We start from the raw sequence: 142,691 nt of genomic DNA on the forward strand, positions 1-142,691 counted from the left end.
TCTGAGACCCCTGAGCCAGCTCCTTATTGGAGCAGCTGTGTCACTCCCTTTTCCTTCTACAGTGAAAGAGAATCTCAGGTTTGCCAGGTTAGCCCCCAAGAAAAACCTCATGGAGACCAGGTTTAGTCAAGCAGGAGTAACTGTTATTAGTCTGATGAGCAGGAAACTGTGCCAGCGTCCCAGTTGTGTCCTCCCCTAACTCAGCGTGTCCCAGAACTTCTTGTGCACATGTCATGTGGGGTTCTGTTAATACCTCCTCCAATCCAGCAGGTCTGGTGGGCTTGGGACCCTGTTTTCCTAACCAGCTCCCAGGAAGTGGAGGCTGCTTATTGGCAGACCCACGGGAGCAGCAAGGTCCTGGTCCAGCCGGCCCTGCGACTTCCCTTAAGGCTCAACCAGGCTTCCTTGGCAGACAGCACAGCGGCCAATGGGCTGGCATTTGCCATTGACCTTGAGGGTGTATCTCAGCGAAGCTGACCAGTTTCAGCAGAAATATGCAATACAACCTGTGCCCCAGCCTTTAGACTCTCTGGTTGGTTGGTCCAAAATCAATCAAGGGGCTGCCTGGGTGGCTCAGTGGGTTAAGCCTCTGCCTTCAGCTCAGGTCGTGATCTCAGGGTCGTGGGATCGAGGCCCGCATCGGACTCTCTGCTGGGCAGGGAGCCTGCTTCCTCCTCCCTCTTTCTCTCTCTCTCTCTGCTTGCCCCTCTGCCTACTTGTGAACTCTCTCTGTCAAATAAATAAAATCTTTAAAAAAAAAAAATCAATCAGTCAATCAATTAATCATATATTACCTTGTAGCCACATTTGTATATAGTAAAACCCTATAAATGGTGTCCCCAAATCCAGCTGTTTGACACAAGGGGTTGTATTGCTGCAAGGTTAACAAGATGACAGGGGACAGGAGCCAATCACCAGTCTCAACAGAGCCCCCGTGCATTTTTCTCAGGTTTCATTGTACTGATTCTGCTGTAATCCCTCACTATTCACCTCCGAATGACTTTTCCTCCTGTTGGCTGGGGAGGAAGAGAAACAGACACAAACAAACAAACAAACAAAGCACAATCCTGAGGTGTTTTCTTAATATTGATTCTTTGAAAGTGGGGATCGTGTGTCTAAGTAGCTAAAGCCGGGGGGCAAACTATACTACTCGGGCATGAGGATAAGCCCAAGAGTTTGGAGATAATGGATGGACAAAGTCAGAGCAGAAATCTCCCAAGCCTTCTGGAATAAAAGCATCACTAATCGGAATTAGGTGACTCACTTCCTCCCACCTAAAGATGTAATTAAGGGGGTGCCCTGTGGCTCAGCTGGTTGAGATTCAGACTCCTGGTTTCAGCTCAGGTCATGATCTCAGGGTCCCAGGATTGAGCCTCCCCCCAACCCTACAGGGCCTCGGCGCTCAGTGGGGAGTCTGCTTATCCCTCTCCCTCTCTGTCTGCCCCTCCCCCTGTTCTCTCAATTAAATAAATAAAATTTTTAAAACATAAAATAAAATAAAGATGTAATTAAGGAACGTCTAAACATGGCAGCTGTAACATGAACGATGGCGCAAGTTGCTTCTAACAGATAAAAATAAAATTTAAAAATTAAGATAAATTCAAAAGAAGGAGATTCAAATTCTGCCCGAAATTCAGAGCCGGACCTCGGGCACGCCCCATAACGGGAACATGAATAAATGACCGCTAACATCTCAACAGGCACCTACTGTGTGCCTGGTCGTGCCCTAAATGCTTGCCGCGAGCTGTTATCTCCTGCGGGCCTGGCACACTCCCCCGGGCAGGCACCGTGCCGAGGAAGCTGAGGTTGACAGAGGCTACTGGGCTGGCCGAAGGCAGAGTGACCACAAAGAGAGAGAAAGAGACAGAATCCATAACTGGTTAGAGCCCACATTCTAAGCCCATACTGCCTCTGCCGTGTCACTCCCTCTGGCTCCACTGTCAGTGTAAAAAGGAGATTCAGAGGGTGCCTGGGTCGTTCAGTCCATTAAGAGACCCAACTGACTCTGGATTGCTGCTCAGGTCATGATCTCAGGGTCATGAGACCACGCTTCCTGTCAGGGTCCAAGCCCAGCCCAGCACGGAACCTGCCTGAGATTCTCCCTCTCTCTTTGCCCCTCCCCTGCTAAAATCCATCAATCTTTAAAAAAAGTGGGGGGGCAAGCAGGGAGTGGGGTTTGGGTTTCATTATTCTGAGGGTGCCTTAGGCTTTAACATCGTATGACCTCCAGTGCCCCAAGACTGGGTGCTCAGGTTCCAGTAAGCACCCATGGTTTTGACTCATGGCTTTAACCAGAGCTTTAACTGCCCTCAAGTCCCTTTTCATAGCTGCCACACTCCCATGGGTACACCTGGATTGCTGGAACAGCCGGGTTAACTGTAACTACATTCTTGTTGATGCAAGAACATTTTCCAGCAGGGTGCAGGGTTTTTAGGCATGCTTAGCAGGTCCTTTTGACTAAATCGACATCGTCTTTGCAGTGAACCAAGTCTACCATCAAGGTGATCGCATGCTAATACTCAGTTGTGACTTTTCTTTCTGAGTGTTAATGAGTTGGTGTTTATTATAATTAGCCTCTCTTGAGTCTGATTAGAGGCTTAAGAGTGGACCAAGCCTTCCTGAATGGTGTCACATTTCCCAAACATCGTTTTGACTTCTCATTGTAAGCCGAGGGTGGGGCAGGTCCATCGCAGTCATGAAGATACTTACTCTGTCTTGGGGCTCAGATGGGACCCCCAACCCCGACTTCAAAACCCGTCTTCTTCCACGAGGCCAGCAAGTCTCTGAGCATCATCTGTGGAGCCCTGCGGGTCTCGGGGCCTGTGAGGTCCGAACTACGAAGGTGTTGTCTTGGCACTGCGTCCCGTCCACGAGGACGGTGCGAAAGCCCCAAAGTGCGGCACCCAGGGGAACCCAGCTGGGGACACACGCAGCCGCGAATGGGCCATAGGCAGGAAAAGGAACGTCCCCGAGAGAGCAGGGACCAGTACTGTTATGAAACCATGACCTCTGAAGGCATGTCTGCTGCTGCAAACCGGAGAGCGTGGTTTTCTTGTGGAAAGACATGCTGTGTGGCAGACACCTTCTGTGCCCCACCGTCATTACTCAGAATACCAACAGGCAGACAGGCTGTGGTAGCTCAGATACCAGTCTTGCAGACATCTTCTTGACCATGAATGGAGGGAGGCTCTCCCTTCAAGGGCAGCTGTGTTAGTTGCCAGTGAAAAAGTGGGAGCTTTCAAGCACAAATCAGAATTTTGGAAACGTGTCTGCTGTAGTGAGCTGACAGCTCCCCAATACTCAGAGACTGGTTTGACGAGATATTTGGCAATATTAGTAAATGCGAGTTTAAAATACCACATAATTAAATGTGTCGGAGAGGGCAGATTTCCGGCAAGTTCTGCCAGTACAACACCACAAACACCGCCCTCCCCTTCAGTGAGGGATGGCCATGACCTCCTAGCAGGGCCTCATCATGAGTGCCCCGGGGCGGGGGTCTTGGCGACTCTTCCCCAGGGGGCTCTGTCTCAGCTCAGGGAGTAGCTGCTTGTCATGTCCGCCATTCCTTTAGTGCCCTCTTTATTTCCTACCAGCCGGTCCTTCATTACTCCAGTCCCTGTTAGAGTTAGTAATTCTGGGTACTAAACTTTTCCTCTTTGAATTACTGTGCGGTTTCTCTCTCCCAATCAGATCTGGGCTGATACAGTAGGCCTTGCAAGCCTGTGCTGAGAACAAAGCCCCAGGAAGAAAAACCAACCATACAGTCATTACTGTGAAGGGAAGGGGCTTCCCGCAGGTCCCCTTCATCCTGGTGAGTGGCAAGGACCCTCTACTTGACATGGGGGAAGGAGGGTCTGGGCTGAAGGAGAAAGTCTGCAACCGCTCCTTCAGGTAGAAATAAGGAAACTAAAGGTTAGAACCAAATAGTGCCTATATTTTGAGAGTACATAGATCTCTCACCTGGGAAGAGTTTTTGTGATGGCATCCCTTCAGAACAGTTAGGAAGGTTGGGAATTAATGCTTTAAATAATCCAGGTTTGGAAGTAGCTAAAAAAGAAAAGAAAAGAAAAGTTAGCCGGTAAGAAGCTAGCAGCATGGTGCCCCCGATGAGGACAGCAAAGAGGAGATCAACCATATCAAGGGACGTAAATGGAGTGGAGAACCTGCAGTTTTCACAAGAAGGGAACAAAGATCCTATAGGACACTGGACTGATTAAGTAAGGGTCACAGTCTTTTTATACAGAGTTGAAGGCTTAAGAGCTAGAGCAGGTTAGGATTTAACGGTGACTGTGGTCACTGCAGCATTATTTACAACAGCCAAGATGTAAAAAGTCACATGTCCGCCCACACATGAATGGATAGTAACTGTGGACCTGCAAACAACAGAGTATTATCAGCCTAAAAGGAGGCCATTCTGCCATTTGCAACAGCACGGATGAACCAAAGGGCGCCATGCTAAGTGAAATGAGCCAGGCACAAGGGACAAATGCTACCTGATTCCACTCATATAAAAATTTAGAAAGGTAGGTCTCACGTTAAGTGTTATTGACAAACATACAGAAAACAAACAAGAACAAAACAAGGCGCAAGGAAACTTTGGAAGGCGCTGCTTATCAGCTTGATGGTGGTGACGGTTTCAGGAGCTTGGGCGTGTGTTCAAACTCATCAAAGGGAACACATTTAATACGTGCCGTTTCCAGGGTATCACTCATACCTCAATCAAGCGCTTTTAAAATAATTTTAAAAATCTAAACAAAAACAATAAAAAAGATACTCAATTAAAAAACAAAAAAGAACTTAATGGTGAGCGGACAGTCTGAAGACGGACAGGACTGAGTCGTAGAGCAGAAAGGTCATGAGCAGGAAGTTTTTCTGTTCCCAAGAACACAGGCAGCCGTGGGGGAAGGGTGTGGAGCTCGCCCAACTCCAACGGTCAGGCCAGGACACAAGAGCGTTGGGACAGCCACTGAAACACCTTGGGGAAAAATACTTCTCTGAAAAATTACACTGGAAGCTCTCTCTCTCTCCTCTAGCTGTGTGGTCTCTGGCAAGTTACTCAATATTACCTTGCGAGGAGTTAGATGCGTCACTACTTGAAACCCACAGGCTAATCCTGTAATATTCAGAGCTGGTCTCTGAGTACTTGCTATTTCCTCATCTCAAACAGGACCACCGGCCCAGGACATGTGAGGCAAAGACTTAGTCGCTGGCAGGTACTTTTTGCCCAGCCCCTTTCCTCATGTCCCCTCTTCTCTCTCACTCCTGGAATGTACTGCATAGTTTAGTGTCCGCATCGGACCATGATCTGATTTCAAGCAACAGTAAATAGAGCTACAGAGGCGCTTGGATGGCCCAGTCAGTTAAGCGTCTGCCTGCGGCTCAGGTCATGATCCCAAGGTCCTGGGTTCGAGCCCCACGTCGCATTGGGGTCCCTGCTCAGGGAGGAGCCTGCTTCTCCCTCTGCCTCTGCTGCTCCCCCTGCTTGTGCTCTCACTCACTCTCTCTCAAATAACCTTAAAAAAAAAAAAGAGTAAATACAGCTACATTTTACATGGTGATCCTGTACACACACAGCTATATGTAAATTCTGGGGTTTAAGGTTTTATTTATTTGAAAGAGAGAAAGCATGCGCACACGAGCAGGGTGGGAGGTTGGTAGGGAGGGAGAAGCAGACTTCCCACTGAGCGTGGAGTGCCATGCAGCTTGATCCCAGAACCCTGGGATCATGACCTAATCTGAAGGCAGCCGCTAAACTGACTGAGCCACAGGCCCCCCTATAAGTTCTGTTTTATAAAGAAAACTGAAATTTAGTGGATGTAGTATTTTTCTATGGTAGTGCATCTTCCAAAGAGATCATGACCCCCAATTTTCTAGTAGGCTGCTATTTATAGTTTGAAAAACACCACTACAGAGGAAAAAGGGGACTCATAAGTGGATTATAACCTAAAGAAAACACACCCTGAGTTCAACACTTCCCTTTGATCTAGTCAATGTTTACTAATTATCTTTTTTAACTAATGTATAATTGACATAGAACGTTAGTTTCTGGTACACAACATGACTCTGCATTTGTATATACCCATTGCAGAACAATAACCACGATAAATGTAGGTAAACATCCACCACCATACATAATTATGGAAACTTTTTGTAGTGGGAATTTTTAAGATCTACTCTCCCAGCAACTTTCAAATATGGAATACAGTATTACTGATTATAGCCCCCATGCTGTATGTCACATGCCTGTGACTTATAACTGGAAGCTAGTGCCTTTTACCCCCATTTGCCCATTTTGCCCACCCACACCCCCTACCACTGGCAACCACCCAATCTGTTCACTGTATCTAAGTTCCCCTTTTTCGGGTGGGGGGGGGAGGGCTGTTTAGATGGCATATATAGGTGAGATCATTCTATCATTTTTCTGTTTGACTTGTTTCACTTAGCATAGCACCCTCAAGGTCCATCCATGTTGCCTCAAATGGCAGAATATCATTCCTTTTTATGGTTGAATAACAAATACATACATATATAGAACACATTTTCTTTATCCTTTCATCTGTCAATGGACACTTGTTTCCGTATCTTGCCTATTGTAAATAATGCCGCAATGAACAGAGGGCATACTGTTTTCCGAAGTGGCTGCACAGTGGATTCCCTTGTCTCCACACCCTCACCAACACTCGTTATTCCTTGTCTTGACAACATCCATTCTAAGAGCTGTGAGGTGATAGCTCATTGTGGTTTTGATCTGCATTTCTCTGATGATGATGTTGAGCATTTCTTCATATGTCTGCTGGTGCCTGCTAGTTACCTTAATTTGTTTCCTAGACCCTGGAAGGAAAGTGCGCTCTACAAGAACCCCAGTGCCGAGATCCCATTACTCACACTGACCTCACACTTTCTGGAGTACTACTCCTCATTACAAATCAATATATCCACATTTGATGCACATCAGTGTCGTGCGGGTTGAAAGAAGACCAGCCCAATAGCCCTAGATCTGATGAGTCTCACTCGACTGAACTGTGCAACACCAGACTCTCCAGTCAAAGCAAAGCTTCCTGTTCCGGAACATTTGTATCTGTCGCGTTATTGTGACACAAGACAGCAATTTGCAATACTCAACCAAACACGATGACTCAGCAGGGAGGTGTAGTTCAATCGGATTTTATTTAAAAATCTGCAAAGCTAAAGGAGGAACCTGATCTTTTGTAAAAGGAAGCAATTTTCACAGTATAGATTTAGCCATTTTTCCATTTTAGATTTGTGTTGAATAATAACAGAAACTGAAGTTTCTGTTCAGTCCTTACTCCAGCACACTCAGCCAGGTGCTTAGGATCTTGTAGCAAGACAACATGCTCCCTGGTCTGAACTCATAGGAAATCCTTTCACCCAGGTGGAACACCAGTTCACCCCAGGCAAAAACACGAGGTCTTATTTTCACTGCTCTACACAGGACTCTGAAAATCCTCAATTTTAAAGTTGAGAAAAATGTGAAAGGATTCTCTAACTCACTGCTTGCAATAAACCCAGCTACTTAATTCTTGACAGTTACAAGTATAAAATACTTGCAATTTATAAGATGTTCCATATTTAATGGAACTCAAATGTTAAAAAATTAGGTCAAGTAACATGCTTTCAGGTTTTAGAACATTACTTAATGAAACTTACTAAGACAAGATATGCAGCATTTTCTTGTACTTGGTGTTATAAACTCCTACTGACGATGGCTACTTGATGGTCAAAAAATAAATTAAAAAAAAGAAGAAACCATATATACTGATATGTAACAATGCCTGCAGGGAATGTCATGTATTAAATTTTGTTACTGAAATTAAGCTTGGAAGAAGAAGAAAAAGATCTACAAAAAGCAACACCCATGTTATTTTAAATGATGAGGTAGATTTTTTTCCTATGCAGTAAAGTGAACAAAAAATGCATACAACTTTCAAATCTTTTTTTTTTTTTTTAAAGTTCAGGTTATAGTCACTTTCATAAACAAGACATTTATAAACTATGAGATGGAGAGGTCATCCTCAAGCAGGCTCTGTACTTGGTATGGTACTCGGAGGCTCAACAATCAATCTTGGATCAATCAATTCTCTCCAAAAAACAGTGATCTGAGGAAAAATACAAAATATTTGGTTTAGGGGCTTCATTTTGAGATCATACAGGTTTCACTTGGTTAAAAACTTCAGTCATGTAAATTTCCATTTGTGCAGAACGGTTGAAGACGTGGAATGACCTGAGTCCCAGTAAGATGAGTCCAATTAGCTAGAAGAACTGTTTACCTAGAATGCAACTACACAATACATTAAACACACTGCACCTTTCCTTCATTTCCAGCAGGGTAGGGATGGGACGGGCCAGGGTGTGGGGCAGCTGGTTACCCAGGGTCAAGGGTATTTGCCCAGCAGGACTCTGTGGCTTGGCGGCCCATGGACTCTTCACAGGCAGATGTGGCCCTTAAGGGTTATCAGTGGACCCCTAATGTTCCATTGCACAGCGCTACTCTGCGCTGCCTACACCTAGAAGGCAGCTTCTGTTTCACAGAGAGCAAACAAATGCCAACACTCGGGCCACGTGCATGAATCATGAGCACCATCTAGTGTCGGAGAATGGTAATGACAGGCTCCGCTTCTAGCCCCTGTATAATAAGGCATAGAGAGGAACGCTTCCAAGGTTAATTTTCCAGTGTAGTTTCCAATACCTTTCAACAAAAAAGTAAAGAGGCACACATTGCAAATAAAGAAGTATAGGAGACTTGGCCAAATCTGCTGATCCTACCACAGACCCTAAAAATTTGTTTTTGGAATAAATCCCTAAGAGTGTCGTCTATCCTAAAGACAAAGCAAATCATAGTCTGGTTAGGGTTTCTACAAGTTTACATTTCTAAAATGTGAATTTGCAATACTGAAAGATACAGAATAATATCCATAAAGCTTCAAATATAAACATCTTAAGAGGAAGCACTTTCTTAAATGTAAATTCTATTTAAATGCTAGCACAGCCTAATGAGCCAGGCGTTGCCAGCAACTCTAGAAGCCTGACTGCCTAAAACCTCTAAACCAGATATTTCCTAAAATGGCAATTTAAGAATTTAAACAGAAGTCAAAAGGCAGAATCATCCTTTTATGTCATTCTTCAAAACCATGTATGCTGTTGTAAGTCAGAATCACGGTAACATTTGGGAGATGGTAGTGACTGCAAGGAGACATGATGGGGATTTCCAGGGGGGCTGTTAATGTTCTGTTTCTTGACCCAGGTGCTGGTGACATGGGCGTGTTCAATTATGACAATCCTTCAAGCTATATACTATATACACTTTACTCAAAGTATATATCGATGAAGTTTTAAAAATATGCTACTCTTCCCTAATGAAACCCTTACAGAGTTGTTTTTATGCAACTCTATAATCTTCAGTAAGATTCTGTTATTTGTGCACCTTGTCCTGTTGGCTCTTTGAGATCCAAGATGGCACCCTAACTTGGCACTGGGCACGGACACTGCCACCCTGTAGGCAGACCAGGGATCCCAGAGTGTAGAGCTTTTATGACTTTAATATAGGCAGTTCAGGAAGCTGCAATGTCACCTTCCAGACTGCCAGTAGCCAGTTGAGAGAACGGACGACCAAGCAATCCCAAGAAGCGAAGTGCGCCTACCCTCTTCTCTTGCGTCACAGCGTACTCCACTACCTCAGTTCCATTTTCGTTGTGATAAACCAAATCAAATTTCCCAGGTTCCTTCATGGCTGAAACCAGACGGTGGGAAGGAGAGACAATAAGTCATTTCCTAGTAGTGAAAATGTTCCTCTACAGGGAATTTACATCATTAGAAAAACAACCACAAACAAACTGTCCATTGATGTGGAGGCTGGGTACACACATGAAAGTATGGGGTGCTCGGTGACAGGAGACCCTGAGAAAGCCCTGTAACAGCAGATGGGAGCTTCCTGGACATTTATCAGAGAGACTCTTTCCTTCATCGAAAGAGAAATGAGCTTGATACACTGTTATTAGTACCCTCAGAAAAGAATAGGTGTAACCATTAGATAACCCAAAAGACTACTGATATATTCCAGCTGGGAAAGGTAATCTGAATTCTGCAAAATTTGTCTATCTTGCTCTGTCCTCAAAATTAAACATACTTATTACTCGGTAATACAGCAGTCCTCGCTTTGTACGGTAGTGAGGGGTCATAAAAATGACCATGGCAGGCTGAACAATCTGAATAATCAATCGGGGAAAATCATGATGGTCTCAAGACATTTTTAAAAATTGTCAAAACATTAAAATCTCTATTGGGAGATGAAAAATAGCAAAAATATTATGCATGTAGTACACTGTAATCTCAACTACCAGAAAGAATTAGTGCTCTATCTCTTTGTTAAGAAACTTATCCAGGGGGCGCCTGGGTGGCTCAGTTGGTTGGGCCTCTGCCTTCAGCTCAAGTCATGATCTCAGGGCCCTGGGATTGAGCCCCACATCGGGCTCTTTGCTCAGCGGGGAGCCTGCTTCTCCCTCTCTCTCTGCCTACATATGATTTCTCTATCTAATAAATGAATAAAATCTTAAGAAAATAAAAAAACTTATCCAGGCACCTGGTTGGCTCAGTCAGTAGAGCATGTGACTCTAGATCTTGGGGTCATGACTTCAAGCCCCACTTTGGGTGTAGAGATGACTTAAAAATAAAAATCTTAAAAAAAAAAGAAAAGAAAAGAACAAGCTATTAGCAAGAGTGGTTTAAACAGTGCTTGCCTTCCTGCCATGTAACGACAACATAGAGGGAGAGTCTTTTCTACACTTGCAAAAGCAGCAGACTCCTTCCTAAGTGTGCACCAGCTTTCAGGATTTTATCCTTTGAGCTCTTATCATCATCATGAAATAGCTCTTTCATCACCACCATCCTTCCTCATTTATGTCAAGAAGTTCACATGAACTACAGGGCCAACATCCACAAGGTCAGCTGTTACCTCTGACCCCACTCCACTGAACCCATTTGCATGTCACCTCCAGAATCATCCCTTTTTGTTTTTTTGTTGTACTTTCAGGTTTGTTGACCAATTCCCTACCTCAACATACATTTTTGTAAAATGCCATGTGGGTTTATCCTGAGAGACAAGGAGGCAGCAAACCACACGTGTAGCAGTGTGTCTGGGGATGGAGTAACAGATGCACAGTGACCAATCACCAGGAGACCTGGAAGTGACGTCATTGGTCACTGATCACGATGGGCATCTGTTACTGACATAGTGATCTGCAGACCGAAAAGCTGGCAGTACTTCATGTGGTTATTCACAGCTAACAGCATACCTGATGTCACTGGGAACTGGTGTTATGTAACCAAACCATGGGAACAAAAGTTCCTATATATATATATATATATATGTATGATCAGAACCATGCAAAGCGAGGACTACCTGTATTTCTATTACTGAACAGATAAAGCCACTTCTAGATGCTCCAAAGAAGGAAAGTTCTAACTGGATGTTCTCACTGCCAATCACCTGACAAACAGTGATCAGGCTGTATCCATGAATTTGACCATGGACAAACCTCTCTGTCCACCATTCCTAGGAAGGGAGATTTCTTCAAATTAAACCTAATTAGCAGAAAGCTGGAAAACCAATTTAAGTTATTTCTAGTCATTTATTTAACATTTTAATTGCCTTAGGGGCTGCTAAAGAAAAAGGGATCTCCCCTGCTCTTTGGCCAATGTGACCCAAGTGAAGCCATATTCAGTGAAAGCTCTCTTATTCCCAGATTTTAGAACCAATAATGGGTGAGATGAATCAGGGATAAAGCAGGGAAGCATTTGAAATAATGTGTGAGAGTGTGGATGGCACATGTACTTTAGACATTTTATTTTGACTTAACACACAAAAGTATATTCATTTACCAATTCTTTTGAAATAGAACTAAGTAGTTCTTAGGAGCCTGCTGACTACAGTTATCTCTCTTCTATAAACCATATACTTAATATATGTCTGCTAGTTCTACAATTTCCAGTTCTGAGTTTTTTTTTTTTAAAGGGATACAAGAATGCAAACACTAGCAAGGCAACCTAAGTTGGAAATCTTCCTAGATTTCTTACCAGATTCCTCCCAATCTCTTTTGGCAGATCCATAATCCAACAAATTTCTTAGTTTTACACTCTTTGGTCAGCATGCAATTTATGTTACATAGAAATAATTCCTTTTGCAATCAGTGCTCATCAGTTTATGTAATTTTTATGAAATTACATAATTATAGGACTAAGAAAACTTGTCTAATGGCTTTGGAAACAAATCCAACAACGCTTAGTGGACATACACTTCCAATAAGGGGGAGCACAGGTCCGTAGAGCTGCACTGTGCCAACGGGAGAAGTGGAGAGTTAGTCATAGAGGCCAAGGCAGAGAGCAGCTCCTGGGTATAAAAGCTATTTAGAAACCAATGCAGATATGAAGAACCTAAACTTTCAAATTCTTTTCTAGAAGACTCACCAGGTAAGGATGAAAGAATTTCTATATCTACTTGCTGGGTCTCTGGATTGTGGCTTAGTATTTTTCCTTCCTTTCAAAAATAAAAGTCCAAGTCAAAATCCAACATGTGAAACATTAAGAATATATTAAAACCACCTAATTATTATTTTATACTTTAAAATGGTTAAAATGGTAAATTTTACATTATACAAATTTTATCTCAATATTAAAACTTCTTTTAGGGGCGCCTGGGTGGCTCAGTCGGTTAAGCATCTGCCTTCAGCTCAGGTCATGATCCCAGGGTTCTGGGATCAAGTCCTGTGTTGGACTCCCTGCTCAGCAGGAAGTCTGCTTCTCCTTTTCTCTCTGCTCCTCCTCATCCCCCAGTTATGCTCTCTCTCAAATAAATAAATACAATCTTTTAAAAAAATTTTTTAAATAAATCCACCTATAGGAGAAAAAGAACTCCCATACCTCAAGCCACTATTTTCCCTGGTCGAAATCATCCCAAAGGCAAATACCACACAACTAGGGACAGCCCCTACAGCCCAAAGCCTGCTAATTATTCAAAGTAGCCAATCTTAAACTGTTTCCCCCATCCTGCCTTGCCTACCCCAAGGAAACCCCAGTAAAGGCCCTGGCACACGGTTTCTCCTCATTCCTGCTTCTGCCTCTGAATGAGATCCAGGTGAGGTCCAGGTACTTTCCCCCAAGGGCCTGCACAATATGGCATTCCCTGCTCCCTCAGGAAATTTAGGTAATAAAGTCTTCTTCCATTGCACTGACTTCTGTGGCGTCACTCAGTCACTTCCATCGGTTAAAATCCCGCAGGTAGGTGCATACACATGAGACAGGGTCAGGGGTGGAGGAGACTACATTCTTTGAAGACAGATTTGACTTCTGAAGACCAGCTTCGGGAATAAAGCCAGTGATCAGCTAGATAACAGCACTTGAGGTCAAAGCAAAAACTGGGACTGATTTTTCACTCTGCAAATGTTTTGAAAATAATTTCCAGGAAGTCCTAAAAATACCAGGAAAAGTAAGCAAATAGCTTTCCAGGGTAATAACTATGACCAACATTGATTTAATATGCATTTTAAAAAAAATCAGTATCTAGACTCACAATTTGTGCTGTAGGACATATATTAATTCTGTATTTATCCATCTCCCCACATATCACAGAATTAAAGTCCTTATCTACCATAAGGTGACAAAACATCCTGGTTTGGGATGCCCGGGTGGCTCAGTGGGTTAAAGCCTCTGCCTGCTGCTTGGGTCGTGATCCCAGGGTCCTGGGATCGAGCCCCGCTTCGGGCTCTCTGCTCAGCAGAGAGCCTCCTCTTCTCCTCTTCTCCACCTGCCTCTCTACCTACTTGTGATCTCTCTCTGTCAAATAAATAAATTAAATCTTAAAAAAAAAAATCCTGGTTTGCCCAAGACAGGCCCGTTTACATTTCCTTCCAGGACAGTTATTAGTATAATATTAATCCTTTTCACTCACAAGTATCCTGCTTTAGATGATAACTTATATGTTACTTATAATAAGAGGCTAAGATAAAAAATACGATGAAATACTAATTATCCAGAACTGACCGACAAAACCCCTTCATGAATTAATTCTTCTTCTAGTCTGCTTTTGAGGAAAGGTTCTTTTTTTTTTTTAAGATTTTTTTATTTTATTTATTTGAGAGAGAGACAGTGAGAGAGAGCATGAGCGAGGAGAAGGTCAGAGAGAGAAGCAGACTCCCCACGGAGCCGGGAGCCCGATGCGGGACTCGATCCCGGGACTCCAGGATCATGACCTGAGCCGAAGGCAGTCGTCCAACCAACTGAGCCACCCAGGCGTCCCTGAGGAAAGGTTCTTAACAGGATTTTAAAAATCTTCCAAGGTTTAAAAAAAAAGTCTTCCAAGGTATCAACTCAGATTAAATCAAATCTCCTTGTACTTTCTCTGTATTACTATGTTAACATTACCAATTATTATTTTTTAAATGCCCTTATATTCCATATATTACATCAAAATAAAAAAAAATTATGCATTTTAACAAAATTTTGAATGGGTGAAAAAGGAAACATGCAATTCTATAATCCCACTGGAGTTAAGCTTTTACTGAATTATGATAAAGCTCATGCTAATGTAAAGTCCCACACAGATGTTTAGTGAATAAATTTCAAGGATAATATTTGTGAGTTACCTGTGGTTAACAGATAATGCAAAAGGGGCTGTGTTAGACCATAAGAATCTACAGTAATTCACAATTATATAAAATAGATTCCTATGATGAAAATAATCAAATTTTCTGGCTAACAGCTATTCATTATTTCCTTTCAAAGTTTAGGATCCTGGGGGAGTGGCTTCAAATAAGCGTGCAAATGTCTAAGCTGCTTAGAAAAAAATGACTTAAAAAAATTAAAACTCATCATTGTCCTGCATGTACCCTCAAGTGCAAGGAAAATGACGCTGAAGGCTCCAGTGATACAAGTTTACACTTTGATAATGTTCCCATTTTCTACTTTACAACATTATTTACTCCAAAAAAGCAAAATTATCCATATCAGCAGCACTAAATACAACTTTAGCTTTTTTAATATACTAAGTTATTTTTAAATAAAAAGCCTTACCTTGTAATCAGAGACATCAGGAGAATAATCAGACGTTAGTTCCAAAAGCTACAAAAGAAGAAAGAGCCCACAAATACACAAATTCTGCGGCTCCTCTCCTCTGCCCCTGGGAGAATATGCCGGGTTAGGGTGCCCACCCCACCACCCTGGGGGTCCTACCATGAACTGGTGGCAAAACAGGGGTTCCAGTGGGAAAGGTTTCTTTGATTTGAGGGAGGATATTGTGGTGGAGTGTGCATGAATTTGAGCCCTTTTTTTATTGAGCACTTGCTATGTTCCAGACACTGGGCTAAGCCATTTTTATTCGTTCCCGAAACAATAAGTAGGCACCTACTGCATGCCAGGTACAAAAACAGGGCAGATATGATCTGGAAAAGGGTCTATATGCATATATAATTCTGAGCTGCTAATGATTAAGTTTATTTGGAGGGAGGATAATCTTTTTGTTGTAATTGTTGTGGTTTTAAAATATACCTTAAATGCAATCTTTTCTCCAACTTGAGGAGCAGCTGCTAACAGTGGTAACAAACTGTAGTCCTTCTTGTGTGTCTCTACTGGATTCTGAAAAACAGCATGAGTCATGGGAGTCTGTTACTGGTGAAAAAAAGCGAACCCGTGACATCTGCTCCAGACACACCCTGTGGGAGAAGGGGAAGAGGTACGCTCAGAAGAAATCGTACTTGCCTGGATAATAGTAGATGAGTTCGTGACCATTTCATTTAATTGCTGGTGCTTCTGATAGTCCGCGTTTCTATTTAACACAAAGGAAATGGCCTGCCCTCGGCCTCGGCCTCTCCCCCGCATCCCCCGGCCCCTAGCCCCCTTCCAAGAAAGAAGGTCCTCTCCTCTCCCCCAACCTCTTCCCAAACCAGCGGGGAGAGTCACATTGGGAGGGGGAGCAGGAGGGGCTGGTCTGGCACTGTTGGCGTCAGAATGCTTCCAGGCGGCAGCAGCGGGAGGCTGCGAGCAGGGCCCTGGGCCTGGACAGCCTCGCCCCGCAAAGAGGCCTACTGGCTTTAAGAAGCCGGCAGCGCGCTCTGGGGTGCTCTTGGACACCGTGCTCTGGTCATCTGACTCTGAGCTAGAGTCTGAACTAGAAGATGATGTTCTAGTCGTCTTGCCCTTGACGGCGGTAGAATTGAAGCCAGTTTTGGCGGTCACTTTGTTTGCAGCTGTGTTTTTGGTAGAGGGTCCTTCCTTTGATGACTCAGTTGGTATTTTCTCTGAAGAATTCCTGACCTCCAAGATGACATGGCTGAGACCATCACTGGTTGATTCATGGTAAGACTCAGACTCTGAGGAGGAAATGGGACTATCTTTTGTACTAATGCTCATGCCACCTTTCCTTTTGGCTTTGACAAGGCTATTTCTAGCGGGCGAGCCTTTCAGAGGACCACAGTTCGGGGCAGCCCAGTCCTTCACTGTCTGTGCTTTGGAAGACCTGGAGTTTTTCGTCTGTTTTTTATATTCACATTTCTCCTTTCTCTTTGGTGATTTTCTTTTGGTTCCTTCGTCATCACCATCCACGACACTACACATGGCTTTGCTCTTTCTCTTGCTTTTTTTCCTCACACTCGGATCTGTGACGGCTTTTGGTTCCAGATCCAAGGTCTTCTCATCAATATTGTTCTCTTGCCTCTTCCACTGTTTCTTTAAATTTTTGTAATCTAGTTCAGTTTCTTCACCGTCCTCCAACTTAAATGCCCTCTTCTTTGCTTTTCTAGGTAATAAATGACTATCATCACCATTCTTGACTGTCACGGTATCCTCAGCAGCTGCTCTCTCTTCTAATTTAACTCTATCAAAACAAGAGAGAAAGTCACAGTGAATACGTCTCCTGGACAAGCACGTCTCCAGGACACAGTTATATAAGGAGATGATTGCAAGCTACCCCTGCCACCAGGCAATGAAAAAAATGTCAAATCACTTAAGGACAAAAGACTCATTTTGACAAAATGGCCTATATGGTATCACTTACGGTCAACTTTCTAATGACTAGTTCTATTTCTTGAGTATCTTCTGCATCCCAAATATTTTCTAGACCTTTTCTCTAATCTAAATGCCACCATGAAGCAGGTATCCTTCATTCTAAAACAGATCACAAAATTACAGTTCAGACACGTAACCTGCCCAAGATCCACAGCTAATAATCAGCAGAAATGGGATTCAAACCAGTTTGTCTAACCTCAAAGTTCACAATCTTTCCACTCTATTATGTTGCCTATCCCAAATAGTGATAATGCAGAGTATTTATTTTTTGTTTTTTGTTTGTTTTTGAAAGATTTTATTTATTTATTTGACAGAGAGATCACAAGTAGGCAGAGAGGCAGGCAGAGAGAGAGAGAGGAGGAAGCAGGCTCCCCACTGAGCAGAGAGCCCAATGCAGGGCTCAATCCCAGGACCCTGGGATCACGAAGGCAGAGGCTTTAACCCAATGAGCCACCCAGGTGCCCCTCTATTTTTTTTTTTAAATGCAGGCTGCTGGGACCTGGGTGGCTCAATCATTAAGCATCTGTCTTAGGTTCAGGTCATGATCCCAGGATCCTGGGATGAGTCCCATATAGGGCTCCATGCTCAGCAGGAAGCCAGCTTCTCCCTCTCCCACTCTCCCTGCTTGTGTTCCCTCTCTTCACTGTCTCTCTCTCTCTCTGTCAAATAAATAACTAAAATCTTTGAAAAAAATTAAAACAATTTTAAAAATAAATGTGAACTTTTTCTTAAATTCAGATTTTACTTTTATTTTGTTGAAATCTGGGGGAAATTTTTCTAACAATTTATGTTCTCTGGGATAGTGACAAGCCATCATAAAGTTCAATTCTGTGATTATTAATTTTATATGTCAACTTGACTGGGCCATGGGTGCCCAGACATTTGGTTAGACACTGTTCTGGGTTTGTCTGTGAGGGTGTTTCTAGATGAGATTAACATCTGAATTGGTAGACTAAGTCACACAGATTGCCCACCCCAGTGGGTGAGTGCGCCTCATCCAATCCACTGAAGGCCTGAATGGCCTCTCTTAGCCCATGTGTCTGAGCTGGGACCTCAGCCTTCAGACTCCGACTCGGACTGGAACTTACACCATCGACTCCCCGGATCTGAAGTCTTTGGACTTGGACTACAACCTTATCATTGGTTCTTCTAGATTTCCGGCTTGCGAATTGTGGATCTTGGGACCTCTCAGCCTCCGTTATCTCATGAGCCAATTCCTTAAACAAGTTCCTATCTATATATATCTATTATCTTTTCCTCTAGGTTTCTCTGGAGAGCCCTAACACACTTCATCCAAAATTATTATCATAGTAAAGAAACTCTGTTGTTCCATGAACTGGCAACAGCTAATTCTAACACGTGCAGTCCAATGATGGAAAGCTGAGAGTGTCCCGAAAGTCAAGTGCATAGTGGGTGCTTAAAGTTTCCTGCTAAAAGCAGACATTATATTTTTAATACATTCTTATCCAGCTATATATTTCATCAAGTTTTTTTAGTGACCACAGAAAGAATAAATAATCATATTTGGGGGGAAAAAGTGTAATTGGGGAATAAGAAGATGTAGGCATTTAAAAAAATTTTTTTATGGGATAGTAATCCTGTGATTTATCATGTGGTAGCTGAAAAAAACATACCAGATTATCCTGCAGAATACACAAATACACAGACACATACAAAGCAAAGTAAAATCAAAGCTGCTGCTATCAGGATAGACAGAAATAAAAGTCTGAAGGATCAGGGATTTAATTTTTAAAAACACATTACCCTCTACGCCCGGGATGGACTTTAGCATGTAGCAGCAAGGGAGTAATTCTCAAACGGGCAAAAAGTAGGCTGGCATCCTGTGAATCTAAGAACTACTAAGAAACCTGCAGTATATTGGATTGTCCCTTGACATTCTTCATCAATTTGTTTTACTCGTAGCAATGTTATGATTCAAGCTTCAATCCTGAGGCAACCAGTTCGGACCAAATTTCCCATCAAACTGTGAAGATGGTTGCGAGGTTCTCAGTTCAGTCACTGGTTTACTAGATCCCTGGAACACAGTACCTGCTGCAACACCATCACGCTTTGAACAAGCAGCCCCTGGCATCACCTCACCTATGCTGAAGACATCGAATCTGGGGCTACCGGCATAAAGCTATGACCTGTGATTGCTACAGCCTCACTCACTGTCTGCTATTCCTGAGGAGAATTACTTCCGTTTGGAACACAGTAAGACTGAGAGACAAACCGCCATCCCGAGGATAAGGAATGGTTCGTTAGGGTCTGCTGAGCTATCATCCCTTCCTGAGTGTACACTTTCCCTAGGAATATCCTTCATTTCTCTTCTTGGATCACAAACAATAAATGTAGCTGTCCTTGTACGAAGAGAAGTGAATTACCTACGCAATTAGCAATAAAAGAGATTTAATTCCAAGAAATTTTTTTAAAACAAGACTCTTCAATGTTCATGCAAACTCTTTCAGGGCAAGCTGGGTGGTGTTATCAAAATGCAAGGCACTCCCTTTATTTTTTTTTTAAGATTTATTTATTTATTTGAGAGACAGAGCCTGTGCCCAAGCAAGTGGGCGGGGGGAGCAGAGGGGGAGAATCTTTAAGCAGACTCCCCACTGAGCATGGAGCCCAACTGCAGGGCTCAATCTCACAGCCCATAAAATCATAACTGAAGCAGAAACCGAGTCCAACACTCAACCGACTGGGCTGTCCAGGCACCCCAAAATGCAAGGCACTCCCTTTAAATGTGCAATTTCACTTCTAGGATTCTATCATACAGAAATACAGCCACACCCAGCTGCACTGCCTAATACCCCAAACCCACAGCCTGCCAAGGTCAAAGTGACTGGATTCAAATTCTTCTGCCACTTTAAGTAAAATTTTTAAATATTACCTCAATCTTTCTCATCGTAAAAATGGGGACGGTGATAATAATTATAATATTCAGATGAGCTATCATCTATGTTTAGAGCAGTGCCAGACTCAGAGCAAGAACTATCCAAATGCTAACTCTAATTTTTATTAATACAATAATTGTTAGTCCTCTGAGGCCAGGAGTTGGGGGGGGTTTAATGAATTTGTCCCACCAAATGGAGGTGAATAGCAACAAGGAGAGTAAAAAGGTAGCGCTGCACCCTGTTTGGGTCCCCTCAGTTCCCTGCAGCCTCCTTCCTGCCTGGCTGCTACATTATCCCCTTCAAAGAGGTAAAAGTACTTGACCAAGGGAACACAGCTAATGAGCCATGATTCAAACTTAGGGGTCTGACTCTAGAGCCTGAACTCTTAATCACTCTGCTCTCGTACCTTTCACACAATACTGAACAAAAGTAACTCAATATATTATTGGCATAAACACAGATCGGTACAACTTTTCTGGAGGCCAGTTTGACAATACTCACCAATTTTTAAAATCTGACCAAAAAGTACCTCTTCTAGGAATGTATCCTGCTGAACTACTGCCCACGTACACAAGAATGTATAAGAACATTTACTACAGCAGTATGTACCAGTGAAAAACAGAAAACAACCATCATGAGGGGGTCACCTAGCTGGCTCAGTCAATGGAGCGTGTAACTCTTGATCTTGGGGTTGTAAGTTTGGGCCCCACACTGGATGTAGAGATTACTTAAAGATAAAATCTTAAAAAAAATAAATTCTTGTTGTTTATAAGCTACCCAGTTTATGGTATTTTTTATCATAGCAGCCCAAATGAGCTCAGATAACAATCTAAAAGGTCCATTAGTAAGAGGATGGTTAAAGAAATTGACATGTCATGTAAAAGGATATTACATGGCATTTAGAAAGAATGATGTAGGAGCACCTGGGTGGCTCAGTCAGTTAAAAGTCTGCCTTTGGCTCAGGTCATGATCCCAGGGTCCTGCTTCAGACTCCCTGCTCAGTGGGGAGCCTGCCTCTCCCTCTGCCCCTCCCCCTGCTCGTTCCCTCCCTCCCTCTGTCTCTCTCTCTTAAAAATAGAAAATAAAAAATTTAAAAAAGAATAATGTACACTCAAATGAAAGATACCCATGATATGTCAGGTAAAAAAAAAAAAAGTGAGGTGCAGGACACTATGTTTATTATGATAACATGTATATTTAAAAAGGGTGGGGCGCCTGGGTGGCTCAGTGGGTTAAAGCCTCTGCCTTCGGCTCAGGTCATGATCTCAGGGTCCTGGGATCAAGCCCCACATTGGGCTCTCTGCTCAGTGGAGAGCCTGCTTCCCCCTCTCTCTCCGCCTGCCTCCCTGCCTCCTTGTGATCTCTGTCAAATGAGTAAATAAAATCTTTAAAAAGGGTAAGTAGGGGCGCCTGGGTGGCTCAGTGGGTTAATCTGCTGCCTTCGGCTCAGGTCATGATCTCAGGGTCCTGGGGTCGAGTCCCACATCGGGCTCTCTGCTCAGCAGGGAGCCTGCTTCCCTCTCTCTCTCTCTCTGCCTGCCTCTCCGTCTACTTGTGATCTCTCTCTGTCAAATAAATAAATAAAAATCTTTAAAAAATAAAAATAAATAAAAAAATAAAAAGGGTAAGTATACATGTTTGCATGTGTATGGAAAAAATCTGGGAAGATAGACCCCAAACTTAACTGAGGATACTTCTAGAGATTAGGGTGTGGGAAGAGAATGTGAGAAGAGAAATAAGGGACTTCTTCCCTTGAACTATTCTGAAGTACAACTTTTTTTGGTCTGTCAGAGCAGAAAAAGTCAGATTCTGGGTCCTGAGAGAATGGGCTGTGAGGAAATGGCCACCGGAACGCAGCCTCTCAAGCCTCCCACCAGCTGGCTCCACCTTTCCTCGTGAGACTTTCCTCAATACTACAGCAGTCCCGACAGACTCCTTCTGCAGTCAGACTTATCTCTTCACCAAGTCAGGCTAGCGTTTGCCTCTACAACTCTCCTGGGCCATCTAGCATTTCCATTTCTAACATGTTCGTCAAGGAACTGTGAGAGTCCCAGACCATGTGTTCCATGATGATCTCTCCCTTCTCCATCATCTTCCGCACTTAGCAGCACAACCTAATATAATTATCCAGGCTGATTGCTGACATCACACAAGAAGATAATATACTGAACCATGAAACTAGTTATTTTGCAATACTAGAAACCTTTAAGAAAAGAGACTATGCTTTCTTCTGTAGCTCTGGAGAAAGGTGAATCTGCTGGAACACAGAATGATTAAAAACAGGCAACCACAAAAATACACAAAATTTTCCCAAACTCAGTTTTTTTCTAAGGTCTGCCCCATTTACCACCGAAGCCAGCTGCCATTTTACCACACACAATCACACATTTTAAGTGTTTAGGACAAATTCTTCCTGCCATTGTGCTGTATTTATTTCCTCTAACAGCTGTCATGGCTTGCTTTTGACATTAACTTCATTATAAAGAGTGTAATTCCCAGATGATTCATTAATTGAGGTATAACTGCAGTTAGTGAGCAGCAAGTTATTAATTCATTAGGCGGGAATAGTCCAGAAAGGAGAGTTAACAGGAGGAGAGGCAGTCCTTGCAATTGAATTGTAATATTTAAGCAGTACCTGAATTGCAGAAATAATAGGGAGCCGTTAACAGTGAAAGAAAAAGGAAAAAGAACTTTTTTTTGAAATTTGGACTATTTCAAATTGTCTTTAGAAACAGCTAAACAGGGGCGCCTGGGTGGCTCAGTGGGTTAAGCTGCTGCCTTCGGCTCAGGTCATGATCTCAGGGTCCTGGGATCGAGTCCCGCATCGGGCTCTCTGCTCAGCGGGGAGCCTGCTTCCCTCTCTCTCTCTCTCTCTCTGCCTGCCTCTCTGTCTACTTGTGATCTCTCTCTGTCAAATAAATAAATAAAATCTTTAAAAAAAAAAAAAAAAAAGAAACAGCTAAACAGGGGCGCCTGGGTGGCTCAGTGGGTTAAGCCGCTGCCTTCGGCTCAGGTCATGATCCCAGGTCCTGGGTTCAAGCCCCACATCCGGCTTTCTGCTCAGCAGGGAGCCTGCTTCCTCCTCTCTCTCTGCCTGCCTCTCTGCCTACTTATGATTTCTCTCTGTCAAATAAATAAATAAAATCTTAAAAAAAAAAAAAAGAAACAGCTAAACATTCTCAACAAATCACAGCACTCCTGATTTTAAGACACACACACACACACACACACACACACACACAATGTGGTTATTGTTCTGAACTGAATTCCCTGAAGAAATCTTATGAAGAAATCTTGTGAATCTGACATGTTCTAAGGAACAGACTATTCAACAAAGAGCAAGCAGAGGAAGTAGGCTGGTTCATAACTTTAGAATTTTTTCATTGGAACTGAGCTTTAAAAAGAAGACCTGAGGGGCACCTGGGTGGCTCAGTGGATTAAAGCCTCTGCCTTCGGCTCAGGTCATGATCTCAGGGTCCTGGGATCGAGCCCCGAGTCGGGCTCTCTGCTCAGAGAGGAGCCTGCTTTCCCTCCTTTCTCTCTTCCTGCTTCTTTAAAAAACAAACAAACAAACAAACAAACAAACAAAAAACCTGAATGAATTAGTCAAAAAAGTTCAAACTGATATGATAATGTCTTACCATTTCATTGAAACAAATGAACCACACCTGGGCAATCCATACCACAATGGCTCCTTGATACTCCTCTTAGTATCATCATTTTTTTTTAAAAGATTTAATTTATTTATTTGACAGACAGAAATCACAAGTAGGCAGAGAGACAGGCAGAGAGAGAGGAGGAAGCAGGCTCCCTGCTGAGCAGAGAGCCCGATGTGGGGCTCGATCCCAAGACCCTGAGATCATGACCTGAGCGGAAGGCAGAGGCTTAACCCTCTGAGCCACCCAGGCGCCCTAGTATCATTATTTTTAACTTCCAAAATATTTAAAACTATTTTATTTCCCAATTCACAACCCAAAAAGGTCCCAAATACCTATTTAAAAGAACCACAAAACACCCACGTATGACAAGAATGACACTGTAAGTCTCGGAAGACCTAGCAGGAGCGCACGTAGGTAGGGCGAACGGCACCCTTTGAAAAAATAACGACTGTTCCCATTTGCCTGGGTCCCCTGCACCTGACCCTGAGAGCCGCCAGGGGAAGGCCGGGTCTCAGGCACATGTGTGCCATGAGCACGTAACACAGTGCCTCGTTAAGTGAGTGCCCGCTGAACCAGGGCTGAAAGAAACACCGGCCGGGCCCACGCGCAAAATCAGGGTCTTTCCAAGTTTGGTCACCAATCACCTGGCTCAGAAGCACTCCGAGGGAAAGGATGCTCCTTACCCAGCGGATTCCTGAGCCCCAAACCTGCCTAGCCCAATCAGCATCTCCGGGATTCACTAACGTGCAGCTTGACAGCCCCACCCCACGCCCACCCCCAGGGCCCCCTCCCCACTCCCCCACTGCCCACCCACGCGCGGCCTCCAGGTGCCCGAGGCGCCCCAGGCGTGCGCAGGCGCGTCTCCGGCCCGCCGCCCACCCAGACACCCCGACACGGCGCAGCGCGCACCTGAGGCAATCGTTGTCTCGTACAAGGCGCGCGCTTTCGGCGGGGGGCAAGAGCCCCCCCTCCAAGTAGAGGCCCAGGAGGGCCCCAGAACTGAAGCCGAAGCGCTGGCGGATGAGACTAATGAGATCCGTGACCACTCGGCATCTGTTCAAGTCGACAAGAAGCCAGAAGGCCGTGCAGTGCGGGGTAGCTGGCGGCGGATAATCGAATTGAAGCCGTAGCCTAACCGTCTCGGAGGCCGCCATCTTGCCCGATGCTCAACGGAAGCCGAGAGACACCACAGGGCTACCGAGAGGCGTGCTCGGAGGCCCGCCCCCTGGGGCCTTTTAACGTATGCCCCCTATTGGCTCCAAGTGGCTACTACAGCCTCCGTGACCTGCGAGAACGCGGAGCGGGGTTGATTCGATTCAATTCTGTTCATCACTGGGCTAGGAAAGAGTCTACGTGAATTCCTTTTCCGCTGAACTCTGTGCAGCGTCCGAATTTAGGCAACTCTCTGGATAAACAAGTACTTCTCAGTAGCTGTCTTCTCAGATATTTGCTTTTATACGGAAAAGAATTTCAAAAACAGTAACCCCCAATACATTTAATTGACAAAATTTTTCATTGTAAAGAGTTGGAAAAGATGCAATTCCTAATATATTGTAAATATCGACGTTTTAAAATAAAACCATTAATTAGAGACCTGAGCAGTATAATACCTACCACCATCCATACTTTAAAATATAAAAATAAGCCCTCTTATTAGCCAGTAGGTAAGTAAATCACAAATTGCACATCATTTGAATTTCCATTCTCTCACATAGTATATTAATTCCTTTAGTTTTCATGACAAAGATAAGCTATTACTATTCCCATGCTGAAAGTTTTTTAAAAAGTTCGGAGAGACTAAGCTACTAACCTAAGATCACTGGACTAGTAAGTGCTAATATTTGTAGTCAGTGGAAACATTGAAAAAAAATTTTTTGTAAGTTTTATTTTCTCTTAACCTTATCCTGTAAATCTTCTGATTGAATTATCATTACCATTATGAGTGGTACCCAGCTGACCAAAATAGCACAAAATATCACATATTTTGGTACATAATTATTAAACAGGGAAAATAAAATGGACATGGAAACATATCTATTAACGAAATAGAGCTCTATGTTTTTTTTTTTTTAATTAGTCCAAGTCTCTCTGGATGAATATTGTGTCTCATTTAGCAACAGAGACAGGGCTTTACACGGATTCTGGAACTATTTTTTGTTTTTGTAGATGTAAAGTCCTAAGAAAATGTGTTCGTTACGTAAGTAGACAAGACTAGAAGGAATTATGTCGTTGGCAATGTCAGCCAATTCCTTAAACTCCTGCCAAGTTAAATGCTAAAGTTACTTAGGGATCTTCCTTTAAAAATTATTTTCAGTACTCTATCAGCCAACAATTCAGTTATGTTCAATAATGTTAAAAACAAAGAGTCATTCAAATGTAACAAAGAAATGTTAAAAACAGACACCTGAGGGACACCTGGGTGGCTCAGTGCATTAAGCTTCTGCCTTCAGCTCAGGTCATGATCTCAGGGTCCTGGGATCGAGCCCCGTGTCAGGCTCTCTGCTCAGTGGGGTACTCGGTAGGGAACCTGCTTCCCTCCCTCTCTCTGCCTGCCTCTCTGCCTACTTGTGATCTCTGTCTGTCAAATAAATAAATAAAATCTTTAAAAAGAAAAAAAAAAGTGTTCGGGTACTCTTCAGGACTGATTTGCCCACAGTCCTCCAAAAGTGGAAAGTTACCTAAGTAGCAGGTGGTTTTTAAGTACTTGCCTGCCTATTCTTGTTTCCTTCCTGGAGATAGGTGAAATGCCACCATTCCTTTTACTGTGGAAACCTAGAGTGATGATAAAGGATTGATTCCAAACTGTAAATCTAAGAGTCAGATCTAGTCCTAGGTGTGAGCCAATTAAATCTGATCAGATCTAATCTAAGACTCAGAACCAAGGTATTAACATTATTTTAATAAGACTGGATAGTAGGTACCCAATTCTGTGTGTTTATCTGCATTTTACAATGTTCATGACTTCAAAAATTTATAGAAAGTACTTATTATTCTTTTGTCGAATGATCCTTTAAAAACTTCCAAAGGGTCATTTGACAACATTTGTCTAAATCATAAATTCATGTACTCTTTGAATGTACATGAAGTACATGAATGTACATTTTATTCATGTACTCTTTGACTTAGCAATTCCATATCTAGGCATTTATCCTAGAGATAGACTAATACAATGAGCAGAGACTCCTGTACAATGTTTCCCGAAACACTGTAAAAGCAAATAACAAGAAACAAAGTAAATATCCATCTACAGATTTAATTGAATAAAATTAGTGTACATCAAATGGTTGTATAGAATTCCACTGTATCAAAAGTTATGCAATTGGGGCGCCTGGGTGGCTCAGTGGTTAAAGCCTCTGCCTTCGGCTCCGGTCACGATCCCAGGGTCCTGGGATCGAGTCCCGCATTTGGGCTCTCTGCTCAGCAGGGAGCCTGGCTCCTCCTCCTCTCTCTCTCTACCTGCCTCTCTGCCTACTTGTGATCTCTCTGTCAAATAAATAAATAAATAATCTTAAAAAAAAAAGTTATGCAATTAAATCCCTATTTAGTTAGTTCCAAATATACCTCGATGGAAATGTGCCTAGGATATAATGAGAGAAAAGAGAAGGCGCAGAGCTGCATATGTTTTATGCTTCTATGTGCTTTCCTTTTTAAAATTAAGCTTTTGGGGGGCGGCACCTGGGTGGCTCAGTCAGTTGAATGTCTGACTCTTGATCTCAGCTCAGGTGTTAATCTCAGGGTCATGATTTTGAGCCCCACACTGAGGAGGAGCCTACTTAAGGTAAATAAATAGAGTGGCTCGGTCTGTTAAGAGTCTGCCTTGGGCTCAGGTCAGGATCCCAGAGGTCTGGGATCAAGTCCTGCATCAGGCTCCTTGCTCAGCAGGGAGCCTGTTTCTCTCTCTGAGGGCTGCTCCCCCTGCTTGTGCATTCTGTCTCTTTCTTTCTATGACAAATAAATAAATAAATAGTTAATAAATAAATAAAAATTAAGTTTTTTTAAAAGTATAAGATAATTATAGATCACATGCCGTTGTGGAAAATAATGGAGAGATCTCGTGTACCTTTCACCCAATTTCCCCCAGTGATAACTAGAATGTTGACATGAATATAGCCAAGAAACAGAACAGTTCCATTATCACAGTGATCTTCCCTGTTGCTGTTAGAGCCACCACTATGCTTTCCATTTCTGTGATTTTGTCATTTCAAGAATGTTATATGAGTGAAATCATGAAGTATGTAAACTTTTGGTATTGGCTTTTCTTCTCCTCAGCATAACTCTCTGGAGACTCATTCAGGTTGTATATCCATAGTTTGCTCCTTATTATTGCTGAACAGTATCCCGTGGCATGGGTGAGCCCCCGTTTGTTTAACCATTTGCATCGAAGACCTGTTGGCCGTGTTCAAGGCCATTTGGATTGTTTCCAGTTTGGGGTTATTACAAATAAAGCTGCTATAAACATTCATTGACAGGTTTTTATGTAAACGTTAAGACTTTATTTCCCTGGGATAAATGCCCAGGAGTGCAATTGCATGGGTCATATGATAGTTGCATGTTTATTTTATTTTTTTAAGATCTTATTTATTTGAGGGGCGCCTGGGTGGCTCAGTGGGTTAAAGCCGCTGCCTTCGGCTCAGGTCATGATCCCAGGGTCCTGGGATCGAGCCCCAAATCGGGCTCTCGGCTCAGCAGGGTGCCTGCTTCCCTTCCTCTCTCTCTGCCTGCCTCTCTACCTACTTGTGATCTCTGTCTGTCAAATAAATAAATAAAATCTTTAAAAAAAAAAAGATCTTATTTATTTGAGAGAGAGCACAAGCGGGGGTGGGGGCAGAGGGAAAAGGAGAAGCAGTCTCTCCACTGAGCAGGGGAGCCTGATGCAGGGCTTGATCGCACGACCCTGAGGTCATGACCTGAGCTGAAGGCAGCCGCTTTACTGACTGAGCCATCCAGTCACTCCTGTGTGTATATTTTTCAAATGTTTCCTTTAGAAGAGGCTTATCCCCAGTACCCTCATTACGGCATTTAACACATTCCAGGACCAACCCAAGCTAAAGCTTGCGAAAACCTGGTTGCCTAATTCTGTTCTCTGGCCCAAATCTCAGGCCCTTGCCCTTCACTGGCACGACTCTTTTCACAAGGTTGCTGATAAAAACATCTGTCCATTTATGAGAGTCAGGAGGAGAGGGATACAGAGGGGGACAGAAAAAGGAGTTGTCACATGGACTTTGTTTTTCAGTTTCGTTTTCTGTCATGAGCACTTTTTGAAATACAGTATTTAGCAATAACCTGTCCTTGTATTATCTTGTGTCCTAGTTCTATGAGGTGAGTTATTTAGTATATTCTAAGGAAAAAAAAAATGACCTTTAGACACACACACACACACACACACACACACCCCTCTACCATTCATTTCCTCCCTTCCCCTACCCAAAACTAGAATTCCATCTAGGAATGACTGTTGTGGGGGCACCTGGTCTGTTAAGCCTCTGCCTTCAGCTCAGGGCATGATCCCGGGGTCCTGGGATAGAGCCCAAGGGCAGGCTCTCTGCTCAGCAGGGAGTCTGCTTCTCCCCCTCCCCACTGCTTGTGCTCTCTCTCTCTCTCTCTCTCAAATAAAATATTTAAAAAATAAATAAAATGACTGTTCCGAAGACAATGTTAACACAGAATTATGTGAATGACAAATTACCAACCCAGAAAAAAACAATAAAACTTTTTTTCATTGTACTTACAAAGATGAAGACTAGAGAAAAATATATAACGCCAACAATGGTTTTGCAGGAACTAAAAATTTTAGTAATTTCCAACATGTCCATGATATATGTAATTTTATAGTTAAAATACTTTTAAAGCTAAATCTGTGAAAAATGGAATCGCAGTGTTCTACGACCAGGTGGTTCAGGCTTCATCTGCCTGGATGTCATGCAGTAGCTTCCGAAATGCCAGGCGTATTTTTGGGGAAAGAAGGGATGAGCCGGGCAGTTAAGACGGTTCTCGTGGTTATTTCTCCGTAGCGTTTCAGTTCCGTCGCACGACCCGTCAGACAAATGCATTAAACGCAGCAACTTCTCTGATCCATCCCCAAAGCCGCAGAGGAGGACGTGGTGGGGCAGATACTACACCCCGAGCGCTGCCACTCGGCTTCCGGGGGGCCAGACCAGCAAAGCACACCCGGGATACTAGGAGCCGCCCAGGCCCCGCCTCCGGACCGCCGGCCCCGCCCCCGGCCCGGCCTGGCCCGGCCCGGCCCGGCCCGGCCCCACCCACCGCCGTCACGTGGTGGGGCGCGGGTTCCAGCCTGCGGCTGGTGAGGCCGTCGGGTATTCGCCATGGAGCTGGTACCCCGGACATCTCCCTTGTCTCTGCTGCTGCTGCTCCTGCTGCATCTGGGTTCGAGCACCGGTAGGTTCGGGCAAAATTTGCATCAGCGGCAGGCGCCTCCTCCTCTCTCCAGGGATGAGCGTCTATTAGTGGGTTTGTGCTTTTGAAAGCAAATCTGTTTCCCCCAGTTTCCACCTTGCGTAATTACACTGCTTTAGAACCTCACTCTTTCTTTCTTTCTTTTCTTTCCTTTTCTTCTTCTTCTTCTTAAGTGCCAAGTGCTTTTTCTACCCCTTTCTGGCTCTGCGTGGTCTAGTACTCCTCTCTTTCCTACCCCGAGGTAGAAGGAGTTGTGCAAAATACATGACTGGGGAAACTGCTGATCAATGAGGTTTCCACGATCCCAAGACCACCTCCCTTTTCCTGCGGTGATTGGCTGCTAAGTGGGGTTAATGAGGACTTTTTATTTTGAGCGGAAACGTGTGGGGCGAAGGACCCAGAAATACCAACTCCTCCACAAATGGGACGTTTCATTGAGATGAGGTCTTTCTCTCTCTCTCCTGATCAGAACGGAGCATAGTATCTCCCCTCACTGCGATCCTTTTTGACAAAAACAAACTCGCGTTAAATAGGATGACTTGCAGATCGATTTTTAGCCTTTCAGCAAAGTGTTCCGTGGTCTGATTCAAGATGTGAGAATTCGAACTGGCCACACACTGGCCTTGTGATCTTACGCAGAGTGCTTAAGAGTTCTTGTCTTAACCTTGTGTAAACTCGGGATCATCTGGCCCTTCAGTTTGGGTCTGGGAAATGTCAAATACGTTGCCCCCATTCCCCACCCCCATTTTAACAGCAGTCACTGCCAGGGAAGGGAGGAGGGCCACCGGTTAAGTGAAAAGGGACCTGAACCATATCTGTCATTTTCCAGGAGACTGTAATCTTAGGTCACTTGTACAGACAATCTTCAACCACATCTATGATCTAGCCACTCTGTTTTGCTCCGCAAGCCACTTTCTGGTTTTCTTAATCTACATCCTTCTCGCTTCTCACTTCTCCTGTCTCCTCTACTCCCTTCTCTTCTTTTTGAGACCAGTTCTTGTACTTATCCTTGTCATGGGGCTTGAAATTTAAGAAAAGAGGAAGTAGAAGGCAGGAAACTCCCCTCATGGAGGATAGCCTCTCATCATCTTTGAATGGCAGCCTTTTACCCAGACGGGTACTTGAGAAAAAGAACAGTAATTCAAGAGTTGTTACTTTAGCAAAGGTGACATAGAAAATGTATTGAACCTATTTTTTCCGGATACATATTTTGCAGATGCTACAGAGTTAACTAGGGAAAATTGGAGATGGGGGATTAAAGGATATATATATAGCTTTTGATCTGTGGAATATCTTTCTTTTGATATTTGCAAACCCAAGCTGCCTTCCCCCAAAGTGATGCCAGTGTGCACTCTTTCCAGCAGTGATGAGGATTTGCTCTCCTGTCTCCTTGCCATTGGGCACCTGTCATTATTTTTTAATCTGTCACATAAGCAAAGTTTTTTGTGTGTGACCTCATATTGGTTTGATTTTCATAACTGAGTATTAGTGATGTTAGCTCTTTCTCACATACTTATCAGACATTCACATTTACTTTTCATAAATTATTTCTTCAGAGCCTTCACCCATTTGACTATTAGGATCTTCCTTTTTGAAATTGATCCACACGAGTAAGAAAAATCACTCTTTTTTGTATTTGTTGCATATCATTATTGTATGCCTTTTAATTTTATTTCTGATGTACATAAATTTTGTTGTACAGAAAATATAACAAGTCTCTGTCCTCAACTCTGTTGATCTTTTCCTTTATAGTCTCTGGGGTATGCTTACATCACTTCCCCTTCCAGAGATTAAGAAAAATTCAATTTTATATATGTATTTTAAAGATTTTTTTTATTTATTTGAGAGAGAGTGAGTGAAAGAGAGAACACAAGCAGGGGGAGCAGCAGGCAAAGGGAAAAGCAGGCTTCCCACTGAGCAAAGAGCCTAATGGGCTTGATCCCAGGACCCTGAGATATGACCTGAGCTGAAGGCAGATGCTTAACAATTGAGCCACCCAGGCATCCTCAATTATATTTTTGTATTATTTTTAATATCTAAATTTTAAAATTGAAATACTTGATTCACTTGAAATGTATTTTGGTTTATAGTGTCAAGTAGGGACCTGCATTTTATTTCTCCTTCACAAAAGCTAATACCTGCCCCAGCCTAATATAGTGAATATTGGTCCCTCTCATCTGGGATACCTCTCTAATCATATATTAAATGAGATATAAAGGCCAGCATTTTGCATTTTGCAATTTTCCTTTTTTTCCAGAAATGTGAATCTGTCTTTCTAAAACAGAATTATAAAAGTGTTTCATGCTGGGGCACCTGGGTGGTTCAGTGGGTTAAAGCCTCTGCCTTGGGCGCAGGTCATGATCCCGGTGTCCTGGGATTGAGCCCCACATTGGGCTCTCTGCTCAGCGGGGAGTCCGCTTCCTCCTCTCTCTCTCTCTGCCTGCCTCTCTGCCTACTTGTGATCTCTGTCTGTCAAATAAATAAATAAAATCTTAAAAAAAAAGATTTATTTATTTATTAGAGAGAGAGAGAGAGTGGGTGGGAGGGGCAGAAGGAGAGAATCTCAAGCTGACTCTGTGCTCAGCCTGGAGCCCGATGCGGGGCTTGAACTCACAACCCTGAGATCAGGACCTGAGCTGAGATCTAGTATGAGATGCTTAACTGACTGAGCCACCCAGGCCCTCCTAGTTTGCTTTATCCTAAATGAAGTGCTTTTCCTTATCTCTACAGTATATTAGAGTGAATAAAGTGCCTAAAAATAGAAACCAAATCATCTCCAGTTTATCATGGCCATCTCCGTGGGCTTAGAATTTACCTGGACATTACACATTCTTCAGGAAGATCACGTTATGCTTCTGTTTCAGGAGTGGCCACGGACCAGCCCGCAGAGGAGGGAAAGGAAGTATGGAATTATGTGACTGTTCGCAAGGATGCCTACATGTTCTGGTGGCTCTATTATGCCACTAACCCCTGCAAGAACTTCTCAGAATTGCCCCTGGTCATGTGGCTTCAGGTAACAGTGGCTGGGCTGCCTGGTCAGCTTTCCCCACCTGCCACTTTGCTTGCTCTTAAGGACTCACAGCTCAGCGGTAAAGGACCGATCTGACCCAGTGGCCAGTTGGGGGTTGCCAAGGCTTGGGGCTTTGGTGTCCTACTGAGGCAGGCAAATGCCATGGTATACCAAGGGGGCCAGATCAGAGAGTGAGGGGTTCCAGCCTTTGCAGGGGTGTTCCTATATTAAGCCCAGTCAGTGGCAGGATGCCTTTGTGGAAGCTCTAAATTCACATTCAACTCTGTGCTGACAGAAGTGTTTTCAGAGGTTCCCAAGCAAAGGTTGAGGTACCCTGAGCAGCCCTCCCTCTCCCTCTTCTCCCAGTCCTTCCTTAACCCTATCTCCTTGCCCGCAGAAAAGCTGATCTTGAAAGGACTCAGCCTTGTGTAGCTTAGTATTAAATGTTGCACCCTATCCTTCTCCCTGAGTGTGTTTGCCTTTTAATCTTATTTTTGTAAGATTTTATTTATTTATTCTTGAGAGACAGAAAGAGAGAGAGAGGCAGAGGGAGAAGTAGGCTCCCCAAGGAGGAGGGAGCCCGATGCGGGACTCGATCCCAGCACCCCGGGATCATGACCTGAGCCGAAGGCAGACGCTTTATCGTGTGAGCCACCCAGGCACCCTGCCTTTTGATCTCGAGCTCTGATTGTAGGATGGAAGTCAGGGAGCTGGTTGAAGGGCATTTGGGGGCAGGCAGAGGATCATTTCTTGCCCTCCTACAATACCTGTCTGGAGGTGGCCCATGACCACCTGGAGGACCAGGGTCTAGGGAGGGGTGGAGGAACACGCTCCCGCTTCAGCCTCTGGAAACTGGACATATGGCCTGGATGGGGTCCAGGTTGCTCATGGGTAAAGAAGGTGTCCTGCTGCTCCTCTCCATGGGGTGCAGATGTCACTTTCTCCCAAAATGTTAGTATTCACAAGCACCCTGCTGGTGCCCTGGCCTTGGCCTCCTCAGCTAGCCCCTGCAGACATTTCTGGTAAGATAGAGCTCAGAGGAGCCCTTTGTAGGGAGGGCCCTTTCTCTTGTAGCATTATCACAACTGTCTCCTTGGGGGCTGGAGGTGAGGCCCAGCCTGAAGGTAGAGATAGGAAGATGTCTGAGGAAAGATCCCATGTGTGTATCCCAGGAACTTCTGTCCACCCCGGGCTGCAGGGGTTTGGGTGGGGGGATGCGGCCCACTTCCGTTTTCTGAGCTTTGGTTTTTTAGTCTGAGGAATTTTGAGGGTGTTGAACTTTTTTATTAATCAGCAGGACTTTTTCTACCCTCAAGTGAAAGCTGATGTACGGAGCCAGAGCAGAAAGCAGAAGTGCTGGCCTGTAGGCCTGGTGCTCCCCTTTGTCACGAGCTGCCCTGAGGCACTTTCTGGGCTCTCAGGAATGTAAAAATTCTTCTGTTTCAGAAGCTGCAAACCTTCCCTTTGGTTGACTGTAGAGTGAGGTGGTTGTTCTATCTGAATTACTCGCCAGGATTTCTTTAAAGGTTTATTTATTTATTTGGGGGGGCGGGGTAGGGAGAGGGAGAGAATCCCAAGCTGACTCGCCTGGGCTCGAGCTCATGATCCTGAGATCACAACCTGAGTCCAAACCAAGAGTCAGATGCACCACAGACGGCGCCACCCAGGCACCCCAGCTGGCAACATTTTAAATTCAAGACACTTTTTTCCTTTTTCCAAAAATCAGGAGACTTGGCCCCCTTGGGGCCTGACCCTGCTCTGCCAGAGCTGAGTGGCCATGGCCCCCTGTGAGACAGGGCAGGAGCTTCTGGAGGAGGGGATCCCTCTGCCCACAGCTGAGTTCTCTGCTCCGTGCGTACTCTTCGTGGCCCCCGCAGGCTGCCCAGTTTGTGACCTTTGGTTAGGGTTACCCTCTGAGCTGAGATACTGTTTGAAGGTTATCAACAGGCCAGCTAACCAGCCTGCCTTTCATTTCCTCAGAGCCCCATGGGAGAAGGAAAAAGACTATGATTAGGGAAGAAATAATTAATTTAGATTAAAAGGAGATCTGTTTTAGCAGCTTGCTGACGGTGCACATACTGCGTTCTATGGGTAGGTCCTTGAGAGTTGAGGTCATGTTGCCTGAGTGAAGTAATTCTGAGTGGAGCAGTGAGCTATTTTAGGTACACTCGCAAGTCACTGAAGCCTTTTGGTTGATCTGCTGACACATTTCCCATATTTCAGTCATTGGTAGTCTTGGGCCATGACAGCACCCCATCCCAAAGTTCCAAAGGAAAAAGGATTTTGCAGTGGAATGTTCTCAAGCAGAACAGAAACATCCTCCAGCCAGTTTCTTGTTGCCATTGGTGGGGGCGGGGTGGGGGGGGGACAGTGGAAGGAGTGTCGTCACCTGCTACCAACCACAGCTTATCAAAAGCGGGACAGGAAATTGGGATTTGGAGGATCCCAATAGGGATCCCAGGATTCCCAGCTTCACTCCTTTCGCTCTGGTGCTGTCCCCCTGTCTCCCAGTTAGTCAGCTTGGAGAAAGGGGCCCAGCACTCACCTGAGAATACATACTTGCTCTTAATTCACTGCGTGTTGCATTATAAGCATTTTTCAGTGTTGCCACACAGTTTCCTATAGTTCATGGTTCTAAATGGCCATTTCAAGTCTGTCTTGTTGATGTGTCATAATTTACTAACCTGTTCCCAAGTGAGGGACACTGGAGGTGCATCCTTTCACTATTACAGGCATCGCTGCAATGAGCTGTGCCTCTGGCTGGTGGGCGTCTTACCACACTATTAGGAAAACCTAAGATACAGAGGGCATATAATTAGAGGGATTTATAGCCACCCAGCTCTATAATAGTTTGGTGTAGGTTCAAAACATTGCATACTTTCATACAGTCTTTCCCTGCTGGGCTCTTCCGGTTACCCCTGAGCCCTGACCCTATGTTGTCTCTCTCTCTCTCTTTTTTTTAAGATTTTTATTTATTTATTTGACAGAGAGAGAAAGTGCCCAAGCAGGGGATACAGCAGGTGGAGGGAGAAGCAGACTCCCCGCAAAGCAGGGATCCCAATGTGGGGCTTGAACCCAGGACCCCGAGATCACGTCCCGAGCTGAAGGCAGTTGCTTAACTGATTGAGTGCCCCAGGCTCCCTGACTTTTTTTTTTTTTTTTTTTTTTCTCTTTAAATTTCCCTATACAGATAGCCCTGGCTTCTGTTTTGCCAGAGCTATTCCTTCCATGTTTGTGTCTCTCTTTCCTATCCATCTTGCTCACGTACAGGGAGACAGTATCCTTTTATTTGAGGCCTATCCCCTCAGCTCAGCTGGCCCCTAAGACGTTGTCCAGAAGAGCACTGACCATGCTTTTCCCTCATCATCTCCGGAAGGGCCTCCCTCCCTCACTTAGCCCTTCACAACCCACAGGACCTCCACCTCTCATGGTTAGGCCCCAGCACTGACCTCTGGTGACAATCCTGCCCCACCCTTGGTCCTGGGTACACAACAGTATTGGGTCCTCCCTGCTCTGGGACTTTTGCATTTGCTAAATTCTATCCTGGGGATCCACGTGATCAAGTCTGCGTCCTTTGTCAGTCCGCAGGGACACTGAGGAGAGGGTGGTGGGGTGGAGAGTCACAGGGCCCCAGGTCTGGGCCTGGCAGACCCCACGTTGCCATGCACCTTCCCTGGCCCTTACTGCTCATCTTGGAAATGAGAGGGGACGGACAAGGTGTTTTGAAGGTCAGTGACCCCATGGCAGGCCAGGGTTCAACCTCAGAGGATTGGAAGTAGGAAAGTTCCCTCTGGGGCTCTATGGCCACATCTTTCCATTTACTTTATTTATTTATTTATTTGCTTATTTACTATTTTAATTTTAATTTTTTAAAAAAGATTTTATTTGGGGCGCCTGGATGGCTAAGTGGGTTGAGCCTCTGACTTCGGCTCAGGTCATGATCTCAGGGTCCTGGGATCGAGTCCCGCGTCGGGCTCTCTGCTTGGCAGGTAGCCTGCTTTCTCCTCTCTCTCTCTGCCTGCCTATCTACCTACTTGTGATCTCTCTCTGTCAAATAAATAAATAAAATCTTAAAAAAAAAAAGATTTTATTTATTTATTTGACAGAGAGAGAGAGAGCACAAGTGCACAAGCAGGCAGAGGCAGAGGGAGAAGCAGGTTCCCTGCCGAGTAAGGAGCCCGATGCGGGACTCGATCCCAGGACCCTGGGATCATGACCTGAGCCAAAGGCAGCTGCTTAACCAACTGAGCCACCCAGGCGCCCTAATTTTAATTTTATTTTCAAGTACTTTCTACACCCAACATGGGGCTCAAACTCACAAACCTGAGTTGAGTCGTGTGCCCTGTGGACTCAGCCAGCCAGACGTCCCTGGGTCTTTTCCCTTTAATAAGGCTTGAGCAGTTAGGAGGGGGCTCTGTTGGTCCAGACAGAGTCGGTCTTTGGTATAACATTGCCCCAGCCATCGCTAAATCATACGTTGTTGTGAATGTGGTCGTTGTTGTAATGATGATTTGAGCCATGTTTTCTCTGGGCTTATTTTTGTTTATTTTCTCTTCCACAGGGTGGCCCGGGTGGTTCCAGCACTGGATTTGGAAATTTCGAGGAGATTGGGCCCCTGGATAGTGATCTCAAACCACGAAGAAGCACCTGGGTACTGTGAGCATAGCCCCTAACTGCAAGTGCCCTTTGGCCTCCCCAGGGCTCAGCCCCACCCGGCCTGACCCATTCTGGGTGGGATCACAAGTCTAGCCATTCTGTCCAGTCCCTTTCCCCGTGTGTCCTGGGGCCTTGCCTACTTACCACAGGCTTCCTCTCTCGCCTTCCCACATCCCTGGCCTTTCTCTCCACTTGGCAGAAGAAGCCTATTCTAGCTGACAGCTTGGACCTCCTTACTTCCTACATCTTGGCCATCTCTGTAGTCCAACTGTAGGGTCCCTGCCTCCAGCCACAACACCCGATCCTTTCCCCTCTCCCCTCACCTGCCTTGCTTCTTGACTCCACCAAGACCTCAGACCCCTTGTCCTCAGCCTTTTTGGTATATCTCCAGTTCTGTCTCCCTCCCTCCCTCACTCTTAGTCTCACTTTTTGCCATAACCCCTCTCTGTTCAACCCCTGGCTCCTTCATCCTTCTCCCGGAATAGCCCTGCCACCCCCAAGCGTGGGTCCGTCCCACAGTCTCCCTGCTCGGCTCCTACTCCCAAGTGCCCAGCCCTGGCGGGCAACACGGCAGTGTTGGCGGGGTGGGGCTGTCGCCTGGCTGTGGGCTTCGCCGGGCCTTAGGGGGCCGCCTTCGCTGTGTGCTGCCACTCCACTCCCCTCCCTGCCTGCCCAGGAGAACAGAGCCATCCCCTGCAACCAGCTGCCCCAATCCTTGCTAGTAAGGTTTGACCTCTCTACCCCTTTCTAGCCTCCTCCCCATCTCAGAACAACATGTGAGCCTCCTCTCTGCGGAGGTCACTTCCTCCAAGATTCCACTCATTTACAACCTTTCTCTGTCCTTGTGCTGTCTCTAGACTCTCTTCTCCCTGGGATACGGACATGCACGGGTTTTCCCCAGCCTACCACACCAATCCCTCCAGCTCCCTCCCTTTCTTAATGAACTCTTTATATAGGCATACCTTGGAGATACTGCGGGTTCTGTTCCGGACCCCCACGGTAAAGCGGATCAGATGAATTTTTTTACTTCCCGGGGCATATACAAGTTATGCTTACACTATACTGTGGTCTGTTCCATGGGCACTGAAGTGATGTGTGAAAAAACAATGTACATACCTTAATGAAGAAGGGCCCTGTTGCTAAAAAGTGCTAGCCATCATCTGAGCTTTCCGTGAGTGGTAATCACTGGTTACAGAGCACCGTAAGAAGTACAGTAATAATGAAACAGTTTGAAACGTTGCAAGAATTACCGAAATGTGGCCCAGGGACATGAAGTGAGCAGGTGCTTTTGGGAAAATGGTGCCGGTGGACTTGCTCGAGGCGGGACTGCACGCAAACCTTCAATTTATAGAAAGTGCAGTAAAATGAGGTGTGCCTCTGTTCACTACTCTAGTCTTCACCTCCTATTTATGCCTTCACCTGGAGCTTTCTGGGCTGGGGGCTGGGGTTGGGGGCAGGTGAGAGTGGGTGCTAGGGAACGTAATGCATAGTAGCCCTAGGAGGGAGTACGCAAATCTCTGTCTCCGTGACGAGGTTGGGCAGCCCTGTCCTAACCCACTCCACTCTCTCCCCATAACTCTGCTGGAGCGCCTGTCCCCAGGGCCCTGCTGGCTTCCCAGTCGCAAGTCTGGCAGATCCTGCATAGGATTCTTTTCATGGACTTTTTTGCCTCATACTCTGTGTCCCGTACTCTGTCCTTGGTAACTTTCTCTTCTGTGTGTTCTCTAGGCAGCCCTGTCCTCTCAGACTGCTTTAATCACACATAGAAGGTGATGACTCCTAAGTCCTTATCTCTAGCTCAGAACCTTTTGTCCCAGAACTTTTCTCCATTTGCTTCTGGGATGTCTCCACGTGAATGTCTCTTATAATTCCCTATTCAACATACCCCAAACTATAGTCATTAGTACACCGGACTGCCCACCCACAAAACCAGCCAACTCCATTGTTCCTTGTTGTGGCGAATGGTCCTACCATCCCGTCACATGCCTGAACCAAACCAGAGAGCCATCCTTGTCTTCCCCTGCCCCTCACCCTGCTTTCCAATCAGTTTTACCTAAAAATGAGTTATTTTTTTAAAAGATTATATTTATTTGAGAGAGAGAGAGAGAGCACGAGCAGGGGCAGAGGGAGAAGCAGGCTCCCCACTGAGCACAGAGTCTGACGCAGGGCTTGATCCCAGGACCCTGGGATCATGACCTGAGCCGAAGGCAGATGCCTTACCGACTGAGCCACCGAGGCACCCCTAAAAACGAATTCTTAAAATATAGCCTTATTGAAATAAAATTCACACACCATATGACTCACCCATTGAAAGTGTATGATTCAATGGCTTTCAGTATATTCAGTTTTACAACCATTACCACGGTTAATTTCAGAACATTTTCACTACCCTCCCATCCCAGAAAACCACATACCCCTTAGCTATTAAGCACTAGTCTCTCCTTAGGCCGCCACTCATCAACCTTCGTCTCTGTCGACTTGGCTGGGTAAGCTGTCTTGTAACTATGGAGTCATACAGTGTGTGGCCTTCGGTGTGTGGCTTCTTTCACGTCTCGTGATATTTACAAGGTACATCCATGTCGTATGTGCCACTAGAGCCCCTTTTGTACGGCTGAATAACGTTCCGTTGTATCGGTGGACCACATTCTGTCTGTCTCTCCATCCGTTGATGGACAGCTGGGTTGTTTCCATCCTTTGGCTCTGATGATGAGTGCAGGGGACCCTGGGGCACAAACATTCGTAGGAGTTCCTGTTTTGGGTTTTGGGGGGGGATCTACCTCGAAGTGGAGTGGCTGGGTCATCTGGCAACTCTATGTTAGACCCCCACGTGTGTTAACATTCTTCATCTCTCCCTTTCCCATCCTCTCTAGTGGCTGCTTTCAGAGCGCCTCTCTGATGCAATTAGTTCCTTAGTTTAATATCTTCCAGTTCCCAGAAGATCAGAGCCAGATTCCTGGGCATAAGCTGGTCCCTGCCTATCTCCTGCCCCATGTCCCAACATCTGTCTTTGTACACCCTCCCTTCAGGCCTCTGCCTGGCCAGTTCCTTGGCGTGGACCTCATTCCTTTGGCCCCTCACTCTCTCCTGCCTTCCTATACTCATGTCTATCATTCAAGACTCAGTGCGGGACCGCCTCTTCCTCAAGGTTCCCTCGGAGTTCTTGGATTCTCTTGGTCTGTCTCCCTGCTAGTCCTCCTCAAGTGCAGTTTACCTTTGCCTCAGAGTCTTTGCACATGCTGTTCCCTTGGCCTGGAACATTCCTGAACTTGCTTCTGACAGAAATACCACTCCCGTGTGTAGTAGCCGAGTGCCACACTGGCTCATTCACAAGTTTCCCAGAACTCAGAGCGTAGTACGACTCGGCAAAGTCTGAATGAGAAGTGAGGAGGCCAGGCCTGCATGCTGGTGCTGCTATTATTTGTCCAGCTTTGTGACCTTCCTTGGACAAGTCCTGGGTCTTTTCTTGACTTTAATTCCCTGATCGGTAAAGGACATGACTGGACTGTGTCACCAGGGATGATCCTTCCAGACAGAAGAGTCTATAGCCCTGAGCCTCTTTGGAAAAGGTATTAGGATAAATTCTGTGCTCATGGTGTTCTGGAGGCCAGACTGGTGTGGAAATCGGATTCATCTTGAAAAAAACGGATGGGTGATGTTCAGACCTGGGATGTACTGTCTCTGCTTTGAGCCGTGGCTCCTGCTGACACTGTGTGGTCCTACCTGAGCTCACGGATTACATTTAGGACACTGTGTTGTGTGAAAGTGACAGCTAGGATGCTTTGGTCCGTATGTATATGGACATACCTCTTCTTTCCTTTGCCTTTCTTTGCCTTAGTAGTCTACGTTCCTGGCCCTTCTTATTTATTTTCTTAAGGTAGGCTCCAGGCCCAGTGTGGGGCTTGAACTCACAACCCTGAGGTCAGGAGTTGCAAGCTCTACCGACTAAGCCAGCCAGGTGCCTGTCCTGTCCCTTATTATTTTTTGAAATCCCTTTTAGGGGCACCTGGGTGGCTCAGCGGGTTAAAGCCTCTGCCTTTGACTCCTGTCATGATCATGGGATCCTGGGATCGAGCCCCGCGTCGGGCTCTCTGCTCAGCGGGGAGCCTGCTTCCCTTCATCTCTCTCTGCCTGCCTCTCTGCCTGCTTGTGATCTCTGTCTGTCAAATAAATAAATAGAATCTTTAAAAAAAAAAAAAAGAAATCCCTTTTAGCAGTAGGATTGTAAACTCACTGATATTTTCATATGCCTGGGTTCAAGTGCATAGAAGATGGTGGAAATAAAAAAATAAAATAAAAATAAATTTTAAAAAGAGGGTGGAAAGACAGTTGGTGACTAACTGATTGTACCACTTGACTTTCCTGTGTGACATGTAGCTCCAGTCGGCCAGTCTCCTATTTGTGGATAACCCGGTGGGCACTGGGTTCAGTTACGTGAACAGGAGTGACGCGTATGCCAAAGACCTCGCCACTGTGGCGTCAGACATGATGGTTCTCCTGAAGACTTTCTTCGATTGCCACAAGGAATTTCAGGTGAACAGTGACTCGGGGACGGCTAAGCAAAGGGGGTAGCAGTCACACTGCTGTAGCCATCTGAATTAACTTCCATTTCCCCAGGAGTTCAATGTCCAGCTGTTATCAGAGAAAACCTTTCTACACCCAAGAGCAGGTTGTGGCCTTCTGTTTCTGTCATCTCTAAAAGTGGTTTTGAGCTTGATATGGGGGAAAAGACCAAGAAAAGAGATTTGTCTGGCCATTACATGCAGTAGAAATGTGAAATTAATTCATGTGGGGGGGAAAAAAAAGGCATTCAGCATGTTTAATTCTTTGTAAATCCCTTTTCTTGCTAGACGATTCCATTCTACATTTTCTCAGAGTCCTACGGAGGAAAAATGGCAGCCGGCATTGGTCTAGAACTTTATAAGGTAACGGGGGAGAGGACTGTTGTTTTGGTTTCAGACAAAACTGATTGAGTTCCTTTCTCTATCACCTGATATTGAATATACTTTGAGTGGGACCTTGTATAAAGTCTGTAATAACCACAAAAGGTTTCAAAGAGAACAGTGAAGGTTGCCCTAGCAGATGTGGAACAGGCCATAAAGAAAGCTACACCATGAGGCACATGGGTGGCTAAGTTGTGAAGCATCTCCCTTCAGCTCAGGTCATGATCCCAGGGTCCTGGGATTGAGCCCTGCATTGGACTCCTTGCTCAGTGGGAAGCCTGCTTCTCCCTCTCCCACTCCCCTGCTTGTGTTCCCTCTCTTGCTGTGTCTCTCTCTATCAAATAAAGTAATTAATTAATTAATTAAAAAAGAAAGCTGCAGCAAGTAAACCAATGTGGTACTAGCACAGCAGCAGACTAACAGATTAAATGTAGCAGAATATGATGTGTATATACGTGTATGTAAGTAACATATATGTGTCGTGCACAGGATCATATGGCATGATCATATAAGATGATAAGATGGCGTTTCAAATCATTGGGCAGCAGATAGGATACTCAGTGAATGGTATGGAAACGAACGGCTCTCACTTTGAAAAACCATCATGTGGAATTCTTTCTCTCATAAAATATTGGTTCAAGATTAAAAATTTAAACATAAGGGGCACCTGGGTGGCTCAGTGGGTTAGGCCGCTGCCTTCGGCTCGGGTCATGATCTCAGGGTCCTGGGATCGAGTCCTGCGTCGAGCTCTCTGCTCAGTGGGGAGCCTGCTTCCCTTCCTCTTTCTCTGCTTGCCTCTCTGCCTACTTGTGATCTCTCTCTGTCAAATAAATAAATAAAATCTTAAAAAAAAAAATTAAACATAAAAAAAAGGGGCGCCTGGGTGGCTTAGTGGGTTAAGCCGCTGCCTTCGGCTCAGGTCATGATCTCGGAGTCCTCGGATCGAGTCCTGCATGGGGCTCTCTGCTCAGCAGGGAGCCTGCTTCCTCCTGTCTCTCTGCCTGACTCTCTGCCTGCTTGTGATCTCTTTCTGTCAAATAAAAAAAAAAAAAAAAAAAAAAAAATCTAAGCATAAAAACCCAAACTGTAAGAGAACCTGAGGCTTTCCTTCATTGTTTTAATTTTCTTTTCATTTTTAAATGATTATTATTTTTTTTTTCATTATTTAGAGAGAGAGAACATGAGCCAGAGAAGGAGGCAGGACAGAGGGAGGGAGAGAGAGAATCTCAAGCAGACTCCATGCCCAGTGCAGAACTCAACATGGGGCTCCATCTTACAACCCGGAGATCCTGACCTGAGCCTAAATCAAGAGTTGGACACAACTGACTGAGCCCCTGACGCTCTCCGTCATAGGATGGAACACCCAAAAGCCAAAAAGAATGAGGTTGACATATTTAGACCTCATGCACATTTAAACTTCAGAGTTCCATAGATAATTTCAAAAGATGTATATGTGCACAAATATATGATAGAAAAAAGTATTCATATTGATAACCATAAACAAGGACAATATCCTAGTAGCAAATGGGCAAATATAAACAAGCCATTTATAGAAAAAATGCAAACAGCCATGAACATAGGACAAATGCTCAACTTTTGTTAGTAGCCAAATCTATAAGGCTTATAAGTATTTAAATATTGGTGACACCCAGTTTTGGTAAAAGTCAGGGAAATAAGTGCTCTCCTGCACTTTTGGTGGAAATGAAAATTGACATTTTAAAAGGACAATTTGGGCGGGGGGGCGGTGTTCCTGGGTGGCTCAGTTGGTTAAGTGACTGCCTTTGGCTCAGGTCATGATGCCAGGATCCTGGAATCCAGTACCGCGTCGGGCTCCCTGCTCAGCGGGGAGGCTGCTTCTCACTCTCTCTCTGTGCCTGCTACTCTGCCTGCCTGTGCTCTCTGTCTGTCTCCCTCTCTGTCAAATAAATAAATACAATCTTTTAAAAAAATAAATAAAAGGGCAATTTGGCAGTCTCTGTCAGCTTTTAAAATCTGTATGCCCTTGGACCCAATAATTTCAGTTCCAGGAACCTGTCCTTGGGAATTCTTACATGTGTGTGTGTCAGAGGATTTTTTTTTTTTAACATACATTTATTTATTTATTTATTTGAGCAAGAGAGAGAGAGAGAGAGAGAGTCAGTGAGAGTGTGGGGTGGTGGGGGAGCAGAGGGAGAAGGAGAATGTTTTAAGCAGACTCTGCACTGTGCGTGGAGCCCAGTGTGGGGGTCGATCCTAAAACCTTGAGATCACAACCTGGGCCAAAACCAAGAGTCAGACACTGAACTGACTGAGCCACCCAGGCGCCCCAAATCAGAGGATGTTTAATTCACTATTGTTTACAGTGCCCGTCAACTGAAAATAAGGTCAGTGGTTGTCCTTAGAGGATTAGTTAAGTAAAGGAAGTGTATCTTTCCGTGGAACTCTTTGCAGCCGTCATAAAGAATGGATGCCTCTTTATGTACGTGTGTGTATAAGCTTGTGAGAGCAAAGGAAGGGTTTAAGGTATGTGCCATGTGAACTGTGGCTGACCGGTGAGCAGGGGGTCGCATGTGGGACAGAGGGGAAAGTTTCGCCACATTTTCTCCTGTCCCCTGCGGTATTCCAGTTTGTTTCCAGTGAGCTCGTATGACCTTTACTTTTTTAAGATTTATTAGTTCTGTTAAAAAAATGAACCTTCATAAGAAATAGTATATGTGCATAACAGAAAATTAGAAAATACAGCAAGCAGGGCACCTGGGTGGCTCAGTGGGTTAAAGCCTCTGCCTTCGGCTCAGGACATGATCCCAGGGTCCTGGGATCGAGCCCCGCATCGGGCTCTCTGCTCCGCGGGGAGACTGCTTCCTCCTCTCTCTCTGCCTGTTTCTCTGCCTACTTGTGATCTCTGTCTGTCAAATAAAAAAAAAAAAAAAAATACAGCAAGCACAAATTAAATAAAACGTCACCTTCCCACCAGGTGGAGAGCCCCCCTAGCACCTTAGTGGATGGCCTTTACATTTGCTTCTGCACTGTAATAAAACGCTTTTTAAACCAATATGAGATCATCTTAGGCATAATGTCTATAGCCTTCTTTCTTCAGTCGCTAGTCCTCACCTTCCCATTTCAGTACTTTTTCATCTTAGATATTCATCTCAAATATTAATGATCGTAGCGTGTCCTTGATAGCCAGTTAGTCTAAGCCATTGTTCAAACCAGATGCAGGAATTACATCTGGCTGCGGTGTCCCTAAATTCTGTTTTCATCTAGTGCAGCCCCTTTATTATGACTCTGATTTGGTGAAGAAACCGGACCATGGCTTGTCTCCTTTTCTGGATTTGTCTGGTAGCATCTTCATTTTGTTTTTTTATTTAGCTTATTTCTCTCTCTATTGTATTTCCTATGAAACTGTAAGTTAGATACAAAGGTCTAATATATTCAAGGTAAAAGTTCTGGGTAGCAGGGGCACCTGCGTGGCTCAGTCATTAAGCGCCAGCCTTCGGCTCAGGTCATGGTCTCAGGGTCCTGGGATCGAGCCCCGCATCAGGCTCCTTGCTCAGCGGGAAGCCTGCTTCTCCCTCTCCCTCCCCCTGTCCCCCTGCTGTGTCTCTCTCTCTGTCAAATAAATAAAATTAAAAAAGAAAAAAAAGAGGGGCTCCTGGGTGGCTCAGTGGGTTAAGTCTCTGCCTTCAACTCAGGTCATGATCTCAGGGTCCTGGGATCGAGCCCCACATCAGCTCTCTGCTCAGCGGGGAGACTGCTTTCCCCTCTCTCTGCCTGCCTCTCTGCCTACTTGTGATCTCTCTCTCTCTGTGTCAAATAAATAAATAAAATATTAAAAAAAAAAGTTTTGGATAGCATATATTATAATAGGTCAGGTGCCCCACATACATCTTTTTTAAACACTTTTTTTGTTTGTTTGTCTGAGTACAGTTGACACACAATGAATGTTACATTAGTTTCAGGTGTGTAACAGTGATTCATTTTCTCATATAAGTAGGACTATGGAAAATCCAAATATAACTTGACTCTCCCAGACCTTAACTACTAATAGCTTCCTGTTGACCAGAAGCCTTGCTGAGTACATAAAGTATGTTACGTATATTATGTAGTCTATTCTTACAGTGAAGTAAGCTAGAAAAGAAAATGCTATTAAGAAGAACATAAGAGAAATACATTTACATTACTGTATTGTATTTGTTAGAAAAAATCTGTGTGTAAGTGGACTTGTGCTGTTCCTATCTGTGTTCACGGGTCCACTCAATATTCTTCTTTTCTCATTTTTATACAAATGATAGTATAATTCTGAGGCATCCCTCCCTCCCTCAAGGACCTCCTGAGGAGGACCGCCACCCCTTCAGCAACTGCCATGTGGACAGTGACCTGTACCCAGGTCCTCCCCACCCCAGCACCTTGTGAAGGATCCCAGACCTCAGGGGAAAGAGTGCCAGTGACCCTGGAAAGAAGCTAGGGCCACACCAGACCCCACGTACATCCTGCCAACACTCTGGTGAAAACAGTAGAGAGAAACTCGAGTGATTCTTCCTCATTTTGCAAATGGCAGCAGGAAAGAGTTACTCTGGTTCTCCACTGGGTCTCTTAGGTCTTCGGATACCCAGGGAGTCTTAGAAAGGATGGGCAGAAGTTTTTGTGCTCGGGAAAGGTGGTGGATAAAGGCTTGGCTCCCTCCTGCTGAAGAAGGGACAAGGTCTCTGGGCTTCCTTGGCAAGAGTGTTTCCGGGTTCTTCTTTCAGGCCATTCAGCAAGGGACCATCCAGTGCAACTTTGCCGGTGTCGCTTTGGGTGACTCGTGGATCTCCCCTGTTGGTAAGTCCAGAATCCTTCGATGCTTTACTCCTTTTCTCCATCCTTCCCTGGGACTTGGGGCTGTGTGGTCCAGATCAAAAAACGGGGAAACAGAATTTTCTGGATCCTTAGAGATGTCAAAGCAGAAAGTGTTTGCCCCAGGAGTGTCCAAGAAATTTGGGCATGAGAACTCATTTATAGAGCTCCTACCATGGATTGCTGCTGGCCAGATTAATTCTTTTATTTGATTCTTACACTAAAAGAATCGCATTTTACAGTTGAAGACTTTTATTTTTAGTAAGAGAAGGGGGTACAGTGGGAGATCGAGAGAGAGTGAGTGAGAATCTTATGCAGGCTCCGTGCCCAGCACAAGCCCAAGGCAGGGCTTGATCTTATAAACCTTGAGATCATGACCTGAGCCAAAAATCAAGATTTTGATGCCTAACTGACTGAGCCACCCTGGTGCCCCTACAGTTGAAAACATTTTAAAGACTAGAGAGGTGATGGAATTTGCCCTCTGACACAACAGCATGAGTGGCCCCATCAGGATTCAAACGCCAGTCTGTATGAGCATCTGGGGTGGAATTCCCATCTGTTGCTCACAGTGGTGGTGAGATGTTACCATCAGGTCCTGCCACTCAAGTTCATTGTTTCAGGACCAGAGTGTCCACTTTGGGACTACAGATAAAAGTGGTTTGTGATGCAGACATCTGGGGTGTGGCTTCCCATGTTGGAAGTTGTCACGGTGGTGGGGTTAACTCTAATCTCAGGGCTGTTGAAGCCACATAATTCTTTGTTGTGGGTCTTGTCCTGTCCATTGTGGGGTATTAGCAGCATCTGTACCCTTCAGATGTCAGTATGCCCACCCCAGTGTGACACCCACACGCTCCTCCTGATGTTCCTGGTTGAGAACCACTCGAACCCAACGGAAGGTGACTTTTCACAGGCAAGATCAAACTACAAAGTAGGAAATTAGAAGAGAAGTTACCTCTGGAGAAGGGAGGGGAATGAGCTGGAAGGGGATACCAAGGAACTTTCTAGGCTGTGTGTGCTCTCTGTCTTCATTGGGGTGGTCATTACGTGGGTGTGTGTATTCATCAGAATGTCTGAATTGGCATGTATGATTTCTGATGTGTGATGATGCCTCGGTTTTTAAAAATAGTAATTTGTAGGGGCACCTGGGTGGCTGAGTGGGTTAAAGCCTCTGCCTTCGGCTCAGGTCATGATCCCAGGGTCCTGAGATCGAGCCCCGCATTGGGCTCTCTGCTCAGCAGGGAGCCTGCTTCCCTTCCTCTCTCTCTGCCTGCCTCTCTGCCTACTGTGATCTCTGTCTGTCAAATAAATAAATAAAATCTTAAAAAAAATAGTAATTTGTAAAAAGCAATATTTTTCTCCTTAAAGGTGGGGATTCGGTTTGTTATAGAGCCATGCCTCTAATGGATTCAGGATATCCCAACGGTTCTGAGAATGGTGTCTCTTGCCCTTATTCTTGGCATCATCCGGGGCTGAAATGGCATAAGTGAGAGCTCTGAAGTTAGCATTAGGAGAAGAGCTTCTCTTTGTTTTTCCTTCCTGGGTAGACCTCCTAGGACATAAAGCTTCAGAAGCCTTGATCAGAGGCCTGAGGCCCCCTGTCTCACTCAAAGTCACAGCCATGGGCCTTATGCTGCCTTCTGGGGTCTCATCACAGTTTCCTAACAGCACTCACCACTTGGCATGCATTAACTTCATTTAATGCTTACGACAGCTCCATGGGATGGATGCTATTATTATCACAGTTTTGGAGATGATGAAACTGAGGCTTAGAGAGGTTGAACAATTTTCCTAAAGTCACACAGCTAAAGTCAGCATTCGTGTCCAGGCAGCAGGCTCCAGACTCTATGCACTCACCCAGGATGCTGCACCTACCACACAAGACACAAGGCTTTACAAGAGCTGTTCATCGGGCCCCTGGGTGGCTCAGTGGGTTAGGCCTCTGCCTTTAGCTCAGGTCATGATCCCAGAGTCCTGGGTTCAAGCGCTCGCTCCATCGGGCTCTCTGCTCAGGGGGAGCCTGCTTCTCTCTCTCTCTGCCTGCCTCTCTGCCTACTTGTGATCTCTCTCTCTCTCTCTGTCAAATAAATGAAAAGCAAAAAAAGAAGTTTAAAAAACCAAAACAACAACAACAACAAAAAACAAGTGCCATTCATCCTGTCCAAAATCTACCTTTTTTCACCTTACTGTGACGAAATTCCCCTTAGAAATCTTCCTCCCCAGGAGCACCTGGATGGCTCATTGGATTAAGCATCTGACTCTTGATTTCGGCTCCAGATCATGATCTCAGGGTCATGAGATCAAGCCCCGTGTTTTCTCTTTCTCTCTCTCCCTCTGCCCCTCCCTCCCCCCCCACTTCCTATTTGCACTTGCGCACTCTCTCTCAATTAAAAAAAAAAAAAGAAAGAGAAAAGAAATCTTCTGCCCAGATCTGAATCCCTCCTTTCAGATCCACTCACCCTACCATCCCAGAAGTACTTCTTTTTTGAGAGAGAAATACTGTTAATTTATATGAACAATTATTATTTGCTAGGTAGTAGCCATTTTGCTAGGTGCTAGGAAGGATGCACAGACATGCTCCATGTCTTCAAGAAGATCTACACAGTTCAAGAAGGTAGCCGTAGCCTTATGTAGCTAAATTTAAATTAATTAACATACAATAAAAATTTTAATCTTTCAATTACACTGTCCACATTTCAAGCACCCAGTAGCCACACATGACTGTAGAGTTATCCTGGATCACATAGATAGAGAATATTTCCATCACCTCAGAAACTTCTGTTGCACATCAGAGGTTGGCGGACTACAGCGTACAAGTTGAGTCTGTCCTGCCACCCTCCTTTGGTAGAGAAGCTTTTTACTGGGACACAGTTACGCCCATTCATTTACATGTTGTGTGTGGCTGTTTGGAGGTTGCCAGCAACAGAGTCAAGTAGTTGCAACAGAGGCCACCTGGCCTGGAAAGCAAAAAATGTTTACTGTTTGTTCCTTTATAGAAAAGTTTTGTCCCTCCCTGGTCTAGATCCAGCAGGGAATGGGCACATTGGAAAGTTGCAGTCGATTCTCTATTTCAAGAAACTAAGGCACAAACTTGACAGTTAAGTTGGAGAGATGAAGGATAGTGAGGTCCCCTGGTACGTCTGCATGTTTCAGGGTGTACCCTGAAGAATACCAGACCACTGAGGTGCTATACAAAGGGCTTCGTGGTCAGGTAAGTTGCGAGGGCTCAGTACTGGCTCCACCTCCTCAAGGTTTCACAGGCCTGTGAAAGGCTCTGAGAAGTTCTGCAGGGGGGAAAAATACTCTGTTTTGCATAGCCTCAGAGATATTTAACTGAAGAATTGTTTTTTCTTCTCTGATACGTAGGCTGAACTCCTGCAGTATTGAAGCTCCTTGAAACATGCTTTGAGATGCTTGGCCTTAGGGAACTATTGAAGTCTTTTAAGCAAAGGAGTGACATATCCAGTGTGCAAGTTGTGGTCCTTGATACTTTGTTGGCACATCTCAGTGGTACTAGCCTTACGTAGAGTTATGGGAGTTGCAAATCTGTCAGACCAAGCCCAACTATTCTATCTGAGGGCAGGCATTATTTTACTCGTTTATATCTCTAAAATTCCTTGCTGGCTTCAGACCCTTTGTAAATTCTCAAATATGTTTGTGGAATAGAAAAGAATTGGCTGGTAGTGTAGTCCTAGGTGCTTGAATTACAAAGTCCATAGTCTTCCTCCTTAATTAGCTCCTCGGCAGAAGCTAGTGTCCCCAGACTGGAGGAGCAAATATAGAGCAGAAATGTGAGGGTGGGGGGAATATTCTAAGCTGTCGGAAAGCCCAGAGGTCTAGCAGAGAGGAATCTGTGTGCGTGTGCATGCGCACGCGCACGTGCACACACACCCACACACCCCGCATGCCTGGGGGGATGTCATCACTGACCAGGACTCACTCGCTGCTCCAAGATTAAGCCAACTTAACATGTCATTAGCCCTGAATCAACAGAAAGGTTCCCGCATCATGCCACCTCCCGAGTGGGGGTGCCCTGCCAGGGGCACCAGTGAGTTAAGGAGCCAATAGCCCCAAAGCCACCAGCTTTCTTGCTTCTGTCTCCACTTTGGGAGGGAACCCAGTTGGGTTTTTCTTTGTAAGGGAGAGCCATGGTGGACTTACTTTGTACCTGTGTGGTTTCCTTCAGATTCGGTGCTCTCCTGGGGACCATTCCTATACAGCATGGTAAGTAGATGAGTCCCCACCTCAGCACCCTCCATGGCTCTGTCCCCAGGACAGACAGGCTAGCTGGGTTTGCCTACAAAGTTGACACTGCACCCTTGGGGGAAACTGAATGAACCATCAGCCCAGTTCCCTGTTTCTCCAGGTATAAGAAACATAGTGTTTAAAATCTCCCCAACTTTTTATGAGAAAAATTTTCACATGTGCAGAAAAGTTGAAAGATCCCATGAACACCCCTATACCCACCATTTGGACTCTGCCAGCGTTTTGCTCTCTTTCTTTCTGTCACCTGTTGCCAGCTGCGGTGATGCCGGGTCTGTGTCTCTGAGTAGAGCAGGCCTGCTCATTCTCGGTTTGCATTCCAGTCTCTTCTCGATGACCAAGGCCTGGCGGAGGTGTCTCAGGTTGCAGAGGATGTCCTGGATGCCGTGAATAAGGGGCTCTACAAAGAGGCCACCCAGCTGTGGGGGAAAGCAGAATTGGTCATTGAACAGGTAATGGGATACACTCGGGGGCAGCCCACTTGCCTTGTTCCCACATGGAGCTAGGGCCCCCTGGTTGGTGCTACCAGGGTTTGGGTCTATTCTGAGTCTCCCCGCAGATCTGAAAAGGGTCACGTGCTAAACAATAAAGCTGATGAATCAGTGATGAGGTCAGGAAACCACCCCAGGCCTGCCAGACCCGCTTGTCCCTTGACCAAATGTATGGACATCCTGAGAAATGATATGTTTTGCAGAAGTGAATGTTTGAATTCTTGCCAGGCAACATTCTGCCCCCACCGAGCCAGGACGGAAGAATGCACAGCTGAGGACGAGTGTGCAGGACCCTCCTTAGCCCTGTTCTCCCTGTAGAATAACACGTGGTCCCTTAGTTTTCTCCAGCATCTGAGCTTCATGTGGATAAACTGCTCACTCCCCCTGCCCCAGGATCAGGCTGACGGCTGGTCTCAGCCCTCGGAGCTGCATTTCTTTCTGGTCCTGGCAAATTTACAAAGTTAAAGCTGTTCTCGGATAAGATGGAAAGCCAGTTGCCTCTCTATTATGCAGCTTCATTAATAGATAAATAAACAAACAGCCAATTACCATTCTGTATTTCAGAACACAGATGGCGTGAACTTCTATAACATCTTAACTAAAAGCACTCCCACGTCTGTGGTGAAGTCCAGCCTAGAATTCACCCAGAGCCCCCTAGGTAAGTGAACCTTGACGTTGTGAGACCCCTGTGTCCATCTCCATGCAAGAGAGAATTCTTTTAACCTTAGTGACATAATTTACACGCCACAAAATTCACCCATTTTAAGTGTAAGATTCAGTGGTTTTAGTGTATTCACAAAGGTGCTCACCGCCATCACCACAGTCCAGTTCTAGAAATTTCCATCATGCCAGAAAGATCCCGTGTCTCCTGGCAGTTGGTTTCCAGTCCCACACCCAGCCCCAGGCAGTCGCTAATCTGTCTGTGTTTCTAGATACGGAAGTTTGGTCTAACTGGAACCATGCAGTGGGTGGTCTTTTGCATCTGGCTTCTTTCCCTTGTTTTTTTTTTGTTGTTGTTTGTTTGTTTAATTTTTTAAATTTTTAATTTAAAAAAACTTTTTAGTTTTTTATTTTTTTAATTTAAAATATTTTTATTTATTTATTTATTTATTTATTTTTACTTTCACTTGTTTTTGACGTTTGGAAACCATCTTCTGCCCAGTGCACATTACAGTCCTTCTGAAGGCTGGACTGAGCTGTCCTTCAGCTGAGCCAGCTTTGCTGAGGATGCTGACGCCCCAGCGTCCTCCCTCCATAGGGAGCAGGCTGCGGGAGCCTCTACATTCCATGTCTCAGCTGACTGCCTTGGACCGTGCTGGATAGTCTCAATGGTCCCAAAGTACATAAAGTGCAGCGATCAAAATTTATAAAGCATCTCGACACTTTCAGGGGCTTTCTGGCTTTCTTCCTCCATCTGGGGTGAATGAAGGTGACGCTTTCCGTCTTCCAGCTGAAAGCCTCCCTCTTAGACACTGTCCCAGCCTCAGGGGAAGACATTCTCTGGGTGGTATTTCCAGTCCCTTGGCTCACCGGGTGCCAGTTTGTTTCAGTTCATCTTTACCAGCGCCACGTGAGACACCTCCAGCAGGACTCCCTGAGTCAGCTCATGAATGGTCCCATCAGGAAGAAGCTCAAAATTATTCCTGAGGATTGCTCCTGGGGAGGTAGGTACTTCTCTTCCGAGACCTCATAAAGCGCCCTCTGTGGGGGGTGGGGCAGTAGAGATGCGGGTTCAGAGGCCTGCATTTAAAGAATGGGCTTTGTTGATGGTGAGGACAGGTTGCAGATAGGACCGCATTACTGGCCGCGTTTTATAGGTGAGCAAGCACATGCAGAGACAGTAAATAACCTGCCAACGTTGGTTCAGAGTAAGACCTTGGTAGGGAAGTGGGTGGGGAGGGGAATGAGAGGATGGGGTAGGGGTTGATAATTGTTGAAGCCAGATTGTGGGCACCAGGGAATCCTCTCACTCTTCTGTTTGTTATCAGTTTGAGGTTTTCCATAATTAAACAAACAAACAAACAAACTTGAGATTAAAAAGCCAAGCCTAGGGGCGCCTGGGTGGCTCAGTGGGTTAAGCCTCTGCCTTCAGCTCAGGTCATGATCCCAGGGTCCTGGGATCGAGCCCCGCATCGGGCTCTCTGCTCCGCAGGGAGCCTGCCTCCACCTCTCTCTCTACCTGCCTCTCTGCCTACTTGTGATCTCTGTCTGTCAAATAAATAAATAAAATCTTTAAAAAAAAAAAAAAAAAGCCAAGCCTAAAGCCACCGGGGGTTGTGGGTGTGACTTCCAGACCAAGGTCCTTTGGAGTGGGTTTTGACCAGCTCCCTGGCCAGCCCCGCTCCGCACCACCCCCTCTCGGTCCCCGAGACACCCTCCTACACCTCCTACACCTCCTGACACCCTCCTACCTCCTCATGCTGGATGTGGTTCCAGGGTCTACTGCCTTCTGTTCTGGGGGCCATATTAGGAACTATTGGTCTTCAGAAAACAGGACCAGAGATCAGAACTCAGTCCTATAGGGAGGCTGTGAGCCAGTGGGACTCCCAGATCCCTGAAGGGGAGACAGGCCAAGCTGAAGAGGGCTTCCTTTATGTGTGAGCTCCCCCAAAGCGATGCCTTTCTAGGGCAGCCCCTTGACAGCTGCGGAGAGGCTAAGACGCGGCTCCAGCCCTGGCTTCCTCAGGGTACACGGGCCCTCCTCCCAAATTACAGTTCGCAGAGAACTCCTCCCAGCTCCGGTGTCTTCATTTCTGCCTCACCCCTTAGAGTTTTCTAGAAATGGAGGTGGGGGTGGAGGGAGTTAATTAGATCAAATAAAAATAATCCGATGTCAGAGCTTTTGGGGGGTACCCCCCCCGGGGAGCCAGGTGGCACTGAGAATAGGGGTGTGAGCCATTACAGGTCACAGGAAGGCAGCTAAGGTCAAGCCTGCTCTGCCCCTTTCGTTGATCCCAGTGACCGCGTTCTCTAGGGCCAGCTTCTCTGGTTCCGGGGACCCTCCCTGCCCTGTGCAGCTGGACGGGCAAGGAGACTACATTTTGGCAGACGATGAGTGATAGAGAAAACTCTTTGTGCCTCCAGCTGTGTCTAGGAAAGGACAAACTGGCTGGCCGATACCCACACCCAGGGCGTTGAGCTCGGGTTTGCAGTTCAGGCTCCGCACACACTGTGGGGCCTGCCAGGCCTGTGCCCACAGCCGCGCCTGCCACTGACCAGCTCTGTCACTGTGGGCATGTTTCTTAGCCTCTTGGAGCCTCGTCTGCTTTAACCACTGAACAGGTTAGGACCCCTTACGTTCTGGGATTGAAGAGGAAATGCGATGTTGTTTGTAAAGTGCTTGCTTAACCCAATGACGAGCGGACAGAAATGCGCAGTAGTTGCCATCGTTGTGGGGTGTCACTGTGGGGTTCAGTGTCACAGATGACGGTCAGGAATCTGCCAGGGGTGCGGTGCCAACCATCTCCTCTCTTGCCTGGGGCTCATCCTCCCCGTGGCTCCCTGGCGGGGAAGCTCCACATTGCTTTGGGACTGATTTGGTTTATTAGTAGGGTGGCCCCACTTGTGCAGGACTTACAGTGTGGCCCTGGTGTTACTTAGCTATGGAGGGAAACTAAGACGTGCCCCAAAGTGGAGATTGTTCCCTGAGAAGACCGGCCTAACAAGCTCTATCTGCGTGGGTATTAGGCTTCAGGTGACTGGCTCAGGGCATGGATTTCTGGACTGGCTGGTCCCTGTTGGTGAAGCACTTGGGCTCAGCCTTTGTTAGGTGAAGCACAATGGTTACTTTCGGGTGCCGGAGCCCAGGATGTTCTGGTCTGAAAGGTGCCCTTTATGCTGGCAGATTGCAGGCTCTCACCTCTTTCTCTTTCCCTATGTGTAGGCCAGTCTGCCAATGTCTTCCAGAACATGGAGGGCGACTTCATGAAGCCGGTCATCAGCATCGTGGACGAGCTGCTGGAAGCCGGGGTCAACGTGACCATCTATAATGGACAGCTCGATCTCATCGTGGACACCATAGGTAGGAAAGCACTCTTAGTGCTTTTCCTTAGTGCCCAAGGAGAGCAGTTCGGTAGGTTGAGCTGGAAGGGAACTGGCCCCAGACATGCCATTCTTGGGGCTGGTGACATTGAAATGCCAGGAAGAAGGCCAGTTCATGTTCCGCTCATCTGCATGACTTCTTTGAAGAGAACAGAGGTGTTGACACAGTTTTTGAATGTAGGTGAGGTTTGGTGGGGTGAGGTCTGGAGCTGACCACCAAGAAAGAATTCTTGAGACATCTTTGGTGCGGAATGGTGATTTTCTGAAAGTACAGGGACAGGACCCATGGGCAGAATGAGCTGCTGCCCTGGGCTTCTGAGGGGTGGCTGATTATATACTCTGGAGTTGGGGGTAAGGAAAAGGGGGGGGATTTTCAAAACTTTTGTATGCTAAAGAGGACCTACACGATATTAGAGGCCTTGCTATTGGCAAGTTCAAGTAGTTTCTCCCTCTAGTAAAGCATTAACATTAAGACAGTTGGGAGCTTCCTTCTGGAAGTTAGGTGATTGCTAAGAATGCTTTTTTCTCGTAAATCATGAAAACATTTGTAAACTGAGGGAAGCACAGGTCTTGCTGGACTGTGATCTCTGTTAGGGATTCATTTGCTTTTCCTTCCCTTAGCTTTAAGGCAGCCAGGAGTGCCTGAAGAATGTGTCCCAGATCCTGCCTGGGGGCGGGGAGGGGGGTGCGGCATTTGCAGGGTGTCAGCCTCTGCTTGCCCTCGGCTAGCCTCCTGGTCCCTCATCATGGTGACCCCTTAGAGAAGCCTGGGCCTGCCAGATTTTGAGGCCCTTATGTATGATTAAGAAACACACTACACCTCCTCCTGCCAAAAATAGAAAGGGAGACCTTTTCCTGGCCATGGGATCAAGGCACTGTTGAGTTGAATCTTTGTCACGGGCCCAGTAGGTGGTAAGCTCTGCAGGCTAAACTGAAACTAAACCCTGCTGGCTCTAAACCTGAAGACCTGAGGGAAATGGCCTTTGTGGTTCTGTTTCAGTAGGGCCAGCTAAGGACTGAGAGACAGGTTCTCAGAACCAGCAGGTAAATCGAGGCACCTGGTCTGACAGGTCTATGACGCACCTCTTAAGGTCAGTGGGATTGAATATTTCTACCAGTTGTGAGCCAAGGGCACTAAGGCCACTTTGAAAGGGTTCTGTGTTTCTTCCATGACCTGCCCAGGGGATCCCCGTTAGCATCTCCCCACCCTGAGACTTCACAGTCCTCCAGAGAGTCTTACACCTGCAGAGGTCCTCAGTTTCCTTCCTTCAGAGCATACAGTGGTGGGAAAGGCAGAGGCAAACGTAGTCAGGCTTCTCAGCATTTGGGTTTCTTCTGGGTATCTTGGGCATTACTGGGAGTTCACTGGAAAGGCAGAGTCTCCGGCCCTCCCCAGACCTACTGACTCCCAGTTTGCATTTTAACCAGATCTCAGGATGGGTTCTATGCATGTTACAGTTTGGGAAAGGCAAAGCGATGGGATCTAGATTTTGTTTCTACCCCAACCAGCTGTTGATGCCAGGCCCTGCTCTGTGCCTCTCACCAGGTCAGGAGGCCTGGGTGCGGAAACTGAAGTGGGCAGAGCTGCCCAAATTCAAGCAGCTGAAGTGGAAGGCTCTGTACAGTGACCCTAAGTCTTCGGAAACGTCTGCTTTCGTCAAGTCCTACAAGAACCTGGCTTTCTACTGGATCCTCAGAGCTGGGCACATGGTGAGGCTGTGTCCCTCAGCCTTGGTCGTGGACTCTTAGCTGCCCTGAGAGGGAGGCCACGGGTGATTGATGATGCATGAGTGCAGTGCCTGGATTGGTCTTAAAAGAAGTGCTTTGGTTTGGGGAGTGTTTCCAGGTCTCTACTGAAGTCCTACTATTAGTGCTTCATTCCTTTGGCTCTAGAGAGTCTCAATTAAAAAAAGCTAAATCCTTCTGAGAGCATTAAGCCAGGCTCTCCATCTTTGATTTTTTTAGTTCAAATGAGTTTAATGTTACTTTCTTCTTAATTGTTTGTCTTGGGGGAAGAAGGGAGAAATTGTCTTTCCCTAACATTTTCAGAGAGAGAAAACCAAAGTTTCGCGACCTGGAAAGCTGAGTTGCAGTGCATGGGACAAGGTGTGGGGGAGTGTTTGAGCCACAGTAGCTTCCAGATTTGCAGTTTGGAAGTGGCTTTGTGTGCAAAGATGAAGTGGTCTTCACGTACCAAGTGAACACACTATCTCCCCTTACGTCGTAGGTTGATTGAGTGGCTGTCCACAGGCTGAGGGAGATTCTGGAGGGATAAATCCACTGTAAACACACGTGTGTGTGCACGTACGGATGCAGACACCTGCGCAGGCGCCCAAGGGGTCAGGTGCTTCCCTCACAGTGAGGCTTTGGTCTGGCTGCTTAAATGCAGGGTCTCTCTTCTTCCCAGGACAGTGGTTTCCTGGAGGAGACTCATTGGAAGGGGTGGTAAGGTGCCTTCTGGGAAGCTCTCTCTGCCTGGCCCCCTGGTGCTTAGGACAGAATCTCCACAGAGAAGGGGCTGAGGGGCTGTGGTCTGGCTAGAAAACTCGTCTGTAAGCTCCATTTGTACATCAAGCCCACATAGTGTATTTACTTGGATGGCCAAGGAGATGCTAAGAGAGATTTCAGCAGGAACTAAAGTGCCCTCTCCAGAAACCAACTCCTTAGGGGTGTTAGCTAGGCAAGGAGGAGGTGTAGGAGCAAGGAGAACCGCATGGGCAGAGCCTCAGGAGGGGCACTGGGGAGAGATGAGGCTGGGGATTCCTTGTTTGGGAGCTCACACGTATCCTGAAACCAACGGGGTGCCAGTGAGGGTCTTAAAGCAAAGGAGTGAAATCGCCACATTTGTCTAAGAAATAGCAATCTAGAAGCCAAGGGCCTGGGATGAGACTGGGGCAAAGAACCAATCTAAGGCACTTTTTTTTTTTTCAAGATTTTATTTATTTATTTGACAGAGAGAGCACACACAAGCAGGGGGAACAGCAGAGGGAGCAGCAGCTGAGCAGGGATCCCAATGCGGCGGGGCTGATCCTAGGACTCTGGGAGTGTGACCTGACCCGAAGGCAGAAATGCTTAACCAACTGAGCCACCTGGGCGCCCCCTCTAAGGCGCTCTTATAGTAATCCAGGAGGAAGAGAAGTAGAGGGAGCTAATAAAGCATCAGAAGGGAGAACTGGCTGGACTTGGTACCTGTTTGCCTGTAAAACCGGCAAGCGGGACACTCATAAGGCAACTGAATACACTGTGTGTATATGATCCGGAGTCAAATTTTTGTTCTTAGAGACTGAGATTTGGGAGTCGAATATGAAAAAGGTTGGGGACAGGCCCTGGGTACACCAGTATTTAAAAGGCAGGAGGTGGGGGTGCCTGGGTGGCTCAGTCGGTTGGGGTCTGCCTTGGGCTTGGGTCATGATCGGGGGTCCTGGGGTTGAGTGCTGCCTGCATCAGGCTCCCTACTCCGCGGGGAGCCTGTTTCTCCCTCTCCCTCTGCCTGCCACTCCCCTTGTTTGTGCTCCTTCTGTCTCTGTCAAATAAATAAATTGGAAAAAAAAAAAAAAGAGGCAGGAGGTAAAAGAAGGACATACAAATGACAGTTGAGAAAGGGCAGCCAAAAAAGGAAGAGGGAGACCAGGGACCTGGACATGCGCAAAGTCGCCAGGGGCTGGCGGTGTCCCAAGCTGCCACTAGCTCAGATAAAGGAGCGAAGTGTCAGCGGGGACTCGGGCCAAGTGGTATCTGTAGAGCTCGTGGCAAGCGCTTTCAGGGCAACGGCTGGCCGGGAAGCCAGCATGAACGGGGTGGAGCAGATGAACGAGCAGTGAGCGGGTGGAAGACAGCTTCCTCTCAGAAACCGGAAGGAGGTAGTAGCCTGCCCTTTTATGTGGAGAGATCATGAACAAGGCAGCAGCACCCAGGGTTAAGAGGACACTTTGTCCGGGTTTTTTCTTTTCTTTTTAAGATTTTATTTATTTAAGAGAGAGAGAGAGTGCTAGAGAGTAGGGGGGAGCGGCAGGGAGAGGGAGAAGCAGGCTCCCCACTGAGGTGGACACTTGTGAAAAATCACAAGGCCTGAGGAAGAGGTACGAGGATAGACTTCTGAGTGACTTTAGGTATTCTCAGTACCCTCAGCATCAACAAGGGAGGGACCTAGTAGGAAGTCTTAGGGCACAGTGCTGTGAGAAGGGCCCTGTAGGGGCAGGTGGCGGGGGAAGGGGGATAGGGAGGGGAAGGAGAGCATGTGTGCCGGAGTTCAGGCCCATTTCCTCTGGCTTGTCACCAAGAGAAGCAAGACATCAGTTGGGGCAGCCTTAAAATAGCTCCTGGAAACTGTTATTAAATTACCTCCAACCACTTCCCCTTTAGTTGATGAAATATCTTTTTGGTATACCCCACTGTGCCTGTGCCTCCAGGGGACCTAAGGGACAGCAGTGTGCTGTGGTGAATCATGGAGCCATGGGCTCTCAGAACTTGGGACCATCAACAGGACGCCCATCTTTGTGGGGGAGAAACTGAGGCTGCTGTCCCTCCCCTTTTCCATGGTGTATGGGAAGGGAGTTTATAAAGGAATTATCTGAAAAATCTAAGGGATGGGGCACTTGACAGGCTCAGACAGTAGAGTGTGTGACTCTGGATGTGAGGGTCATGAGTTTGAGCTCCACGCTGGGTGTGGAACCTATCTGAAAAATCTAAAGGAAAAACAAAAGAAAATTGAATAATAACAATAATACCAAAATAGGGTACCACCCAAACAAAGCATCTTGTTTGTTTGTTGTATTGTTGACAGATTTGCTATTAGCTTCCCTCTTGGCTATTTTGTACTCCAGTCCCAGAGAATCCTTTAAATTGTTTAGAATCTCCGCTCTTCCTTGAACAGGCTAGGTCCTGGTAACTTAAGCACAGGTCTTATAAGGAAATCAGCAGGGACTCCTGGGGGGGCTCAGTGGGTTAAGTGTCCGACTCTTGAATTCCGCTCAGGTCCTGATCTCACGGTCCTAGGACCAAGTCCCAGCTGAGGCTCTGACCTCCTTGGAGAGTCATCTTGGGATTCTCTCTCTCTCCCTCTCCCTCCACCCCTCTCTGCACTTGCACGCTCTCTCTCTCTCTCTCTCTCTCTCTCTCTCTCTCTCTCTCTCTTTAAAAATAAATGAATCAACAGATCAGCCCCAAATGGAGCAGCAGGGTCTTTCCCATGCAGTCTGACAAGCTTCTGTCCTGCACAGGGTTCATTCCACAGATGGGACCCTCCTGTAAGGGGCGCACTCAGGTGCGATGTCCTCCTAGGCTGCTGTCGCGGAGCCGGCACTCCTCCTGGGAGCGGGGTCTCAGGATATCGCCCCTGAACCCAGAACCAGGAGTGTGGGCTCAGGAGATTGTTTGGTCCTAGGTTCCTTCTGACCAAGGGGACATGGCTCTGAAGATGATGAGGATGGTGACTCAGCAGGAGTAGAACCGACTGGCGGTGAGTTGCTCCGCCCCGGAGCATGGGAGGCAGAGCCAGGACCCTGACGCTGTAGGAGGCACCGGCCTCCTGCCCATCTCCCACGGAACCCCGCCTGCCTGTCAGTGTGAAGGTTCCCGCCCGCGTCTCCTGAGAACACACTGGCTGTCTCCGCGGCAACTTGGAAATTCTGCTTCTGAAGAACTCCCATTTTTTCCCGATGGATTTGTTTTAATCAAAATGAAGCGTTGAAATAGGTTTGACATTTTGGCATTACAAAATGATGTGATTTATGGAGAAAAAAAAGAAATACAAGTAAATAGAATAAACACCCTTTCACTCCCTTCCCTGGGACAAGCTCGGTTACCCTTTTACTGTCCAGCCTTGTAAGTCTTTTTTTTTTTTTTTTTTGCCATATATGCATATATATTTTTTACAGAAATGGAATCATTACTGTATGTTGTCTGACTACCTGGCACACATACCAATTGTCCTATCACCTTTTCATGTCAATAAATGTTCTCTTGTGACATTTTTAATAGCTGCTGAGTATTCCATTTCATGGATGTACCGTGAGGCACAACGGTTTCATGTGAGCAGCGCCTGTGTGTCTGCTAGAGACAGTGCTCTGGTGATTCATCTTGACAGTTATATTTTTATGCATATCCCTTATTTTCATATGGTAGATTCCTAAAGGCACAATGGTTTAGTCAAAGAACTGTAACTTCTCTTTTTTAAAATGAAAATGATGTCTTTAACTTAAAAGTCAGGATTTTCAAGTTTTCATCTACAGCTCATGGTCTGCAGAAGGGAGGTCATAGCCTCTGTGACAACCCTAAAAAAACACTCTGTCTTGTGGTTGTGGGGCTGAGATAGCGAAAACCAAACCCAGAGCCTTCCTGTGAAACAGAGTGTTAATAGAGGATTATGCATTTGAAACTAATAATGTGCTATATGTTAGCTAATTGAATTTAAATTAGAAAAAAAGAAATAGTGGGTTAAGTCTACATGACCCTCCCCGGGGCTCAGACCTGAGGTTAACGTAGGGCTGCTGGGGCAGGGCTACCCTGCACTTAACCATGATTTGCTGTTGGGAAGAAAGCACCCCTGTGTACCCTTGGATATGGAAGAACGTGACAGGCTTATGCTGGGTCCCACTGGACCCCACCAGTGCATATTCTCCTGCTGCTTTTGCTGGGTCCTTTGCTGGAAGAAAAGGTAGCTGTGAGTATACTTACTGAATCTTGTGAGTCCTTCTGGCACTGAATTACAACACAGTTGAATTCCCAACCTCACAGGATCACTTTCATAGAAGTTAGGGTGTTGGGGGGCACCTGGCTGGCTCGGTTAGTCATGTACGAGATTTTGGGTCTCAGGGTCCTAAGTTCAAGCCCCATGCTGGGCATGGAGCCTACTTTAAAAAAAAAAAAAGAAAGAAAAAAAGAGGAAAAGAAATTAGGGTACTAGTTGGGAAGGGATCTGAGTTTGAACATTAGGATGTGCACATGGGCAGATTCCAGTGAAGCTAGAGACCTCTGACCTTTTTTTTGCCACTAGACCCAACCCTTCCATCCCAGCCTGAGGAAATGAATCTTCTCCTGCCTTAAGATCCTATCACCAGGGGCGCCTGGGTGGCTCAGTGGGTTAAAGCCTCTGTCTTTGGCTCGGGTCATGATCCCAGGGTCCTGGGATAGAGCCCCGCATCGGGCTCTCTGCTTGGCGGGGAGCCTGCTTCCTCCTCTCTCCCTCTGCCTGCCTCTCTGCCTACTTGTGGTCTCTGCCTGTCAAATAAATAAATAAAATCTTTAAAAAAAAAAAAAGATCCTATCACCAATTCCACAATGCCCAAAGCCCTCCTCCTGCTACATTACATTCTCTCTCAACCCACAGCCATGCCTTCATGGGAAATTCCCTGTGATCAGTTCACGTGGGAAGGAAGTCTGGGGCTTCATTTACAGATCGTTCTGCAAGGTTGGTGGGCATGCATCACCTGGGAGTGGACAGAGTGGAAGTCCTCCCAGTGGATAGAACTTGGAACAAGGTACCTGATTGTTCATTTTGCCAGAAAGGAGAGATGGTCAGAAGAAAGGGTCCACACCAAGGCATCATTTGGCTGAGTAGCTGGACTTGGAATGAACACAACTGAAAAATCACAAGGCCTGAGGAAGAGGTACGAGGATAGACTTCTGAGTGGCAGGTTATGAAGCTAACTTGTGTTCCATGTGAATGCTCACCAAAAGGTAGAGGAAGATCTTTAATAATCAGATGGCGAGAATTGCCCGTTCCACGGACATGGTACAGCCTCTTCCCCCAGCAACACCTGTGGACTCAGTGCCAACCGAAGTGGCCATAGTGACAGCAGTGGACTTGTGCTCACCAAGACTGACCTGGCTACAGCTGCTGCTGAGTGCCTCAACTGCCAGCGCGAGGGACAATGCTGAGTCCCTGACATGGTGCCCGTGCCCGGAGGGATCAGCCAGCTACCCGCTGTTAGGTTGATTACATGGGACCACTTTCATTACGAAAAGGGCAGCGGGTTGATCTTACTGGAATTGACACTTGCTGTGGACACAGATATGCCTTCTCTGCCCACAATGCCTTTGCCAAAACTGCCATCTGTGGCTTTAGAGAACGTGTCATCCGCCATCATGGTATTCACAGCACACGAAATACAGAAGTGGGTTCATGCTCTTGGCATTCACTAGTTTTACCATGTTCCCCCACCATCCTGAAGCAACTGCCCTGACACGTGGTCGAGTGAGTAACCACGGTACCAGCTAGGTGGGGATCCCTCGCAGGGCTGAGGCCGAGTTCTTCAGCATGTGGTACATGCTGTCCATCGGCATCGTGCTTCTCCCGCACCCTGGATCTGGGAGTCTGGGAATCAAGGCACAAAAATGAGAGTTGCTCCTCTCCCTATCGGCCCTGTTGATCCAGTAGTCAAATTTTTGCTTCTCATTCCTACAGCTTGAGCCTCTACTGGTCTAGAAGTCTTAGTTATAAAGGGAGAAATGCTTTCACCAGAACACACAGCAAAGATTGCCTTGAAGTGGAGTTGGAAGCTGCCTTCTGGTGTCTTTGGGCACTGAATAAACAGGCAAAGGACAGGCTGGGGTGACTGATCCTGACTATCAAAGGGAAATTGGGTTATTACTACACAGTAGGGATAATGAGGGGAAATGCCAGAGATCCTTTGCAGTACCTTATAGTACTCCCATAGCCTCTGACTCAAGTCAAAGGAAAACCGTAATAACCCAATTTATACTGGTAATGGCTCACACCTTCCACAAAGGTTTGGATCATTCCACCAGGTGAGGAACTATGATGAACCGAGGTGCTTGCTGAGGACAAAGGAATAAGGAATAAGTGGTGAATGATGATAGTTACAAACACGAGCCGTGACCTCATGACCTGTTGTAGAAAAGACTGTAATAGTATGAGTATTTCTCCATTATGGTGATGTGAACATATTTTAATAAATATTAACCAAATTTTTTAAATCTCTCAATCCTTTATCTTCTAATTTAAGATGTGCTCATAATAAATAACGCTCTGTGTAAGTATTTAAGTATCAAGATGTCAAAAAAGGAGTATGAACCAGCTCAGAAAAGAATGCCCATTCTCCAGAGACAAACCAGGGACTCTGGTGCTGTTCTGGGGAGAAGGTCAGTGTGGTTTTGGCCATATGGGGGATATTGTGTTGTGTTATACACAAGTGTGGTTCTGGACTGTCTTTATTTTGGAGAGTAAGTGTGGTTTAAGGCAACATGTCCAGGACATGGACCGTGGGGTCTTTGTAATGTTTCCACTTGCCGAGGCCAAATTATATTTTTCCAGAACTATCTTTCCTGTATGTTTTTTATTAGAACAGCCCACAAGACTAGAGATTCTCATGGAGATTTGGAGGCTGGAAATGAGACAGCAGCCAATTTTAGCTCAAAGTGCTGTCATTTCTCTGCCGCCTCAGCCCCTCCGCAGCCAGGCCCGCCATGGCTTCACATTCCCTTGGATCCTCCTGGAGCGTCTCTGCCTCTTGGGCCAGGTGAGTGTGCTTAGCTCTGTGATGACACGAGTTTCTGTCCCAGGGACTGTCCTCATGGACTCCAGCTCACCAGATCCAGAGTGCTCTTGTCCTTTCTCTACTTTACCGTCCCTTCCTGATTGGTAGCCCTGTGTCCCTCAGTCCCCAGCATCACATTGTGGAAGCTGCCTACCCAGCTCCCACACTGCATGAGTCAAATTCCCACACACGCATGCACACACACATACATGCGCGCGTGCACGCACACGGTTCCACTTCTCTGGTTGAATCCTGACTGATTCCATAAGTTAGATTCAGAGTTCCCACAGCTGGAATCTGCACGTGTGAGAATGCCTTTCTGTTCTGTCCATGTGAGCAGCAGCTTAATCGGATGTGGAGCCCTGGGTCACATCTCGCCTCCGTTGTTGGCATCAGCTGTTGCTGAGAAATTTGAAACCAACTTGACTTTGGGTTTGGGGTTTTTTGGTTTTGTTTTTGCTTTTTACTTTTGTAAATGGTTAATTTTGATACCTGGATGCTGGACACTTCTTTGTTTAATCTTGTAGATTGGTAACTTTAGATGGTACACTGATGTGTATAGTTTTTAATTAGTTTTGCCTGATATGTAGTGAGCTTTCTTGTTTTTTTGTTTTTGTTTTTGTTTTTTTGAGAGTGAAGGGAGAGGGGCAGAGGGAGAGGGAGTTAAAGAGTCTCAAGCAATCTCTGTGCTAAGCACAGATCCCTACAGGGAGCGTGATCTCACAGCCCTGAGATCATGACCCGAGCCAAAATCAAGAATCTGATGCTTAACCAACTGAGCCACCCTGGCGTCCCCATTCTGGGTACTTTTAATGGAGACTGCCATCAGCAGGTTACTACCTGCTAACATGGTGCTAATCATTTTGTAACTTATAAATGTATCAGATCAATACAGTGTACACCTAGAACTCACACACTGTGTTAATTATATCTCAAAAAGAGCTGGGAAAGAGGCCCCTGTGTGGCTCCGTTGGTTGAGTGACTGCCTTTGCCTCAGGTCATGATCCTGGAGTCCTGGGATCGAGTCCCGCATTGGGCTCCCTGCTCAGCGGGGAGTCAGCCTCTCCCTCTGACCCTCTCCCCTCTCATGCTCTCTCTCTCACTCTCTCACTATCAAGTAAATAAATAAAATCTTTAAAAAAAAAAGCTGGGAAAAACAAGACTACTTTAACATCTCTACTTCAATTTCTGGTAAACTCTGGTCAATTTTTGGGGTCATTTTTTTTAAAGTTCGTTTTTTTTTAAGATTTTATTTCTTTGAGCCAGAGAGAGAGCACAAGCAGGGGGAGCAACAGAAGGAGAAGGAGAAGCAGGCTCCCCGCTGAACAGGGATCCCAATGTGGGGCTCGATCCCAAAGCCTGGGATCACGACCTGAGCCAAAGACAACACTCAACCAACTGAGCCACCCAGGCACTACTACGTTTTATTTATTTGAGTCCTGTCTACACCCAACCTGTGGTTTGAGCTCACAACCCTGAGATCAAGAGTCGTAAGCTCTTCCAACTGAGCCAGCCAGGTGCCCCAAATTTGGTCAAGTTTTGGCATTTCTAAAGCGCTTTTTTTTCTGTAATTATCTTTCTCCTTTTTTCCCTCGGTTATGGCAGCGGCTGTTTCACCTTTGACCGAAGTCTCCTTGTCTGCTTCTCTGTTTCCTATTTCCTAGACTCTGTGTTTGCTCTAATCTCCTTGAGACCGAACAAAGTATTTAGACTTTCCTAGTACAAACCTTCAAAAGAATGTTCCTCATGTATCTTTCGTATCTCGTATTAACTTCTTGAGTTTCAGTTTCTGTGAGTGTTTCTCATGTTCACGTTTCCTTTTTGGTGCCTCCATCTGTTTGAATGAGGTTATGGGAATCCTCTAATTCCCCATCCAGTTCATCTGGTTATTTCTTAGATTTTCCACTTAGTCCTTATCCAGGAAAATTGGATATTGTGGATCTATGTGACCCATTTAGTGTTTCTGCTGCCTGAGGGAAGTGGATGCTCACTGGTTGGGCAGTAATTACTGGAAACATATTCCTTGTTGCCTACTAATGGCAGAAACACTCAGATTTCATTGTGTTTCCTGCTGTAGGATGGACCAACCACTTTGGTAAAGAAGCGAAGTTAGGAGAGACTTAGGGACTTATTTGCTGGGTGTATTAGTTCTGTATTGGTGCATAATAAATTATCCATAGACTGTGACTTATAACATGTATTATCTGATAGCTTGTGTGGGTCAAGAACCTGGGTATGGCTTAGCTGGGTCCTATGCTTGAGGGTCTCTCAGGAGGCTGCCAGCAAGGTGTTGGCCGGGCCTTCGGTTAAGACCTCGAGACAGCAGTGGGGAAGCACCTGCTTCCAAGCTCACTCCGGAAGTTGTCGGCGAGATTCAGTTCCTCCAGGCCTGTTGGACTGAGGGCCTCCCCCAGTTACTTGCCCTGGGAACCTCTCTCTAGGGCAGCTCACGGTGCAGCAGCTTGCTTCATCAGAGCAAGCAAGAGAGGAGTCAGAGTGCGGGCAAGATCAAGATCACTGTCTTGTATAGCTGATCTCGACAGTCCAGCTCATCACAAGCATGCACTCAGGTGCAAGCTCAGGTCAGCAGGTCCAGACCACACTGCAGCAGAGGGCATTACAGAAGAGCACGGGTGCCAGGCGCTGGACTATTGTCGGGAATCATTTAGAAGCTGCCTGTCATGGTGGGTCGACACTGTGTCTTCTCATACTTGCTTCTGTCGTTCTTCACCTCAGATCGCTTCTTATCAGGAGCAGGGTCCATGGAGAAAGCATGGTGATGTGTGGTCTTGCAGGCTCTCCTCACACCCCTCACTCCCCACACTCCTGTGGTGGAAGAGTGAGCTCACCAGGCTGTTTTCCGTCTGTCCTGACACCTGCCGGACTCACAGTCCATCTCACAGGTGGGAGGAATAGTAGTGTGACCCTTAGGAATTGCTTCCACTCACTTTGCACCACACTGCATTTCTGCCGTGAAGGGCAGAGCTGTGTCTCACGCCTGCTCCTCCGCTGATGGTTTGGTCCAGATCAACAACAGATAACACGAAACCCGTTCATAGCCTTTGAACATTTATTCTATAGCAGATGCTTTGTGTGGATTTTCACATCTAATTCCCCCAGGCTTCTGAAGTGAAGTACAATAATTTGGTGCCATTTTAAAGAAGAAAATACCTAGGCTTGAATAGATCACATCACCTGGCTGAGATCCCACGGCTGTTAGTGGCAACTCCCGAATGTAAATGTGGAACCACTGTGTAAAGTTTCAAATACTCTCCAACACACCCATTGCTGGGGGTTTGGTCCCAGAGAGAGGGTGCTTTAGGTTACTCTGTTTTTATCCAAATTCATTTTGTGAACTTGCTTCATTAGTGATTACAGTGTCGGATTTGGATTCAGATTCAACCTTTTTCTGGCAAGCACCATCCTAAGCAGTTTTCCCTTTTTGTTCTCCTAAGATAAAGATTTAATTATGTCTAGTTTACAGATGAAGAAACTGAGATCCAGAGGTCACACAGTCCATGAGGGGCAGAATAAGGAAACCAACCCTTTGTACTTCCTACAATGATTTTCTCCTTATTTTGCTTCTTTGTCCATTTAGTGCATTTTTAAAAAGATTTTATTTATTTGAGAGTGAGAGTGAGAGAGAGCATGAGTAGGTGTAAGGGGCAGAGCAGGCTTCCTGCTGAGCAAGGAGCTTGACGCGTGGCTTGATCCCAGCACCCCGTGATCACGACCTGGGCCAAAGGCAGATGTTTATCAGGCTGAGCGACCCAGGCACCCCTAATGCATTTTGACTTTAGGCTCATCCCTTCAGATATGCTTCTCCAATGCTTTCTCATGGCCTTATGTTCAAATCCACAATCCTTATGTAAACCCAGAAGACCTAACAGAATCATCCTCTTCAGTCTCGTTTTGTCTCTCTACCCCCAGCTCTTTGCACTGCAGCATATTAGAAGATGGGTTTGTGGGAGGACCCTGTAAATTGTATTCTTCTTCCCTACCCACATTCTGAAACAATTGAAAACAAACAAACAAACAAACAAAAAACCAAACAAAGTCAGCAGGTAAGAAGACTGAAATAGATAGGAGGACATAGCTCAGTGTTTGAATCAAAGTCTATTTGCTACCTCACAGTCCCCACTCTTGACCTTGGACTAGCCCATCTCAGGAAAAGGTGGCATGTGTAGAGCAGACACCGCCTCCCACTCATCCCAGTAGAGAAAGAAAAAGAAAAACCAAATCCTGAGATCCAGGACCTATGCTAGACTGGATCTACCCAGTCAAGAAATGGAGACCAGTGTGTGTACCCCACTGTGATGCACCGTGGCTCAATTCTTCCAACCTCCAGCCCACCGTCAAAGGCTCCTTTCTGATGACAGAGTTCAGAAAGCCAAAAACTGTAGTCACAGACTCCTTTGTAGCAAGGCTTCTGGTTGGAAACGGGTACAGATTTGATGGCAGCCCCTTTTGATTTTGTTGTTGCCACCAAGGCATTGTGTGAAGACATGAGACTTTTCTGCAGCGACCTCCCATTTTTGGCACGTAACAACAGGCTGTTGTGGCAGCGTCTTGACTAAGGTGTCCGGGTCCCCGACTTGTAGCTGTGGAGGTCTGTGTTCAGTCAGCAGCCAGCAGAGGGCTGGGAAGTAGTAGCTCCACTCGTGGGCCATTTCTTCTGGGCTTTTGGAGTCTCCCATGGAGACCTTATCCTTGAGCCCCTCTTCCCCTCCTTCCAGTCTTTCCAATGACGAAAGCACAGATACCTGGTCAACCCCTTTCTACCCAAAACACTGAGAGAGCTTTCTGTTTCCTGCACTAAACTTTGAATGATACCATAGCATCAGGGCCCGACAGGTAGCTTTTCAGACTGTCACAGGAGCACCTGCCATTAACTAAGGCTTCGAATTTCAAGGCTTCCCTCTCAAAGACATCCATCTCCAATAACCCACTGCTGGTGACACATGCAGATGGCATGTGCCAGGCCGCCCCGTCCATGATATTCCCCTTCTAGAGCACCCTGGGTGACCTACGTACCTGGCCCCGTGAGGGACCCTGCCTTTCCCTTCCTGTGCTCTAATTCTCACTCTTATGTTTTTTTTTTTAAGTTTTTCCTTTTCTTTTTTCCACCAAGATATAATTGATGTGCAGTTTTGTGTAAGCTCTAGGCATACGACATGTTCATTTGATACATTTAAATATCACACAATGCAACGTTAACCAACACTTCTGTCATGTCACATAATTTTTTTTTTGTGGTGAAAACAGTTAAGATCTATGTTTCTCAGCCACTTTAAACTTTATAGTACAATTGACTGTAATTGCCATGCACTGCGTTAGAACTTCAAAACTTTGCTTTAAATTCACCAGTGAAGAGTGAACTCATGAAACCCTCCACCCCCATCTTCAAGCCCAAAAAGGTAGAATCCCAGGTCTGCTGCATTCTCTTTACCCCTGACCTCTGAGCATGGTCCTGAGGCCACTGTGTACTCTCCAGGGTTTATGTGAGTAATAAACCTGGTTTTGTTAAGGTTCCCTGTAGGTCGTGGGAGGTGTGTCTTGCAGCCTGGCTGCCAGGTGGCCTCCAGCAGGAGTAGGGGAGGCCCGCAACAGGAGTAGGGGTCCAGGGGAGTGCCCCCAGGCATTCCTAGCTGCTGGCCTCACATCACCCAGACCATCGCAAAACAGATCCCCATCAAATAACTCACCCTTCCACCCTGGGGAGGACTAAGGGAGGGCCAGAGGCCAGGAGTCTTCAGGGAAGACTTAAAACCAGAACTAGGGAAGAGGCATTTCTCCTCCTCACCCCAGCACTCAGCACTGCAACGGTCACGTGCCTTCTTGCTGAACCACCTCTTGCCCCTCCCCACCTGGCTGCTTCCTTCCTTCCCTTTCAGGTCTCAGCAGAAACAGAACCCCCTCCCAGAAGCCTTCTCTGGTCCCCCAGACTAGGTTAAGGGTCCCTTCCCTTGCCCTCCTAGCACTCTCCCTGTACTCTGTAATCCTCAGGCTTCTTGTGATGATGTCCTGGTGTCCCCGGTACAGGGCAGGCCTTCCCTGTTCATTAGATGGCTGGCTGACTGGCATTCCAGGTCAGGGACGGAGGAAGGAGCTCACGGACCTCCTCCAGATTGTGAAGTGTGGCCCCCGAGCTGCATTCTTGGCCCCCTGGAGTTGGCTCTGTTGCAGGCTTCGACCTACCTCACTTGCTTTGGCTGGGATTTCAACATTCCATGATGATACCCACTTTTTGCCTCATCTGTTTATGAAAATGTGCCACATTTCCTCCTTCCAGGAACTTGAACTCCTTACATGTGCCACTTTTTTTTCCAGCTCTCGTGAGAGATGAGGTTCCCTGTGGTGGGATCCTTGGGAGCAGTGACTTCAGTGACAGCAAGAAGAAAGGCATTTCTCACATGGAACTGCGCTGTGACTTAGGGCTCCCGCTGCTAGGTGGGACATTACGGAGGTCCATATCCATGCAGGGGTGTAGATAATCAACAGGTTGTAGGTTGTGTAAGGACCTATTTAGAAACTGTCCCTCCTCCCCTTCCCCCACGGGATTTACTTGGAGACAAGTCCGGAAACCAGCTACAGGTAACAAAGCTCAGATACAAGGGTGGGTCAGGCCAGGTGGAGACACCTGATCAGTGGGGGGGGATGCATACTGTCTCCCTGGTTACCAAGGAGTATGGGCCCCGCCCTTCGGGAGCCTTTTTTGGCGCCAATCCCAATCAAGGTGTAATAGGCTGGTTCAAATGTCTACTAGGGTAAATTGTAACTCAATTGGTTACCTAGCATCACTGTGGAGTTTCCTGTGTGTGTTAAAATCTCATTGGTCACCTGTGCGTGGCCAGGCCTGACCGCATGGCCTTTGCCCTTAAAAACTAGATTGTGAAACAGAGAAGGGTCGCGATCTCTCGTAAGAAGTGCGTCCCCGAACGTTCGGTTAGATTCTTGATGCTTGGCGCGGAATAAAGCTTTGCTTGACCTTCGCTTTGTATCAGTCTCGCTCCTTTAATCACGGACCCATTGTTGGGGCATAACAGGTTGAATGTGCCAGAACTAATAGCTTTCTCTGCCTTAAAATGAATTTGTCTTACATCTTAGAAAACTTCAACTACCTGGACAGGTAGGTCCTCTCCGAATTCCCTTCCATGTCGTACCCAGATCACTAAGACTCTCTGTCACCTGGGGCAGCTTCTGATGAAGGACTGACTCCCTGCAATCACCATTATCCATTTCCCCCAGCGGGCTGTAGAGCACTAAAGGGGAATAGAAGTTGTCTTAATCGTCTCTCTATCCCAAGTCCCTGGATACGAAGAACACTAGATATATCTGTGCTGAACTGAACTAAATTGTCAACATCATGTTGGAGCATGGAGCCTATGGAAGAAAGGGAGAAATACGTGTCCAGTGTCATTTGGGACTTTGGTGATGTCAGATTTCTCGTCGCCATGCAGTCCATCCCAGACACCGACGGCCATCTTTACGAGAAACCACATACCTCCTCTTCCACCCATCTCTCAGGATACCCTCCTGCCAGGTGCACCTTCTTTGTATCACCTAGAGAGCTGTTCCTGTTTGATTTAGCATGACCTGATATGGGAAACAAAGGCAGAAAGAAATGTAGATAAAATGAAATGTCCTTATAACCTGTAGCCCACGGACAAATACTTGAGGCAGACAGAGTAGAACCTTCCTCCAGGGAACTCCCAACCATCTTAACGTGAATGCCTTGCTGGAGGGAAGAAACAACCTTAGCCAGACCTCCCAACTCGGGTGAATCTTCTTTAGCATATCAAAGTCCTTCCAGAGCTTCCCTTTGTCTTACTTACCCAACCCCAAAGTATATAAGCAGTTGCTCCCCACAGTCCTAGAGCAACCTCTCTTTCTGCCCACTGGTCCTGTTCTATAAAACCACCTTTTCGCACCAAAGATGTCTCAAGAATTCTTTCTTGGTCATTGGTCCCGTGCCCCAACAACACCGCAAACCACATCAACCTAACTGGGAACCGAACTTGTTTGCATCGTTTCCATTATCTCATTAGGGTCTTGAGGAATTGTTTCTTGACTTGTCCCGTCTTGCAGGAGATATGTAGGACTCTGATCAGGTCATCAGCAGACACTTTGGTGTTTTATTAAGTGAAACAAGTTTATGATTGTTTTTTTCTTAAAAATGTTTGACCTTGAAATAATTTTGCAAAAAATAAAAATTTGCCCTTCCTGCCTTATCATATTAAAATTTCATATCTGACTGCCATACCGTGCTAACAACTAACATTGATTGAGCACTTGCCCCATATGAAATGTTGGCCAAATGTTTACAGGCATTATTTGTCTTATTTATTCCCCGACCTCATGAACTGGACACCTTAAAAAAAATTGTCCCATTTTATCTATTTGGAAATCAGTTTAGAGAGATGAAATATAAGCTCGTTCGATTTTGATTGCTACAGAAATTTAATTTTGATATGTTTTTAAACATCATGTGTTTCTATTTCATGCCCTACCCTGTTTTTCATTGAAGAGTATTGCACAGAAAATTCTCCAGTGATTAGAGCTTCCAGATTGGTGAACAGATCGAGATGCTGGGAGGGTGACATACCCAGGGAGAACACGGAAGCTCCCCGCCCCTCACCCCATACCCCGCCCAGTGCATTCCTTCCATTTGGCTGTTCCTGAGTCATATCCTTTTCTAATAAATCAGCAAGAGTAAATAAAATAACAACAACTTTTCAGATACTTATGTAAATTTTACAGTTCTCATTTTCTGGACTCAGAGTAATTCTATGAAATTGATTTACAATGGTTTATGTCATTTGTCTTTATGTTAGATTCTCTTTACATTGACTGCCATAAGCATTCTTTATCTACAGCAAGATAATATTTTGAAATGTTAATCCTTGTGATTTTCTTCTCTATCTTACTGAGTTTATGATCCTTCACCAGATCATCCAGGGTCATCTAAAATGCCTGGAGAGCTGCGCCTAGCTGGCTCAGACCCAGGAGCATGCAACTTTTGATCTCGGGTCATGGGTTCAAGCCCCACATTGGGCATGGAGCCCGCTTTTTATTTATTTATTTATTTATTTTTATTTTTTATGGAGCCCTCTTTTTTAAAAAATTTTTATTTATTTATTTGAGAGAGTGAGAGAGAGAGTGAGCATGAGCAAGGAGAGGGAGAGGAAGCTGCTAAGAAGGGAACTTGATGCAGGGCTTGATCCCAGGACCCCGACATCAGGACATGAGTCAAAGGCAGCCGCTTAACCGACTGAGCCACCCAGGCACCCCTGGAGCCTACTTTAAATGAATGAAGGAAGGACGGATTGGAGTTGTTAAAATAATGCAAGTAGGGGCATCTGGCCGGCTCAGTTGGTAGAGCATGCTACTCTTGATCTCAGGGTTGTGTGGGGGGGGGGGGGGGTGTAGAGACTACTTAAAAAGAAAAAAATAAAGAAGGATTAGGAACCATAGCTTTTGATTTGCAATAGAAAAGAGGAGGTATTTGAGAATCAAAAAGACCCCTCCAGGAAAGGGCAGAGAATGTGTGCCTTCATAACAGATGGTGTCAAAGATCAACAAAGCTGGACCCTAATTAAAGTGGTGAGTGTAGGTCTAGGGTAGAGTAGATTGAGGATAGTAATGCTCTGCACTAGGGGACAGAACTCACCTTCAGTTTGTGCAGGGGTCTGAAATAGAACTGTAAATTTGGGATTAGTGGTGTATCGGTGGCATGCTGGTTGCCTGTGCATCCAATTTATTCTCTTCTTATTTTCTAATGGAGATGTAATAGATATAACAGTGTGTAAATCTAAAGTGTGCAACATGTTGGCTTGCTACATTTACACATTGCGATGTGATTACTGTAGTAGCCATTAGCTAATACCTCTTTCATGTCATGTAATTATCATTTCTTCTTGGGGAGAACATTTAAGATCTAGTCTCTTTGCAACTTTGAAGCTTGTAATACAGCTTTATTCATATCGTTGAATGATCTGGAGAGTTATGCTATGCATTAACTCTCCAGAACTTACTTACTAGTTGTAAGTTTGTAAACTTAAATGTCTCCCCAACTCCCATCTCCCATCTCCCAATCCCTGGTAGCTACCATTCTGCTTTCTGTTTTCATGAGTTCAGCTTTTTAAAATTCCACATGTAAGTGATATCATACAGTGTTTCTCTTCTGGTTCCCTCAAAGTCCATCCATGCTGTTGTAAATGGCTGGATTTCCTTCTTTCTCGAGGCTGAATGATATTCCATTGTATCTATGTAAGTTCTTTCCATTCCATCAGTCTTAAATTTGTTCAGAGGACAGTGTGCCTAGTTAAAGATACCTTCCCCGACCTCCTGGCTGCTCAGAATGGCCAGCTCTGCCCAGTGAGTGGTAAGCAGAAGTAGGTGGATAGACTACCAGGATACTTTATACAAAGGGATAGATGAGACTTGGGTGCATTTTTGTCTTTCCCCTGTTGGCCCAGAATGTAAACTTGCTAGAGACAGAGCAACTGTCGTGTGATAAAAGGCAAAAAGAGCATGTAAATGCAAGCTACACGTGAGGATGAGGGTCCCTGGGACAACGATGACATTGTAGAGCTGCTGTGCCAGCCCCCCATCACGTGTTTTCAGTCTTCCTAGAAAAAAAAGCCCTCATGTGGTTAAACTAGTATAGTCACTTTTTCTGTTGCATGTAGTCAAATGCTACCCAGGCTACTGATGGCCCCTGAACCCCAGGGCCTTAATGAGAAGCCCAGGGAGAGTCCAGACTGTGAGGAGGGGGAGGGGCCTAGGAAGAATCCTATGGGAACTTGAAACACAGAACAGCCAGGCAGAGAAGGTGGACTTGCAAGAGAACTTGGAGAAAGTAGGAAAAACTTGAAACTGGTGTTTAGCCAGGAGTGCTTGCAAATAAGCATCTCTAAGACCAGGAAGCAGAAAAGTTGAAAAGAGGTGCCTGGGTGGCTCAGTTGGTTAAGCATCTGCTTTCAGCTCATGTCATGATTCCAGGGTAACTGGGATCGAGCCCCACATTGGGCTCCCTGATCAGTGGGGAGCCTACTAATCCCTCTGCCTGCCACTCCCCTGCTCGTGCTCTCAAATAAATAAAATCTTAAAAAAAAAAAAGAAAGAAAAAAGAAAAAGAAGAAAGAGAAGAAGGAGGAGAATGAAGACAGGAAGGAAGGAAGGAAGGAAGGATGGAAGGAAGGAAGGAAAGTTAAAAGAATCATCTCAGGGCGCCTGGGTGGCTCAGTGGGTTAAGCCACTGCCTTCGGCTCAGGTCGTGATCTCAGGGTCCTGGGATCGAGTCCCGCATCGGGCTCTCTGCTCAGCAGGGACCTGCTTCCCTCTCTCTCTCTCTCTGCCTGCTTCTCTGCCTACTTGTGATCTCTCTCTCTGTCAAATAAATAAATAAAATCTTTAAAAAAAAAAATCATCTCATAGGCAGATTACCTGGATTCAGTACTGGTTCAGGTCACTACTGCTCAGGTGGCCTGTGCCTCAATCTCCTCATTTGTAAAATGGGGATAATAGCAATAATAATAATAATAATAATAATAATAATAATAATTTGGGTCCCTGGCTGGTTCAGTCAGTAGAGCATGAGACTCTTAATCTCGGGGTTGTTAAGTTCGAGCCCCACACTGGGTGTAGAGATTACTTAAAAACATAAAATTTTAAGAAAATGAATCATTAGGTTATTGTGATGGTTAAGTGTGAAGGGCATACAATAAACCCTCAGTCAGCATTAGCTGCTATCACTCCACAGACGGAAGAAGGTGTTTTTGTTTTTGTTTTTGTTTTTGGTAAAGGCTAATCCCTCAGGAGGCCTGCCAATGGTGTCATCCTACATGGAATTAACAGACATTCGTCACCAGACAGGCCTAATGAAAGCCCGTTCCCTCAGGGTGGTGTAGGGAATTCCTCCTCTAAGTCTGGCGGCTCACCCCGTGGCTGTACACTAGCAAACAGTTGTCCATTCAAAGGAGCATTTAGAAGCACTTGTTGAAGGCCATCCACGTGCACGGGCTGCACGGGATGATGGTGGGATACAAGGGTGTACAATATAGTGTGTGCACTCGTGCCTGGGTGGGGAGAGCCCTCCGGGGCACCAACAGCAACCGCTACCTTTTATCTGCGGCACTTGGAGCAGAGCCGATGTGACCCTCAGGAGACACCTCAGGAGACGCCTCAGGAAACCGGCAGATGAAGCTAACTTGGCACAAGGCAGAGCCAAGAAGTGAGGGGAAATAGAGTTCCAGAGCAACGACATATCTGAGCCCTGTGTCAAATAACATCTGAAGGGGGAAGTATTCTCCCACTTTTCCTCCGGGATCCAATGAATTGCTTAAACCATTTTGAGTGAGATTTTCCTTCACTTGCAACTGAAATAATCCTAAATGATACAGGTGGTATCTAATTCATATTTGCCTCCTGCCTTAAATTTCACAGCCTTATTTGCGGTTATTAATGCTTAATTAAATGAACTGTTGCTATTGCCTAGCTAGCCGGTTTCAGAAAAGAGTAAATCCTAGGTATCGTTGTTTTTTTTTTTGTTTTTTTGGTTTTTTTTTCCCAGGTACCGTTTTAAGCAAAATTATATTATGGAAAATCGCAAACAAATACAATCATAGAGACAATAGTATAATGAACCACCATGCTCCCATTACTCTGTTAGGACAATGGTCAACGCATGAACAAACTTATTTTACCTATTCTGCCTTCCGCCCCCCCAAAATGGATTATGATTATTTTTTAAAAGATTTTATTTATTTATTTGACAGACAGAAATCACAAGTAGGCAGAGCAGCAGGCAGAGAGAGGAGGAAGCAGGCTCCCTGCTGAGCAGAGAGCCCGATGTGGGGCTCTATCCCAGGACCCTGGGATCATGACCTGAGCTGAAGGCAGAGGCTTTAACCCACTGAACCCACTGAGCCACCCAGGTGCCCTGATTTTTTTTTTTTTTTTTTTTTTTTTGAGACAGAGAAAGAGAGAGCACACGGGAGGGTCAGAGGGAGAGGGAGAGAGAGAATCGCAAGCAGGTTCCAGGCTCAGCATGGAGCCGGAAATGGAGCTCAATCTCATGATGCCCTGAGATCGTGACCTGAGCCAAAATCAAGAGTTGGATGCTTAACTGACTGCACCCCCCAAAATGGATTATTTTTAAAGCATATGCCTGCTTTATTTTATTTGATGAGTGTGCTTGGGTTACAGGACGGCACCATAACTGCCAAGGAGCGGACAGGGCAGAGGTCTAGCCCCCTTCAAACCCCAAGACTTCTCTAGCAGAGGAGTCCCCGTGAGGCTGACAAGTCAAGGTGGTGACTTTCCATTACAAGTGGTATTAACAGTGATTCTGGGGAGAGAGGGAGGGATCAGGGGAAGCTTTCAGATAGGAAGAAGGACTAAATTGAGCCCTATGAACTGGGTAGAATGTAGGGACCTAGAAAGACCAGAGAATGGGATTTATTTTTATTTCTAATAAAACAATAAGTATAATCATTAAGAAAAATTGGAAAAATAAAGAAATGTAAAAAAAAAAAATAGTCAATAGAAGTTTCATTAACCAGGGGCGCCTGGGTGGCTCAGTGGGTTAAGCCGCTGCCTTTGGCTCAGGTCATGATCCCAGGTCCTGGGTTCGAGCCCCGCATCGGGCTTTCTGCTCAGCAGGGAGCCTGCTTCCTCCTCTCTCTCTGCCTGCCTCTCTGCCTACTTGTGATTTCTCTCTGTCAAGTAAATAAATAAAATCTTAAAAAAAAAAAAAAAAAGAAGTTTCATTAACCAGAAAGGTCATTGGGGTTTGTTTTCAGTATTTGGTTGTTTTTGTTTCTTTTTTCCTCTCTCTAGGTTAGTTGTAACTATACTGCAAATCTGTATCTCTGTAGTTTTATTTAACAGGATAAGCAGTTTTCTCTTACTGTGGACTCTGTAAACTTAATTTTTAACAGATGCACAGTAGTTCATTAAGAACATATTCCATAGTTGATGTGCTCAATCCCCCGTATTTTGGCATTCTAATTCCATTTTTTGTGTGTGTGATTATAAATAACCATGTGATGAATATGGTTTTGTTTAAAACTTTTTCTGTATTTAGAGGTATTTAATTACTATGGACTACCAAAAGCAAAATTACCTTTTTTTTTTTAAAGATTTTATTTATTTATTTGACAGACAGATCACATGTAGGCAGAGAAGCAGGCAGAGAGAGAAGAAGGGAAGCAAGCTCCCCACTGAGCAGGGAGCCCAATGCGGGACTTGATCCCAGGACCTGGGATCATGACCCGAGCTGAAGGCAGAGGCTTTAACCCACTGAGCCACCCAGGCGTCCCAAGAAAGTTCTATCTTAAGCCTCTGATGGTTTGGGTTTTCTACCACATCAAGCCAAACCTAGTTCTAATACAGTCTGGTTTTAGAAACTAGAAATGGCATTGCTACCCTCTGTTTCGTAAGCCTGGAGACGTTGAGAGTTACTGCCATGGGAAGCATTTCAAATGTATTTTGAGACCGTAGCATTAGGTTTCGTTTCTTAAGTCTTCCTGATCCCAACACAAAAGCCAGTGTCAGCAGCAGGAAATTCCAAGTTCAGCTGTGAGATTCATGATGTCCAACCTCTAATACAGTTGCCTCAAGTGTAAAGGAAAAGAAAGGACCTGGGACAGGGCAATCTTCTCCTGGTTTATCTTGTTTCCAGAGATTACCAACCCCACTCCAAGAACTATTAAAAGGCCCTCTTGAGAGAACTACAACCAAAAATGGCATTTGGCATCTCTCTGGGAACACATTTAACTCCGCTCCTAGAAGAATAACCTGTTTTAATTGCTAAAAAGCTCAAGTCAAGCCATGTTTTCATCTGGGCTGGAAAAAGGAAACCACTGAGAAAATACTTAAAAATAAAAATACCAATCTAAAAAGGAAGTAAAACGCCAAGTCCAAAGAAGGTTGTGTTAGAATGTACTTCGGTTACAGTAAATCAAGTTTGCTGAAAACACACTTTGGGACTCAGATCTAAAATACATAAGGATTGGGGAATCAGGGTGTTTTGTTCCTAAAAAAAAAAAAAAAAAAAAGTTAAAAAAAAAGATGGTTATTGGGACGCCTGGCTGGCTCAGTCAGTAAAGCATCCAACTCTTGATCTTGGGGTCGTGATTTTGAGTCTCACGTTGGGTGTAGAGATTACTTTAAAGAAAAAAAAGTGATTTGTGGGCATGAGGAAGGGGTACAATATTTTACTGTGATGTCTAGAGTGATCCTGGTGCCCTCCTCTTCCTGCCAAAAGGAGAACTGGTCTGCAGTGAAAATCAGGGTCAGACTCGAAAGCAAAGAGCTGCACCCAGGTGATTCTCTCCAGAATTAAATAGGAACATCAAGTTAGCTCAACGGCATGTCCTCTGGTGTACAGAGCTCTCTCTCTCTCTTTTCCAAATGGCCTGCTTCCTGTCCCCTCTACCAAACCACATGGGAGGGGTCTGGCCAGCTTCTGCAAGATCCCCTCTTTCCCCACCGACTCACCGCGGACTGAAGTGTCCGGTGTGTGCACAACCGTGCAGTCCGCTCTGGAGCAAGCCGGAGAGCGGCCGTGCAGTCTGTGACTTTGCACACGGCAGCGTGTGAGCCCGAGCCAGCGGTCCTCCCGCCAGTCTGCACACCTCTGCACGACTCCAGTCAGGTGCCGCCCACCTGGGGAAAGCAAGCAAAGGTAAGTGTTGTTTGAGGCGAAGCTGAACGGAGGTGGCAAATCTGTCTCGAAGGAAATCATGCCATGCAGCCCAAAGCCAGTGTGATTAAAAAGAAACATGCAGGGCGCCTGGGTGGCTCAGTGGGTTAAGCCTTTGCCTTTGGCTCGGGTCATGATCTCGGGGTCCTGGGATCGAGTCCCGTGTCGGGCTCTCTGCTCAGCAGGGAGCCTGCTTCCTCTCTCTATGCCTGCCTCTCTGCCTACTTGTGATCTCTCTCTCTGTCAAATAAATAAATAAAATATTTTTTAAAAAAAGAAACATGCAACCATCCTTGGCCGTTCTCTTATTGTGATAAATAATCAACCTTCAGCAGGTCCAGCTGTCCATTTCTGTATGGACTTTAGGAGTTTTCTGGTATTGCAAGTCTTTTTCAGAATAGATATTTCACCTCTAGGGTAAAGGAGACACTGGCAATGAAATCTATACCCTTTTGGGGAGCAGTGAGCCCCACATTGAACTTGAATCAGTGATGGGCTTTAACATTATATTCCAGTGTGTTCAGCCAGGATAACGGCTCATTATTATTTTGTGCTTTCTAAAAGCCACCTGCCTGCTGTCACGGCCCTGGGAAGGGTGCCTTCGTGCCTTGCTCACTTTCCCTTTAAGAGTTGATAGTGTTTCCCCTGGTAAAGTTCCAAGTGCCCTCTGGACTAATTGGCACAATGTGAGAATTTTCCAATTTGGAAGAGAAAGAGCCTGTTCTCCAGGGAAGGTTCTTCAAGGTAATTGCTCTCTGAGAGATTCCTGCCACTACCTTTGGCAGCTGTCACCAGAGACAAATCCCTCTTGCTGTTAGGAAGAGCTAGAAACCCACAGTTGGAAAAATAGGAGCTCAGGACAAACTTGCTGAGACCTTTGGAGCCGATGACCTTTCAAAAGGGAGGAAGTGGGGAAAAGGCCGGTGCCGGCAAAGGCAGCTGGACAACCCCTCCCCACCCCCCAACACAGGCACCATGGCTCTGCTAGACTTCTCCACTGTCCTCTTTCTAAAAGAGCTTCTGTGAGGGCAGGGGGCAGTAGAGGGAGCTCATGTATTAACCAGCATACCAAGCAGGGAGAGAACAGCACTTATTTGGAACAAACACTTGAACAAATTATTTGGACTAGAAGGAGGGCCCAAAGGATGTACTGTATAAGAAAAGTGGTGGTTGGGGCACCTGGCTGGCTCAGTTACTAGGGCATGGGACTTTTGATCTCAGGGGCCTGAGTTTGAGCCCCACATTGGGTATAGAGCTTACTTAATAAGTTAAAAAAAAAAAAAAAAAAGATAGTGGCTAATCCAAGCAAAGCTCTAAGAGGAATCTGTGTGTGCCCAGGGTGTGAGGGGAGAGTGAGAAGCAAAGACACAGGGAAGAGAGAAGGCCTTTCTGGACCACCATCTGCTACCCCAGAGGGCAGGGAACATGTGTGGGGAAAAGGCCAAGAGGGGAATGACCATAAAATGGTTAGCAGGCTGGGAAGAAGAGTTGAAAAATGAAAATGGAATAATGGTTTTCTGTGAGTCGTGGGCTGTAGGTTCCCTTCCCCAGCTGTGCTTTCAAATTTTCATTCAAATTGGTGGTGCTCCCTGTTGTATGTGTGGGTGAACACAATATTTCTGGAAGCTGAGGAGGTGCTGAGCTCTGTGGTCTGTTGACATGGGGTGAACAAAAGAGGAACGGTGTTGGACACAGGAGATAGGAGAGTCCCAGCAGGCCTGTGGTGCTTTCGTTCCTCTGCAGGTTCACATCACAGTCCTGGGAAATAGCAGGAAGGAGGAGGCAGCCAAAGTGTTCAGGCTTGAAGCTGAGCTGAGGGGCAGCCCCCTGGGGGAGGTCGCCGGCTAGATGTGGATTCAGCAGGCCTGACTCCACAGCTCCTGTCTCCATTACCCAAATGGTCATGTCCCTCCTGGACAGGCCTTTGGAACTGTTGCAGCGAGGGCCGAAAGGCTGCTGGCCTGTTTCTATTAGCAGGAGCATAGCACGGGGGCCTCAAGGAGTGTGTTTTGGAGCAAGAGTCTCTGGGTGTGAATTCTAGCACAGGTATTGACTCGAACTTGGACAAATAATTCTGATTCTCTTCAGTACTTCAATCCCCTCATTTGCAAAAGCAAAACAAATAGAATACTGCCTTCTTCTTCTTTTTTTTTTTTTAAGATTTTATTTATTTATTTGACAGACAGAGATCACAAGTAGGCAGAGAGGCAGGCAGAGAGAGAGAGGAGGAAGCAGGCTCCCTGCAGAGCAGAGAGCCCGATGTGGGGCTTGATCCCAAAACCCTGGGATCAAGACCTGAGCTGAAGACAGAGGCTTTAACCCACTGAGCCACCCACGTGCCCCATATTTTCTTTACTTTCTAGCGACACAGGACTATGCCATGAACCGTCCTGGAATTCAGCAATGCTGATACTTTTATCTATCTTCCTGATCCACAGAAAGAATTCAGGTTCTGGAGTCAAACAGATTTTGTTCCAATCCCAGCTCTGGCCCCTCTAGCCGTGTCACTTTGGTCACACGATTTAACCTCCCTGTGAAAGGGGTAAAAACCACCTCCCCTGCAGGGTTGTTGGGAAGACGTACTACCAGGAAAAGTGCCTGGATACATCCTGTCCCTCTGGTCTGACTGTGGAATGGCCCAGTGGCTCCCCTACCCCACTCCACTTGACGATACATATTCTAAACAGCTCTGGGGTCTCCTAGACTTTTCAGACTTCTCCCACATTTGGTTAAGTTTGGCTGAAGTTAAACTCACTTGTTGGTAATTGTGCCCTCTGTGTTGTCTGGACACGCTGTTAGCCTCGGCTTAGATCTTGCTGGGCAGGTTGGCTGAAATTGGCCTGGGTCAGCTCTCAAGAAGTACTGTGGGTTGTCTTGAGAAGCACTAGGAATTGGAAAGATGGAAAGCACGAAGTCAAGCACATTTATTATGAGCTGTCTGTTTCCCTTTCTCCTCCAGCTTTGGGTTGCTGACCACGAGAGCTGTGCCTCCCCTGCTTCCAGGGACCTCCCCAGAGGCTGTCACTGAATGCCGCCATCTGTACTCTTTCCTCCTGGTAAACAAGGAAGCCACGTCCCATTATAGCCCCTCCAGAAGGCTTGATTTCCCTCAGGGTGTGCATGGGGACCAAGGATGTTCTGTTTGGCTGTTGAAGGAGTGACCACAGAAAGCTGAAGGACTTGGGAACATATATATCCCTATACAGGTGGCTAGAGGTGCATGACAATTGCCCCAGAAGAATGTATGTGAAGGCTAACGGTAGCTAGCTCTAAATGTAGGGTAACATGGTCTTATCCTTTTCTTCAATCTGTATTTTATAATCTTTTCTACAATGGAAAGGTATGGCTTTTGCAATAGTGGCAAAATGACTGCTAAAGAGAAAATCGATATTCTTAGTTGGAAAATTCATCCGATGGACATTTACGAAGCCTGTGTTATGGCCAGCGCTGGGCTTGGCCCTGGATGAACAAAAGGGGTACGAAAGACTGGTGCGCTCGAAGAAACTGCAACGAGCTGGAGAAAGCCTTCAATAAACAAATAAATATGTCGTGACAAATTGGGGTGCAGGCAACAAAAAGAAATGACCTGGCTGCCGGGATTGACGGTAATGGGAGGAGGCCGTGAGTGGTGGAACCTACTTTAGGAGGTGGTTAATAGGTGCCATGTAGGCCCAGACCTGACAGAGGAAAAGGAGTGTGCAGTGCCAAGAGTAGGTGGAGGGGAGTTCCAGACACAGGAAGGGCCTGCAGGATGGTCCGACAACAAGAGCGAGCTTGGCACCCATGTGTGTTTGGGGATTGGAGGTGGTATTGTGGAGGGGCAGGGCCCAGCTCATGCAGAGCCTCTCAGCCTTGGCAAAGACTGTGGTCTTTATTCTAAAGGCAAGAGGAAGCAAGCTAGGAGGTTCTTGAAAGAGAAGAAAGAGGCCAGTTGCATCCATGGAGCTGGAAGGAGGTTCGTGGGTTTAGGGCATTTGGAAAGGAAAACAAATAGACAAAGCATGCTATTGGATCAGAGGTGGGAAGGAGAGGGAGGGAGGTGCCATAGATGGCTTCCTGTTTTCTAGTTTGGAATTATCACCAAAGTGAGGCAGATTGTGGGAGGAACAGGTTTGGGCATGTTAAATTTCAGATGTCTGGGTTTATTAAAAGGGCGGTATTCAGAGGTGACTCAACCCTCTGATGTGATGAAGTCCAATGCAAACAAGAGAAACAATTCACCAAATTGCTTTGGCATATCATAACAGATTTATAAAGGTTTAGTTCCCTATTTATAGAACTGTTAAGGAACTAAAAGTCATGTATAATTTTCAGCTGTACTTTGGTTCATTTTATGGGTGACAGTACATGCTATGGGGGCATTTGGTACTTTGGAGTTCCATAAGGAACTCATGAAAGCCAAACATCTACTATAGATATACTACACAATATATTAAACTGATTTCCAATACAAGTTTCTGGAAAATGTAAAGTGTCTGGTTGGCGTGTGGTCTGTGGACGTGTAATAGTCATCCTTGATTTAGCACTTTGTGCTCCGCATCCTGTGACACTCTATAAATACCTCACTCGAACCCCACATTATTTATCATCCAACTTACATGCAAGAAGAAAAAGCTCAGAAAGGCTGAGTAACTCGCCCAGGGACACAGAGAGAGGAAAGGGTGGAGTCTATAGTGGACCCAGGCCAAAATGGGATTGAGAATGAGAGAGGTTTACTGGGGAGTGACACCCACAGATAGATAAGACCCAGCACAGACCAAAGTCTCTGCCAGCCCAACATGGAGCTCTGAAGCAAAGACTGCCCACTTCAAGGGGTCCTGCATTTGGGCAGAGATGGGTGGGTCCTTGTGCCACTACTGCAGCTCACCCATTCGCTGAGGAGAGCACTCCAAGAAGAGCATGACCTCGGCTTGAAAACTGGGCTGGCCCCTCAAGGCTGTCAGAGAACTGCACTCCTGGCATCAGGCACTTGGGATCTCCTTAAATGGGGATCTCAGCGGTGCATCTCCCTATCTGTCACATGCTCTAAAAACTGTCCAGTGCTCCTTTCATCCAAGAGAAGGGTGTATGTGACTTATTTATCAGGTGCAACAAATTGCCCCAAAATGTAGCAGCTTAAAACAGCAAGCATTTATTATCTTACAGTTTCTGTGGGTCAGGAATCCAGGCATGGCTTAGCTGGGAGCTTCTGACTGAAGGTCTTCTGTAAGGTTGTGGTCAACTTGTAGCTGGGGTCACGGTCTCATCCAAAGGCTCAGCTGGAAGGGAAACAGGCTTCTGAGCTCACTTGTGTGGTTGTTGGCAGACTTTGAACCCTCACCACCTGGGCCTCTCCACAGGACTACTTCATGACATGGCAGCTGACTTCCTCTAGAGGAAGCAATCCGAGAGGCAGTGAGAAAGAGGATCCATGGTGGAAGTCATGGCTTTTATAACCTACTCTTGGACTTGACATCCCATCACTTCTACCACAGTCTATTTGTTAGAACTGAGCTAGCAAATCCAGGCCATACTCAAGGGATGTACGACTATAAGAATACCAGGAGTATTCAGAGGCCCTTTCAGAGGCTGCCTACCATAGGCAGGTAATAAACAACACTAATGAGGGGCGCCTGGCTGGCTCAGTGGGTAGAACATGTGACTTCTGATCTCAGGGTCTGAGTTCAAGCCCCATGTTGGGTGTAGGGCTTACTTAAAAAAAAAAAAAAAAGGCAATAATGACATAATAATGAGTTTACCCACCATGTGTTAAGTATTTGCTATGAATTAGGGGTGGTATTAGGGCTTCATCCCTACTCCTTTATTTTTATTTTATTATTTTTCTAAGTAGGCTCTAAGCACAACACGGGGCTTGAACTCACCACCCTGAGATTAAGAGTCACATGGTCTACCCACTGACCCAGCCAGGTGCCCCCCAACTCCTTTACTCATTCAGGATCCATCAGCTAGTGGGCGCTGAGCTGCTGAGAAGAGAAAGACAACTGAAATACACTTCTTGGTCTTGAGGCGCTCATGTCCAGCGGTATAATCTGTTTCATGTTTTACAAAGGAGGAAAAGAGGGGTCACATGGTTTGCAAGTAAGTGGCTGAGCTAGGAGGCCAAACAAAGCTGGTCAGGATGACATCAAGGCCACTAATTTTTGTGAAGATAGCATACTCCTGAATCCACAAGCTTGAAAACATTGCTAGTCTAAGAACAATTGTGAGGAAGAAACAAGTCACAAAGAATATATACACTGTAATTCCAATTATATGAACTTCAAAAACAGGGGCTTGCTTAGAGGTACACAAAGAGCAGATACACTGAATAGAACAGCAAAAAATCGGATGATGCCCATCTCCAAGGGGAAGAGAGGAATGTGAGGAGGGATGGGCCCCACAGGGCTCCTGGGGAGCAGAGTACTCTTCTGGACCTGGTGGCTTCGCCCAATTTATGATGACACCTGCAACTGTACATATGTTCTGTTTGCTCTTCTGTATGGATGACATAGTTCACAATAAATAGAAGTACAGTAACAAGCAATTGTGTGGTGAGGGATGTTATTGGCCAGGTGTGCAGGCACCTGTGATGGCAGGTAAAGAGCTCTCTTTTTCAGAGACACAGGGGCAGAAGGTTTTTTTGCCTTCCACAAATGTCTCACAGAGGTGCACCTGCATCCTGGCTCACCGCTATGGTAACGTGCATTAGACCCAAAATAAATTCTGAGGAGGACAGTGCTTGGTGACATCATCTTGCCATTTGAGCCAACGTGTCTGATCATTCCTAAAAGGGCTGCTGAAGAGTGAGACCCCATTTACGTTGTAGCAATAGCCACTTGGAGCTTTCCAGAGCAAAGTGCAACTCTGTACAAAGGTGCAAGGGAAAGCTCGCTCTTGCATACCTCAGATTAATTAGGCTTTACTTTATTATCCTTCTGAGCCTGTCAGAAAAGCAGAGTGAGGTGGGGTGGAGCGGGGTTGCCTGGTTGGCTCAGTCAAAAGAGCATGTGACACTTGATCTTGGGGTTGTGAGTTCGAGTCCCACATTGAGTAAAGAGATTGCTTGAATAAACAAACAAACTTTAAAAAAAGAAAGGGAGAGGGGACTTCTGGATTGGGTTTTGTTTGAGACTCTGGACCCAGGCCAGTTGGAAATACATGAGAGGAATCTGGAAGTCAGTCTCTGTCCACAAGAAGGATGGGGAAGAGGGAAGGGACTGGGAGGAGATGCCCTATCTCCTTTGGGGATTTTGAGCTCATTCTATCTAGTCCCACCTTGGTCAAGATGGAGCTCAGCTTTCTGAATTACCAGCCCTCTCTAGATGCTTCCTGGGCTCCTGACAGTGTTCTATATATAGACTTGTGGGGAAGGGGGGGTTACCTGAAGAGTCACATGACACTGACGTGTATTTAGGGTCTAGAAGAGCATCTTTTCAGTATGTATGTGTGCATGGGAGGGGGAGGTGTAGGATTGCCAGAGAAACACCTGTTAAATTTAACTTTCAGATAAGCACCTATTAAATTTACATTTCAGATAAACAATAAATAATTTTTTAGTATAAGTATGTCCCAAGCGTTAATGGGACATACTTAAAAATTCATTGCTTAGCTAAAATTCAAATTTAACTCTTCAACTCAATATCCCATATTTTTATATCCTAAATCTGGCCACCAGAGGGGAGGGCTTGATCTGCTCGTGATCCCTGCTTTTCTCCCCTTTCCCAGGCTTTGGAGGCTTCAACCTAGTGTACAGGCTGCACACCTGCTCTACCACTGGGTGTTTTAATAGTATTAAGAAATTACTGCTAATTGTGTTATGTGATAATGACATGTAGTTATGCTGTTGTTTTTTTTTAAAGACTGTATTTATTTGAGATATAGAGAGAGCATGAGCAGGGGAAGAGACAGAGAGAGGGAGAAGCAGGCTCCCTGCTGAGTAAGGAATCTGATGCGGGACTTGATCTCAGGACCCTGGGATCATGAGCTAAGCTGAAGGCAGATGCTTAACTGACTGAGCCACCCAGGCACCCTATGCTGGTTTTTTTTTTTAAAGGAGGTCTTATGTCTTAGAGATGCATATTAAAAATTTTATTTAAAAAATCAATAAATTATTTATAAACAAAATGATAGGCTATCTGACATTTGCTCCAAAATATGAGGGGGGATATATATTGTGAAAAAAGTCTGATCATGGTGGTCTGGGACTAGCAGCAGAAGGAGGAAGGGAAGAAACTGCAGAGGGGCACAAGAGAATTTGGGGAATGATAGAAATGTTCTGTATTTTGATTACTGCAGTGGTTTCAAGGGGGTATATACCTGTTAAATCTCATTTAATTGTACACAAAAATGGATACAGTTTATTGTAAATGAATATTACCTCAAAGGAAATAATCTCAATAAAGGGATGTCTCAATAAAATTACCAGTTGGAAAACAAAAATGGGAGAGGAAGTGGACAGGGTTATGGATGAGACAGGGCTGGCCACAAGTTGGTTCCCAGCTGGTGGGGCTAGGTGGTGTTTACACATTGATTTCATTACACTGATTACCTGCTCTTTGAAGAGTCTGTATACAGCATTTTCCATAATAAAAAGGTTTTCAAAAGATAATAAGGACAAAAGAAGAAAATTCTAAATTGGGTGTTTTGGAATTTCTCAATAATGTAAAAAATATCATTGGAATTAGATTTGGTTGATTGAGTCTGATTCACTGGAATTAGATTGATAACTGTGAATGACTGACATAAAACTTTTATTATTTAGAAGGAATCTATACTCAGATTTCCTCTAAATGACTTTGAATTCTCATTGCACATTAAGGAAAAAAAAATGAGAATCCAAAAAAGCAAGAATGCAAAATGGTACAGCCACTTTGGAAGACAGTTTGGCAGTTTCTTAAAAGCTAAACATAGTCTTACCATATGAGCCAGGAATCATACTTCTTGATATTAACCCAAATGAGCTGGAAACGTATGTCCACGCACAAACCTTCATATGAATGTTTATAGCAGCTTTGTTTATAATTTCCAAAACTTGGAATCAACCAAGATGTCCTTCAGTAGGTGAATGGATAAATAAACTTGGTACATGCCAACAGTAGAATAGTGTTTGACGATGTAAAAAAAAAAAAAAAAAAAAAGAGCCACCAGGGGATTGGGGTGGGGAAATGGGGAGACATTGGTCAAAGGGCACAAACTTCCATTTATTAGATTAACAAGTTTGATGATCTAATGTATAGCATGGTGATTATAGCTAATAATATTGTATCATATGAGGATGGGAGCAGAAAAATGTTCATCTTTAGTTCAGAAGGTTGACCTATGGCCTGCATAGTTTTGATAAGGATCAAATATGTGCTGGTTGCTGCATTCTTAAAGGGTCTGATGACCCTTAACTCACTGACAGTTAATATCAAACTGAATAATAAGCACCAGAGAAATCTTGCAAAAGTAGTTTTACATGTAGAAATTCAAAGACATTTATGATCACATATTCTCTGCGTGTCCTCCTCTTTGGGCACTAAAGCATCTGACCACCAGCTTCATACAGCACAAAGTGCAGCTCTTTCTGCCCACGGGTCCTGCCTCCGTACCAACTTAAATTAAATTTACTAAGTTGCACGGTAGAATAGCTCAAGAATTCTTTCAACTGTACTGCACCATTTTTGGTGTCCCATATGGGGACAATGGAGAGAATCCAAGACCATTGGTGTGATTAGGTAAGTCTTCTTTATCCCTAGTCTTTGTCACGTACCTGAAAGGGATCAGTGGGAACCATTACAGAGTTGAGGCACTCACCCAAGGCGGGACTGCTCCCTTGGGACTGGATCATGGATAAAGGTCATGAGAAAGTTGCTTGGATTAGATAGGATTTCCATACTTTGGGTTTTTTTTCATGTTTCTCATTAGTCCTTTCCCATGATCTGTTCGTCATTCTCCATCCTGCTCTCAGATTGAAAGTACCTCTAGCTTAGATACATGATGCTTAATATGATATGAAATAGCTGGCCCGTCTTGGAGCACCTGGGTGGCTCCGTCAGTTAAGCATCTGCCTTCAGCCCAGGTCATGATCCCAGCATCCTGGGATCGAGCCCCGCATCAGGCCCCCTGCTCCATGGAGAGCCTGCTTCTCCCTCTCCCTCTGCTGCTTCACCTACTTGTGCTCTCTCTCTATCTTTGTATCAAATAAATAAATAAATAAAATCTTTAAAAATAAAATAGCTGCCCCTTCTGATGGCCTCCACCGCATCCATTAATATTAGTTCTAGAGGCTTACAAAAGGTAGTATCATTGGTCGCCAAATATATCAACTCCCTCAAAATGGGTAGAGGCAGCCCCAGTCTCTGAGGCATTTCAGTCCATTCCCCAGCTTCTGCTGTAGCCTAGGATGCAGCAGGGAAGTGAAGCGAGGTCAGCATCTCTTCTCAAGTGGCACAAAGGTGTCAGAGCAGTTGAGAAAGAGGGACACCTCCTGCCACTCTGAACCCCAGGAACCTTCGGCAAATTTCCTGATGGGACACCATTTGGAAGCTGAGGGGGATTTTGGTAATGGACTCCTAGTTAGTTAAAGTACTCTCTTCACTTTATAGGAATTAACTATGGGATCAACTTCCTCAATCCCAGAGGATTCCCCTTTTAGCCTGTCTCCTAGCACATTGGAGTCATGTGGACAACAGGATTTAAAGAAGCAGCATCTCATCTTCCTCTGTAATGATGCCTGGCCTTAATATTCTCTGGAGGATGATGAAAAATGATCCATGAACCAGTCCTCAATACTTCAGTTCTATTTATCAATTAGACCTTTCTTCATAGGCATCAGGGAAAATGGACCAAACTGCCCTACTGACTCAGGCTGTTAGGCCATTGAGTCAGCATCCTGATCCAAGACAGACTTGGAGGATGTGTCTGGTAGGATTCCAAGTCCCTCTGCCATTGGATGTTTCAGATGATGATAGTTTAAGCGGACTACTCCTCCAAAGAAAACACCTGAGTCAGACAAACAAGAAAGTCAATTAGTAGAAGAAAAAATTGAAATAAGCCTGCGAGTTGAGTCCAGGTCCCCTAGTAACGCCCCCTCCACACAAACCTTCACAGCCTTCCACTTCTAGTCCAGCAGAACACAGAGAAGTGGAGATTCGTACCTACCACTTAGACTAAGGCAGGATTGTATCTACTTCAGGAAGTAGCAAATGGGGAAATGGGCACCATTAACGTCCATGTCCCACTTTCCATGTCAGATTTGGTTCAAGTAAAAACAACAACTAGGACAATACTAAGAGAATCTAACCAAGTTTATAATGGATTTCACCGGGTATTTCTAATATTTGATTTAACCTGGCAGGATATCTAAATTATTCTAATACAATGTCATACCCCAGAAGAAAAGGCCCAGATTTGGGCTGGGCACAAGAATTTGCAGATGAGCTGGCCAGGAGGGATAGAAATCATTGTCCAGTAGGAGGAGACCCTGTTCCTAAGGCTGAGCCTCAATGGAACCATCAAGAGGACAGATCTGGCAGAGAACGATGAGACCATATGGTCAACCGTTTATTGGAAGGAATAAAAAGAGGATTTTCTAAACCTGTCAGTTTTGATAAAGTTAAGCAGGTAACCCAGGCAGAAGATGAAAATCCAGCCTTGTTTCAAGGATGTTTAATAGAAGCAATTCATAAATATACAAATTTAGGGCGCCTGGGTGGCTCAGTGGGTTAAGCTCCTGCCTTCGGCTCAGGTCATGATCTCAGGGTCCTGGGATTGAGTCCCACATTGGGCTCTCTGCTCAGCGGGGAGCCTGCTTCCCTCTCTCTCTGTTTGTGATCTGTTTGTGTCTGTTTGTGAAATCTTTCTGTCAAATAAATAAATAAAATCTTAAAAATACACACACACACACACACACACACACACACACACAAATTTAGACCCAGCCACACTAGAAGGGATGGCTATCTTAAATGCTCATTCTATGAGCCAGTCCACAGCAGACATTGGCTGTACATTGCCAAAAATGGCCTTAGGCCCTCAAACTCCAAACCAGTGGCTGCTGGAAGTGGCCACTGGAGTCTTTAATAACAGAGATATGACTCTAAGACAGAAAAAGGACCACGGTGCTAAAATACACAGCAGAATGTAGGCTTAAATACTGGCTGCACTATTGTGGATCCCCTACAATGTCAGCAAGCCAGGAGCAGCAGAAGAAGCCAGCACCAGACAGAAGTCCAGGTAAGACCCCACGCTATAGCTACACCCAAACTGGACACTGGAGTAAAGGATGTCCTGATAAATGCCCTCCACCAGGACCATGTTCTGTCTGCAGGGCAGGGGGACACTGGAAAAGAGAGGTCACCGGAGAGAGAGGAAGACAGGAACCCATTGGCCACCAGAGAGAGACAAAAGACAGGGACCCATTTTCTTTCTTTCTTTCTTTCTTTTTAAGATTTTATTTGTTTATTTGTCGGAAAGAGCAAGAGAGAGCACAAGTAGGGGGAGCAGCAGGCAGAGGGAGAGGCAGGATCCCCGCTGATCAGAGAGCCCGATGCAGGACTCCATCACAGGACCTTGGGATCATGACCAGAGCTAAAGGCAGACGCTTAACTGACTGAGCCACCCAGGTATCCCAGGAACTCATTTCCCAGCCTGAGAGCAGCAACTTGAAGAGATAGTATAACAGGGCCCTGAGGCTGGTCCAGCTCCCCTGAACATCAAGATGGCTGAGCCCTGGGTGTGAGAGGTAAGTTCACTGATTCACTTATTGATACAGGAACCACTTACTCTGTCCTTGTTCTGCATTCTGGCCTGACCTTTCTAAATGTAAAATTACTGGAGTAGAAGGAGAACCTAAATCATGCTTACAAACTCTTCCTTTAACCTGTAAATATAGAAACCTATTAGTTATACACTCTTTTCCTGGTTTTCCTTCCTGTTCTGCTCCCCTATTGAGAAGGGACCTCGTGTTGAAGTTGGGAATCTAGTTCAAAATAACTAGACAGGGGGATGGTCTCTTCTCCTTGCTGGCTAAAGAAAAACTAGACATCCATCCTGGAACTTCCTCTAACATTTGGGAACGAGTAGACCCACAAGTTTGGAATTGTGATACCCCAGAGGAGGCAATATGGGTCTATCCCATCAAAATAGCTCTAAAGGATCTTGCTACTATTCCACACAAAACACCAATATCCTTTTAAGACAGAAACCAGGGCGGGCCTCTAACCACTCCTAGATAAATTTCTTAAATGTGGGATTCTTAAACTTTTCCAGTCCTCTTACAATACTCCTCTTTTGCCTATTAAGAAGCCTAATGGAGAATATAGACTAGTATAAGACCTTAGAACAATAAATGAAGCTGTCCCTATTCACCCTATAGTGCCAAATCCTTACACTATCCTGACTCAAATTCTCAGCGATAGAAAATAGTTTGCAGTGCTTGATATAAAGGATGCTTTCTTTTGTAATCCCTTAAGGGAGGGGGCCTCTATCTGCCTTCGAAGGGATTCCGTTAGGAGAACACCAAGCATGCCAGCTTCCATGGGCAGTCCTATCGCAGGAAGTTAGATACAGTCCCCATTTGTTTGGCAACGTACTCAGGAAAGAACTGAGACTTCTTGTATGGCCTCAGGGAACAGTAGTATAATATGTCAATGATATTTTATTTATTTATTTAAAAGATTTTATTTATTTATTTGAGAGAGAGAGACAGTGAGAGAGAGCATGAGCGAGGAGAAGGTCAGAGGGAGAAGCAGACTCCCCGCGGAGCAGGGAGCCCGATGCGGGACTCGATCCCGGGACTCCAGGATCATGATCTCAGCTGAAGGCAGTCGTCCAACCAACTGAGCCACCCAGGCGTCCCTTTATTTATTTATTTTTAAAGATTTTATTTATTTATTTGACACACAGAGAGAGATTACAAGTAGGCAGAGAGGAGGCAGAGAGAGAGGAGAAAGGAGGCTCCCCGCTGAGCAGAGAGCCCAATGTGGGGCTCGATTCCAGGACCCTGAGATCATGACATGAGCAGAAGGCAGAGGCTTAACCCATTGAGCCACCCAGGGACCCCATGTCAATGATATTTTAATATATAGCCCCACAAAAGAGGCCTCAGACTATAATTGTATTGTACTAAACTTTCTTAGAGAATACCGAGTATCATGGAAAAAGGCTCAAATATCTAAACAGAAGGTATAATCCTTAGGATATAAATTAACTCCTAGACATCATTTCCTGTCCATTGAGAGAAAAAGAACTATAATAGAATTGGGGTCACCTGCCACAAAAAACCAACTCTGAACCTTTATAGGAATAGCTGGATTTTGTAGCCTGTGGATCCCAGGATTTGGAATCTTAGCTAAAATTCCATATGAGCCCATTAGAGGGCCAGATGAAGAGGCTTTAAAGGACAACAGGGGGGCCTTTCAACAACTAAAAACTAAACTATCCGTGGCCCTAGTCCTAGCTCTACTAAACTTAGAAAAGCCATTTACCTTATTCATTGCTGAAAGTCAGGGCCACGCCCTAGGAGTACTAACACAAAAATGCAGGTAAGAATCTGGACCTGTAGGATATTTTCCAAAGCCATTGACAAGGGAGCCCGAGGATGGCCAGCATGTCTCCAAGCAGTAGCAGCTGCTGCACTGTTAGTAGAAGCGTCCAAACTTTCAATGGAACAGCCATTGACAGTGATGACTCCTCATCAGGTTTAAGGACTTTTAGAAACTAAAGAACATCAGTGGATGACAGGGGGATGACTAAGTATCAAGCAATGATTTTAGCTCCCCCAGTATTGCTCTCGAAATCTGTCAAACCTTAAACCCGGCACCCCTCGTACCTGGATGAGACCATGCCACTATTGCATCTGTATAGGACTGTAAAGAGGTAATAAAACTAGTCTCTTCCAGCCATCCAGATCTAGAAGATCAAGCCATAGACAACATTGATGTTAGCTGATTTATGGACGGTAGTATTTTTATAGGAGGACAAAGAAAGCCTGGCTACACAATTGTTGGTTTAATGAAAACTACTGAGGCCAACCCATTACAGATCAGTATTTTTTTTTTTAATATTTTATTTTTGGGACATCTGGGTGGCTCAGCTGGTTAAGTATCTGCCTTCGGCTCAGGTCATGATCCCAGAGTTCTGGGATGGAACCCTGCTGAGTGGGGAGTCTGCTTCTCCCTCTGCCCCTTCCCCTGCTCATGCTTTCTCACTCTCTCTCTCTCTCTCAAATAAATAAATAAATCTTTAAAAAATATTTTCTTTTTAAAGATTTATTTATTTATTTGAGAGAGAGAGAGAGAGAGGGTGAGTGAGTAGGGGAAAGGGCAGAGGGAAAGAGAAAAACTCAAGCAGACTCCCTACTGAGCATGGAGCCCTCCATGGGGCTCGAACCCATGACCCTGAGATCATGACTTGAGCCAAAATCGAGAATCAGATACTTAATTGACTGAGCTATCCAGATGCCCCAAGATTTTATTTTTAAGTAATCTCTACACCCAACATGGAGCTTGAACACACAACCAAAAGATCAAGAGTCACATGCTCCACTGACTGAGCCAGCCAGGCACCCCCAATCAATATTTCAGCTCAAAAGCAGAATGGATAGCTCTCCCTTGAGCTCTTCAGTTAGCTAAAGCCCTAAGAGTTAATATATACAGATTCAAAATATGCCTTCCTTGTACTTCATGCACATGGTGTCATCTGGAAAGAAAAGAGAATTATTAACTAGTCGTAATTCCCCTATTAGATATGGACCTGAAATTATAACTCTACTAAAGGCAGTTCATCTCCCTAAAGAAGTTGCTGTAATATATCTTAGAGAGGATATCAAAAGGGAAAACATTGGAGCGCCTGGGTGGCTCAGTCATTAAGCGTCTGACTTCAGCTCAGGTCATAATCCCAGGGTCCTGGGATGGAGCCTCGCATCGGGCTCCCTGCTCAGCGGGAAGCCTGCTTCTTCCCTCTCCCATTCCCCCTGCTTGTATTCCCTCTTTCGCTGTGTCTCTCTCTGTCAAATAAGTAAATAAAAATCTTCAATTTAAAAAAAAAAGGGAAAACATTTAGAATCTAAAGGAAATAATTTGGGACGCCTGGGTGGCTCAGTTGGTTAAGCAGCTGCCTTCGGCTCAGGTCGTGATCCCGGCATCCTGGGATCGAGTCCCACATCGGGCTCCTTGCTTGGCGGGGAGCCTGCTTCTCCCTCTGCCTCTGCCTGCCACTCTGTCTGCCTGTGCTCACTCTCGCTTCTCTCTCTATGACAAATAAATAAATAAAATCTTTAAAAAAAAATAATAAAGGAAATAATGTAGCCAATCGGCACCCAACCTGGCAATTCACACTAAACTAGTTATGAGTTTTATACCAGTCTCTAATCCCTTAAGCACTGTGGTTCCCAAGTATACTATAGAAGAAAGCAACAGAGCACTTGGGGAAGAATCTACTAAAACTGCCAGCAGATGGTACAAGAATGATAACGGAAAAATCTTTGTCCCTAAGGAAAAACAATGGAAATTAGCAATAGGCCAGCACCAGGCTACTCATATGAAAAGAAAAGCTTTATGGGATTTCACCAAATCCTTGTTTGATGGAACAGGATTAAGAGCCCTTTTACAAAAGGCATGTAAGTCCTATGCAATATGTGCCCAGGTTAACTGAGAAGGTGTATTATAATCATCCGCCTCTTTTTTATTTTTTTTTAAGATTTTAAAGATTTTTATTTTTAAGTAACCTCACACCCAATGTGGAGCTCAAACAGACAGCCCCAAGATCAAGAGTAGAATGCTCTACTGACTGAGCCAGCCAGGTGCCCTGACCAGCTCCTCTTTTAAAACTTGAACAAAAACATGGACTATATCCTGGGGAAGACTGGCAAACTGATTTCACACAAATGCTACCTTGTGAGGGGATATAAATATTTATTAGTCTATCTTTACTGGATGGGTGGAAGCCTTCACATGTAAGACAGAAAAAGCTACTGAGGTAACAAAGACTTTATAAGGGAAATTATCCTCGGTTTGAGCTCCCTTGATCTCTTCAAAGTGACAAGGGCTGATCCTTTATAGCCCAAGTAACTTAACACAAAGCCCAAGCCCTTAAAATTAAATATTTTTTGCATACAACCTGACATCCTCAATCATCAGGCAAAGTTGAAAAGATTAATCATAGTTTAAAAAGAGGGGCGCCTGGGTGGCTCAGTGGGTTAAAGCCTCTGCCTTCGGCTCAGGTCATGATCCCAGGGTCCTGGGATCGAGCCCCGCATCAGGCTCTCTGCTCAGTGGGGAGCCTGCTTCCCCCCCTCTCTCTGCCTGCCTCTCTGCCTGCTTGTGATCTCTGTCTGTCAAATAAATAAATAAAATCTTTTTTTTTAAATAATTAAAAAAATAATTTAAAAAGATATTTCACAGGGCACCTGGGTAGGTCAGTCAGTTAGGTGTCCAACTCTTTATTTCAGCTCAGGTTGTGATCTTGGGGTAGTGGGATCGAGCCCCACATTGGGCTCCACACTCAATGCAGAGATTTTCTCTCTCCCTCTCCTGTTGCCCCTTCCCCTGCTTGCTCTCTCTCTAAAATAAATAAATAAATAAATAAATAAATAAATAAATAAATAAATAAATATAATCTTAAAAAGAAAAAAGACATCTCACTCAGATGAGTCTAGAAAAAAAAAAAAGAAAACTGGATAACTCTTTCACTAATAGGTCTCTTAAGAGTAAGAACGACCCCATGGGAAGGGCGCCTGGGTGGCTCAATCAGTTAAGTATCTGATTTTGGCTCAGGTCAGAATCTTAGGGACCTGGGACAGAGCCCTGCATCAGGTTCCATGCTTAGCAGAGAGTCTGCTTGTCTCTCTGCTCCTCCCCCTACTTGCTCTCTCTCTCTCTCTCTTTCTCAAAAAAAAACAAAAAACAAAAAACAAAAAAACTCCATGGAAAAGATTGGGGTAAAGCCTTTTTTCTTTTTAAAGATTTTATTTATTTACTTGAGAGAGAGAGAAAATGCAAGCATGGGGGGGCGGTTGGGCAGAGGGAGAAGCAGGCTCCTTGCTGAGCAGGGAACCCGGTGCAGGGCTTGATCCTAGGACCCTGGGATCATGACCTGAGCCAACAGCAGACGCTTAACTGACTGAGCCACCCTTGCACCCCTAAGCCCTTTTGAATTGACATAAGGTAGACCTTTCCTTACCATTGACTTATCCTTGGACCCAGATTATAATAACCTCTCAAATTTTTCATAAGCTGGATTAGTCCATAGAACTCTCAACAAATATGCCAATAAGGTACTGCCCAAACCAGACCTAAGGAAACTCAAATTTCTTTGCAAGTAAGCCCTGGACAACTAGTCTATTTAGAAGATTGGAAAGAAAAGAACTCTGGAGAACTCATTCCTAAATGGAAAGGACCTTAGAGGGTTGTATTAGCACTCCCACCGTTGTAGAGCTAGAAGGCCACTCGATGTGGACTCATATTTCCATAATTAAACTTATACCCCCTTCAACACAGGCTGACAACAAACTGGACAACGTGTCTTCATATTCTGCGAACCAGTGGAAGATCTCAAACTCCTCTTCAAACAACAAGATAAGAAGAAATGAAGGTCTTTTTTCTTCTGCTTGCTATCTACAAACCACACCTAAATGGTAACTCTTTTCTTCAACACGCACATTATTCTGAGCTCCAAAACCATGTGGTTTACTGCCCATATCAAGCACTTCAGGCCTCCCTGGGTGGGTTCTTCTGCAACAAGGCACAGATTGGCATTATTTACATCAATGCGTCACCAGTAGGATACTTTACCCTAATACCAACACATACAGGGATATTTCTATTAGTAAGAAGAATGTTTCTTGCTGGCCTGTGTTACATCGTAAATGTTACATGGGGCTCTCCAGGCCATAAGAGACCTTTCTTTTATCCTCAAACTATCAAAATTTTAATTGAATATGCCAATCCACAGATAGGCTCCTGACAACAGATTCCCTGACTAATCCTTCCTATCGATACAACCAGGAAAGATTATATCAAATATAGGATGGATCTATGTAGCTTACTCCCACAGTAGGACATACCTTTTATGCTTGGGAAAAAAAAAAAAAAAAACTATACCCTTGATTCATGGCCCAATAATACTTGCTAAATGGGATGGCTCCCTGTAGAAGCCCATGACCATACCATTATTTTAAGGCAACCAAATAGGTTTGCTACTGACTGGACAAGGTGAGCAGACATCAGATGGCTAGCACTTAATGGAACACAATGGTTATGTGGATCAGATTTATGGCCATTGATTCCAACAGGCTGGACACATGGCTGTGGCAATAAGATTTTCCTAAATCCAGCTAATTTTCCATTTCTAAAACAATGATGGACAAGGTCTGCATTCCATAACTATGACCATCTGACATCTATTTTTCTTCCACCAGTAGGTCCATAAAATGTTATATGGCACATGGAATCCCTTGATAAATATACAATTAAGGTCTTAAATGGCTCTCAAAATACCATTATATTATTAAACATTAAAATGACCCAAGTGAGTAAAGCAGTTACAAAATAGAATGGTAGGAGCGCCTGGGTGGCTCAGTGGGTTAGGCCTCTGCCTTCGGCTCAGGTCATGATCTCAGGGTCCTGGGATTGAGCCCCTGCTTCCCTCTCCCCCTCTGCCTGCCTCTCTGCCTACTTGTGATCTCTCTGTCAAATAAATAAATAAAATCTTTTTAAAAAAATAGAATGGTGGAGGAAACATGGCCGCGGCCGTGGGGGGCTCACGTGTGGGTGCAGGGAAAAAGCTGAAAAATTCGCTGAAGAAGAAGAAGAAGATGAAAATGGTAGCCAGGGCAGTAGCTTCGGAGTTGGAAGATGAGGGCAAAGACGCTGCCGACAGTGGAGGTTCTGTAGGAAGTTGTGAATCAGAAAAGGATCACTTTTCTACAGATGATGAAGCAGTGGAAGCTGACAATGAAGATGAAGTTGAACCCTGTGGCAATGGAAATGAACATACAGCCGAAGCTAGTGTTGGAACTAACGTGGGCTGGGCGGATGCCATGGCTAAAATTCTTAACAAGAAAACTCCTAAAGTAAATCCACTATTCTGGTCAAAAACAGAGAGCTGGAAAAGGAAAAAGAAAAGACTAGAGAAGAGAAAACAGCTTGATAAGAAGCGGGAATGGGAAATGATGTGCAGAGTAAAGCCAGATGTTGTTAAAGACAAAGAAACAGAGAGAAATCTTCAGAGAATTGCAACAAGGGGTGTGGTACAGTTATTTAACGCCATGCAGAAGCACCAAAAGAACGTTGATGAAAAGGTTAAAGAAGCTGGAAGTTCTATTAGAAAACGTGCTAAGTTGATATCGACTGTTTCCAAGAAAGATTTCATCAGTGTCCTGAGAGGGATGGATGCAAGTACAAGTGAGAAAAGTTCGACTGGAAAGAACTTGAAAGCCAAACAGACTGAAGTGAAATCAGAAGAGGGCCCTGGATGGACAATCTTACGTGATGATTTCATGATGGGAGCATCCATGAAAGACTGGGACAAAGAGAGTGATGACGCGGATAACCAGTGAGCCAGGGTCTGGGGGCGACTCGGATACATAAGACTGTAGAGGAAACACAGCGTACAGTCATTGTATTTTTCCTAGCAAAATGCTCTGTGCTCTCAGAGTTACGCGGCTGTGAAGCTATCATTTGTAAGAAAGCCAAAAGACTTTTATTATTACCAACTTGGGTGTTTTCTCTTTTCGTGGAAACTTTGTTAAATTAAGTTTTTCAAACCTTGTATGATTTTAAGCATTGTTTCTCAAACATGTAAAAAGGAGTATTTCTGCTTAACTAGCGAGATGCACATTTTGCCCAGATCATTATAAGTTTACGTGTTGGTCATGGATATTGGTATTTTGTTGCAGTACTAGCAGTTTCTAGAAATGCAGTGCTTTTCATAATTAAAATGAACTCCCTGAAGTTTAAAAAAAAAATAGAATGGTACTAGATGTCTTCACAGCAGTGCAAGGAGGAATATGTGCCATAACTAGAGCAGAATACTGTGTCTACATTCCGGATGATGACAAAAATATAATAGGGTTACTTACTGATATGAATAATCAAATGGGTGCTCTTAAAGGCCTTACATTGTCATTTAATGATTGGCCACATTCCTGGTTAGGAGCTGGACTATGGTCTACACTAAAAGGTCTTCTCATTCTCTTATTTTCATCATTGTAAGAATCCTAATGTGTTGTCTCTTCTGCTTTGTTCTCTCCTCTTGTTGAGATACATGCACACAGTTCCTGACTCCTTTGCCCAGCCAACTGATGGCCCTTAGTACTCTACACAGATTCACCCTGATGTCTACTCTGGACTCTACAGCAATGGCCTTCCGCTGCAGTTACTTGTAAGGACAGATAGTAACCAATTTTGGTCCACAGGTAGGGACATCTCTACGACCCCATCAGCTTGAAGAAGTTACAGGAGATGAGGCCTTTGTCTCTCATGAACCTTAAAGATTTAAGGACTGAAAATTGGTCTGGGGAGAAATGATGAGGGATAGAAGCAGAAAAATGTTCACCTTTAGCCCAGAAGGCTGGCCTAAGGCCTGCATAGTTTTGATAAGGATCAGATACGTGCTGGTTGCTGCATTCTTAAAGGGTCTCATGACTGCCTGTACATCTCACCTATAGTTAATATCAAACTAAATAATAAGCACCAGAGAAACCTTGAGGAAAATATTATTCCTGAAGACATTTATGATCAAATACTCCCTGTACATCCCCTTCCCCTTGGGAACGAAGCATCTGGTCACCGGTTTCATACAGCAAAAAGTGCAGCTCTTTCTGCCCACAGATCCTGTCCCCGTACTAATTAAACTTACTAAGTTGCACCATAAAACATCTTAAGAATTCTTTCTTGACCATCACACTCAACAATCCCACAGCACATATACTCAAATGTTGCTTGGAGAGTAGATCTTAAATATTCTCACTACGAAAAGAAGTAGTAATTACATGATGGGATGAGGGTGGTAGTTAATATTATGTTGTAATCATTTTGCAATTTAGTAATATATGCAGTCAGTATGCTGTATACCTTAAACTTACACAATGTTGTGTCAATGATTTCTTAATAAAGCTTGGGTGGGGGAGGTGGAGAAGGGGGAGGGAGAAATGAGCCACCACGCCAGGAAAAGACATGGAAGAAACTTAAATGCATATTACTAAGTGAAAGAAGCCAGTATGAAAAGGCTACATACACATGGTATGATTTTAACTATATGACATTCTGGAAAAGGCAAACTAACTATACAGTGGTTGCTAGGGGTCAGAGAGGTGGGATGGAAGGGAAGAATGAGTAAGTGGAACACAGGGGATTTTAGAGCAGTGAAACTACTCTGATACTGTGCATGACATCATTCATTTGTCAAAACTTAAAGAACTATAAGGGTGCCTGGGTGGCTCAGTTGGTTAAGCGGCTGCCTTTGGCTCAGGTTATGATCTCAGCTCTGAGATCAAGCCTCAGTGTCCTTGAGTGGGGAGCCTGCTTCTCCCTCTCCCTCTGCCCCTTCCTGCTCCGCTCATGCTCTTTCTCTCTGCCTCTCTCTCAAATAAACAAACAAACAAACAAAAATCTAAAAAAAAAAAAAAAGACAAAAAACAAACTTATAGAACTGTATAACACAGGGGATGAGGTTTAAGATAAGCTATAGGTCTTAGTTAACATAATGTATCAATATTGATTCATTAATTTTAACAAATGTATCACACCAATGCAAGATGTTAATAATGGGCGAAAGTGTGTACTTGGGAGAGGGGATATAGGGGAACTCTCTGTACTTTCCACTCAATTTTGCTGTAAATCTAAAACTGCTCTAAAAAAAAAAATCTGCTAATTTTTAACAAAATAAGGGCAATAGAAGAAAAAATCCATATTACATGTTTTGGAGTTTCTCAATAAGGGAGAGTCACTTTAAATGATTAAAATCATTTAAATAAAATCATTTAACTTACATTGGGTTGAGATAACGATGAATGACAGGAAGAAAATTATTACCATCTAGAAGGACTTTACATTCAGACTTCCTCTAAGTGACCAAGTTCTCGTTGCGCCTTAACAAGAAAAATGGAAATCCTTAAAAAATGTAAAAGACAGGCAGAAATATCCAATCATTCTACTCTGCAAATGTGTGCCCCAATCTCTCTTGTTTAACCCAGCAGTGTGATTGTATTCAACCACCCTGTATTTGCTGCCTGTTTTCTGGTTCCAGGGGAGGGTGACTCATATCCACAAAGGGTGGGGTGTGCAGGGAGGCGGTCCAGAAATTTGAGGAGAGTGAGGAAGAACTTTGAAATATTAATTCCAGCCACATTTACAAACACTGATGATATGGCTGGGAATTGCTTCCAGAGGTTGGGATACTGTGCTGTTAAAAGCCTTCCCCAGCAGAAGTGGTCTCAATCAGTTTTATGGTTTTTTTGTTGTTGTTGTTGTCGGTGGTGGTGGTTTTTGTTTTGTTTTTAAGTAGGCTTCTTGCCCAACGTGGGGCTTGAACTCACAATCCTGAGATCAAGAGTCACAGGCTCTACCAATTGAGCCAGCCAGGCACCTCCCCCGGGTTTATTGTTTCTTAACTGTTAAAAGTCAGCTTCCCACCAACTGTCTGGGAGGACACACCCAGTTCACCAGCTCCAGCTAGATTTGAAAGTGAAAGGTTCTCACTGGCTGGGAACTAAGCCACCTGTCAGGAAGGAGAACGGGTTGCTCTTAACTCGAGGGTGCTCCCAAGTGGCTGTGGACCAGCAACAGGCCCCTGCAGAGAGGCAAGATGTGTGAGCCAAACTGTAAGTATAGACGTATCGGTGCAGAGAGAGCTGGCGAAGTACAGGGTGCAGAATCCCTGCTGTAATGTCCATTAGTGAGCCAGAAACGCCAGCATCACAGGGCAAAACAGGAGCTTAGAATGACTCATCAACCACTAATACTTATTCAGCACTTAATCTGTACCAGGCATTGGGGTAAATGCTTATATGAGATATCTCATGTAAGCTTTGCATTGATCCTAAGAGGCAGGCACTGTTAGTATCCCCACTTGGCCAATGAAGAGATGAGGCATAGAGAAATTAAGTCACTTGCCCAGGTCACCAAACTATTATGTGGTAGAACAGAGAATTGAGTCTGGCTTGCTGGACTTGAGACCCTGTCCTCTCACACACCACACTAGTGAGTTAAAGGACAAAAAGATTAGGAAGAGCAAGGGTTCCTTAAGTGGCCAGAGTGACTTTCAGCTATTACTGCTTAATATGGGCTAGGTGGATCTGCTGACAAAGCAGGAACCTAAGTGGGGCCAGTAGGAGTGGGCGGTGGATGGGCCAGGATGGAAGACAGTGTGATGAGGGCTCTATAGCAGGAAGAAAGCTTTTCAAGGTCAGAAGTATAGTGTCGGTACCACCGGTGCCTAGCATGGTGGTGAGTACATAGTGGATGCTCAATAAAAGTTTGCCAAATGAATGAAAGGAAGACCCTTTCTTTGGCCATCACAGCCATTTACATGGAATTACCCCTAGGGCCTTAGTTAATATCCAATTGCCTGCTGATGATACTCTTTTTTTTTTCCATTATTATTATCATGGTAAAATATAGATAGCGTGAAACGGACCATTTTAATAATTTTTGAGAGGATAGTTCAGTGGCATTAAGTACATGTTGTGCATGCTGATGATTTTTTAAATGATACACAAATTAAGAAAGCATCTGGAGTGTTGCTGGTTGCTAGGGCAGAGAGAAAGGAGTGGCCGATCTTGTATTGGCTCTTGTCTGCTCACTGTTATTGGTCAAAGCAGCTGCCACAACCATACCTAACTTCAAAGAGGATGTGGTCTGGGAAGAAGGAAACAGAAAATTTGTGAAGAGCCCTGTGAATGAGTGCGACTAGTCTCTTTCAGCTGCAAATGACAGAAATTAGATTTGAAATAGCTGATGTACTTGATCCTGACATCTGTTGGTATGTCAACAACTGGCTGGGTAGATGAAGAAAGAAGCTGGGCATTGGGGTGACCATGAATTGGCGACTGATCCCCATATCTGAGAAAGTCGGGTGGGTGGATAGAACTGGGCTTATTTCCAACATTTGTTGGTCCCAGGTAAGAATACAAATAGAGAATCATGTACCACGTCTTATATAATGAAAAGCTTAAAATCAAACAAACAAATGGCTAAATAAAATGTATTCTCTCTACTTTGACAAATATAGCTTCATTACAATAAAACATACTTTGATGGCAAGAAAATGAAATAAAAAATACCCATCAGGGGCCCCACCTGGCTCAGTATTAGAGAATGAGACTCTCAATCTCAGGGTTGTAAACTTGAGCCCCATGCTGGGTGTAGAGATTACTTAAAAATAAAATCTTTTGGGGCGCCTGGGTGGCTCAGTGGGTTAAGCCGCTGCCTTCGGCTCAGGTCATGATCCCAGGTCCTGGGTTCGAGCTCCACATCGGGCTTTCTGCTCAGCGGGGAGCCTGCTTCCTCCTCTCTCTCTGCCTGCCTCTCTGCCTACTTATGATTTCTCTCTGTCAAATAAATAAATAAAATCTTAAAAAAAATAAATAAAATCTTTTTAAAAAGTCATAGAGCTACAGTTTTTATGTGACTGAAAACCAGCAAAATAGTAAAGAAAACTGAATGTAATTATTACTGCAGATGTAAAGCCAATGAATATTAACCTTAACTTCCTTGTTTTTTGTTTGTTTGTTTGTTTGTTTGTTTTTTGGTGAGTCGTCTATAGATAATATACATAAATTGTCTTCCAGGAATTTTGAAATATATTACTTCTAAAATAATACAGAAAAAGCAGTATGATATTTTTATTATATATATAATATATTTTTTATTATATAATATTTTTATAAATATATATTATATATTATATATATAATATATAATATATTTATTATATAATATATATATAATATAATAATCTAGGTAAATTGAGTAACAAAGATCTAATTAGGTTGTGTATGATTTCTCCTCTTATGTTGAAACAATTAAATTAATGATCTCATTTTTTAAAAAGATTGTATTTATTTATTTGCCAGAGAGAGAGAGAGAGAGCACAAGCACTAGCAGGGGGAGTGCCAGGCAGAGGGAGAAGTAGACTCACTGTTGAGCAAGGAGCCTGATGTGAGTCTTGATCCCAGGACTCTGGGATCGTGACCTGAGCCGAAGGCAGAGATTTAAATGACAGAGCCACCCAGGTATCCCAATAATCTCATCTTTAGTTCTTCATTTTATATAGTGATCATTTGGTGCTATCTATCTATCTATCCCTCATCTTCCTACCTATCTATCTAGGAAGCTCCATGTCAAGCATGGAGCTCCATGTGGGGCTTAAACTCACAACCCTGAGATCAGAACCTGAGCTGATACCAAGACTCAGATGCTTAACCAACTGAGCCACTCAGGAGCCCCTCATTTGGTGCATTTTATTTTATTCTATTTTTTTTTAAAGATTTTATTTATTTATTTGACACACAGAGATCACAAGTAGGCAGAGAGGCAGGCAGAGAGAGAGAGACAGGGAAGCAGGCTCCCTGCCTAGCAGAGAGCCCGATTCGGGACTCGATACCAGGACCCTGAGATCATGACCTGAGCCGAAGGCAGAGGCTTAACCCACTGAGCCAGCTAGGTGCCCAGTGCATTTTATTTTTAAAATTTTTTAAAAGAGATTTCATTTATCTATTTGAGGGGGAGGGAATGAGTGGGGGGAGGCACAGAGGAAGAGGGAGAAGCAGACTCCCTGCCGAGCAGGGAGCCTGACACAGGGCTCAATCCCAGGACCCCAGGATCATGACCTGAGCTGAAGGCAGATGCTTAACCGACTGAGCCACCCAAGCACCCCATCACCATTAATTTGAATTAGATTGCACTTTGCTAGGGATGTATTTATACTGTCTGAAAGATGGGACAGGCATTTTTCAGGATCACTATCCAATAAGAACAGTAAAACTCCAGTGGTTTTAGTTTTCACATTGAATTGCAGATTTTATAAATGCAATTTTCTTCATGTGCAAATGGACTGCCCAGAATTGCATTTGGCTTTTTGAGTCATGACTTTGTTATGAATAATTCTTTTTTCCCCCTCATTGTTTTAATCCATAATTAAGTTTTCATTTAATGAAGAAAGAGAACTTGCAGGAATTTCATCTGATCTTTTCAAATTGTGGGCTGAAAGATTTTTTTTTTAAGGTTTCATTTATTTGAGAGAAAGAGATGGAGAGAAAGAGAGAATGAGTGGGGTGAGGGGCACAGTGAGAAGCAGACCCCCGTGGAGCAGGGAACCCCATGTGGACTCAATCCCAGGACCCGGAATAGTGACCTGAGCGGAACACAGACGCTTAACTGACTGAGCGACCAGACGTCCCCCTGTTTATTTTCACTGTTCGTTTGATTAGTAATGAAATCTTTGTTCACTAAAGATTCGTAAAGTCCTGTCTGCAGTTTTTATGTGGGTCATGCTCAGCTCACTATCACTGTTTCCAGTTTTTAGAAATTTAAACAGATGACTTTCTATTTCCTCTTCTTTCAGGCTTTTTCTTCTCTGAATTCCACTTCTGCACTTTCTGTCTTTATGATAATCTTGACTTGTACTCACTTTCAAAATTATTTTAATAAAATTGAAACTCATATCCAAATTTTTAGAAAATTTACATTCTCATTAAAATTTTTATAAAAACTCATAATTCTAGCATTCACTGTCCATCTAGTTGCTCCTGTATTTGTCTATCCAGGTGCCAATTCATATAATGTTTGAACAATGTTGCATCTAGACCTGCATATATAAACATTCAAGAGTAATTTGAACTATTCGGTGTTACAAAATATTCCTTAGCCGTCACTTGCAACTGTTGCAAAAACCAGAACCACTGTACCCCTGGGAAATGATACCTTGTTATGTAAGAACCCATTGCATTCATGCTAGTTGGGAGGAGGGTTTGACAAGTTAATTGATTTGTCTTTTCTTCTTTTTTTCTTTAATGCTTCCTCCTCCTTTCACACGGGTGCAGTGTCTAACTCCGGGTTATTAGCACCACAACTTACAAACCTTCATGGCATTTGGTCTCAGTTCTTTTTTGTTTCAAGGACACAGGGCTGGAAACGTAGTGAAGCAATTTTTGGGGACCTGAATAGTGTTAGTCATGAGAACAAATGTTTAGGATTGTGCTGTGCCAGCACTGAGTGCCAAATCCCAACTGATAGGCACCCTTATTTTCCTTAACATACCTAGCCATTGTGTTACTGTTATGTGATGTTCTCCAAAGTTCAAAGGCTGGGCCTCTTTTGCCAGGGTTAAGGGCAGTGGGGGCCACTTTGTATGTTGTCTTAGGAAGGAGTGAGAGATCTTTGGAAAGTGGGATCCCTGGCAGACTAGAAACTAGGAGAGGGGCACATGGCTGGCTCAGTCAGAGGAGCGTTCGATTCTTGATCTTGGGTTTGTGAGTTCGAGCCCCACGCTGGGCATGAAGACTACTAAAATAAATAAATAAATAAATAAACTAGCTTAAAAAAAGAAAGGAAGAAAGAAACTAGAAGAAAGGAGTCAGTCCTGATGATGTTTGGGAATGAAGACAGGCAGATTCACAGTAAGGTTAATGAAGCTTTAAGGTCCTCCACTTGACACAGATTACTCCTACACCCATACCTAATTTTGTGTTCTTTTTCTTAAAGATGACCTCAGCCTATAAAACATAAGTTTGAAAAACTTAAAGCAGGGTACCAAGACTCAAGCCAGGCAGGTTCAGGGTAGTTCAGGGTATGTCCCCTTCTGGTACCATCCTGGCATACTTGATGGGAACCAGAGGCATATGAGCTGGAAGCACAAGGCCTGGGGCCAACCCAGTCAGGTTGCATAGTAATGTTAGAAACTGTAGCATCGAGATTCATCCAGACCTCTGATCAACAGAAATATGATGCAAGTCACACGTGGAATTTTTAATTTTCCAGTGGCTACATTTAAACAAGTAAAAAATAAACAAATGAAAGTATTTCTAATATATTTTATTTACCCTGATGTATCCAAAATATTAATGAAGTCCTTAAGCCATGGTATGCGTTTCACACTTGCAGTCTATCTCAATTCAGACTAGCCACATTCCTGTTGCTCAACAGCAATCTGTCACTCGTGGCCACCACACAAAGCAGGGTAGCTCTCGATAACCCCACCATTTCTACCGTTTAGTCAATGCTGGCTGGGGCACTGTATTTGTTTCCTATTGCTACTGTAACAGACCACCCCAAACTTCATAGAATAAGATGATACAAATTTATTCTCTTATAGTTCTGGAGGTCAGAAGCCCAACATGGGTCTTATCAGGCTAAGATACTGATGAGGCGGCCTTCTTTCTGGAGAAACTGTTACCTTGCCTTTTTGAGCTTCTAGAAGGCTGTTGGCATTCCTTGGCTCACTGCCCCATCATTCCCACCTCTGCTTCCATAGTCACATCTCCTTCCCTGACTCTAACCCTCCCACATTCCTCTCATTAGGACCTTTGAGTTTATGCTGGGCCCACACAGATAATCCATGATAATCTCCCTATCTCAAGATCCTAACTTAATGACAACCACCAAGTCTCCTTGGTAAGATCGTGAATTCACATGTTATGGAGATTAAGATGGGACAACTTTTTGAGGCAGTATTTGCCTACCACAGGTGTTTAGGAGAGGCTGAGGCTTCAGGGGAAAGATGTTAGGGCCTTCAGCCAAAGCAGGGTCAGGGAAAGAAAGAATGGCTCATTCTTTCAATAAGCTGAAATTCCATAGGAGAAAAATGGAGGAAGTTGAAGGTATTGGGTCTTTGAGGTAAAACCTGGTTCAAGATTGTCCTAACAGGGGCGCCTGAGTGGCTCAGTGGGTTGAGCTGCTGCCTTCGGCTCAGGTCATGATCTCAGGGTCCTGGGATCGAGTCCTGCATCGGGCTCTCTGCTCAGCAGGGAGCCTGCTTCCCTCCCTCTTTCTCTGCCTGCCTCTCTGTCTACTTGTGATCTCTCTCTGTCAAATAAATAAATAAAATCTTTAAAAAAAAAAAAAAGATTGTCCTAACAGGTTTCCTGTTTCCTCTCCTCTCCTCTGTCTCATCTCTTCTCTTCTCCTATCCTCTTCCTCCCTCCTTCTTTTCCTTCCCTCTTTCTTTTCCTTCCTTCCTTCCTTCCTTCCTTCCTTCCTTCCTTCCTTCCTTCCTTCCTTCCTTCTTTCCTTCTCTGTTTAGGAAACTTGCCACAGTTTCCTAAACAAAGCTTTTCCTCAAGGATCATATCCATTCCACACCATCTCCTTCCTCCCTGTCTGCAACACATACACCCTCTCAGTGTACAAATCAGGCAAACCTCTCACAATGTGCTCAGTGGCAGAGCGCTTCATTCAAAAATTAAAATATTTGGATCACCTGGTTGGCTCAGTCAGTAGAGGATGTGACTCTTGATCTCAGGGATATGAGTTCAAGTCCCACACTGGGCATGGAGACTACTTTTTAAATTAAAAATTTGGGGGGCACCTGGGTGGCTCAGTGGGTTAAAGCCTCTGCCTTTGGCTCAAGTCATGATTCCCGGGGTCCTGGGATTGAGCCCCGCATCGGGCTCTCTGCTCTGCAGAGAGCCTGCTTCCGCCTGCCTCTCTGCCTACTTGTGATCTCTGTCTGTCAAATAAATAAATAAAATCTTTAAAAATAAATAAATTAATTAATTAAAACATTTTTAAGTTAAAAAATGTTTTTAAATATTTTATTTATTTATTTGAGAGAGAGAGCGTGCGCATGAGTGGGGGAGGGTTGGGGAGGGGGGGATCAAACAGACTTTCCACTAAGCATTGAGCCCTACTGGACAGAGGGCTTGATCCTAGGACCCCAAGATCATGACTTGAGCCAAAGTCAGATGCTTAACTGACGGAGCCACCAAGGTGCCCCAGTTTTTTAATTTTTAAATTTTTTTAGAGCAGGGAAGAGGGGCAGAGGAAGTGGGAGAAAGAGAATCTCAAATAGGCTCCACCCCCAGTGCAGAGCCCAACTGTGGGCTCAGTCTCATAACCCTAAGATCATGACCAAGATCATGACCAAGAGTCAGAGGCTCAACAAACTTAGCCAGCCATCCAGGCGCCCCTGGAGCCTACCTAAAAATTTAGAATATTCACTGAGTGAAAAAACAAATATGCATTTCATGCTCTCCTAGGAATACTATTACAATAGGACAATGGACTCCTGACCGAGGACTTGGCACTGAGTAAGTCAGTGATATGACCAAAAATAGGTCCTAAAAGATCATCTGTAATCCTAAAAGATTCTGTAATCCCCTAGAACAATAGAAGTGTGAGACTCCACAATTTCTATAAAACAGACTTAAATGTACTCTCTGCAATGATTACACAGGGAGTCCAATGAGCTGTGGAGTATATAAAAGTGTCATTGGATCATATATTTGATCTAGAGCCTAATTGGATGGCCATAATACCGTCAATGAAAACCTTGCTCAATTTGTTAGAGTTTGGGATGGCGCATATGAGATGATTTAATGACCCAAAATATCTCAGAGATGACTTTATTTTCTCTTGGTATATTTCCCTGGAGCCAGCAAAGCTATTTTAAACTATTTCCGTGAGTCAGTACATCCAGGGATCAAGTGCTCAATGCATTATTGGTAATGGTGGTCGTCCTAGCCAACTTGGCTCAGAGCACTGAAGAAGACACATGGGAAGGGGTGGGGATGTGGTACTTCACACACCTGCTCAGTGGTGTTTGGCTGGCTCAGTCAGTAGAGCATATGACTCTTGATCTCAGAGTCATGAGTTTGAGTCCCACAATGGGTGTAGTGATTATTTAAAACACACATACACCCATCCACTCAGGATATATACCCAGGAAACATGGTCTATAGGTACAGGTTCTGGGAGGCTGTCCAGTTTGTAGGCAGGGTATGGAATCTGGGGACCAGGACAATTGATGATGAAAAGCATTTTTTTTTTAGTAAAGCAGGAGGTATCGGGGTCATCTGATATGGCAAGAGGTTGACAGAGGGTAGCAACAGAACAAGTAATAAATTGACATCCCTGGTACTCTTGGATGCCACACTCACCATTTAAGATGCTTTGGAGTGACCCCCAAAGATCTGTGACATGTAGTCATTTGTCATTTTGCCAGGACAAGCATCTTAAACACCTGACACATGGGAACTAGCTGAATGAATGACCAGTCAGCTGCTGATGCAAGTATTAAAGCAAAGAGAAATTCAGTCAGAAAATGAAATATAACTGAATATCAGAATCAGTTGTGATGGGCTCAAAGGGAGGAACATTCCGATTGGACCCTATAAAAAAATTGAAGAAGCTGTCTGAATATGCCACAAAAGCTGATGATTAAGGCAAAGTTACATTTTAGTGAAATTTGAAAAGGAGACGAAAATGGAAGGAAGATATGTACAACAGGCAGGTGACTCTGCTTCTGGAGAATAAGAACCACTTGTACAAACAATGTAGGGGTCAGAGTGGCTTGGAGGAGTATTGCTCAAGCATGTCATGGTTGGCTGCTATCGGAAATCAGACTTGAAGGAGCTGATATCAGGAAAGCCTATTTGGAAGGAGTGCCCACAGCTCCTGGCTGGAGTTCAGAGGATTCGGGTGGGGTTGGTGGGGGTGCAGCTAGTCAGGAACTTAGTCCTAGGAGGCCTAGAGAGAATGCTCAGCAGATAATCAGGCTATTTTTTGCTCCAGGAGCAAGGCAGAAGCCAGCCAACAGAACCTAAGACAGGGGCAAGAAGTCAGAGGTGGTCTCTGAGCAATCTTAACTTTGTGTTGTGTCCCCAAGCAGCAGATTGAACATCCTTCATCTTCCTTTTCCAAAGTTAAAATTGGTCCTAACGATTATTACGGGGCTGGGCTTACAGATTTGGGAGGAGGACTGAGGGCTCTTAGGTGGACCAGGGGCCGGCAGAGCTAGGAACCTGGAAGGGTGTGAGAAAAATTGCCCAGTGAGAAGAGCAGCTGGTGGGTCAGGGTCAGACTGCTGCAGAAGCCCCAGGCCAGTCAGGTGGTGTAGCACCTGATTTCTTTCTTTACATGAGACTCTCTCCATGTGTGGCTGCCTGGATAAAGGTTAGGGCAATTTGTGCGGTGACAGTTTGAATAAGTTGGGATCTGTATTTCCCAGAATCCTCCTCTCTGCATGGCTCCAGGCAGGAGCTGGCCATAAGAGGAATTTGCATAAGATTTGGAAGGTGGAGGTGCAGCAGCAGCCATTACCCTCTGAAGGTTGTCACGGTTGGAAGCAGTTACAGAGAGAGGTGTGTGGGGGTTCCAGATTGTTCCTGTTCTCCTCTGCTCCTGATTGGCCTCTTTTTACCAACCGGTGACCCTATTGACTGATGGTGGCCCGGTACTCAGTGCCAGATGCTTGACAGTGATCCTCAAAGTAAGTAACTATACAGGGGCACAGCTTCCCACTGATCTTCCGGGAGCTTGCCTCTGCCATCCCATTTCAGTGCTGGACGTGTTTAGCTTCTCGGGTTGACCAAACAGTGACCTCTTCTCTGATTCCCGATTTTCTGACTGATCCTGTACTTCCTGAGCTACTCCCACCATTGTGCATGCTCTCCTTCCTGTAATAAATTCCTTATCCCATAACTTCATAACTTATGGCATTTCTGCTTCCCTGAATAACTTCTGACTATATTACTGGTAGCCTTCATAGACTCCAGGGCAATTGGAGAATGGAACTTTCCACTTGCTTTCTTATGAAAATTCTTTGGCTGCAAGAGACAGAAAGCCATATTGAACAAACTTAAGAAAAAAAAAGGGGGACCTTTCTTGGCTTGTATCCTCAACCCACGAAAGTGTAGGGGTGACAAAAGCCAGAAGCTCAAAAACGGCTGGTCTCTCTGCTCTTTTCCTGTTAGCTTCATTCTCTCCTGCATCAGGAAAGACTGATCAGTGCAGCCTGGGTCATGTGTACACCAGGCCAGAGGAATGAGGCATTATAATCAATCCAGCCTGGATCACCTCCTCCCCATCTTTATGATTTGGGGTTGAGTCTATTATCAGAGGAAATGTAGCACAAATGTGGCCTCTGTGGGTATTGCTGTGAGCCAGGAAGCTACCTTCATTTACATTGACAGAACCCATTTAGTAGATTAAATTGGGCGATTTTGAGCACAGATAAAGCCCTTTCTAGCTAAGGCATCCAAGAGATATTTAGTGGTTAGAAGACACAAACTAATTACATAGGCTGCTCAGAGAATCTGATAGTACTCTAAAATGCTTTAAGACCTTTTACACTGTACTAGAAATCCTACAACCACCCACCAGGGTTTACTGGGCATCCTTCTTGCTTGCTTGTTTTCTTAGATTTTATTTTTTAAGTAATCTCTATACACTATGTGGGGCTCAAACTCACAACCCCAAGATCAAGAGTCACATGCTCTCCCAACTGACCTGGCTGGGTATTACTGGGCATCTGGAGATGGAGCTCTAAAACATGTCTCATAATTGGTTAAGAAAGGCAGAAGACATTCTGACAATGAAAGAGTGGAGACCATCTTTGTTCTTAGACATTACAAGAAACAAGAGAAGGAAGGGTAAGAGATAAATACAAGTTTTAATCAGGAAATGAAGGAAGTGAAAGATGGAGACCATTATACCCTTACCACATTTCATCTCCCTAACCACAAACATGGTATATAATCTCTCTGTTTGTTTAGGAATTTTTTTATGTCTTTGAATAAAGACTTTAAGTTTTCTCCATAGTAGCTTTGACCATATTTTGTTAGACTTCTTCCTAGTTAGTGAACAGATTTTGGCCCTATTATAAATGGTACTTTTAAAATTAAAATTTCTTCAAAAAAATTAAATTTTCTAATTGTTTGCTATTGGTGAATAGGAAAGCAATTTGTGAGTGGGGGCAAGGATCTTATGTCTAAAAACTTTAGTGAACTTTCTCATTAGTTCTAAGAGTTTATCCGGAGAGGCTCTTGAATTTTCTATATATTGTCTCCTAATTTTCACATGAAGATTAACTTTCCTTCAGGGAAAAATCCAAATGAAATAATACAAACCTAGGACCATAATACGCTGTACTAATTTTCCTTGCATTAACATTTATACATAAACTAATATTTATTTAGCTCTGACTAGAAATCTTATGGTCTATGGAAGTGTTTTGCAAAGTGTGTTGCATCCACCAACATAAGGTTTTCATATTTCATACTATATTCTTTCTTAGAGATTCACAAAGGCTCTGAGAAGTCCTGCAAAGAAATCTTTCTAACTTGGTGAAATCCTACATTCCAAACTGATTTTATCATGAAACCTCTTTTCAAGCAATATCTTCCAGTCTTCTGAGAAACTACTTCTTACAAAGGGCACACTTTGGGAAATGATGGTCTTAGGAAACATAGTCATTGTGAAAATTGCTTAACTTCAGGATTTTCCCAAAGAATCTACTGTCTCTTTCACTATATTTTCTGGAAGCTGGGCTGGGTAGAACAAGGGTCTGCTTGGCTTTTGCAGTTTCTATTCTTCAGTCTTTAACAATAACTCCCTATGAGTTAATGCCAGTATTATAAAAGAAAGAAAAATATTCATATTAAATATCATGAGACTACCTACTACTTCTATTCCTTAGAAACGACCCACAGCTGGTCACAGTGGGAATCATCCTTGAAATTCTGTACGTATGTGTGTGTACACACACACACACACACATATATATATATATATACATATATATACATATATTTAAGATTTTATTTATTTGACAGGAAGAGAGATCATAAGTAGGCAGAGAGGCAGGCAGAGTGGGGGGGGGGAAGCAGGCTCCCCACTGAGCAGAAAGCCCGACATGGGGCTCGACTCCAGGACTCTGAGATCATGACCTGGGCCGAAGGCAGAGGCTTAACCCACTGAGTCACCCAGTCGCACCTCTGTCAAGATATTTTAACTGATACGGAGATGAGATCTTTCCCCGCTTCTATTGCTCTTCCTGCTAAGCCCCAGGCCATCATCTCTTATGCCACGTTTTTTTCCTTACACTGTACAGAACTACACATGTTTATCGAAAGCGGTCCCTTCTGTGTTCTGGATTATGTACAAAGGCTACAAATTCATCAGAGTACAAGTAAATAAATGGAAATAGAAAAGGTCCACAAGTAGGAACAAATTTTATTAGGGGGAAAAATGTTTTAATTATGTAAATCTTCCTTGTGTTACTCTTATTTTAAAGTAAACCCTATGCCCAACATGGGGCTCAAACTCATGACCCTGAGATCAAGAGTCACATGCTATAGCACTGAGCCAGCCAGGTGGCCCTTGCATTACTCTTTCTGATCTGAATGTTTATTCAATCATTTGAAAGGGTAACAATGTATCCATCTCAGTGGGTCTCCCCAAGGTAGACATCAAAATCATTTGTGGGGCTCTGCAAAAATATAAATAGCTAAGCCCTACCTGAGAACCTCTCAATTAGAATCTGTATGGAGAAGCTTAGGCACTTGTATTTTATTAATTTGAAAGAAAGAGAGTGTGAGCAAGAGAGAGAGAGAGAGAGAGTGCACTCACACAAGCTGGGGGTGGGGGGCAGAGGGAGAAGCAGACTCCCCACTGAGCAGGGAGCCCGATGTGGGACTCAATCCCAGGACCCTGAGATCATGACCTGAGCTGAAAGTAGATGCTTAACTGACAAAGCCACCCAGATGCCACTGTATTTTGTTTTTTAAGATTTTATTTATTTATTTATTTGGAATGTGAGCAGCTGGGGAGGTGCACAGTGAGAGGGAGAGAGAATCTCAAGCAGACTCCAAGCTGAGCAAGGAACCCGACTTGGGGCTCCATGCCACAACCCTGACATCATGACCTGAGCTGAAATTCAGTGGGACACTTAACTTAATGAGCCACCCAGTACCCCCAGGCACCTGTATTTTTAAAAGCTTTGTAACTTATTCTCTACCATTTACTCTATGGCCTTTCTTTTTTTTTTTTTTTTTTTAAAGATTTTATTTATTTATTTGACAGAGAGAGATCACAAGCAGGCAGAGAGGCAGGCAGAGAGACAGGAGGAAGCAGGCTCCCTGCTGAGCAGAGAGCCCGATGCGGGACTCGATCCCAGGACTCCGAGATCATGACCTGAGCCGAAGGCAGCGGCTTAACCCACTGAGCCACCCAGGCGCCCCGTATGGCCTTTCTTTTTTAATAAATGATTTTTCCATATGGCCTCACCTAAATTTTTCCTCTGATTTTGATTTTAAATAATAAAAAATATTTTTAAGGAAAATAAATCAATTCCAAACCCACTTCCCAAACACATGGAATTTTTTCCCCCCATGTCTGGCTCTAGTCCTTTTTCATGTAGAGACAGTTTTGAATTCTGAATTTGACACTTAACATTTTATTTATGAAATTCTCCATGCTATCATATAGTGGTAAGAATTGCCACTTTAGGAAATATGTGATATTCCAGAAAGCACTTATTTCCGGAAAGTAGTACCATATTTCAGCATTTAATCATTTGTATCATATTAAAGCATTTATTTGTAGCATATTTTAGCTAACCATTCCCTTACTACTGGACATTTAAGCTGTTTCTCTCTCTCTCTCTTTTTTTTAAGTGATCTCTACACACAGTGTGGGGCTCAAACTCACAACCTTGAGATCAAGAGTCTGATGCTGCACTGACTAAGCCAGTCAGGTGCCTCTGTTTCTCCATTTTAAGATTTTTTTTTTAATTTGTTAGACTGAGAGAGAGAGAGAGAGAGCATGAGCACAGGCAGACAGAGTGGTAGGCAGAGGCAGAGTGCTCCCCACTGAGCAAGGAGCCCGATGCGGGACTCGATCGCAGGACGCTGGGATCATGACCTGAGCCGAAGGCAGCCGCTTAACCAACTGAGCCACCCAGGCGTCACTGTTTCTCCATTTTATTTTATTTTCTTATTTTTTAAAGATTTTATTTATTTGACAGACAGAGATTGCAAGCAGGCAGAGAGGCAGGCACAGAGAGAGGAGGAAGCAGGCTCCCTGCTGAGCAGAGAGCCCGATGTGGGGCTCGATCCCAGGACCCTGGGATCACGACCTGAGCCGAAGGCAGAGGCTTTAACCCACTGAGCCACCCAGGCGCCCCTGTTTCTCCATTTTAGAATGCTCTAGAGAAAATGGCAATGAAGAGCTTGGTGTGTATGCTGCTTTCCTTTTGAATCAATGCCCTTGAGATAATTTTCTGAAAATCTAGTTATTAGGTCAAAGGATATGAACGTTTTTTTATGAGTCTGTTAATGATTACTAAATTGCTTTCCAAAAGGTTGAACAAATTCGCAAAGCCATGCCCCAACTCCATGGCATGACTGCTGAGGTTTTCAAGGAGGGGCAGGCAATACTAGAGGCCTGTTTGGTGTTCCCATAACAGGTTGAAAAAATGTTTCCAAATGTAGCAGTCATATTACTTAAGAAGTAAGTTAAGAAAACGAATAACAACAGTATATGGTCACCCCTCAACTATCTCATCTACTATGTGCCAGTATTTTCCTTGCATTCTCTGTAATCCTAAAAAAAAACAAACAGGGGCGCCTGGGTGGCTCAGTGGGTTGAGCTGCTGCCTTCGGCTCAGGTCATGATCTCAGGGTCCTGGGATCGAGTCCCACATCGGGCTCTCTGCTCAGCAAGAAGCCTGCTTCCCTCTCTCTCTCTCTCTGCCTGCCTCTCTGTCTACTTGTGATCTCTCTCTCTGTCAAATAAATAAATAAATAATCTTTAAAACAAACAAAAAAAACGAACAACAACAACAAAAATGGCAAGTTAGATCTTACTGCCCCTCCTTTTACAGATGAAGAAAGAGTGGAAAAGATTTTGAGTAACTTGCTGCCCAGATCTGGGTCTAGGTCTTAAGACTCCTGGCAGCCTCAGCCTTCCTCCTCTTGGAGCCCCCAGCTCCTATGTAGGGAGGTCCAGCAAAGAGGGAGTTCTGGAGAGATCACAAAGAGAGAGAAACAAACACTGGGCCAGCCCAGCTATTCCAGCCATGACAGCCAAGGAACTAGACATGTGAGTGACGCCATCTTGGATCTTCCAATCTTAGTCAAGTCACCCAGCCAAAAACATAGGGAGCAGAAGCAAACCATCCAATGAGCTAACAATCAGTGATTGTTTTAAGCCATTTCAGTTTTGGGATGGCATGGTTTGGTATGCAACAACAAATAATGGGAGCAATATATTTTATTTTGGTAAATAACAAATGCAGAAAGAGTACCGGGGATAACTTTGAGCTCCCCTAACTCTAACACAGGCAGAATAAAAGTCACTGACATTTACCATCTTTTCATCCCACGTCTGTACTTACCTCTGTCACAGCACTGACCCCACTGCACATGGCCTTCACACATGTTCATGTCTGCCTTCTCTACCAGATGAGGGGCCTCCACCTTGGTAACCACAACACCTTACACAAGACCTAGCACAAAATAATTAATACACATATGTTGAATTAATCTTGACTTGTTCCTGATTGCTTAATAAAAGCACTTGAAATGGAATAATAGGTTTTATTTATTGGACTCAGCACTGTACAAAGTATTTCATATGGATTATCTCAGTTTATCTTCACAAAAATTGCATAAAGTAGGTCCTGTAATTACCCTCATTTTACAGATGAGGATACTGAGAGGCTAGGTCAAATTACTTGAGGTTACAAGTGTTTTGTTTCTTTTTTCTTAATTAAGTAACAAGGAGAGAGAAGTTTATTGAGTACACTGGGGACACCTGGGTGGCTCAGTTGGTTAAGCAGCTGCCTTCGGCTCAGGTCATGATCCCAGCGTCCTGGGATCGAGTCCCACATCGGGCTCCTTGCTTGGCGGGGAGCCTGCTTCTCCCTCTGCCTCTGCCTGCCATTCTGTCTGCCTGTGCTCGCTCTCTCTCCCTCTCTCTCTGACAAATAAAAAAAAAAAATTTATTGAGTACACTGCAAGGGAGCAGAGGGTGGGACAACAAAGGAGAGACCATCTGCCAGGAGGTGGGGTGGGGGGGGTGGCTGTTGTTGTTGGGGATAGTGAGAAGGCATGGGAATATAGGGAATTTTCTGGTTCCTGTTCCCGGTTGTAAGTAGCCCATTGGTCAGCCAGAGACTCTGGCTATTTTGAGGTGTGTTGCCTGATGGCCTGTCTGTATTCAGCCCTGGGGTCACTGTGGGTTCTTCTGCCTTAATCAAGCTTCCATTGCTCAAGCCTGTTTGCCTGAAAGTGGCCTCTATATTCCTCCCTGACTGATTGAGGAGGACAAATCTTTGGCATTTGGGTGGAGGTCTCATCTTCAGTAGCTGCTTTCTGCTGGATGTGGGTGGGGGCTGTCTCGACCTAAGCTGTCCATCAGGGGTTCTGTGCGGTTAAAGACCAGAGCATGGTGTTAGATGAATGTGCTCAGAGGCGATCTGAGTGAGATTCTCTGGTGGTCAGGTCCATGGGTCTTCGGGGGAGGGGACCCCTGATGGCATGGGTTGGAACCCTTGTGGAATCATCACTTGTGTATGGAATTGTTGGATTCACTCAGACCCACAGTAACATAGATCAAGATGGTGGCTGGACCCATGGGAACAAAGGAAAAAAGGGGATGCGAAAGAGAAGCAAGAAGCAAGGCTGAGAGTCACCTGGCTTCAGGAGGGGTTCCAAATGAGTCTGCAGTATGTGTGGATTCACCCTGGGTGGGCTGCCACTGCCAACTGTGCCACACATTGGGAACGGACACCTCGGGGGGATGGAGTGTGAGAGGCGGATGGAGTGTGAGAGGCGAGGACACAGGCAGTCCCACCTCTCTGCCCTCAGCCCTTCAGACCAACACCAGAGAGCTGCCCTGGCCAGAGACCTTCAGCTGTCTGAGGAACACTAGGGTTAGGCTGACAGAGGACCGAAAGTTGAAAGAAGGGGGAGGGAAGGATCCTCTGAAGGGCAAGGGGGAAAATCCCTCACCCTTTTGGGCAAGGGTGGTCCAGCAGGTTCCCTCTGGGGCTCAGATCCTCATGGAGGAGTAACCTCAGCTGGAGGTCATCAGATTCCCAGGGAGTACTAGAGTCGGTCCACCGAGGGAGAGTCTGGAGACATTCCCAGAAAATCCGTGGAGAGTCCTGGCCCTGCATGGCTGCGGTTCCAACCTGTGAGGGCCACCAAATGGGGGTGACCCAATCCGGTGGAGGCCAATGTGTGGGCAGTGAAAGAATTCACCCAAGGCAGAACAAAGGAGATCGAAATTTATTGAATACACTGTAAGGGAGCAGTGGGCAGGCTAGCTAAGGAGAGACTGTTTGCCACAAGAGCATTTTAAATATCTGTACTGAGGGACGCCTGGCTGGCTCAGTCAGTGGAACATGTGATTCTTGATCTCAGGGTTATGAGTTCAAGCCCCATGTTGGGTATAGAGATTACTTAAAATCTTTAAAAACAAAAAACCAAAACCAACCAAACCAAAACCTGTACTGAACAAGGCAATACTTTAGGCTTTGGCAGTGATTAAGTGAATGAAGCCATTGCAGTGTGGTGCACAAAACCCCTGGAGGTCTGGTTGCCTGACTGTGTCATAGTAGACAGCACTTGTCCTGTTAGGGCTCACTGCCAACTGCAGGAATGTCATGGAGGGTTGTGCAGGTTGTGTCCTGCACAAGGACATCTAGCCCAAGGGCAAGTAGAGGCTGAAATCTAGACTGTGCCATTGCACTCTGCTCACTATGGAGCCTGGCACAGAGCTGTGTCTGTCTGGGGGAGGGGACACCTGTTACCTAATTTGCACAATGCCACCGTGTGGGCTACTGGCAGTTCTCGATGGAACATGTTAGTTTGTAGGAACCTGGAGTGTCTCATCAAACAGAAGTCAGAAACTTGCCAGGTTTTAGAATAGATAGAGCCAAGAAAATGGTTCCAGAGGACTCGTGGAGGGTGAGTGGAGGTTGGGGACAATGGAAAAATTTGGGTGCAGTGTCTGAGCTCCCGTATCGTCATGTGCTCTACCCCATCACTCCTAGAGGTGAGTCGCCTTGGGAAAAGGTGTCATCCCACAGAAGTTCCCATCCCTGTGGGTTATCTGAGACTCCTAGATCTTGCTGTTTCAGACAATCCCAGTTGCAGTGGTGTACCAAAAGGCATGCACACTAACAAAATAAACACTGTACAACAGATTATAAACCTTACCAGAGGGGGCTCACTGCAGCGTTCTTAGAGAGTCCAAGCAACTTGAGCATCCCTACACAGACATGCAGCATGGTGAGGTGGCCTCCTGGGAGGATCGTGACAGTGGGCCCAGAAGGAAATCCCTCCCACGGGATAAAATAAAGTAGGTAACAATCTCTGATAATTAATTGCTTCTCTGTGTCCACGAGCTTCGCTATAGCTGAAGGACCTAAATTGCTTTGGGGTACAACTTCACCCTGTCTGAAGTAGTTTACAGAGTTTCTTAGGCTCTACTTCCCAATTGTACTACCATTGCAAGAAGCTGAGAGGAGTGGAGAGGCTCTGGGAAAGGGCCGAACACACCCCTGCATGACGCCCACTGAACAGAACCTGAATCAAGGTCTTAAATATGTAGCTGAGAAGTTCCCAGGAAATATATGGTGGTGATGGGGCGATAGCCTAAGTGCTGGCTCTCTGAGGCCCCTTCATGATAACCCCTTGGATGGGGCCTCTGCTAGCACACCTTGGGTCCAGAGGGGGAGGAAGGGGACAGCTCCCTTTTATCACCAGCTAAATGACTTCACATTCCCTTTCACCAACTGTCTGCCATGGGTTCCAGAAAGAAAGATACTGTATCAGTGTCTTAGGGCTGCTGGAACAAAGTATCACAAACTGGGTGGCTCAAAACAACAGAAATGTGTTGTCTCACAGTTCTGGAAGGAAGAAGTAAAAAATGAAGGTGTTCGAGAAGTGTTGTTTCTTCTTCACTCCTGGTGGATTGCTGCCAATCTCTGGCATTCCTTGGCTTCCAGATGCATAAATCCAATTCTTTCTTGTCCCATGGCGCTTCTCCCTGTGTTTCTTGTCTTCCTGTGGCTCTCTGTCAGATTGCATTAGGGGTCAAATCTACTCTGGCATGACCTCAGCTTAACTTAAATCTGCAACAAACCTGTTTCCAAATAAAGTCACGTTCTGAGGTACTGGGGTTGGGATTTCATCATATTTTTTTTTTAAAGATTGTATTTATTTATTTGACAGACAGAGATCACAAGTAGGCAGAGAGGCAGGCAGAGAGAGAGGAGGAAGCAGGCTCCCTGCTGAGCAGAGAGACTGATGTGGGGCTTGATCCCAGGACCCTGGGACCATGACCTGAGTCAAAGGCAGAGGCTTTAATCCACTGAGCCACCCAGGCGCCTCTCAGCATATCTTTTTTAAGGTGACACAAATCAAACATGGAGCAGCCATGTTTCTGTATCAAACTGCTTGCTGATTCTCTAGGTCTGTCTCCAGTAGTGCTATAGTGAGTTGGTTAATCCATGGGCTTCAAGTCAGATTTCTGAGGTTAAAACCTTGCCTCCACTGCTGTGTGACTAAGGGCTGCAGAATGGGAATGCAGTAGAATGAGAGCGTCTATTATCTGAGGCTGGTGGAGGATTGGAAGAAAGTACTTTGCACAGTGCTGGGCATTAAGTGCTCATTAAGTATTAGCTATGGGTATTATTATTCTCTATTTCTTCTTTTTAAAGATTTTATTTATTTATTTATTTATTTATTTATTTATTTAATTTGACAGAGAGAGACAGCAAGAGAGGGAACACAAGCAGGGGGGGAGAGAGAGAGGAAAAAGCAGGCTTCCTGCTGAGCAGGGAGCCCAATGTGGAGCTCAATCCCAGGACTCTGGTATCATGACCTGAGCCAAAGGCAGATGTTTAATGGACTGAGCCACCCAGATGTCCTTCCCTAACTCTTTCTATTGACTTCTTTCAGAGTAGATCATTTACTCTTCTCTGTAGACACACCATGATCCTGGGGGTAAAACCAGTGGGGAATGGGAGGGGTTTAGTTTCACTTGTTTATTCAATGAAACTGAAGGTGCTAGGACACTCCCTCACTATATTGCCCATTAAGGGGACAGTTCATATTTGCTAGCACTGGAAAAGTTCCTTCTGCTGCCAAGAGAAGACAACTGGTTGACTTTGTAATAGCCTCACAGGGGCACCTGGCTGGCTCTGTCGGTAGAGTGTGTGACTCTTGATCTCAGGGTTGTGGTTCAAGCACCACGTTGGGTGTGGAGCCTACTTAAAACAAAAAACAAAAAACAAGAGCCTCACAAGAGGACATACTGGTGATGTTTTGATGAAAGTTGCTGTGGTCCTAAAGCCCTCACTCAGCCTTATGACAGGTTCAGAAACTCGCCTTATGACAGGTTCAGAAACTCCACCACGTTTGAGTTCCAGAACTGACAGCTGACTCAAACAACAAACCTTTACAAGGTCTACGAGATGGAGAAAACAAGAGGGTCATTTGTGTAATTTACAGTGACCGAAATCTACCTGTAAGGCAGTCCAGCCATGGCTTCTCTCCCCGGAGAGAATTATCAGAAGGTTGCTTCGTGGGTATGGAAACAGGATGAGGGGCAGAGTTCTAGGATTTAAATGCATAATAGTACTGGGTTCTGATCTGACCATTGCCACTTAACCAGTGAGGGCAGTGTCTTGATTAGACTGGATTGAGTGCCTTCTCCCTAAGACAGGCACTACTCACTCCCCAGCTTTTTCTTTTGGTCTCCTTTGTCACTTCCTACTTCTAACTGACATATTCCTTTTTTTTTTTTTAAAGATACACTGTTACCTTCTGTCTTGTTCCACTTACCAGATTCTTATTCTTTTATTTAAAAAAAATTTTTAAGTAAAAAAAAATATATATTAAGTAATCTCTATTCCCAATGTGGGTCTCCAACTCACGACCCTGAGCTCAAGAGTTACATGCTCTACAGACTAAACCAGCCAGGTTCCCATTATTATTATTTTTTAACATCAGGATTAGAGAATCTGATAGAAGCTATCCATGACTATTTTCACAGAAAAACATCATACTTAAAAAACTATGTGAGCAATTTCAGAGGGTTCACAAAAGTCCTTGAAGCTGTTTTATATATCCTATCTTGAAATCCCCCCCCCCTTTTTTTAAGATTTTATTTTATTGGGGAACCTGGGTGGCTCAGTGGGTTAAAGCCTCTGCCTTCGGCTCAGGTCATGATCCTGGCATCCTGGGATCGAGCCCCACATCGGGCTCCCTGCTTGGCAGGGAGCCTGCTTCCCTCCTTCTCACTCTGCCTGCCTCTCTGCCTACTTGTGATCTCTGTCAAATAAATAAAATAAAATCTTTAAAAAAAAAACCAAACAATTTTATTTTATGCTAAACAGAGAGCCTGATGCAGGGCTCGATCCCAGGACCCTGGGATCATGACCTGAGCTAAAGACAGAGGCTTTAACCCACTGAGCCACCCAGGCACCCCTTAAAATCCCTGTCTTAAGCAGACTTGCTAAGTTTAAGCCTCTTCCTCAGGGCCAAATTCTTTTTTTTTTTTTAAGATTTTATTTATTTACCTGTCAGAGAGACACAGAGAGAGAGATCACAAGTAGGCAGAGAGTCAGGCAGAGACAGAGGGAGAAGCAGGCTCCCTGCCTAGCAAGGAGCCCAATGTGGGACTCGATCCCAGGATGCTGGGATCATGACCCGAGCCGAAGGCAGCCACCCAACCAACTGAACCACCCAGGCATCCCAGCAGGGCCAAATTCTTAAGATGGCCCCCCATCCTCACCTCCCTTCTCATTCCTCCACCTTCTCATTCTCATACTAGGGCCACCTTGTGACCTCTGCACTGCCCTGACCTTGTGGCTGGCCACCTCTGCCTCCGCCACAGCTGCTGGGTTGATCTTTAGCTGTGATTATAGTTAATCCTGTCTTCAGCTCCCACGCCCCACCCCTGGCCCCAAGAACTGTGTCTTACACTTTCCCTAGTACTCCAGTTACCCTACTTCACCTCTTCCTTCGCTCATGTGACCACACCTAGGATAGGACTAACACATTGATATTATTTCCTCCTGCTTTTCTGCCCCTCCTCATAACCATATTCATAGTCTTGTCTCCCTCTTTCTTCTACTTCCTCCTTCTCCCCATTTTTTCCTACCAATCCTTCCAGGACATAACAGCTTAGACATCATCTTCCCAGGTTCTCCCCCGTAGACATTCCATCCCTCCACCACCACCAGGGCATTGTCTTTCTTTAAAATATCCACTTTAAAAAAAAAAAGATTTTATTTATTTGTTTGACACAGAGAGAGAGATCACAAGCAAGCAGAGAGGCAGTCAGAGAGAGAGGGGGAAGCAGGCCCCCTGCTGAGCAGAGAGCCTCATGTGGGGCTTGATCCTAGGACCCTGAGATCATGACCTGAGCTGAAGGCAGAGGCTTAACCCACTGAGCCACCCAGGTGCCCCTAAAATATCCACTTTTTAAATGATTTTCAACACAAATTTGTATTTCCAATTTCTGCCACTTTGAACTTCAGATGTGCATATACAATTTAACTACTTATTTGCACTTGACAGTCACAAAACACTATATATATAGTGGGTCCCAAATAAAACCAATGATTCACTGTCCCCATCTTCCCTCATCTCAATAAATTGTACCCCATTTAACATAGTGGTTCAAGCCAGAGGAAGGACTGTTAATTGTTCCCTTTTCCTTACTTCAACATGAGTGAAGTAGTCTTGTTGGTACTTCTTCCAAAATATACCTTGTGTTCAAAGCCATTTCTGCATACCCACTGCCATGACTCTTAGCTCAGGCCAGCACAATTTCTCATCTGGCTCATTGTAGCAGTCTCTCTTCTGGTCTCCCTGCTTCTGTACTGGTCTTCTAATCCATTCTTTCCATAGCAGCTTCAGCTTCCTTTTAAAAACAGAAGTTATATTGTATCATTCTCTCTCTCTCTCTTTTAAAGTAGGCTCCACACCCAACGCAGGGTTTGAACTCAGGACCCAGAGATCAAGACCTGAGCTGAGATCAAGAGTCAGATGCTTAACTGACTGAGCCACCTATGCACTCTTAGTATTACTTTCTACTTAACCTTTTTAAATGGATTCCCGCTTATTCACTAAATGCTTTTTTTAACTGTGTGCCCTCCATATGTCATGCCCCCAATGATATCAGCTCTTGTGAATAAATGAAGTATATAGAATGTAGATAGTGGTAAGTGCTGTGAAGAAAAATAAAGAAGGGGTGAGGGACAGAGAATTGTGTGGGTGGGGGTGTGCACCCGCACGCATATGTGTAATTACAATCTTAAATAGGGAGAACAGAGAAAGTTTCACTGAGACTGAGTAGCTGACCACTGAGCAAAGGACTTGAAAAAGATGAGTGTAGTCTGCAGAATATTCCAGTCGGAGGAAATAGCAAGTGCAAAGGTCCTGAGGTGGAAGCTTTGGGGCTAAGCAGAGTAGAATAAAATCCAAGCTTTACTATAGTTTATAAGGTGGTCTAGTTCTCTTATCCTCTCCCCAGTTTGCAACCTTCTTTTACCTGTTTGCAATCTTCTTTTTCCAGCATTGCGCTCAACCCCCACTATATATTCTATCCACACTGACCTTCTAGTCCACTAGAAGCTGTTTCTTCCTTTTGCCTGTGTTGTTGCCTCTGCTGGGAATACTTCCTAATCCTTATTCCCAAATGCTATTTGCAAGGCTGGTTCCTTCTCATCCACTAGGTTTCAGTTTAAGTTTTACCCTACGTCTTTTGGAACCATAGAACCTTGCTATTTCTTTCCTATTTCAGCTTCCTCTGTTTCCTTCATAACACTAATCGCAGCATGCAACTGGGATTCATATATATATATATATATATATATGAATTAATACTTAAAACTCAATAGTAAATGGTATCTCATTGTCATTTAAATTTGCATTTTGGTCACTAATGAGGATGAATGGTTAGTGGTTAGCATGATCTATTTTCTGTATTTTGCCCAAATGTTTACTTCACGTCCCTATTTCTTAAGACTGAGAACAGGCCCAGCCAACTGCGACCCATCCTGTTCACTTGTCTGGGGGCAATTTATTTTCCCAAGTTTCCTGGCAGAGTTAGTGACTCGTGGTGACCACCTCTTCACAGGAATTTTTCCAAAACTCAAACCCATTTAGAAGAAAGTGTTTGTTTCAGTTCAACCTCACCGAATGTGAAAATGGGCAAAGAAGTTGCATTTGAGTAGTGCGAGGTACTCCCTATTCTGCAGTCATTACTGAACAATTATTAATGGCCACCTGATTATGCGTTACGAAGTACTGACAGTTCCGGGGAAGCAAAGGGGAGCCCTGCCCCTCCCCGGCCAGGCCACTCCGCCTTTTCCAGGAGGCTGTCCGCGACGCGGCAGGCAGATGGTCTAACTGACGCCGGGAGCTGAGGCAGGAGACTCCACGCTGCGCTCGCCGGGTAGACCTTTGAGGTTCCGCGACGTTTCCCCAGGCTCCAGCCAGGCCGCTCTCTCCAACCACGCCGAGATTATACTTCCTCTCGCGAGAGCCCGAGCGAGGCCAGGCTGCGGGCGGCGGCTGCGGGATGTTGGCGAGGCGCTCCAGACCGCGCCCTCTCTGGCGCAGCTGGGAGAAGCGCGGGCGGGAGAGGCAGGCGGCGCGCACGCGCAGGTGAGTGGGGCGGTGCGGGGCACCAGGGCGGGGGGCGGGGCCTTGCGTCGCGCAGCGGGCACGTAGCGGCGCGTCCTCAGTATTTAATGTCTCTGTGTTCCTCCGGCCTGGGCAAGCACGTGGGGGAGCGGCCGCAGCGCAGCGGGGCTGGGCTGCTGGGCCTGGGGGTGGGGGGGGCGGCGGCGGGCGAGGACTCTGCATCCCGACTGTCGCCGAGGACCTGGTGAGTTGGGGCCGCCCGGGCGGCTGGCGCGAGGACCACCTGCCAGGCCCCCGAGGGCGGCGCCGTCGGGCGCGGGGAGTGTAGGGTGCAGGTGCGGTGTGCGACGCGCGCTCCAGGTGTCCCGGAGGCGCTAGGCTGCGGAAGCCGAGAGCCTGAGGAGGGGATCCGGCCCATCGCCTGCTGAAAAGCAGGCCCTTTCGCTGTCGTCGCCTGCGCGCCCCCTCTTCCTCCCCCGCCGGGGTTGTCTGCCCGCGGGCTCCCGCTGACAGGTCGCGTGTGCGCGGCTGGAGCCATGGCCTGCGGCCGCATGGTGCCCCCCACGCGCGTCACAGCCCTCAGTGGGTAGGGAGGCGAGGACGCGGCGCCCGGGGCACCCCTCTGCGGTTTAACTTTCCCCAAGCGTGCACTCCCTCCCGTGAGACAGACCCGAGCGCGTCCCACCCAAGGTCGCCCAACCCCGCACGCGTTTACTTTTCAAAGGTCGTGTGTACCCAAGTGGGAACTGGGAGAGGCGGCGGCGGGGCGGGCTGTGGGCAGGGCCAGGCGCTCGTAAGGGCGAGGAGGTGCCCCGAGGCCCGCGGGCACCCCTTTCTTCCTCCTAAAGGGCTGGAGTTGAAATGGTCACTTCAGGAACCTTATCCAACTTCTGGGCCCCTTAAGCTCGCGCTGGGTTGCTCCCAACCCAGGCACGGTGGTGGCAAACCCGTGCAGGTAGCCTAGCCCCTGGGAGTTCAGTTCGGCGAACCTGGGAAGAGGGTTGATTTGCGGAACGCGGAGGATGGGCTAGGGCACCGTGGTGATTGGAACGGTTTTGGGGGCAGGGACCTTTGGAACCGAGTTAGGGCCCTGAGGTCAGGGGCATGATGTCTCTCGAGAGGATTAGCATATGCAGCCCCTTCAAGGGTGTCGGGAGAGGTGGAGGCTGTCCTGGCGGTAGTGCCCGCTGACTTCATGCCCCGGGGCGCGTGGGTCACGTGTCACACTCCGCCTGCACCAGCGTCCCCCCCCCCCCCCCCCGGCCCGCGTTGTGGAGGAACCACGCTAGTTTCGGGGTTATGGGTCAAAATGGGCTTGGGAAGACTGTGGTCTGAATGCCTCGGGGCAGGCTCTCACCAGTTCCGTTGTGCCCTAAGGTACAGTCCCTCCCTATCCCCCACCTCGGAGGGAGGCTTAGAGAAGGAAAGGCGCTGTTGATGGTGGGCGGTGTCGAACAGACCTGGGACTGTTGGAACTCCTGGGCCTTTCGAGATCTCTCCTGCAGAGATGCCGAGGTTGGCTGGTGCCTTCCTCCCGCTCGGCCGCCGCTAACAGAAACCCGGTGCTCTTCACCCCAGGTGTTAGTGAAGGCCGCCGCTCCAGCCGGGTAGTGGGTATGGGCAGAGCAATTAGGTTAAGCCAACTATCTTTTCCCTACTGAAGTGTAGGCTACTTTGTGTTTAAATTTACCTCTTGCAGGGGAATCTGGGCTGCTTGACACCTGCCTGGTACGGTCATATCTGTTGGTTTCCTATCCCCCTCCCCCCTTTGTCGCAATTACGATCATGATCAAGGAACACCATTCACAAAAAGCTGTTAACTCTAGCAACTGGTAACCTTACTGTGTTCTTGTAACCAAGTGCTTCTCAAATTAGTTTGTTGTGTTTTTTTTTAAAACTATTCAGAAAGCAAAGCTTGGACTCTTAGTAAGCACCACCCATCCCCTTTGCTCTTAAAGGCACAGAGCACCTTTGAAATGAGTGGATAGATGATAGCATGAGCATGATTTGATCATTTTTCACATTTCTTTGTTTCTGGCATTCAAGTAGTTCACCTGCTGATTATTTAATATTTTCTGGGGGCGCCTGGGGCTCAGTGGGTTAAAGCCTCTGCCTTCTGCTCGGGTTGTGGTCTTAGGGTCCTGGTATCGAGCCCCGCATCGCGATTTCTGCTCAGTGGGGAGCCCGCTTCCTCCTCTCTCTCTGCCTGACTCTCTGCCTACTTACGATCTCTTGTCAAATGAATAAAATCTTAAAAAAAAAAAAATTTTTTTCTGAGGGACGCCTGGATGGCTCAGTGGGTAGAGCATGCGAGTTTTGATTTGGGGGTTGTGAGTTTGAGTTCCACATTGTGTAGAGATTACTAAAAAATAAATAAAACTTAAAAAAACGTTCTGAGCACTGGGAACAAGTGAAATTATGTTTTGGGGGGGCTTTTGTGTTGAACTTTAACCTCTTCCACCTCTTTTTTTTTTTTTTAAGATTTTATCTATTTATTTGACAGACAGAGATCACAAGTAGGCAGAGAGGCAGGCAGAGAGAGAGAGAGAAGAGGGAGTAGGCTCCCTGCGGAGCAGACAGCCCGATGTGGGGCTTGATCCCAGGATCCTGGGATCATGACCTGAACCGAAGGCAGAGGCTTTAACCCACTGAGCCACCCAGGCGCCCCACCTCTTCCACCTCTTAACTAGTTTTGTGGGTTCTGGGAAGTAATTCTGGGGTGTATTCTCAGAGGAAATATGGCTCTAGGATCAGAGAGGGCCTTTTGATCCTACAGATATGCAAATCACTGAAGCCTCCGTGCCTACCTGGATTAAACTGGCTCCTTTGTCATGCACATTGCTAGGCGATGGCCCAAAATTTGCAGATAATAGATCCCATCTAAGCCCTTGAGTGACACGTATCTTGGTCCCTAGAGCCTTTTGTATGAATATCTTTTCCTCCGCCCAGCCATTTTTTAGGAAGTACAGCAACTCCTGGTCCCTGTAGGGTGAGCACAAAGGTGTCTGCTGTCAACGGGACCTGCTCAGATGCTAGGTGGATGTGGCTCTGGTGTAAGGCTGCTGAACATCAATATTTTAAAGCAGTCTGTTTTGCTGTAGCTGGTAATCTAAATTATTTGTGGGTGTTGGACCCAGGCATGGCCATAGCCCTCGTTTGTGGGTGAAGACTAGTTTTAGCCTTTACAGTGTTCCCTCTCATCCTAAAGACAGATTGAGATTATATTTTAGACTGGGCATTGTGCCTGGTTCATGATGGCTGTTCAAGCATTGCTTTTTTTCTCCTCCTAACGAATCTCTGAGATTAACGTTAATTTCTCTTGAATCACTTGAGTGATTTGGATTTTATTAAAGATACCCCTCCTCGCTAGCCTCTGACCTGGATACTTGGTTGGAAGGAAAGCAAATTGGTTTCCCCACACTGCTCCCAGCCTCCTGGCTCTAGCCTAAAGCCACATGATTTGGTTGAGTACACGTTTCAGGGTTTTGAGGAGTGGGCACCCCATGTGCCTGGCCAGCTGGTGCCTTCCTGCCCATTCTCCCCAGGCCACTCCTTCCTAATCTTCACTGTGCGTGTAGAAGGAGAGGACCTCTCCGTAGCTTGGTCTGCTGTGCTGTTGTAAGGAAGTCAGTTTTGTGTATGAGTAAGCCACCTTCTGTTTGCCATTCTGTTTTCCTCTGCTCTGGGGAGGCAGGGGTCCTCTGGGCCTCTTGTCCCACTGAAATCCTCTCCCGTGGTTTGAGCTGCTAATCTGCGTGGGATGTATTTAAATCCTAACCTTGGCTTTCTAAGGCAAGTTCTTTTTTTTTCCCACAGCCCTTTCTGGTGTAATGCTTCATGCAGGTTTCACCTTTATGATCATTTAACATGAAATACCCATTGTTTGTGGCGCTCCACAGAGCAGCTCTGCTGGCTCCAATACCTGATTTTATACTTGGGTTGTGGAAAACAGGATCAATGGCAGTGTCTTGAGTGGGACAGAATCTGGCTGAAGAGGTAGCTGGTGGGGATGTGGGAACTATAAATTAGAGGATGCCTTTTCCTTGACAGTTACCGTCTTGTGCTGGGAGAGTTACATGCAAACACCTCCTTGATCCTTTAATCCTCACACCTCTGAGTACAATTGAGGAGGGTGATGCTGGAGGTCAGTTGGGATTGTTTCAATGGCTAGTATAAATACAGATTGAGGGGCAGAGATACCGACAAGTATGGCTTTGTGCTTAAACTAGGTCCTCTGGAGGGCTTTTGTGAGAAGAACCAAGGAATAGTCAAATCCGTGGGCTTTTCTCCTAATCTTTCTGTTGCTTTCTAAGCAGATTGTTGGAGTGAAGGAGTGTATGTTATCATGCAGCATTTTGAAGACTGGCTTTCAGTAATAAGTAGCTTTCAAGGTGTCCTTTTCCTTAACTTTCTTTTTTTTTCTTTTTTTTTTTTTTTTTAAAGATTTTTATTTATTTATTTGACAGAGAGAGATCACAAGTAGGCAGAGCGGCAGGCAGAGAGAGAGAGGGGAGGAAGAGGAAGCAGGCTCCCTGCAGAGCAGGGAGCCCGATGCGAGGCTCGATCCCAGGACCCTGAGACCATGACCTGAGCCGAAGGCAGAGGCTTTAACCAACTGAGCCACCCAGGCGCCCCTCCTTAACTTTCGTTTCCTCCTGCTAAGTGGTCTTCTTTCTGTCCAAATCCTGGCCATTTGGACATTTCTACAGCTCAGTTTGGTAGTTTACAGCAGTTGGTAGTAAACACTCTGTCCCCATCTGGTAAGACTGGCTGCCTGCCTTCACTCAGCCCCGTGTTACTGAGGCCCATAGCATTCAGGAACAAAGCCGAGCCCCAGGTGAGTTGTGGAAGTCAAAATGCAAAGGCTGAGGACCTAGGAATGAGAATTGTTTCAACCCTGGGTTTAGCTGGCAAGAGCCCTGGTTTGAGGGATGAGGACGGGGGTGGGTGGGGGGGGCGGTGGGACGATGACAGCTTTCAGGACTGAAACCTGGCAGTGGCTCTAGACCCTTCTGGGGTCTCAGTTTCTTCAGCTGGTAAAAGGAGGGTTGATCAACATCAGTCAAGAGTGTTCAGATTCTGCTCCTTAGAGTGCCTCTGGGATACTGCAGGGTGGATTTACCTGCAGGGGTGTGTATGGGCAGGGATGTGTTTGGGCTAGGAAGCATGGCTTTGTGGATAGTGTAAGTCAAAGCCCCCCCCTCCAAAAAAAGCCATAGTCCACTGTTTTAAGTGCATCTCAAGTTCTCTTAGCTTTTCGATGCTACAGTGCTATATATATATTTTTAAAGATTTTATTTATTTATTTGAAAGAGAGACAGTGAGAGAGAGCATGAGCGAGGAGAAGGTCAGAGAGAGAAGCAGACTCCCCGTGGAGCTGGGAGCCCGATGCTGGACTCGATGCCGGGACTCCAGGATCATGACCTGAGCCGAAGGCAGTCGTCCAGCCAACTGAGCCACCCAGGCGTCCTACAGTGCTATATATATATATTTTTTTTAATTTGACAGACAGAGATCACAAGTAGGCAGAGAGGCAGGCAGAAGGAGAGAGAGGGGGAAGCAGGCTCCCTGCTGAGCAGAGAGCCTGATGCGGGGCTCGATCCCAGGACTCTGGGATCATGACCTGAGCCGAAAGCAGAGGCTTAACCCACTGAGCCACCCAGGCGCCCCCCTACAGTGCTATATTTTTAAAAGTTTTTAATTTATGTAAGTAAGCACTATACCCAACATGGGGCTTGAGCTCCCGACCCCAAGATCAAGAGTTGCATTCTCTTCTGACTGAGCCAGCCAGGCACCTCTTATTTATTATTATTATTTTTTATTAATTTCTATTCTTATCTCCTAAACCTACCCTTAGGGGAGAGGGTCTAGAGCTGCCTTGTCCTACATGTAGGGTAGCAACCAGTGATGCATGTCTGCTTCAATTTAAACTTTTAAGCATTAGGGGCACCTGCGTGGCTCAGTTGTTAAGCATCTGCCTTTGGCTTGGGTTGTGGTTCCAGCGTCCTGGGATCCAGCCCTAAGTTGGGCTCCTTGCTCAGGAGGGAGCCTGCTTCTCCCTCTCTTCCCTCTGGTGTGTCCCCCTGCTTTTGTTCTCTCTCTGTCAAATAAATAAAATCTTTTAAAAAACAATAACAACAACAAAAACTTCTAAGCATTAAATACAATTTAAAAACCCATTCCTTGGTAACATTAGTCTCATTTCAAATGCTCAGTACCTTCGTGTGGCCAGTATTGGACAGGACAGGCTTTAGAACATTTTCACCATCACAGAAGGTTCTAGTTGGACAGTGCTGGTCTTAGCTTTGGGCCAACTGTAAAAGCTTAATTGTCTCACCTTGTAAAGCATCACATGTTTGGGCTTAGTCCTCTCTAGAGTCCACGAATCCACAGTTTTGGTGACATTATTTATCAGCTCTATGTATGGTGTGTTCAACAGGTTTTGGTTTGCCAGTTTGGAGGGCAGTGATCAATTAATTAAGAAATGGTTCTAGAGAAGAACATAGTAAGGAGGCTGGGGATGGGAGCGCAAAACGGGAGAGGCAGATGCTAAGCCCTCAGAAAGCTGTTTTGGTTTGAAAACTTATTTATTATCTTAAAGGCCCTTGCTGGTTGTCTGAGGCCTTTGCTCATTGTGAATTTGCTACTTGGCCCTTCACTCACCCACCTGGTGACTTCCTGTAGGATCCCACTATGGGACCAAGGCTGGACCAGATTTGCAGGCACCTTACAAACAAATGTCCTTTTCATTCTGCCTCTCCAGTCCATCTGGGTGTTAGGAGGCCTGTTTTTATGAAGCCAGTGGGGGAGGTTGGGCCACAGTGGGGGTCCTGAAGTGTAGGTGTGGGCTAGCTCTGGGGAGTGAGCTTTACTTCCAGATACCCTCTCATCCAGTCTTGGGCATGTCTAGTTTGAACCCTGCTAGACTGGCATATAATGTGAGAGCTCTCTTGTCCCAGACCCAGCCAGCATAGGATACAGAATCTACTGTACACCTGGCATCTTAGGGTTTTGTTTTTGTTTTTTTTTTTTTTCAAACTACAGTGACCCTTGAATGACATGGGGGTTAGGGGCACCAGCTGCACCACCCCATCCCATTCCGTGCAGTAAAAAAAAAAAATCACTTTGACTCCCCAAAAGCTGAACTAATAGACTAACAGGCCAATGGAGGCTTTACGGGAACATAGCAGTCAATGAACACATATTTTGTATGTTGTGTGTGTTCTCTACTGTATTCTTACCAAAAAAGTAAGCTAGAGAAAAGAAAATGTTATTAAGAAAATCATAAGGAAGAGAAAACATTTATGGTAATGTACTACATCCCAAAATCTGCATGCAAGCAGACCCATGCAATTCAAACCCATGTTCAAGAGTCAGCTGTGTTCCCTTTTTATTTTATCTCAATCCTAGGAGGTAAAGTATTTCTCCTTTACGTGTGAGGGAGCTGAGGCCCTCAGTAAACTAAGCCGACCCGGGGACACAGGGCTGCTTTGCACTTAAGTGAGTGTTCTCTCTCTAGCTGCATGCTTAGAGACGGTTTCTTACTGCCCTGTTACTGTTCCATCCTCATCTGGAAAATAAAACTGGGTTCCTAAGATTGAAATGATGTATCCCACAAACAGTCAAGCTCTTCAGTGTTTTGAGTCATCAGCCTCATTAACAGCCCTGTGGAGGTATTTGTAACCCATTTTGCAGGATATTTTCATTTTATGGGAAACTGAAGTTCAGGATCCTACTCTAATGCTCTTGTCTTTCCAAAGTCAGGTTTTAGCTCCAAGTTATGCAACTGTCCAGTGCCTTTGAGTGGCACAAATGATGAGTGTGACTAAGACAGACTTGTAGGCTAGGCGGCTGTGCCTTAGGGCCTGGAAATGGCTCTGCAGACTTCTGGTGTAGTTCAGTCACCTGGCTGAAAAGACAACCTCAAGTCGGTCGTTCCTTGGCTCATAATAATGCGGCCTGTGGGACCTCACATGGAGGTCATGAGACCCAGCCCTGAGCCCTCAACTGGCTGTCACCTAGGAGTAGCCTGGTCTGTCTCTGCCAGAGGAGGCACAGATCTGTTCAAGCCCAATCCTCAGCATGCTGCACTGCTACCCTACGCTGTCTCCTGTAGCCTTGGCCTGGGACGATGGATCTGAAGGCCAGTTCAGTCTTCCGCAGACCTCCTTCCCGTCCCTCCACAGAGAAGGGAGTAGGAGTGACTTCCCGAGCTGCCTTGGAAGGAGGCCTGCACCCTGATGTGCCTTGAGCTCTGATGAGAAAAGGCTGTGCTGAGAATAACCTCCTTGCTTTGTCCTTTGACTTTGGTGAGGCCCACCCAGCCAAGCTTGTGCTGTGTGCTATTTTTAGCATGTGGCATCCTTTAGGAAGGCCAAGTACATGTGGTTTCAGCATACAAGCAGGTCCTGGTGTGGACGCTGCTGCGGTCTCCCAGTCAGTGTGGGGGGCGGGGTGGTGAGGAGAATAAAGTCACCCTAAAAACTCTCGTGGGGTGTGTGTGGGGTGGTAGTTGCCTAAAAGTTCCCTGGGGCTGCCTTTTCTGTTCTGGATCTGTGGCAGAGGCAGCCCGGAGTCAGGGAACTCCCTGGTTTTAGGACCTCTTACTGCCCTAGTGGCCAGTTTCTCTGAAAATGACATTATCCCACTTTCATGGGAAGTCACCTGACTCAAGAGCGGTCCTCCACACAGACACTAAAAAGTCTGTCAAACTGTGGTTCTGTTGGCAGCTTGATTACTGGCGTCTTCTGGCTTAAAAACCAAAACAAAACAAGAGGCAGTAAGAGCCATGCCCCTTACTAGGAATTCTCACTGGGGGGCTACAGAAGCTAAAGAGATATGAAGGAGTTTGATGAATTCTGCTCCTCACCACCATCCTGCCTTCTCCCCCTTTTTTCTGTTCCTCCTATCCTCTAACTTGGAGCTGCCAACTCCAGCCCATCTATCTTTTTCTGATTAAGAAACCTTCAAGCCGTATAAGGCCCTCTGTTGCCTATGGTTTATGTTGGCTGGAGACCGAGGTTGTTTTTGCAAAGTCTGATTCAAAGAAGTAGCAAGGGGTGCGTGCGTGCGTGCGTGTGTGTGTGTGCGCGCGCGCGCATGCGTGCCTCCATTCCCATCTGCTCCCTGGGGCTGGACTGCCTTCTTGGAACAGATTCATCTGGTGGAGTTGGGGGGGGTTGCTAGGGTGAGGGCCTAGCATTGGCTCCAAGGCCAATGAGTGGTGTGACCCCAGGGCTTCCTGGCAAATGCATTTGCTGAGAACTCCCAAGTAGAAAGTGAGCCCCTATTGGATCATGTAGTGTGTACCTAATCTACCAGCCAGAGAAGCACTGTATTTCTGAAATAGATTCCAGAATTTGCTTCTGTTTATTAATTAAGAAACTATAGGGGCACCTAGCTGGCTCAGCTGGAAGAGCATGCAACTTGACCTCAGGGTTGTGAGTTCGAACCCCGTGTTGGGTGTAGAGATAATTTATTTATTCATTTATAAAGATTTTATTTATTTATTTGACAAACAAGAGATCACAAGTAGGCAGAGGCAGGCAGAGAGAGGGGGACACAGGCTCCCCGCTGAGTAGAGAGTCCAATGCGGGGCTCGATCTCAGGACCCCGAGATCACAACCCAAGCTGAAAGCAGAGGCTTTAACCCACTGAGCCACCCAGGCACCCCTGTAGAGATTATTTAAATAAAACTTCAAAAATAAAAATCAAGGGATGCCTGGTGGCTCAGTCAGTTAAGTGTCTGCCTTCGGCTCAGGTCATGATCCTGGGGACCTGGGATTGAGTCCTGCGTTGGGCTCCTTGCTTGGTGGAGAGTCTGCTTCTCCCTCTGCCCCTCACCCCCCTCATGCTCTCTCTCTCTCTCTCTCAAATAAATAAATACTCCTAAAAAAATAAAATTCAAAACTGCATCACTCAAAAAATTTTAAAAAGAAACGAAAAGAAACTGCAGCCCCTTGGCTTTTTGAGCTGAGCAAGTCCGTTCTCCTCTCTGGAGGAAGTTGGGTGAACCTGTCCCTCCAGGTTCTTGACCTTCAGCACAGCTTCAGCTGGGTGATGGTGGAGAGCGATTTCTCCGGCAGCAGCCCTTCGACCTCCTCTTCCCCTCCCCACTTCTTGCTGTCCCTGGAGCCAGCCAAGTGTGTTCCTGCCTTAGTACTTTGGCACATGTTCTCCCTGCCTGGAACTTTCTCGCCTCTCCTTTCCCTGTCCTCCCAGATCTTGGCACGGCTACCGCTCACTGTTCCAGCTCTGCTGCCACCTTTGGAGAGGCGTTCCCTGACCATTCTGTCTGAAACTCCCTCTGCCAGGCGTACTTAACCCAGCTCTTCTTGACCTGGGTTCCTCGTCTAAACTACAGAGCACGTGACTGAGCGACTAACTCCACTAGTACCCTTCCAGATGCACAGGAATATAGTTAATTTGTTATCTACAAGGGGTGCTTAGGCTCCGTTCCCTGAACACCCTTGCAAGGCTGCAGGTTTATGCTCTTGGGTCGCTGTATCTTCACAGCGTCTTCTCTGAAATGTGACTGCCTACCCCTCCCGCTACCTTTGCTTTCTGAGGGCTCTTTCCACCTCCTCAGCCCCCTCCACTGGACCTGGCTGGCTGTGGGAATTAAAAGCTTTATTCAACGACTAACCCTGAGGGGTCCTGCTGCATGATGCTGGTTTAGACCTCAGGAGGGTGGGGAGCCCCCAGTATCTTAGCGCTGGAGGGTCTAGCCATCGTCACTAAAGCCCCTGCTCTTGTGGTTACTGCTGTCATACTGGCAGGGCAGTTTGGGGGCTCTGAAGCAGAATTGACGTCAACTACGGGAAAATTAAAGCAATCCAAGTTTGTACATAGAGTTGACACTACAGGCTATACTGGTTAACAAGAATCCTAAAGGTCTGTGGTAATAGAGGGGCACCTGGGTGGCTCAGTCGTTAGGCGTCTGCCTTCAGCTCCAGTCATGTTCCAGGAGGGTCCTGGGATCAGGCCTTGCATCCCGCTCCCTGCTCAAGGGGAAGCCTGCTTCTCTCTCTTCCACTCCCCCTGCTTGTAGTCTGTCTCTTGCTGTCTCTCTCTGTCAAATAAATAAATAAAATCTTCAAAAAAAAAATCTATGGTAATAGAGCATCTCTTGCTATTTAATAGTTAAGAATTAAAAAAAAAACATTTTATTTATTAGAGAGAGGGAGCAGAAGCAAGGGGAGCTGCAGAGGGAGAGGGAGGAGACTCCCTGCTGAGCAGGGAGCCTGATGCAGGACTCAGTCCCAGGACACTGGGATCATGACCTGAGCCAAAGGCAGTTACTTAACTGATTGAGCCACCCAGGTGCCCAAGAATATATTTTTTGTTCTATCAAAGCACTGCTGGTAGAAAGATTTGATACACAAGTTATACACAGTTACTCTTTGAAAGAACAGCCCTTTCTTCTGAGTGTTCCTTGACCAGTCCTCTCCTTTAGAGGCAGCTGCCCTCAATTCTTCTAGGCTGTCCTCCTTGCCATTTACATCTGTATTTCTAGGTGGGATGCTTTTCTTTGCTTTCTTTCTTCCTTTAAAAAAATTTTTTTTTTTTTAGTATTACGTGATTGTTTTTCTACTTTGGAAGGTAAGGACTTGGCTCATTCCTACACTTTTTTTCTCCCCTCATCTTCTTGGCATGGGGGTAGCTAGCACAACTTCTAGTCAAGCTGCTGTTGAGTGTACATTATGATGTAAATATTGCTTATGGCCTCAAAGTTCTTGGTTTTCCCTATTTCCTTTCTTGTATCCACCCCCCACCTTTCCTCTCCTAGTTCATTTCCTGTGTTTCTTTACCTCCGTTGTCTATGTCTCACTTGATCTCCAGCTCTTCACTGAGCCTTGGCCGTAGTTGAGTACCTCATTATGCTTAAACACAGCAGGTTCTCAGCTGTTCATGCTGTTCCTGGGAGGCACCCTTGTCCCTGACTCTGCTTCCCCTTCATCCTGGGAATCCATTCTTCCCTTCTTTTGTGTTGCTTTGTGGATGGGTGTCCCCCTCCTTTCTTGGATTACTCCCTTGTCTTGGTGGACAAGGTGTTGTGGTGTCTTGTCTTCAGGAGCTTGCTGAGGAAAAAAAAATGGGGGAGGGTGGGCAGCCAACTAGAAGCAAGTTGATTCATGCTCAAGGACAAGTTCTTTTGAAGGGATGGGTTTGGGGTGTGGCTGAAGACTTGGTGGGAAGTCAGCAAAGACAACGAGGCGCCCACAGTCCTTTCACCATGCCAGCCGAGTTATCTGGCTTCACTTTATGGAATAGTTTCAGTGAGAGGGGATCTGGATTGGACATCAGGTAGTGAGGAGAAAGGGTATGGAATGAAAGTCTATGTATTGAATGGGACAACCCAAGCAAGCCCTCTTGGCTTTCACAGTGCTGGTGTTCAAACTGACAACCTCTCCACCCCGGGACATTGGAACATTCTAATCTGTGGAAACTGGCGGCCTCATTTCTGTTTGTCCCCAGCCCCAGCTAGGATACTTGCCTGACTCTTGGACCAAAGTTGTCAGTTGGTCAGTGGCAGATGGTGGCACCAAGAGGCCCACTGAAGAAGGTCATTGTTTTTGTTTTGTTTTGTTTTGTTTTTGTTTTTTTGCCCCCAAAGAAACAGACTTTAAAGTGCCTCAAAAGTACAGTCTGTCTGTTTCATTTC

General features: G+C 45.4%; 4 protein-coding genes and 1 long non-coding RNA gene across 6 annotated transcripts in view; 3 read left to right on the forward strand and 2 right to left on the reverse strand.

The window, feature by feature from the left end:
• Window positions 1–7,148: 7,148 nt before the first annotated feature.
• Window positions 7,149–24,806, reverse strand: COIL (coilin). 2 transcript variants are annotated; one of them, XM_047708119.1, is made up of 7 exons: window positions 24,533–24,806; window positions 15,766–16,879; window positions 15,556–15,642; window positions 15,082–15,129; window positions 12,481–12,550; window positions 9,660–9,748; window positions 7,149–8,117 (listed from the first exon to the last, which is right to left on the reverse strand). In XM_047708119.1, the coding sequence occupies exons 1-7, from the start codon at window positions 24,775–24,777 to the stop codon at window positions 8,034–8,036; spliced, it is 1,737 nt and encodes a 578-aa protein (XP_047564075.1). In that variant the 5' UTR covers window positions 24,778–24,806; the 3' UTR covers window positions 7,149–8,033. The 2 variants fall into 2 exon arrangements, with proteins under 2 accessions (XP_047564075.1, XP_047564074.1); XM_047708118.1 differs by having other exon boundaries at window positions 9,590–9,748.
• A 5,071-nt stretch (window positions 24,807–29,877) lies between these two features.
• SCPEP1 (serine carboxypeptidase 1) lies at window positions 29,878–62,229 on the forward strand. Its single transcript, XM_047708961.1, has 13 exons — window positions 29,878–30,022; window positions 32,905–33,053; window positions 37,612–37,701; window positions 42,081–42,236; window positions 42,554–42,628; window positions 47,374–47,446; window positions 51,645–51,682; window positions 52,045–52,173; window positions 52,777–52,870; window positions 53,763–53,876; window positions 56,096–56,233; window positions 57,800–57,963; window positions 61,637–62,229. The coding sequence occupies exons 1-13, from the start codon at window positions 29,950–29,952 to the stop codon at window positions 61,697–61,699; spliced, it is 1,356 nt and encodes a 451-aa protein (XP_047564917.1). The 5' UTR covers window positions 29,878–29,949; the 3' UTR covers window positions 61,700–62,229.
• Window positions 62,230–86,607: 24,378 nt separating this feature from the next.
• LOC125088042 (uncharacterized) lies at window positions 86,608–130,011 on the reverse strand. The gene is made up of 4 exons (XR_007123558.1): window positions 129,668–130,011; window positions 128,099–128,300; window positions 120,754–120,864; window positions 86,608–86,717 (listed from the first exon to the last, which is right to left on the reverse strand). It is a non-coding gene; the product is annotated as an uncharacterized LOC125088042 (long non-coding RNA).
• On the forward strand, window positions 101,157–102,371 carry LOC125088041 (RRP15-like protein). The gene has a single exon (XM_047708962.1). The coding sequence runs from the start codon at window positions 101,159–101,161 to the stop codon at window positions 101,975–101,977; it is 819 nt and encodes a 272-aa protein (XP_047564918.1). The 5' UTR covers window positions 101,157–101,158; the 3' UTR covers window positions 101,978–102,371.
• Window positions 130,012–130,121: 110 nt separating the features above from the next.
• The window catches only part of AKAP1 (A-kinase anchoring protein 1), a 33,530-nt gene continuing 20,960 nt past the window's right edge, over window positions 130,122–142,691 (forward strand). The window contains exon 1 of the mRNA XM_047708959.1: window positions 130,122–130,271. The gene's annotated coding sequence lies outside the window, so the exon portion shown is untranslated. The remainder of the gene's footprint in view (window positions 130,272–142,691) is intronic.

Source organism: Lutra lutra, chromosome 16 (assembly GCF_902655055.1).
Source record: "Lutra lutra chromosome 16, mLutLut1.2, whole genome shotgun sequence".
Taxonomy (NCBI): Eukaryota; Metazoa; Chordata; class Mammalia; order Carnivora; family Mustelidae; genus Lutra; species Lutra lutra.

Coding starts and splice junctions, on each gene's coding strand:
- LOC125088041 (XM_047708962.1), top strand. CDS start 101,159: ATGGCCGCGGCCGTGGGGGGCTCACGTGTGGGTGCAGGGAAAAAGCTG.
- SCPEP1 (XM_047708961.1), top strand. CDS start 29,950: ATGGAGCTGGTACCCCGGACATCTCCCTTGTCTCTGCTGCTGCTGCTC. Junction 47,447..51,644: donor CTCGTGGATCTCCCCTGTTG/GTAAGTCCAGAA, acceptor GGTTTCCTTCAG/ATTCGGTGCTCTCCTGGGGA. Junction 57,964..61,636: donor TCCTCAGAGCTGGGCACATG/GTGAGGCTGTGT, acceptor GTTTGGTCCTAG/GTTCCTTCTGACCAAGGGGA.
- COIL (XM_047708118.1), bottom strand. CDS start 24,777: ATGGCGGCCTCCGAGACGGTTAGGCTACGGCTTCAATTCGATTATCCG. Junction 16,880..24,532: donor CGAGACAACGATTGCCTCAG/GTGCGCGCTGCG, acceptor TTGTTTTGATAG/AGTTAAATTAGAAGAGAGAG. Junction 15,643..15,765: donor ACTCATCTACTATTATCCAG/GCAAGTACGATT, acceptor GCTGTTTTTCAG/AATCCAGTAGAGACACACAA.